Genomic DNA, 124,706 nt, shown 5'->3' with positions numbered 1-124,706 from the left:
GAGCACAAGTGCGATCATGGCTAGCATTCTTTTGCTTATATAGTCATTGTTTCTTTGTAAGTGTTGTACTCAACATGGATGCATGTGCCATTGTACATCAGGGATAATTTTGAGGCCAAACAAGCCTTGTGATGATTTGGATTAATTCTTAATCACATCCTAACATGGAAAACATAGGGAAACATGAATATCTTATTAATTGATTATTTTTATCTAGTTTTAGGGCTGAATCAGCATAAATAACTATGGCACTTCTCTCTTTATCTTGTTGGGATAAAGGGTAGTGCCCATGTCCACTCGTAAGGGGCCAGATTGTACATAGTACATATATCTATCTAAATTCATTATTGATGTACACTCTTCAGTACCACAAATCGCGTGTCTCTTTCTTCTCTCTCTCAACTTGCATCTCTACACAGAAGCTCCATTGCAGCTAACTCAATAATCTGGTATATCAAAGCTTGGTTTAGGCAATTAGGAGCTTGGCATTTCTTCAAGTGCAGGAGGTTGAAACTGTTCACTGTGAAGAGTCTGTAGACAAGGCAACAAGGTTTGAAGCTTCTTCTTGAAGCTTGAAGCTCCCCTATCCATTTGAGCTTGTTGGCAACTATCATTGGCCACTTCGGAACCCTCCCCATCATCTCCAACACTTGGACCAACATTCCAATCTCTTCAGGACTAAAGGCATCATTAGCATGGGTATACACGTCTGGTTTTCATCATGCTTAGGACCTACAGTAGCAGTTGCTCCTCTTCATTTGGCATTACGGTTGTGCTCCAAACTTTGCATCTAATGCTTAACATTGAGCATTGAAGTGTAGTATTACACTTGGGGCTGATATTTATTCAACTTTGTATTTGAGATACACAGTGTTCAGATATGTAATAAATAGGACAGTACATGCTCTCTTGAGATTGATGCTCATATGATAGCTATTTGGATGTATCTTGATGTTGGATGCTTTGGGAACCATGCGGCATTGTCTTGAGGCCATTTTGAACTAATCTTGGTAAGGATTTGGCTCATTTTGCAGACATACTTGGATGATGGAATAACAAGACTGAATGATATTTTGATTGCGTATGCAATATGTCTTGCTTCTACACTTGGTCTCGAGCATTCTAAACCAAGTATTCATGCTTATGGTTGATGTTATATGCTTGGATTTTATTCCAGAATAATGCATTTGAGCAATGATTAAAGCTCATTTTTGGATCAGCTTTACTTACAGGTCTATTATTGTACATTCAGGACAGTTTTCTGCATATTCAAAATAGCATACCTCACTGTTAGGAAAATTGATATGTTTCTATGCAAGAACATTATGGTGATGTTTTGAGCAACTTTACATGATCTTTAGAGCTCAATCTCAGTTAGTCTAAGAGGTTATTTCAATTTTGAATTTTCAAGATAGATTTTTCTTGAATGTCAAGACTGCACTTCTAAATTGCAGGACAACCACCTATATTGTCAGGAATTTCAGGACTGCACTCCTAAATTGCAAGGCAGCCACCTATATTGTCAGGAATTTCAGGACTACACTCTATTTTCGTCAGGAAATTGGTATGTTCACTATCATTGAATGCTTTTGAGGCATTTTGGGAAATAAACTGATGTATGTTCTTGCTACTATGTACTTGGGGATATTCCTAACATACTACTGAGTGGGTTTTGGAGCTTCCATTGCTTGGCATTAGCTATCATTTACTGTCATACAGTTATTTGGCTATGAATCATAACTATCAGTAGTGACAATCATCTTACGCATATCAAGAAGCTTAAAGGAGCACACAACTTTGTAGTTTGGCAAAAGCAGTGCTATAATCTCTTGTTGCAAAAGAAGTAAGCAAAGTTGATTAAAGTAAAGGGATCAAAACTAGCTAATGTAGAGCAGGACAACTGGGATGAGCTGAATGAGCTTGCACACTCAACCATTGAGCTATCGATTTATGATGCCTTACTGTTTAACATTGAAGGGTTGGATTCTAGTTATGACATTTGGAAGCGACTAGAAGCATTGTATGCCCAGAAGAGTATTGCAAGCAAAGGCTATTGGATGAAGAAACTCATGGATTTACGTATGAAAGAGGGTACTGCAATGTCTACTCACCTTAGTGAGTTTAACTCCATTTTCAACCAGCTTGCCACTTTGAAGTTTAATATTGATTATGAGTTCAAAGCTACGTTCTTGCTTTGCACTCTGCACCAGAGAGCTAGGATACCTTCAAAACTTCTATGAGCAATTCTAATGCTATACTTTTGTATGCTAATGTAGAGAGTGCTCTACTCATGGAAGAAATGAATTGGCTAAACAATGCATCCAATAATTCTTCCAGTGCTTTGTATGCTAGAGGTAGATCATAGCAAAAAGGCAAATCTGATAGCAAGGGACACAGTAAATCACATAATAAGGATATTGAATGCCATCACTATGGAAAGAAGGGTCACTTCAAACATGACTGCTATAAATGAAAGAAAGAGAAAGCGAAGGGCAAGAAGACGGAAGACAAAAAGGAAGAAAAGAAAAAGAGTCAACCTACTAAGAAGAGCAATGTAAAGATTGAAGAGGTGAATGTAGTCAACCATGAGAGCAATAGTGGGAATGATGTACTCTTTCTCTCTTCATGTTTCAGTGCACATGCTTTGATGATATGGATGATGATATGCACACTTGGATTTTGGATTCACGTGTCTCTTTTCAAGTCACCTCTCACCATGAGTGGTTTATAAACTACATAGGAGAGGTCAACATGGTGTTGTCCATCTTGGGGACAATTATGCATGTGACATTGTAGGCATTGGTAGTGTGCAACTATAGTTTCAACATGGATCTGTCTTCACTCTTCAGAATGTAAGGCATGTACTGTAGCTCAACAAGAGCTTGATTAGTATTGGACAATTAGATGACGATGGATTTCATACCACCTTTGGTGATGAGAAATGGAAGATTTGCAAAGGATCGAGGGTTATTTCCAGAGGCTCAAAGAGTGATACTTTGTATCCTCTCCATGTATCTAGTGTGCATGACCATGTTGCCGTGACCGAGTAGCCAAGTGTTTCCCTATGGCATGGTTAGTTGGGACACATGAGTCAAACAAGAATGAAAGTACTTTCTCGTTTGGGTTACTTGCCTTGTCTTCGTTATGCTAATTTTGAGCACTGTGATCATTGTGTTTATGGTAAGCATGGGTAGATATCTCATAAAAAGTCTCTTTCGCTAAAATCTTTGCCTCTAGAGTTAGTACATTCTAATGTATGTCAGATGCCATGGTTAACTCTATGAGAAAAGAAATATTTTGTCAAATTTGTCATTGATGATGCTACTTGGAAGGTATGGGTTTACCCTATTCGTAGCAAGGATGAAGTGCTTGACAGGTTTCAAAAATTCTTGGCATTGGTTGAGAACCAAACTGATAAGGCACTTAAGTGTCTTCGCTCTGACAATGGTGGAGAGTATGTGTCCAAAGCCATTCAGGCATTTTATGACAGCAACAGGATAAAGAGGGAGCTCACTGCCCCTCATAATCCACCCCAAAATGGAGTTGCAAAGTGCATGAATCAGACCATACAGGATAAGGTCCGTACGATGCTGTCTCATGCTACATTACCCCATGGCTTTTGGGCAGAGGCTGTTATGATAGACCTTCATCTGATTAATAGGTCATTGAACAAGTCTTTGGGGGAAGAGTCCCTCAAGAAGAGTGGTCGGGCAAGCCACCTTCTTATGCTCGTTTGTGAGTGTTTGGTTGCGAGGCTTTTGTGCACATAATACAGAAAGAAGAACACAACAGATTGGAACCAAAGTCCTATAAATGCATATTCCTAAGATACGGTGACGAGACTGAGATGGGGTATAGACTTTGGGATCCCGAGAAAAGAAAGATAGTACGTAGCAATGACGTCATACTCCGTGAAGATCACATGCATAAGCAGCCCGAGAAGATTGAGGAAGTCAAGAGGATTGTTTTTAGGGAGGATGTACCTTTTAGACACCCATTTGTGCCCAGTGGACAGCAGTGTATACATGTTGTAAATACTCTTGAAAATGTAAGAAATGGTGCTAGAAATTACCAGCAAGCTATTGCCCATGATACACCATAGTTTTAGCCTGAAAACATGCAATTAGGACAGCTTGAATTGTCAGGACAGCATGCTGGAATTTCAGGACAACAACTTGTACATGTAGAATTGTAAGCTCGTATTTTAGGACAGCAACCTATACATGCATAATTATAGGCTCGTATTTTAGGACAACAACATGTAAATGCAGATTTGTAGCTCGAAAGCCAACAAATGTAGAACCTTCACTACATAGGTCAACCTGACCTTCAAAGTAGCTAAATAGATTTGTTCATGGTGCATAGTATGCTGCAGATTATGTCATGGTTACTAACTGTGGTGAGTCATCATGCTTCAAGGAAGCAATGATTAGACCAGACAGAAATAAGTGGTACAAGGCCATGCTATTGAAAATGGAATCAATTGATAAGAATGGTACTTGGAACTTGGTGCAGCTGCCTAAAGGGCAAAAAACTCTTCCATGCAAGTGGGTTTACAAGATGAAGGTCACTTCTCGTTCTTCGCCAAAGTACAAAGCACACTTAGTTACAAAGGGGTACAAGTAGGAACATGGAATTGATTTTGACTAGATCTCTCTCGTAGTCAAGATAACTACTCTAAGAACCATTTTGGGCTTGGTTGCACCTGAAGATATGGAGCTCATACAAATGGATGTAAAGACTGCATTCTTACATGGTGATCTGCATGAGGACATATATATGCGGCACCTTGAAGGTTTTTTTGCTAAAGGCAAAGAGACGGTGGTTTGTAAACTAAAACAGAGTTTGTATGGGATGAAATAGGCATCGAGGAAATGGTATTATAAGTTTGATACTTTCATACAATCTCAAGGCTTTCAGAGAAGTCAAGTTGATCACTACTTGTACACAAGAAGGCAGCAGATGGTAGCCTGATTATCTTGGTTCTATATGTTGATGACATGTTGATTGCTAGAAGGGATACTCATGGCCTTGGATTCATTGAAGCAAATCCTTCATGGTATCTTTGACATGAAGGATCTTAGTGATGCCAATCACATTCTTGGGATGCAAATACTCAGAGATAGATCAAAGGGGTAGTCTCTTCATCTTTGTACATACTTAGACTTAGTTGATTCTTTTCCTCTACCTTTGGTCACATTTCCTTTAGGAGGGAGGTTGTGGGATAAAGGGCAGTGCCCTTGTCCACCCATAAGGGGCCAGGTTGTACATAGTACATATACCTATCTAAAATCATTATTGATGTACACTCTTCAATACCACAAATCGTGTGTCTCTATCTCTTCTCTCTCTCAACCTGCATCTCTACATAGAAGCTCCATTACAACTAACTCAACATATCTCTCTTCCATTTACTTCCATGTTTAATAGTCCAATTCCCAAACATTTTAACTAAAAATGACATCCTATTGTCCAAGAAATTTGATAATGACCTCTAGATGCATGTTTTCAAATTCTAATTATGTTCTATTTTTTGGGCTTAACTATTTCAATACTTTCACTTTTGTGCATTCTATATATTCGTTTGTTTTTTTTTAAATTTATGTTCTATGATCTCTTTCTCTTCTCAACATTTCTCTTTCTTTGTATTCGTTCCCCTGTTGGAAGAAGTATGAGTATCAAGAAGTAAGAAATTTACCAAGATATTGATTTGAATAATAGGAGCACTCATTTTCTTTATATTTGTATTTGTTGGGTTCTCAAAACACTTTTTTATTCCTACATGCCTTTCTCTTTGTTTTCATTCTTCCTTATCATTGGTCTTGCTCTTTATGTATTTGTATGCTCTAATGGAAGAAGTAAGAAACTTATCAAGGTAATTGGAATACCAAGACCTAAATTTTTCATCGTGCTTCCATTTGCATTAGTTTGAGAAGTCGCCCATAAACATATCTTACAATGTTGTAGCTCTCTCTCTCTCTCTCTCTCTCTCTCTCTCTCTCTCTCTCTCTCTCTCTCTCTCTCTCTCTCTCTCTCTCTCTCTCTCTCTCTCTCTCTCTCTCTCTCTCTCTCTCTCTCTCTCTCTCTCTCTCTCTCTCTCTCTCTCTCTCTCTCTCTCTCTCTCTCTCTCTCTCTCTCTCTCTCTCTCTCTCTCTCTCTCTCTCTCTCAACATGAATGAAGCTCCAACAAAAAAGAACAATCATATCCATATAGTGAAAAATGAACCATCTTCCACTTGGAGAGGAAAGAACCATAAGGTTCTTACCATTCAAGTTAAAGCCAAAAAGTTTAAAGATGAAGGTAAGAAGCACATTGATTTGTGGATAAATGGAGGGCTATATCCAACAGATCCATCAATCGGTCAACCACCCAAATTCTGGACACTTCACGATACAATTAGATTTATGACAGGTGGAAAGAATGGGTTGATAAGATACTATAAACATTTTTAGTCTCAACATGAAAGTGAGGCTATGAGGCAAATGCTTTATCAAAACCATTTTTCTTGGGAGGCATATCATGGACAACAAGCAAACCAACTAGCTAAGGTAGACATAGAGTTGCAAAAGGATCAAGTGGCTAAATCAAAAGCCTCATTGACTTTTGTTGGTTTCAAGTTTAGACAAAGCAATTTTGAAAGCCTTGATGATTTATCACCAAAGAGTGGGGACTTTAAGCGAATAATAAAAAAGAATATAACAAGAGTTGACGTAAAAACTTTTCATTTTAGGATACGAATAGCACTCCAAAACAAAGAAGACATTATCAACTTACTTAAGGAGCTAGCTTCGAGATCTCAGTGTAAAGATATATTGAAAGAGATAAGCAAGGATTTTCAAAATATTGTTGAATTGTATCAAGTTTTTGAAGCATCTAACAATGCTTCAATTAGTAGAAAAGGATATGAAGCAATTAACAAAGAGAGGCAAAAGAAAAAATTGGCAATCATGATGCTTCTAGGTGACTAAAGCACATTAGGGATTCAATTCAAAGGCAAGGAAAAATGATATGCTTGCTTTTGAGTATATTTAATTCAACGAAGATTGGGTGGATCTTAGGAGGATGCAAGTTGCAATGGTACATATTTATAACATGATTCCAAGCATACGTAGATGAAATTTATCTTTATATTAAAATTAGATTAGGCATAAATATTAAAATTAGATGAGGTATAAATATTAAAATACTAGAAAATGGAATGTGTTAGTATTGCACTCATGAATAGACCTCTACAATATGCAATGGATTTTTCATCTCAATGAAAGTTCAAGCACCTAGTCCAAGAATGATTTATGGTGGATAGGTGTAACAAAAGTGCCCAATGAGTGCCATAAGACTCTAAAATGGCTTTTCTATAACACAGATATCCCAAGCATTATTGAACACGAGAGAAAGGAGGATTACTTGAGGTAGAAAGAATTGGGTTATTCAAAGTGGAATGGCATTTAAGTGCGAACTTGTAAGCCTTAAAATGCTTTTTTGGAATCTCAGGTGGAGCAACAATGGTACATCCATGCTTCTACTGTATGGATGGAATGATCTCCTTGGGTCATTCTAACACAAGAACGGCATGGGGTTTTATTCGCATTATTTAGCAAAGAATTCACTCAAGTAAGCTTTTCTATTGAGAATGACAATTTTGTAATATACGTATGATTTTATTTCATTACATTGCTTAGAGATTGATAAAAAAACCTTCTTCTTTTGCTGCATTTTACTTCCCCATCTTTCTCTTTCCCTTTAAGCAAGAATACACTCCTTTTGTTGTGCATGAGATATATTTGTCTCCTATAACCTTTTAATGAGGGTTTTTTAAAAGGATTAACTGCCAAAACATAAGTGGCACAATACATATTCACTTCTTGAACCTTTGCATCTTGGAGCATGGCCAAAAAATTTAACTATAGCACTCCATTAATTTCAAGAATTTGAAATTTTAACAATGCCTTGCTAGGCATCTCATCACATGTATAATATTTTTCTATCTTCTTCCAATCAATTCACCATTAGTCTTAATTCAAAGTTTTATATCAATGGTTGCAAATAGAATTTCAAGGGCTTCTCTCACACCTACCAATCTCCATTTCTCATTTCTTGATGAATACTTTAGATCCTTATCATCCAAATGGATAGATATAATAAAGTGATTGTTGCTCTCTAAGAGTCCAAAGGTGCCCATGCACCCTTAGTCTTCTTCCATATTTGTATTAGAAAGCTACATATAGGGTTTGTCTTGAAATGTTATATGATAACATAATGAGTTCCTTTGAGCATTTATAGAGAAACAAATCACCCTTGTTTACTTTCTCCATTGACTTTCAATCTAGTCTAAATATTTGAACTAGTGTAGTGGATGATATTTTCCTAACTAACCACATCATTTGTGTTATTTGCAAATTTGTTCCTTGAAAGATTGATTTAAAAATGTAAATTAGGATAAACCAAAATAAATTGCCTTCCTTGACACTTTTCAAATCTTTGTAGAAATGTCTTCAATGACCTTTAACTTGAAGCCCTATATGGTTCCATCAAATTTGGGAGTGTCCCAATTTGATAGTGAATTGAGACCAAGTGAAGGAAGCTCTTCCAACCTTCCAAATGCATGTGCATTTGCTAGAACAACATGAGTCGCAAAGTTGAAATATAAACTATTTTTTATGAATAATGATGAAGGATAGTCAAGAGATAAATAAGGTTTCCAACTTCAGCATGCATGATGCTAAATATACTTGTGACTCTAGTTGGCTGTCATTCCACATTTGTTACACATCTCCACAAAGTTCTCAATTTTATCCTACAAGCTCAATGGAACAATAAAAACTAAAATAAAAATACTCTTTCACCCTTCTTCATCAATAATGGATAAGTCAAATAGCAATCTTCTATTACCTTGAAGAATTAGAGACATGACACAACATGCACAGGTCAATGGAGTTTAAATTTGAAGTGTGTATGACACATTAACTTGACTTGTCCTCATTTTAAAAATTCTAAAACTCAACCCAACACCCTCATTTGGGGGTACACTATGGAGTCTCATTGATGATGTGGCACAAATGCATTTATCATGTTAAGGCTCTCTCTCTCCTCCTCGTTCTAGTTTGGTAGCAAGACCATGATAGATCAAGTTATGCATGGTGCATTAACTTAAAGTCAATGGGTGCATTTCTAGGTCAATTGAGATGTGTGAGTTGAATATATAGGGGTATTCTCATGGGTAACATAATCAACACATGATGCTTTCTTTAAAATCTCTATCTTAGCCTATGTGTATGGATTTCAATGCGATCCAAGTTTACATTAATCACTAAATGTAGAATCGATTTGAGATTAAGGACTTTATTTTGTTTAATTTGCAAATATTTAGTATCGGCTTCATTGAGTTGTTCATTACCACCAACTTTCACTTTATACTATTACTTTTTGAGGGCCTTTTGAGGATTGGTAAATTATCATGAAGTGGTGGTGATAGTCACAAGAAGCTTCATTATTGTCAAATTATGTGGTGGTGTGAACAGTGTTACTTCAAGAAAACTTCCTTATCCATCCGTGCTCTTTTGGTACTATCATGCCTTAACACACACACCAAAATCACAAAGGCATACATAAGTGGTGGTACATATTTTTCTTTAGAAGAGCCTCACTTAGGAGATCATCATACAAAAAATGTTAGATTTATAAGAACGAAGAGGTAGTAAAGTTTTGAGTGAGCAATTTTTTTTGCATCTACCTAGGTGCTAGAGAGTCCAAAATTTATATAAAATGATTGTACATTTACACAATTATAGTTTGCAAATGTCAACAAATAGGCACATTTCTAATATTTTGTAATGTTTGGCATGAACACAATTTCCATCATGATTTTCCTATTTTATACAAGGACCGTCTTATTTATAGCCTTAATTATCACTTACTTGACTTCTTGCCTACATGATCGTTATTTCAAAGGCTCATGAGTGTAAACGAATTAATGTCTTTAAGCAATGATAAGTATCGTAACTTACTTGACTTTTGACCTACATATGGATATTTAAAAGGCTCATTAGTGTAATCGATTTGATGTCTTTAAGCACAAATAAGTATGAATAGCAAGCAACCCCTCTAAAAGAAGTCTTGACGATAGAAGTATATATGTATTGACCAAAACATCAACCAATCAAGTAGAAGTGTCATCTTTAATTGAAGTTATTTGTTATTTGAAAAAACTCACACTATGACGAAAGGTGTCGTGCAAGTCAATGCATGACTTCTTATTTATTTTAAATGTGTATATTTGTACATCTCTATTCGTATTGCCAATATGCATCCAAAATTATGCTTTAGCATAAATAACATTGATAAACTCGAATGTGTACCCATGTATTCATATAGGAAAACGTGTACTCTTGCACATGTGTTTGTTTACATACATATTGACATACAATACACCACACATGCATCGATGTAGGACACACAAATTTTCATCACCAATACAAATGTACAAACATGTGCACACACATGTATAGCATAATAACCAAAAAGTACAATTCAATGTGCACATTTGGGTATTGTTTTTGAGCTATGATGATTAAAAAATATACAATTACATTTGAGGATTAAAGGATGATAGTTTTATCAAAAGGTTTGGCTAAGATTTCATTCAATATGCATATATTTGTATCATTAAGACCCCTTTACAAGTTCCCTACTACTTATTTATGGGTGCTCAAATTTCTTTACACTCATCACCTATTAAACCTAGCAATGTGAGTCAAAAGTTTCATGGGTACATTAAATGATTGAGAGTTATATGCAAACCGAGAGAGAAAAGAAAATATGGAAGTAACTGATAGGATTGTATCTTGGTTCGTATGTAAGCAAAAGTAAAAGCATACAATTTTCTCTTTGTGTGTGTGTGTGTGTGTGTGTGTGTGTGTGTGTGTGGAGAGAGAGAGAGAGAGAAAGGGAGGAAGAGAGTTTTGAAGGTTATAATTATCAAATAGCACCACTACCTTACACTCAAACTAGTCTTGAATAGTGGTTGCTACTCTTCTTTTAGTGGCATTTTTTTAAAGTAAAAGCTTTTCTTTAGCATTCTCATGTTGACTTGCAAAGGTACACATACTCGTCGTTTCAAAGCACTTCATGACACACACTAGCCAATTGAGGTGTCAACCTTGAACTAAGCATTCAATCGATCTACTACATGTATAAGAAGTAGCAAAGCCTTTTCATTTTTTTATTGCTCCTCACAAGAATGTGAGCTTTGGTATTCTCATAAAACAAAGCAAGCATCCATGGCACAACATTCGCGTTGATAGTATCTACTTTGAAAGGTTCGCACTTGGTTAGTATGTGTTTGGTATGGGAATGAAGCAAATGTTGGCTACATCTTAATATGCTCATGAATGTGCACACAAAAGTTGAGAATGAAGTGTACCTATAATTACATATTTCAATAACACTTCTTGTTCGATGTCTTGAATACAAACCATAACAATGTTGTGTACACTATGCTATGTTCACATTCAAGTAACCTAGTGAACTACTTCTCTTCTAAATTATCACTATAGGTGATCAAGTTGGTTCAAGTCTACTTTTTGATGCAAACAAACACATTGGAACAAACCTAAACACTACATACAATATATTTTTGCTATGTATTTTTTTATAGGAGTAGAAACCATTTAGATGTAGAAACTAATATAGATTGTTGAACTAACCTAAACACCCTTTATGTCACTCAATGTTGTTTGCATCAATACTCTATGAGTAAAAGTCAATTTATGTTCATACCATGATTTATGGATATGGTTAGCAACAAATACATCATAGTTTACTTTAGATATTTTGTTGTGACCATTTAAATGAGTGTCATACAAAACATGGTGGAGAGAGCATAATTCCCTCTCATTATAAAAGAAAAGGGCCATGCCCTCCCCTATTTACCAATAAGCACATCAATTCTAATGAACATGCTTCAACTCACAATATTGGTAGATGAATCACATAGTCGCTTCAATGTTTTACCATGATCTATGGATATGATTAGCAACAAATACATCATAGTTTATTGCTTCAAATATTTGTTGTGACCATTTGAATGAGTGAGATACAAAACATGGTGGAGAGAGCATAATTCCCTCCCATTCTAAAAGAAGACAAGGGCCATGTCCCCCCCTATTTACCCATAAGTATGTCAATTCTAATGAACATGCTTCAACTTGCAGTATTGGTAAATGAGTCGCATAGTTGCTTCCATGTGTTTTTCTATAAACCTCAATCCTTCTTCCATCTTGGCCACAAGTGTAACTCCACACCACCCTCGAACTTATTTAAGTCCACCATATAGCACCATAACCATTTTATTGAGGTATTCCATTCAACTAAATCTCAAGATATCGAATCAAATGTATATCATTGATCTCCAATCCCATATTCCTCTTGCTCAATTCTAGCTAATTCTTAAGATATGCAAGTATGAGACAATGGCATACACCAAACTCATCACATTCAAAAAGATCGGTCTTAATGCACATCTCATCTATGTATGTGCAAGTATTGATAAATTCCCTATAGTCGAACAAAAGAAACCTTGCCTTTGAGCAAACAATGAGAATGTTCATCAAGGATACCCTCCTTGAGAGCCTTCTCCAAGCATTGGTTAATAAGAGACTCACTCTACAAAGGGTGAAAGGAAGCCTAATTTGTAGTCTTTCAAGTTGATTACCATGGTAAGGCTCCTATCATGGATTCTATGTACTCTCAATCAATGGCATCATTATCAAAGCCCATGAATATTTCAAAAATGGTGGAAGAGATGAGGTCACCTTCTAGTTGTGTGCATATGAATTCTCTACTTCTAGATGGAAAATGTTGTCAACAACACATATTCATATGGTTGTCTCACACTTTTGTCCATTCATGATCTCGCCCTTGATGCCACATCACAATCATGCACTACATCGTTAACTCTTTGGTTGGCTTTCCTTTAGCATGCTTCTTCACTCACTAATGTGCAAACTCATATTGCACAAATACTCCTAATTGTTAGTCCAAATGGTCGATGCACTGCTGATGCACACTTTTATTGTATATCATTGATGTTGATGCCCAAATATTGATAGACTCCTCACTCCTCATTTTATGCTTTTAGCTTGGCCTACTTTGATTGCATTGGCCTTCTTTGATTATCTTATTGTTGTTGTTGCAATATAGTTCTTTGATAGTTAGGCAACCATCATGGTTTTAATAAGCACACTTGCTTTTACAAATCAATGCTATGCTGACCAAGTAAACATAGGATGCATTTAACATTATTATTGATAAGGGTAAAAAACATTTCAAATTATGTTACAGTTGCTTCACTATAATATCCTTCTTGTTGGTGTTAAAAAAATTATCAACACATCAAGAGTATGATTTAAAACTTTACAAGGCTTAACAAGAAACATAAGTACATGTAGATAGGCATTATCCAAGTCCCAAAAAAAAAAAAAAAAAAAAAAAAAAAAAACCACCCTCTTTTCTACCCCACATTTTGTAACTTAAATTTCATATAAAACATAAGGACATGTAGACAAGAATCTTATAAGCCAACTCATCTTACATGCATGCACATGTATACACCCACTCGCACACACTCTCAATGTCACAACCAAGCCTTTGTCAATTACTCGAGCACATCTCTATGTGAGCATTCCAATAAAGAATGCCCTATATTTGCACGCTCTCTCAATGTCACAACTATGTCTTTGTCAATTACTCAAGTACAGCTATACATGAACACTTCAATAAAGAATGCCCAATTTGCATGGATATCTTTTCTTAAATACAAAAGTAGGATTAAATTATTCCAATGTCACATATTCAACCCATTGCGTGCAATTGATTTGAGTTGTAAAATTTATTTATCAAAGGATCTACATCATTTATATTTGTAAGTTTGAGATTGTTTTTCATAAAAATATATAATATGCACACGTACACGTACACGTATCGTTTGCCTAGATTGAAAGGTCACTATCCATCCTTATAGATTGGGATTTGAACTAATGGCTTTTAACCTCGTGGGCATTGATGGGAATGTATGACTGCTCTAAAGTGATCATATACCGATTTCATGTTTTATGAAAGAGGATCATCAAGTCCTATAATGAATGCTTAGTTTAGCCATGCATATGAAGAAATTAGCCTCTTTAGAAAATATGCAACACCAATAAACCCATCACCATTCTATTCGTTCGATCTTGTGGACACATACCGGGAATGTATAAATATGCTCTAAAGTGATATCACCACCTACTTGATGTTTTATGGTATTGTTGACTTCTTTGAAACCTATTCAACATGAATAAAAGCATGAAGCTTACACTCGATCCATGCAAGTGTAGCTTACATGCATGCTACGCAATTCATTTTTTTGTGAAACCACCATTCTTGTCTTTGCCTAATAATGCAAACATAGACATAACCATATACATTTTTCTTTTCTTGGTTATTTTTTATTGCATCATAACCACCAAAAATTTAAAAAACGTTTAGAAACGAAATGTCAAAAACATCTTTCGTAAGTTTCTTTCAAGAGGGTAAAATAAGAAACTCGAGTATTTTTATATAGGAATTTTTAATAGTTTTGATTAGGAAAAGAGTTTCTAAACCTCTTAAAACTCTCTTAAACAAAGAACTGACAATTGAGCTTAACTGATAATAAAGTCAATTAAGAATAATATGTTACATATACATATACATTATCCATTATTGACTTATCACTTATGTCAAAGTTATCTTTGGACAAGCTATACTACGGTTTAAAACTCAAACATGATTCATACATATCATAAAAAGAAAATTAAAATTAACATGTAAATAGCCTATCTACGATATGGACTGAGTCACATTTCAAAACAAGCTGACAAATATCAAAATTGAGAATGAATCATAATATATCATAATTAGCTCATAAATAAGACTAAAGTCATATAATAATCAACTCTCAAGACAAGAATAGATACTAGATTGACAAAGTCTAATAACTAAACAAAATCACAAAAAAATCATTCTCTCGTCTAAACCATGTTTTGAGTTCCAACACCCCAAAAATTAAAAAACCCACGTCTTTAACTCTCAGAAACGTTTCGTACTTCAAGAAACCTTTCGTAAGTTTCCAATTCAAAGAAATGTGTTTCTTAGCTGCTATGGATTGCATGATCCAATTCCAGATGTACACTGCGTCCTTTCACTTGCAAACGGCAAAACCACGAAATGGCTTGCCCATGGCAAGTTTGTTGATAAACATGTTAACCTCATAGAAGAATCACATGTTGTATACCTTCTAACCTATGAATAACTCGATAAAAGTTCAAGAATTTACAATTTCATTCCATTCATGAGACACCAAACCTGCATTTACAAAATTTTGCAGCACTATAGCCAAATATGATCGAGTCCTTGGACTTATTTGACCAACTCTATCTCGCTGGAGTGAAGTCAGTGCTGAATAGAATAGCAGGGCTTGAGAGAGGAAATTGTCTTTTGACGCTGTATACTTCAGTATGGCATCCCCACTTTTATCTTGGCCTTCATATTTGAAACCCACAATTGGCCTTCCCTCAACATGGATGTGTGCTACACTGGAAGATGCGAAGAAAGATCATTAGCAGAAATATAAGAAAAATCAGAACTTACATAGCCATTATATGATGAAATAAATATTTCCACATGTTAAAGACACCTCCAAAGCTGTTTTTGTGATGAAGTTTGAGCAAACTATATGAAATTCTCAAATTCAGAACCTGATGAGCCATGCATAGTTAAGTGAAACTACTGCAGGGATTTGAAAATTGCAGAGGTTACAGCCACCAAGGCCAACAAGTTCCCACAAGTAATACTTCATGCTCAGAATTTTTACTGAAGAATTGTCCATGGCAAGCTTTGATCCAGGGAGACCAAGAAAATAGCATTCAGAAATTGAGAGGGCATTCTAAAAAGGTTCTAAGTTTAAAGTACAGTAACAAAATATACAATAAAGATTTTAAGTAAAGGATCAAACCATGTTTAATATAGGGATTTGTCGCCCAATTCAATTCAAAAGATCAACTCTCTGTTAGGATTGATTAACTTTGAAGTTCCAAGTAAGGACCAGTAGTCCCTACGACTGAGACCAAAAGCACCAGACCTGAACCAAATGCCCTGAGACTCCACAGAGGCACGTGAAGATGAACCTGCCCGATACCACATCTTGTTAGAAAAACCTGATCTGACAAAATATGTCGCTGTTGATCACTCCAAAAAGCCTCTAAAACAGCTTTGATCAGCTCCACCCTGCAGCCAAATACCTTCATCCAGCAGCCAGATGCCTTTGCCCAACTGGAATCACCTCCGCCTGCTCCTGGGCAACTCCCCCCAGGCTGGTTTCCAGCTTCGTTGAGCCCTGGACGACTCTGCTGAGGCTGGTTTCAGCATTGCCAAGCCCTGGAAGCTTTGCCAACAGCCACAACTGCATGATCTGCAGTGTGAACTCCACAATCAGCTCTTGCAGACCTCTTGGACAGCCAAGACAGGGGTTATGTTGCATGTTTGCTCTTCATTGTAGCCATCATTGTTTTTTCAAGATATCAGGGGGCAGGTTCTGAGGTTCTTTGATTAGTAGGAGTGTATGCAATAAGACCTGGGATCACCTTCAACTCTAGGAATACCTGTAGCGTCTCTCAAAGGCCCATGAAGGGTCACAATAGGTGACTCCAATCCTTGCAATCTTCAGCTCAAATGATCTCGCCACATTCTGTGACAGATAGCCTAGAGCACCAAGCTTGCATGCTTTGGCAGCTTCTTTGCTCAAGCAAGATGTGTGGTCTTGGCTCCACCCTTATCAGCCAAGCTTTACGTATTGTTCTCTTCAGCCTCCTGATGCTTGGGCTAGATTGGACAGGATGTATGTTTGCCAAAGTGATTCTTTCCTTCCTGCAATGCTAAACATGTGGGTAGAGCCACAGCATATCCTTTCAAATCACTGCCCTTTGGAACTAGAAATGCTTCATCAGCCAATGGAGGTATTCAAGGCCCTGCTTGGCCATATACACTTGTAATTTAGAGCCCTTTATGCTGCATGATAAGTTCTCAGAGTTTATGCAGCAGCTTATTGATTTGTTTGACAAACTAGTGCTCTCTAATGGTATAACACGGTTAATTTTCCAAAAGAATGTATGCACATTGTCCTTGAGAGTATGGGGTACAACACGATTTTGTTTTAGACCTGAATTGCAACACTTACAATCTTTGTTGAAACATTCTTCGACCTTGCAGCAACCAAGGGATACTTCTGATGACTTGGACAATTATATTGCATGGTTGACATGCAAAGTTCAACATCTTCAAAATTGAGCAATACACAAAATGCAAATATTGGCCCAATAATACTTTGGGGAACAAGTGCGAGAGAAGACCGTCCGGGGGCCTTGGGCACCTGAATGGGGTCAAGGGGAGCCTAGGAAGTGAGTGAGTGCAAAAATAGTATAACTCACCTTAAGGAGATGGCTGGCGGGAGACACACAAGGAGTGAGTAGTCGAGCCAGCACTTCCTAGATGTGGTTGGGAGGAGAAAGAGAGAACAGTCTCTCATGCTTTAATGATGGATAACAGAGGGGGCGCTTCGCAAAAATTCCCCGCATCTATCATTGTATCATTGTCGGGCACCTTATACTGGTATCAGAGCATATGGGCTACGTTTTCTTGGAAAGAGTCGAAAGGGCTTTCATCCTCCTCTGCAGCCGAAGCATGAGCGGGTCACGTCAATCGTCGTCACCCTTCCGGACTGGAGCCTAAATCCAGTGTCTTAGACGCTTCCGTGCTGACCTGGACAGTTGCAGACTGGCGACACGACAGCTGCACATTGGCATCACCTGAGAGATTCGAACTCTCACGGGCAGATTGGCAGGATTCAAATCTGAGCGGGCGTCGCCAATAGGGACGGTGCAAGACGTGTCGGGCGAAATCCCACCTCAAAGTGACAATAGTAGTCATAGTTAGTTCATACGTGACCTAACCGAGGGGGGGGGGGGGGGGGGGGGGGGGGGGGTAATCCCATCCTCATTTTGCGTTTCTGCCCGACAAGCCTTATTCCCACGCGACCAGCACAGTTTGGAGGAAAGTCGAACTGTTCCTCACGTCTTTTGCTATCACTAAATTGTAAAGGCCATCGACATCTGCCCTATCACTGTAATCAGGGAAGTATCTCATCTTGTACGTAAATTTCTTATATTTGCTTTCTAATTCCGGTGTATTAATGGAGGACAAAGAGAAAGAGGGAGTAACCGAAGGCTCTAGTTCCAGGGACCATCCTATGGTGGATCCCCATGAAACGGAAATTCAAGAAGAACAATGGGAAGAATTTTTTGCTACACGAGAACAATTTGATGATCTAACTGCTTGTGTGTAAGCACAGGGGGTTCAAATGGAGTTGCTAATTCAAGCACTCACAAAAATAAAATCTCAATTAGCCTTATTACTAGAAAGGGATAAAAATAAGGTAGAAATCTCAAACATTCCATCTTCATCGAAACATCTAGATGCGACTATACAAGACCCTAGGGAACCCCACCAAAAGCTGAGGGATAACCCAGTGTCAAAAGATATGAAACCCCCTCAGTTTCATGGGGAGGAAAGGATAGAAATAAAGATACTATCTTTAATTTTCTCCAAAAATGGAAAGATTTGCACAAATTAAAGAATAGTCCACCACATCTTTAGGCGCTGGAGGCCAGTTTAACCTTAGGGCCAAAGGCATATAAATGGTGGGGAACTTTAAAGGAGGCAAATAAAATACCTGAAACTTGGGCTCAATTTGAATCGGTCTTTCTAAAAGAATTCCTTCCTAAAAATGAAATGGAAAGAAATTAGGAAGATTGGGATTATGTCAGACAAAAGGAAAGACCTTTGCTGACATATCTTGAGGAGTATCATGAGATAATCCTCAAATTGGAAGGAATAGATGAATTCCAAAAGACGAGAATTTATAAGGGGACTAGATAAGGCATGTAAAAAGGAAGTAAAAAGGAGTTCACCCAAGGAGTTCACCCAAGACGCTTGAAGAGGCAATTAAATTTTCATTAATCAATGAAGATAATACGCGTCCAGGTGCACTCACTAGTCTCACTGATACGGAGCCTAAGTCTAAGGAATTTGAAACCTCAAAATTTGTAGGCAAATTTAAAAGAAAAATATCATTCCTTAAGGGCAAGAAACAAATTTTGAAAACAAACAATACGTAAGGCCAAAGTTAAGCCAAGATGACTTTGATAAGGCTAAAAAAGAAAGGCTGTGTTTCAATTGCCTATCCCCTAACCATACTGCCTGGAATTGCCCTCAAAGGAAAAAGGGGAAAGATAAAGGAAAGGATAAGGACAAGGGCAAGGGAAAAGACAAGCAAATCCATGTAGTGCAGACCCTGGAATTAAAGGGGCATGAAAAGTATAAATCTTTAGAGGTCTTGCACAAGGATGTACAACACATGTGTTGTATGTCAACTTCTATATGGCAGTCTACTTTCGGGCCACATGATTTAGTTAGAGTGCATGGATTGATAGCTGGAAAGAGGGTTAGAGTCATGATTGATGACTCTGCCACCCACAACTTCATAAATTATGCACTTGTCAAAAAATGAAAACTTCCTCAACAAAAGAGTGGGCATCAATATGTTGTTCGTATGATGCAAGGTCAGGATAATAAAATATGGGATACAATGGTATCCAATTTGAAAATTGAGATCCAAGGATATAAAGATAAACTTGATTTCCAAATTATGAATATGAAAAGAGCTGATATTGCTTTAGGGAGGGAGTGGCTATGGGGATTGGAGCCATCCTTAAAACGTAGTTATCATCATAATACACTGGAATTTGAAAGGGATGGGAAGACTTTTATGACTCAAGGTGAACATGAAGTATCTGATAACCCTTTGATGTGTTCCATTGAAGTTCAGAAGCTGATAAAGAAGAAAGCTTGTGAAGTATAAAGCAACAATTTTCTTATGTTTGTGAGTTGAATGTAAGTAATGAATTAAGTGGTTTATTAGATGAATTTAAATATGTGTTTTCTTCTGATTTACCAAGTGGCCTTCCACCAAATAGGGGTGATGTAAATTACCCAATTAACATAGATAGGGATACACACCCTATTTCTAAACCACCTTATAAGTTAAGTTAAACACAGCACCAAGAAGTCAAAAAACAAATTAAGGATTACCTTGATAAAGGGTTTATTCAACCCAGCAATTCACCTTGGGCTTCGTCAATTTTATTGGTAAAGAAAAAAGATGATTCTATGAGACTTGTGTTGATTATAGAGCACTTAATAAAACAACGATGAAGAATAAATTTCCTGTGCCCAGAATGGAAGATCTTTTTGATCAATTACAAGGGGCAAAATTCTTCACAAAGATTGACTTAAGATCAAGCTATCACCAAGTAAGAATTAAGGCACAGGATGTTCCTAAGACAGTATTTCGTACTAGATATGGGCATTATGATTTTTTGGTGATGCCTTTTGGCCTCACTAACGTACTAGCTACTTTTATGGAGCTGATGAGTAGTGTGTTACGGCCCTATCTAGAACACTTTGTAGTAGTCTTCTTGGATGATATCTTGATCTTTAGTAAATCAAGAGAAGAACATTTGAAACATTTACGGTTAATATTTCAATTATTAAAAACCCATTCCCTTTATGAGAAGAAAACTAAATGTGAATTTTTCGCACAAGAGGTCAAATATTTGGGGCATATTATCTCGAAAGAGGGAATCAAGATGAATCCAAAAAAAGTAAGGGTGATTATTGAATGGCCGTCTCCAAGGAACCTGGAAAAGCTACAGATCTTCCTAGGTTTATCTGGATTTTATCGTAGATTCATTCGAGATTATGACAAAATAGCTATTCCAATGACTGACCAACTTAAAGGGAAAGGAAAGAGTTTTAATTGGGGAACAGACCAAAATGAAAGTTTTCAAAAACTTAAGATAGCTATTGCTACAGCTCCAGTACTATTAATTGTGGATTCCAATAAACCATTCATGGTTGAGACTGATGCCAATGATAGGGTAGTAGACACAGTCTTATTACAAGAAGGTCAACCAGTTGCTTTTGAAAGCAAGAAATTAGACCGTGCAAAATAGAATTATTATGTTTATGAGAGGGAGTTGTATGCAATAGTACATGCAATGAAGAAATGGAGGCACTATCTATATGGTGCCAAACTTTTAATCTTGTCGAATCATGAAAGCATTAAGTGGCTTAATGACCAACCGGATCTACAAGGGCGTAAAGCTAGATGGGCCGAACTCCTCCAAGAGTTCGACTACGAAATAAGGTATAGAAAGGGAAAGTACAATATAGTGGTTGATGCACTCAGCAGAATGCCCATCATAAATGAATTGAGTTTTACTCAGTTCACTTCCAATTTACTTGAAAAGGGAAATGTCAGGTTGATCCGGCATATTCCAACATATGGGAAGCAATAGAAAATGGGGATCCAAATGGAAAAGCCTCCATTGAGGAAGGAACATCTCAAGATGTTCAACAAGGAAATGGAGCATCAAGGGTTGATCAAATGAGGTTCAAGTGGAAGAATTTTACCATTGATAATGGTTATTTACTCTACAAGGGTAGGGTATGTGTCCCAAAAGATAAAGAAATAAGGTGTCAGATACTCTTTGAGTGCCATGATACCCCTAGTGCGGGACATCCAGGAGTTAATAAGACTTATAGTCTTATTAAAAGGCAGTTCTATTGGCCTGGAATGAATAAGGACGTCCTTGACTATGTGGTCAAATCTACTAAATGCCAGGTTAATAAAGCTGAAAGATTGAAAATGGGAGGACTTCTCCACCCATTAGAGATTCCTTCAGGAAAATGGGAGAGTATCTCCATGGACTTTATTGTCGCATTACCCAAGACACAAAGAGGGCATGACTCTGTGTGGGTAATTGTGGATAGGTTAACCAAAATGGCTAGGTTTATTCCAACTTCAACCGATGTTAAAACACTAGAATTGGCTAGATTGTTCATAGAGAACATATACCAATTGTATGGCCTTCCGGCAAATATAGTTTCTGATCGAGATAGAAAATTTGATAGTTAATTTTGGCGTGCTGTATTTAGGAAGTTGAATACTAAACTTAGCATGAGTACGGCGGAGCACCCGCAAATTGATGGGCAAACTGAAAGGGTTAACTAAATCCTTGAAGATATGCTCAGAGCATATATAAGTAAAAGCCAAACTAATTGGGAAGAGTATTTACCAATAGCAGAGTTTGCATATAATAGTGCCAAGCACTCTTCCACTAGATATAGTCCATTTATGCTAATGTATGGGTTTCAGCCCAGAGCTCCTCATGCAGTAGGATTGCATAAGGAAAAGGTTTAGACAACCAAGGATTTTTTTAAGGATATGAATAGTATGTTAAAAATTGCTCAAGAAAATATTAAGAACGCTCAAAATCGAGCTAGAGCTTATGCAGATCCTCACCGAAGAGACATCTCCTTTGAAGAAGGGGAATTGGTCTATCTTAAGGTGCATGAACAAACTAAAACCATGAAAACAGGATGATGTCCAAAGCTGTCACCCAGGTGTTGTGGTCCTTTCACAATACTTAAAAGGGTGGGAGAACATGCTTACAAGCTCCAACTACCTACTGGTAGTAAAACACATCTAATTTTTCATGTAAGTAAGCTAAGAAAGAAGCTGGGTGATACGGATAATCTAATCTTAAATGATAATATTGAGGAGCTATTAGATGACCAATCTAATCCACATAAACCAGAAAGAATTGTAAATGTTCGTAACAGATGAACAAGGAATACTATTTATCAAGAATATCTGGTCAAATGGAAAGATTGTTCGAAAGAAAGCTCAACATGGGAGCGAGTAAGTACTTTTAAGGAAAAGGTTTCCCAATTTACAGTTGGACCTTCCAAGATTCTTAAGGGGAAGGAAATATTACATTTATGGTGTAATACTTTGGGAAACAAGTGCGAGAGAAGACCGTTCGGAGGCCTTGGGCACCCGAATGGGGTCAAGGGGAGCCTAGGAAGTGAGTGAGTGCAAAAATAGTATAACTCACCTTAAGGAGACGGCTGGCGGGAGACACACAAGGAGTGAGTAGTCAAGCCAACACTTCCTAGACGTGGCTGGGAGGAGAAAGAGAGAACAGTCTCTCGTGCTTTGATGACGGATAACAGAGAGGACACTACATAGAAATTCCCCGCATCTATCATTGTATCATTGTCGGGCACCTTATACCTTGGGATGTGGTCGTGACCCGGAGTGTTGCTAGCTCCCAAGCTCGGGGGTGAGCCTGTTTGGCTCTATGGCTGGGAAGTGAGGCTGATGCCTAGCCCCTTTTATGCTGAGTTTGGCTTACATCATGTCCTTTTATGTTGAGTTTGTCTAGCATCATGTCTCATGTGCAAGTTGGATCCTAGGGGGACATTTCAGCATGTGTCAACATATCCACATGCAACACACTCCTCACCCACATGAATCCAACAAAGTCCACAACATAATGGCAAGGATAAAGATGGGACCAAGTGTGATGATGTTGAGCAAGGATGAGCATGCTGCATGAGGCAAATGTTGACACACGTGCCGCAAGGATTGACAAGCAAATGGTCAAATAGGTGATGACCTAATGACAATGCAAGGGGTTGTGCCATGTGAAGGCAAGGGGAGGTCACATCACACCATAGGAAAGAGGGTTGACATGGACTCCAACGTCATATTCAAGTTGCAAATCGAAGGGTTGACATAAGGGTTAAGCATGTTGATCAGCAAGGGCGATGTTGAGGGAGGTCAATGGGGAGAGCAAGGGAAACTTTGCAACAATCAATTGGTAACCATGTATCACATGATGATTGCTTTCACATGTGATGCGTTTAAGGCCATACCCTTCTTTCTTCTACAGCAACAACAGTAGCTACACTTCATAGCACCAAATCTTATCTACTCGAATACCATTGTCGGACATGGCATCTAAGAGATTAAAACAATAACCACAGTCAATGAAACTCGTTTATTTTCTTTTTGTGGTTGGTGAAAATTTGGGTTTAGGGACTTTGTGGAGTGGTTTTTTTTCTCTCTTTTTTTGGTAGGTGGGTGGCTTTTGTTTGTTTTTGGGAGAGAGAGAGAGAGAGAGAGAGAGAGAGTTGCATGATATAAAGCCAAGAATAACCACTTTGAAAGAATTAAACTATAAGTACAAAGGAATTGGGGCTTTCTGTACAAGCTAAATAACCATTAAATGCAAGTCAGATAATATTGATTTTTATAGCCTATTTATAAGCCATTGCTTCTCATTGTTGGGTATATCACTTCCACACCACACCTTCCCTCTACTAGGTGATCAGTTCATGCTCTTGTCAGAGTCATCTTCTCTCTCCTCTTTGCTTTACTCACATCTCTCTCATGCTCGCAATTTGATGCCCTCACTAAAATTGTTTAGCCATAAATGCAAGGGCTCTCATTGTATTCAGCCTTCTGTTTCAAATTAGTTTGTTCCTTTGCCTTCAATGTGTTCATTCTTCTCTCTATTTCTTGCTTCGACATTCTGCACTCAGAAGATATCGCTCTAGCACCAAGTGAACAGACAAAGAAAACACAACTCTCTTCATTGAAATACACAGTAGATGGTGCCTTTTGAATGTGATTGTGTAACTAACTATACTCTAGGGCTCCTCTCATATAATGCCACCCTCCACGTGTGTGTGTGTGTGTGTGTGTGTACGCGTGCGTGTGCACATGCTCACTCTCTCTCTCTCTCTCTCTCTCTCTCTCTCTCTCTCTCTCTCTCTCTCTCTCTCACACAACAAACTTGAATGAGTCTGGGTCCAAATAGATTGATGAGGACATCATCCACTTTAAGGGCGGGTGCAAGGACTCCCTCCCTAGTTGGGGCTTTATACATATGCCTCTCTATTAGGTTCAAAAGAACTGACATGGAGGTAGAGGTGTACTCAAGCAAGGCACCCTATGTGTGATCTCCATGATTTGGTGAACCCTTAACATGTGTGTGTCACAAGGGTGTAGTTCAAATATGTATCTTGGCATTGTACTTTCCTATTAAATAAAAACTAAGATTCCTCTTTAATACATTTTCTATCCCTTTTGTGAGTATTGTGCATGTTCATACACTTGCTATCAAAGCTTCCATCTGAGGGTATTATGCTTGGTATGAAAGCTTTTTCATGGAGATTCGTAACTTTTTGCAACATAGGTTAGATTGACAGACACCTTTGGGCTGAAGACACATAAGAGTAGGCCAACCCATACTCCCAAGAGAATGAAAGAGGACAGAATTGAAGAGCTAAAGAATGGAATCAAGCCAACCAAAGTGAGGACAACCAAGAAGACAAAGAAGAAGGAAAGTTTCAAAGAAGAAGTCTATAATAAACCAACCTACTAGACAGCAAATTATTACCATGGGGTCTCTATAGTCCTCCCAATACTAATGATCCATGTCATGCGGTCTAACATCTTGGCCCTTCAAATCTACAAAGAGAAGGGCTCTCTTTGATGAAGAGGTACGGCACGCAAGAACCAATGATTGCATCATCGATGCAGCCTCCATGGGAACAAGCATGATTAGGCTGAGAAGAGAGCATAAGGGAGGGAAGAAAGCAAGCTCTAGGAAATCTCTATTAGTAGTCACTATGGGAAGGGCTTTCATCCCAAAAGAAGTATTGGAATAAAATACCCTCACCTTCATGCGAGAGTGAAGGATGGAATTAAATCATCTAATCCTTCCTCTACCTCTTCTCCAACTCTTACACATGAATCCGCGTTCCTTCACATTCATAAGATGGAGAAGCAACCTTCTTCACTTGTCTCGTCTTTAGAGAGAACTTGGCTCATTGATGGTGGTGCTTCGAGTCATACAACTCCTCCAAGGATTTGTTACATGACCTTCATCCATGAGATGGTATAGTCACTGTTGGTGACATTTGTTCGGTGCCTATTAGTGGTGTTCACACTTTGAATGTTCCCAACTTGGGGTTCCATTTTCTCTCGGTTTATGGCCTTACTAGACTTTGTACTCAAGTTCTCTTCACAAAGCAAGCCGTCTTTGCTGCTGAGGATTCTTCTACAAGAGCCATTCTTGCAACATGTTGACAAGAGAGGGGGCTATACATGCCATATCCAAGATCTGAGAGGGAGCTAGCAATCATAGGTGTCTTGCACAATCATCTCTACCTCTGAGCCTCAATCTAAGTCAGTCAGGGACATTTAGGAGCTCTAATACTCAGTCTACCATGTTTTGACAGAGGAGCCAGCTCTGTTTAGAGCATGCATTTCTTTTTCAGTCGGTTTTAGGTGTGTTCACACTGGCTGCGGTTTACTTCCAGCCTCATTTTTTTTCCAATGGCTGGAGGGTGTTTTCACATCAGTTTGAGGCAATCAGCATTTCTTTTTTGCACCAACAATTCCTGCATTAATTAATGCAGGTCAGCCAGCATTTAATGCATGGCCTTATGCTGGTCAGCCAGTTTTTGGTATTTCCAGCTATTCATAGCTGTCCCCCTCCATTAAATGGTCATTCTGCTTTTCAAGTTCTAGCACATTCTGATATTCAAGGACTTTCCTCTATCTTCCATTGTTGCCTTCTGTTCATCAGCCTGATCCGATGCCCTCATTAATACTTTGGGCTGCGTGCAGGGACCGATCAATCCCTCTTTGTATTCAGCTTTCATTCAGATTCAGTGCAGATTTTCTTTTTCCATTCCTCTCTTTTCTTGCTGTCTTTCTCTTTCCTTCTCTCTCCATCTTCTATTGTGGTGCAGCTGAACCACATCAGTGAGGCTGTCAGACTGCGAACAGGGGATAGATCTGACTAAGGACACAGGAAAGGAGAGAGATGATGATGATGATGATGATGATGATGATGGCTAGAGAGAGAAGATGACTGTGACAGCAGTATGCACTGACTAGTAGAGGTGAAATGTCGAAGTGATATTCCAGCAATGAGAAGGAGAAACTCATAAATAGGCTGCAGGAACCAGTACTGATCAGTCTGCATTTAATGCAGCTTGAGCCTGTCTTCAAGCAGCCAACAACCATAAATATGGCCAACCTGCCTAGAAAATGGGAAAATGTCCAGCAACTGCCACACATCATAGGCATAGAAAATGGACAACTCTAAGTGGTCAAAAGGGCATTGAACCTGTCTTCAAGCAGCCAACAACCATAAATATGGCCAACCTGCCTAGAAAATGGGAAAATGTCCAGCAACTGCCATGCATCATACGCATAGAAAATGGACAAGTCCAAGAGGTCAAAAGGACTAGAGAAAGGCATCAATGCCTCCACTTATGTAATGGAGGAAATTAAGACCTATGAACCTTGTAAATAGCCTACACCACCTAGTTTTAGGGGGAAAACTATAAATAGGGCACAAGGTGCTATTGTAGGGGCTTTTTGTGATTTTGGTCATCCAACTTTGGTAAGTTAAGATCTTCTTGATTTTGGCACCCACATGGTGGTGAGTTACCATGGCACTTGCTTGGGGTGTATTCCAAGAATCATTTCTTGTTACTCTTTCCTTTTCATAGGTTAATACAATTTTGGCTATGGCATCCACCATTTTCTTGAGATAAGAAGTATCTTCTTGTCAATTTCTTGGTTAGGAATCGATTAGGCTAGGGCTTTTCTTTACATTGGTATCAAAGCAAGTCTAGATCCAACTATGTTGTCATTTTTAAGCTTACATATGTCTACAGTAGTTAGTGCAAAGTAATTGGAGTTACAATTCTTCGTTAATGTGACAAGACTGTCTTGGGGGCAGACTTCTACAATTAACCATGATCACATTTGAAGCCACTTGAAACATATCTTGGTAAGAATGGTGTTTGCTGATAAATTTGGCAGTTTGTGACCCGTTTCCAAGGCATTTTGGAGACAACTAGATGTTCCACTACTTTTGAAAAGAAAGGTTTCCCCTTCCCTTTCAAGCTTTCATGGAGTGATTTCAAGCTTTCTCTCAAGCTTTCATGGAGTGTTGCTTAGAAATCTCTTCATTTCTCTTTTGCCCTTGTTGATCTTACATCTAAGACTTCAACCAATAGATTCTAAGCATGATAAGCTTGATGAAGAGCACCATTATGATAGTGATTCATGCCATGTAGGCAGCAGACCAGCAAGCACAATTTGTGCTGATTTTCAGACATCTTGATAGCAAATGACTCCATCTTCTCCGTGATATTGATCTATTTTGTGCTTCTATTCCCTGCTATTGATCATGAAGAGCTTCCGTAGCAAGCAGTTTTGACTGGTCATGCAGTGAATCGTGATTCTCTTCCTTTATAATCTTCTAAAGTAAGCTCGAAGAGCCCTACATCTATGCGCACATCAGCTTTGCGTGCGTTTGGAATTCATGCATGAGTACTATGATCGTGGGTATCATGATCATGGGGCATCTATGAGCCTTGTAAATAACCTACACTACCTGGTTTTAGGGGAAAAACTATAAATAGGGCACAAGATGCTATTGTAGGGGCTTTTTGTCATTTTGATCATCTAACTTTGGTAAGTTAGATCTTCTCGATCTTGGCACCCACATGGTGGTGAGTTACCATGGCACACCTACTTGGGGTGTGTTCCAAGAATCATTTCTTGTTACTCTTTCCTTTTCATAGGTTAATACAGTTTTGGCTATGGCTTCCGCCATTTTCTTGAGATTAGAAGTATTTTCTTATCAGTTTCTTGGTTAGAAATAGGTTAAGCTAGGCCTTTTCTTTCAAACCTAATGTGCTTACACATTGTGATATGCAAAGGACTGACAAACATACAGTTCAAGGTTTTGAATGGCCTTGCAGACCCTGATGGAGACTCACAACCAGAGATGGAAACAGATTAAGACTAGAAATAACACATCAGCTAACATGTTGAGGCCTAATTCACATATTGAGGCTTGTGATTCATGATTCAGTTTGCAATTGACAAGCCCACTGTATACACACAGAAAGTACCGCTTGATATACATGCACCTATCTTTACAACCTTGTATGTCTTGCATAAACTTATGCATTTTGTATCCGATACAAAACCATCATTACTACATATATTACCTCAAATCTACAACTATTCATTCACATCTTATGGAAATGGCACCAAACATATCTAGTCATTATGGAACATTGAACTCAATAAGTGTTTAACATCCTCATAAACACATCAAAAAATTCATGGTGAAGGACATTTCAAAAGATCTTACCATATGTAATACAAGTTGTCTGTAGACTGGGTTTGCACTCTACCCATAAGTTCCACCTGGAAAATTCCACCGATGCAAATAACTGGTTTTGGAAGCTTGAAGCTTTGAAGCGTGTCCTCCTACATAGACGAACCACATTTTATTGAGCCTTTTTCTTAGAAGATTTTTTCTCCTCCATACACAAACGATGTGTTCATGAAGCCTTTTTCTTTCAATAACTTTTTATGCCATAACTTTTGCTTTCCTCGAGGTGTACAATTTTTTAACTATTCCTTGTGCCATTAGTTTTATTCTATACTTAAAGGAATTAAGTTATTTGAGGGTCAAGATGGTATCGATTAGATAAGGAAATAGTCAATCATTGTAGATTGTCTGAAACCAGCTTTCCTTCTTGGAAAGGGCAGTAATTCCTTGATTAAGCACTTAACTCCAAAAATCAACAAATGAATATAACTTGAAATGCACAAATTACCTTAATAATCTCGAACACTAGACACCCTGTTGGCCCCAAAACTGGTGCCCCTTTCGGTATTTCTTTAACTTGATTGCTAATGGAATGAGTACAAGCTGAGATTCACAGTCTCCTTTGCTGTTCCAAAAAGCCTCTTTGCTGTAGCAACAATCAACAATCAATTCAGGCCAATTGCCCCTTGATTTTTCACCCAGGACTTGCACGAATGGAACGACCAACTGGCCAAATGCTACCCCAAATTACAATAAATGGGCTGGCATCTGAATTCCCTAACAATTACACAAATTTCAGGTACTGAATTCAATGTACGATGCCTTCACCAATTGGCACAGGTCCTAAGGTGATTGTCAAACCCTAATTTCTACAAAAATTTAGGGTTTACAGCAGAGATCTCTTTGCTGTCCACCAGATTTGACTAAGATCTACTCAAAATGACTGAGAAATGCTGAGATCTCCTAAGAATGGGTTGGAGAAGGTGAGAGAAAGCCAAGATGAGAGAGAAATCTGATTTTCTTTGCAAGAAAACCCTAAATTCTGCCTGCTGCCTGCTCCAGCCTACATTTAATGCAGTCATCTACTCCCAAGAACCTCCAAAATACTATCACCTGATCAGCAATGCTGTTGCCAGCCCCCTACAAGGTGACTTTCTGCTATCCCCTACCTGTTGAGGCCCCCAAATGGCTGCCTTCTGCAGCTAATTGCTATCAAATTGCTATTCTCTCATCAAAAAATGGACCAGCAACTCTCTCTTCCTCTCCCATGTTGTAAACTGACTACATGGCTGAGACCCAGCCCCCAAAAACGTTTTCTCAGTTTGCATGGTCATTTTTGCCAAGTGACAGCCTTCTAAGCCCATTTTTCAGCTATATCCAACCATTTAATTGATTTTCAGAATTAAATAACCCTAAAAATTAAATTCAGCCCTTTTGACCCTACCCAAAATTAAATGTGCCTATCCAGCTAGACCATTTGCAACTTGGAGTGGTTTGTTGGTCCAAGCATAGAGTGATTGTGCGATTGATTTAATGGAAAATGAATAAGAATGAAAGAATTAATCAATGCACAACAATACTTGATCACGAATGAGAAGTAATGAATTAATGAGAGAGAGAGTATACAACGCTCTAGGCGATCACACTGAATAATGTCACACTTGTGCAAAATGAGGCACAAGATGTCTTTAAATAATAAAAAATAAAACCCTAACAGCTTAACCGTCATAGGAAACCCTAAAATAAACCCTAACCCTAGTGTCACTTAGTGCTAGGACACTAAGGGCAACAATTACATTTAATGACAGTTTAAATGCCTAGGGAGCCTAGATCATGGCTCAAAGGGCATCAATGCATAGCCCATGAGATGGCCTACAAACCCCCCTCCATGAGATGGATGGGCTGATCTATAAAAAATGAGAGAATCCTAGAAAATTTAAAAAAACATGAAATCATGGTTGCACAAGTTCATCCAAGTGGAGATAGCAACCTATGACAATAAGAGTATAACAGATCATGAAATAAATGGAATCAAGTTCAAGGCTTGGTGAAAAGCCTAGAACTTTGGTCGAGGAAGAGCCTTCATGAAAAGATATGCCAAGTTATCTTCAGTGGGTATGTAAGACAACTCTATTTCTCCAGTTGACATTCGCTTTCAAACATAATGATAATGAACTTCTATATGCTTCGTATGGGCATGGAACATTGGGTTGTGTGCAATGGCCAAAGCACTCTAGCTATCAGTGTAGATAACTCTCGGGGCCGTCTGGTGCACATGAAGATCTATAAGTAACTTACGGAGCCAAACGCACTCCATTGTGGTTGTGAATGCTACTCTCTACTCAACTTCACAACTAGAAGTAGCAACTTTAGTTTGTTTCTTGTTGAACCAAGAAACAAGAGATGTACCCAAGAAGAAGCAGTTGCCACTATGAGAGAAACGAGAATCTGAACATCCAACCCAATCGCTATCAGAATATCCATTCAAAGAGAGTGAAGAATCAACCTTGAAGAAAAGACCAAGAACCGGAGTGCCTTTAAGATACCGAAAGACACGCTTCACTGCCTGCCAATGCGGTACTGAAGGGTTGTGCATATATCTACTCAACTGGGAGATAGCAAACTGAAGATCAAGTTGAGAAACCCTTCACCCGCAATTTGCATTTTTGCATTTAGGGTTTACAGCCCCAAAAAGGGGCGCCACCCTAGACTGACTGTGCCTATTTATAGACCACTCTCTCATTCATTCCTCACAACTGATTCATTCAATCTGTTGTCACCTCCTCTCCACCCTCTCCACTACCCTCACACCCCTTCAGAAGGACATTGCAATTCGTGGTTCGTGGCTGTCTTCATCATCTTCCTTGTGCTACGGCACCCTTGTTTTCCTTGTATCACATTCATTCCATTCATCAAAGTTTCTTCTCTCTTCTCTTTTCTTCTCAGTGTTTGCTGAGTTCACTCCGTATTCCTCCCCGCAAACCCTACTATCTCGCTGGTACATCATCTTTTGACATGGTATCAGAGCTAGATCTGCTCAAACAATGGCAAAGATCCTCCACTCAGGTGAAGGCAAAGAACGATGGTGAGTTCAGCATCCACTTCTCTTCTTTTGCTGCATCAACACTCTAACTGGGGGCTACTCCCTCCTGCGTTTGCCGTTTTCTAGCCTCCGTTCAAGGCTGCTACTGATGCCTCCACCTCCCCTTTGCCGTGTTTTACTACCATGTTCTACTGCTGCGTTTTACTGCCACGTTCTACTACGGCCTTTTACTACGGCATTCTAGTGCCACATTTTACTGCCACGTTTTATTGCTACGTCTTACTGCCACGTTTTACTACACCATTCTACTGTGGCGTTCTACTATTGGCGGCTGTTCTTTGCTACTAGCGGCTCAACCATACTACTGGTGGCTCCTCCTTGCTATTGGCGGTTATTCTCTGCAACTTGGCAGCTCAGCTAGTCTGCTAGCAGCTATTCTCTACAACCAACAACTCCACCATATTGTTGTTGCAACCTCTTATTGCTAGTAGTATCCTCCTCCCACTGACAGCTCACTTCCAGCCCTTCCACTACCCTCCTAGCCCTGAGGCAAACATTGCAGTTCATGGTTCGTGACTGCCCTCTTCCTTTTTCAACAAGGCACACTAGTACCCATGGCTTCTGTACCAACAGATGACCAAACTAATGGATACTCCTATGGCATCACCGCACACACCACTGATGCTTACCGACTTCGACATTTGCTCCCCACCCTCCCGAAGTATATGCGTCTCCAACTCAATACTACCTTTAACACCTCTCCTTTCTAGGCCACAGAGATCGTTCTCTTAGCAGTCATGTTTGTCATGCCTTATCATCTCCTGCCTGTGAGCCTCAGTCTGAGTCAGACGAGGACTTTAGGAGCTCTGACTTGTCTATCACTTGTTTTTACGGAGGAGGTAGCTCATTCTAAAGCACTCAATTTATTGCGCATTTCAATGCATTTTCTCCTCTAGTCCGGATTTTATGTGCATTTCCCAAGGCAATTTCTGCATTCTTCAATGTGCCTCACCTATCGGACATTGTTTTGGGGCTTTTCTTTCATCAATATTGAAGCTCGATTCATCTTCTAGTGTGGAATTTGACAATATTTGGGTAAAATTTTATCCGATTTCTTCAATTTCTCTTCATTTTTCGGGTAACTTTTGGGGCTTTTGCCCAATTCCACCACCAAGGTACCCAAAATTTGGGGCTTTTGCCTCAATTCATCTTCTTGGCCCTTGACATGCTCCAAAATCATATTATTTGGCTGCTGGCCCTATTCTTTCCGGACATTGAAGACAAATTTTATTATTTTGGCGTATTATTGGCCGAATTTTCAGTATATTCAGCTGCTGTCTGGATTATTGGAGCATTTCCAGCCATTAATCTCTAATTTCAGCATATTGCTGATCACTGCCTTAATCGGGTAATAATTTATTTCTGAAAATAACTATTTTCTGCATATTTTTCTCCCTTCTCAGCAGAAAAAAACAGCAAGAAAAATTATTATTCTCCATATTATTTGACTTCATTGAGGTAGACAACAATTCTTCTATTAGTGATTTATTATTATTCAAGCATCTACTTTCTCTCTCTTCACTTGGAAAATATTATTTTATTGCTGATCATCACTCATGGCCAGTAATAATAATGATTTGTTGGGCATACTTGGCACCGACGACAAGCTTGACGGCACCAATTACCCAATGTGGACTTACATGATGCAACATGTTCTTGTCGTGAAGAATCTATGGTATATAGCCAACGGCACCGCCCGAGCAAAGGTCGGCTTCTCCAACACCGGCACGACCTCCCACTTCCACATCTCAAGGTGGCTCTCATGGTGCCGAATCATCTTTTTCTTCGATAACGCCTCCCACTCAAGATCATATTCAGTGGGATAGTTGTGATGCCCAAGTGCATACCCTAATCTCTTTATCCGTGAAGAGAGCCATCATTCCACACATTCGATCATGCAAGACATCCAAGGAAGCATGGGATAAGCTTGCATAATTATATCAAGTGTGCAATGAAGCATGCGCGTTGCTTACCTACGTAAGCAATTTAAAGGCACTGGACATGTGCAGGTTGTCTTCGTATTGGGCATTCTTTTTACATTGCATGATGTTCTCTATATGCACAGTATCAAGAAGAGTCTTATCTCCATTTCAGCCATTGCTACTTCCGGGTTTCACGTCATTTTTTATGGCCCTCGATCTGTGGTATATGATGATCAGATTTCTTCCTCTATTGTCTTGACAGCCACCCTCACTAAAGGTCTCTATTGTCTTGATACTTATGATCAACAACTTCTGAAAATCCTACTGGCAATGCCTTATTAACAAAGGAATTGTCTCATGATATATATTTATGGCATCAGAGGCTTGGTCATATAAACTATCGAGCATTGATGAAGCTTGAGTCAGAGGATATGGTCAAAGATCTTCCAAAAATTCACTTGCCATCAAATCACATTTGTGAAGGTTGTCTACTTCGTAAAATGCATCGATTCTCCTTTCATAAGGATTCTCATGTTCATTTGCCATCTATTTTGCATCTCCTTCACAATGATGTTTGTGGTCCTATGCAGACTAAATTCATCGGTGGATTTTTATATTTTGTCACATTCATAGATGACAAATCTCGATTTACTTGGGTATATTGGCTGAAATCTAAGGCTGAAGTCTTCTCTTCCTTGAAGACTTTTATTGCTATGGTGAAAAACCAAAGTAGCTTTTTCATTCGAACCCTTTGCATCGACAGGGGGGGTGAATATTTTTCCAAACAATTTTTAGAGTATCTTGCATCTCGAGGAATTCATAATCAATGCACCGTTCCTTACTCCCCACAACAAATTGGAGTAGCGGAGCAGAAGAATAGGTCACTCATGGAGATGGCAAGATACATGCTGAAGAGTAAGAATTTACCTAATTGCTTTTGGTTCGATGCTATTCATGTGCTGCTTGTGTTTTGAATAGGTGTCCCACAAGAGCTTTACGCACCATCACTCCTTATGAGGCATGGACTAGCTCCAAGCCTTTTCTCTCTCGTATGAGGACTTTCGGATTATTGGCGTATGCTCATGTGCCTTCTCAGAAAAGGCATAAGCTGGATGATAAGGCTATTCACTACATATTTATTGGATATAGTCCTGAAAGTAAAGGGTACCATCTTTATCAACCCTCTATAAGTAAAGTTATTGTTAGTAAAGATGCTATCTTTGTTGAAAATGCTTCTCATTCCTTGCTAGACTGTCAAAAATAGCCTACTATTGATGCTTCAAACATCTTTAACAGCTTACTACCGCTTTTCCATAATGGTTCCATGGACGATCTTTCTTCTCAGCCTCCATTTCCACCATCTATAGATACATTACAGCAGTCTATTCAACCTGATTTACAGCCACAACAGCATCATGATACCTTGTCTAAAGAGCAACCCCCTATTTTGGATCAATCGGACCATAAAAGGGCTGAAATTCAGTAGCCTAAAAGCGTCCCTCGCCAGCTGTTAGACACTCTTCGGGACAGTAAACAGCCTCTTCCTTTGGCTGCCTGCACACGAGCCTTTGCTCACAAAGATCAAGGCAATCTTCTTGCATGTACATTGGTGGCTACAACATGCAATGAAGAACTCCTATGTTATGAAGATGCTTTTTTAGATGATCGTTGGGTGGAAGCAATGAAAGTAGAGATTGATTCAATCCATTAGAATGACACTTGGAAGTTATGTGACTTGCCTCACGACAAACGTGCCATAGGTACCAAATGGGTTTATAAAATTAAAAGAAAGTCAGATGGTTCTATTGACAGGTACAAAGTCTGCCTTGTTGCCAAGGGCTATGCCCAACAACAAGGAATCAACTTTGAGGAGACTTTTGTCTCTACCTCTCGCATTACTACCATCGGGAGTATTATTGCCCTTGCTACCCACTTTCATTGGGAGGTGCATCAATTGGACATCAAGACGGCATTTCTCCATGGATATTTCACTAAAGAGGTATATGTTTCTAAGCCTCGAGGATTTGCAGTTAAAGGCTATGAGCACAAAGTCTGTCATCTCAAGAAGGCTTTGTATGGTTTAAAGCAAGCTCCACAGGATTGGTACGCCCACATACATTCTTATCTTTTGTATCTCGGATTTCAGAATAGTCCTATTGAGGCTACTCTTTACATTCGACATCAAGGATCTGATTTTATTATTTTTGTGCTTTATGTTGATGACATGCTTGTCACCGGGACCAATGCTGGTCAAATTGTGGCATTTAAGGCTGATTTATAGAAAACATTTGCCATGACAGATCTTGGTCTACTCTATTATTTGGGTATCCAATTTGACACCATTGAGGGGAGCATCATTATGACACAATCTAAGTATATCGGACAGCTTCTTTAGCATTTTTAGTTTGAGGATTGTAAGCCCATGTTTACTCCCTTGGAGCCTAGTTTTAGATTCACTTCTGATAATGGTAGTGGATCTTTTGATACTACTTTATATGAGCAGGCTGTTGGATGCTTGATTTATCTATGTCACATGAGGCCCGATCTGTCAAAAGACGATGTATCAGCGAGACAATAGGGTTTGTGGGGAGAAACACGGAGTGAACTCAGCAAACATTGAGAAGAGAAGAGAAGAGAGAAGAAACTCTGATGAATGGAATGAATGTGATACAAGGAAACAAGGGTGCCATAGCACAAGGAAGATGATGAAGAGAGCCACGAACCACGAACCGCAATGTCCTTTTGAAGGGGGGTGAGGATAGTGGAGGGGTTGGAGAGAAGAGGTGACAGACTGAATGAATCAGCCGTGAGTAATGAATGAGAGAGTGGCCTATAAATAGGCACAGTCAGTCTAGGGTGGCACCCCTTTTTGGGGCTGTAAACCCTAAATGCAAAACGCAGAAACGCGAAAACGCAAACTGTGGTGGAGGGTGAAGGGTTTCTCAACACCCCCTCTTAGGCCCAAAAAGGGGAACAAGAGAAGAGTGAGATGGAGATGCAATGCTACATGTTGAAGAATGCTCATGCAGTAGGTGCCATTTGGACAGTGTTCCACTTGCCCAAGCGCCCTAATACAAAGATGATGAAAACATGCAATGCATAGGAGGAATGTCGGACTTTGTGGGGTTCCGAGAACCATAAGGATATACCGGCACTCAATCTTGGGAGGTGGCTCCATGTTGACCAAGGGACAAAGAAGATCCACCCTGTAATCTAAGAATACCACTTGAAAAGAGACCTTTGAAGATAGTTAGGAGACTGGATGAGTTGGAGAACCCAAAACTCAACCTCGGGAGAGAAGCCACTAGCTCCGTGACCCCACACTGGAAGGAATACGAAGGCCTAGCCACCAAGTTACTGCGGAAGACCCAAGGACCCCGATCTAGATAGATCCTCTAGATCCTGGTTATGAGTAGAGGAAATGACTGTTCAAAGGAGAGTCACTTCTCGAGAAAGATGGTGGTGTGTGAAGAACTTCATGGCAAATAGGGTCCCTCTTTGAATCGAAAGGAGTAGAAGTAGGAGCCCCTTGTGAAGCCGAAGAAGAACTAGAAGCCCCCTCTGAGGGCGAAGTAAGAAAATCCCCCTCCAAATCCCAGTCTTTGAGAGAAAGGGAATCCAACCACTCATGGCTCACGGACTGCGAAGCATTTTATGACAAAGGAAGTGCTGTTGGTCGTGGAAAAGAAGGTATCTGGGGCTCGGAAGAAGAAGCTGGAAAGAATCCAAAAGTGGCCTCTTGAACCTGAGTGGAAGAGGATGGAGAAGAAGGAGGCTCAGGAGGAGCCAAGGGTGTGGAACATACGCGGGCTCTTAGGAGAGTGGATTGTGGAGGAGATGTGGGCCATGAAAGCCACTATACCCGGAAGTGGGTAGTGGAAACCTCCGCATAGTGGGGTGATCTCCAAGAGGACTTATTGCCTCGTAAGGTCTTAGAGCCTCCGTGTGCTAGAAAGGACTTAGTGCGTGTCGATTGCGGCTTATTGCCTTGAGCATAATACTCTAATAGCCGATGCAGAACATCTGAGAGTGCGCAATGGAAGAAGAAACACGAACACAGAGAGAGAGAGAGAGAGAGAGAGAGAGAGAGAAAGAGAGGGAAGAAAATTTGCACTGATTGAAATGAATGCCAAATACAATGTTGTGGACTGATCAGTCCCTGCACGCAGCTCGGAGCATTAATGAGGGCACCAAACCAGGTTGATGATGACAGCAGCACCGAAGACGGAGGAAGATGACAGAGTCAGAGTGTGCATCTGCCAAGGAAGGAGGGAAGATGATGATACAACTGATTGCCAAGTGGGAAATGGCTATAAGTAGCCAAAAGACCCAAAAGCTGGTCAATCTGAAATTTGAGGCCAAAAATATGTTCAACCAACATTTAATGTTGGTAAAATGCAAGGAATGCTAAAAAAATTTCCGAAAATGATGGACAATGTCTGACAAGTGAGGCAAGTTGAAGAATGTAGAAACTACCTCGGGAAATGCACATAAAATCCGGACTAGAGGAGAAAATGCACTGAAATGCGTGATAAATTGAGTGCTTTAGAATGAGCTACCTCCTCCGTAAAAACAAGTGATAGACAAGTCAGAGCTCCTAAAGTCTTCGTCTGACTCAGACTGAGGCTCACAGGCAAGAGATGATAAGGCATGACAAACATGACTGTTAACATCTCCTCTTAGATCCTGGATGTGGCGGCAGGCCAAGGGAGAAACGGATCCTGGGGTGGCAAGAGAAATGCCAATGTCGATGAAGTTCGTCGATGAAGATTGGCGATGAAAAAGCTCCTCACGATCCTGGAAAACCCCCTCTAAAACACTAGGGGCTAGGAAATCCATAGCGGCATCACCAATATCGTCCCCCTCTGAAAGGAATGGGGGGTATGAGGGAACCACCGGAGGAGAGAGTGGGGGATGGGAAGGAACCTGTGGAAAAGATGGTGCACAAGTGGGAATTGATGTAGCAATAGACAACTGTTTCGGAGGACCCTGCATAAGAGAAGGGGAATGGAGCTTGTAAAGCCCGCTCTCCTGCCAACCTGTTGCGATAACAACCCTTGTAGAAGAATCCTCAATACAAACGGCCTGCTCAGTAAAGACAACCCAGGTACCAAGCCTAGTAAGGCCATAGACTGAGAGGAGTGGAAAGCCCAAGTCCATAACATAAAGAGCCTGGGAAAGGGAGCTCGATGTGTGGTCGGGAAATAAAGGCAAAGTGCCAACACCACAAATAGGCACCAAAACAATGTCACCAAGAGTGACTGAACCCTCAGAAGGGCATAGATCTTGCAATAAATCACCTCGGGGAGTCATATGACTAGAATCTCCACTATCAACCAACCAAGGTCTCTTAGAAGATGATGCAACCACTAAAGAAGGCTCCTCCAAGTCAACAATATGAAGGAACACTGACTCATGGTAACAGTTGGAGTAGAGGTAGAAGGCTTGGATGTTTTAGCTCCGTCCTTCGCTCTTGGACGAAGGTGAGGATACTTCTTCCAACATTTCTCCTCTGGATGTGTCCCCTTCCTAAAGTATGGGCATTTAGGCTTCTCCGAGTCGGAGTCAAAACCTGAAGAACTCTCTTGTCTTTTAGCTTGTGACTTCCCTTTCTTTTATGTCCCCCCTCCGGAACCTGCAACAAAAGCTTTGATGGAGGTGGATCCATTGGCTACCTTTTTGGCGCGCTCATCATACTCCAAAACAAGTGGGGCAAGCTCCTCCCATAGAAGCTTCTCATGGGTCCTCGATATAAGAAGGTTGGTATAGAAGATATCAAAACGGGGAGATGGCAACTGAGTCAAAAGAATCATGGCCATATCCTCGGAAGAGATCATCCTACCAAGGGACACAAGCTCATCCCTCATATTCTCCAACCTATTGATATGATCCTTCATGGAAGAAGAATCATCAATAGCGAGCATCCGTAATTTCTTCTCGAGAGTATTCCGATGGGCAAATGTCTTCTAATGGTACAAAGAAGCAAGCTTTGTTCACACTTCCGCAGCTTTCCACAACCTGCGCACATGCACTAGGATAGAATCCTGTAAGCTCATAAAGAGGAAAGATTGAGCTCTCGAGTTGAGCTGATCCCATAAGGCCGCACAATCCATCAATGATTCAATGGTGGGATCCTCCACTGGACGGGAAATAGGGTGGGTAACAAACTCCCAAAGATCGAAGGTATCAAGGATACACTCCACCTTACATGACCAAAGCAAGAAGTTGAAACCATCAAGCTGGTCTTCTTTGGGCAAAGAAGGGAGTACGGGCACCTGTATAGAGGGTGCCATGGAAGGCATATGAAGGCCAACAGAACGAGCCTTCTGTGAAACACGAAGAGAACGAGGAAAAGAGGGATCTCATACAAATGGGCTAGGTGATCTCTAGTCGTCGCGTGAACTAGCACGAAAGTCCAACTCTTAGAGGAAGGAATAGAGACCTCATCGTCTGAGTCAGCAACGAACTGGTGATAAGACATCTTCGTATATATCTGCAATCACCAAACAATCTGCAACCAACAATCAATCAAGGTGGAGCCGCCTATGTCAGAAAAGACCCAGAAGATGCTGTGGCTTGCAAGAGTAGAAGGTAGACGATGTCGCCTAGCTGCCAAAGTAGGACGCTTCCACTCCAGATGCCAGAAAAGGGTGCGTTTGATATAAACGCAAGTTGTGGACACCTTGAAGACTGTCGCCTGGCTCCATATTATGTCACCTTTGCTTGATGATGAGGACGACTACAAAATAGTTGTGGTTGATGCAAACGCAAGCAGATGGCTCCAAACAGATTGTTGCCTAGTCCTCCAGGGACTGCAAAACACCAAACCTAGGTACAAAAGGCTGTGTTTCAGCCTTGGATGCACCGTCAGAAATTGGAAGAGGTAGATAAAGGCTGCAGTTGATGATGAACTCCTTTGCAATGGAAGCTCTCCTCTATGTTCTTAGTTAGGCGATGATACCATGTGAGAGTGCGCAACGGAAGAAGAAACACGAAGAGAGAGAGAGAGAGAGAGAGAGCAGAAAATGAAGGAAGAAAATCTGCACTGACTGAAATGAATGCTGAATACAATGCTATGGACTGATCAGTCCTTCATGCAGCCCGGCGCGTCAATGAGAGCACCAGATCAGGCTGATGATGACGGTAGCACCGAAGATGGAGGAAGATGACGGAGTCAGAGTGTGAACCTACCAAGGAAGGAGGGAAGATGATAATACAACTGATTGCCAAGTGGGAAATGGCTATAAGTAGCTAAAAAACCCAAAAACTGGCCTACCTGAAATTTGAGGCTGAGTGTCGTCCTCCTCACCGAGTCCATAATGCCGTCTCAGGGCCTCCAATGATGGAGAAGCCTAATAATGTTAGAGATCATAGCCTGTCTTGGAGGGCAGCTGCACAGTCAGTCGGACTGTGCAGTCGGACTGCCACGTGGCAGTCCGACTGCCTGCAGCCCAGTCAGCTGCATTTAATGCAGCCGACTTATTCAGGCTGCGCCCTATTTCTGGCGCCCCAGTCCGTGGCAGTTTTCGGCTATAAATACCCGACGTTTCCAGCAGTCTGGTCACTCTTCTCTGTTGCAGATTACAGACCGGTGCCGTGCAGATTTCTGTCTCTGTTCACAGATTTCAGACAGCAGACAGTGCAGACTGCAGCAGACTTCGAGGTGGACAGCAGGTCGCATCGTCGAGGTGGAGACACGCAGTCCAGCGCACTGCGCCCGTGTATATCTTTGTATTCAGCATTCTTTATACAGCAGATCTTCATTGTCCACTGTCTCTTTCTCTCCCTTCTCTCTCTGCGTTCTCTCTCTCTCAGTCCTACGCTTCCGCACCGCTGCACTCTGACATGGTATCAGAGCAGTGTTTGAGGGCTGACTAAGCGCAGAATCAACCTGAAGAGGAGTTTCCATCGCGACACAAATTTGCGTTTTTTTGCATTTAAGGGCAGACAGGAGGGCTGCGCCTTGGAACAAGGCTGAAACGAGTGTGGGTGCACAGGAAAGGAGTACAGGTGGTGGATTTGCTGCTGTTTACTGCTGTTTTACGCGGAGGAAGTTTGAGTTTTCAACCTAAAAGTGCAGGTTTTGCTTTTTCATCACCTCCGGCGGGTGAAGAAGCTTCGGGACACAGAAGAGCCTTAGCAGGCTGAGTTTACCCAATCAGAGGGGGCTGCTTTTGCGTTTGAGAAGGCATTACAGGTGAAGATGTCTACAGAGATGGACTTGGAGTTCCAGGCGATTATGGACCGGAAGGTGCCTGTCCTACCGGCTCTTCCTACAGATCAGAAGCTCGACGGCGACAACTACCGCATTTGGCGCGTTATGATGTTGGCCATCCTTGAGTCCTATGATTTGGCGGAGTTGCTACAGGAGGATATTGACCGGCCTTCGGTAAGAGATGAGTCCAAACTCTCTTCCGATGCTCGTGCGGAGTTGGCCAGGGCCCAGTCTCATTGGGACAAACTGAATGCCAGGATTCGATCCTTTCTCTTTCTATCATGCACTACAGCCGTGATCGCTCACATCGAGCACTTGACAGTGGCTCGTGAGATATGGCTGGAGCTTGATCAAATGTACAATCGGATAACCCTGATAAAGAGGGTTTCTTTGGAGGTACAGATGCGGACCTTGTCCGTCAATAAGTCTTCTTCGCTAAGGGAACACATTAACAAGCTCAGGCAGCTACAGATGCAGGTTCAGAATGCGGGGAAGCCGATTTCCTCCGAAGACATGGCGATCACACTATTGTCCCAGTTGCCACCACGATTCGGTACATTTTACTCTGCCCTTATTGCTTCGGGGCGAGAGTCTACTCTTCATTGGGAAGAGTTGGTTCCTATGGTCTTGGACCAAGAGGAACAGTTAAAGGGACAGAATGCTTCCAAGACGGAGGCGTTAACAGGTCAAGCCTCTCAGAAGAAGGGGAAGGACCAAAAGAAGAAGAAGGGGGACAACAAGTCCAAGAAGGACAAGGAGAAGGACAAGGACAAAGACTCCACATGTCATATTTGTGGAAAGACTGGCCATTGGAAGAAGGATTGCCCTGACAAAGACACGAAGGACACCAAGAAGAAGGATACCAAGGATTCTGGAGCGGTGGCTGCACCCTCATCAGCTGCATTTCTACATCTGGTTGTCATTGAGGACGCTTCACCGAATGCTTCTGATGCTGCGATGACGGCTCCCCAAGCTCGAGAATGGATTGTTGATAGTGGTGCCTCGCGGCACATGACTCCTTCATCAGATGGTGTTGCCCAGCTGCGACCTTCGCGTGGGCAGGTTCTCATTGGTGACAGCTCTTCAGTTTCTGTTGCAGGTCGGGGTAAGATGCAGCTTATTTCGGATGGACGAGGTGGCACCCATACCTCAGAGGTTTTGCATGTACCATGATTAGGGTACCATCTCCTTTCAGTCCATAAGATTTGTTCCCTTGGTCTTTTCGTGGAGTTTGATAGTTCTACAGTGCGAGTCCTTGATCGTGAATCGAGGAAGGTTCTATCATTTGGATATGAGGAGAATGGCATTTACAAACTGAAGTCTTCCACTGCCCTCTCTACTCTTCTTCTTACCTCACAGTCACAGTGAGAGTTATGGCATGCTAGGTTTGGTCACCTGAACTATGACTATCTTCGGAGGGCGTCACGTGGACAGCTTGTTCGAGGGTTGCCGGATATAGTGGTGAGCCAGCAGCCATGTGTCTCCTGCATACGGGGGAAGCAGCATAGAGATGCCATTCCCCACACAGCTTCGCGGCGGTCTACTTCACCGATGGAGCTAGTATCTACGGATCTATGCGGCCCTATGAGGAATGAGTCCCTGCGTGGGAGCTCGTACTTCATGCTAATCGTGGATGATTACAGCAGGATGACATGGGCCTACTTTTTGGCACTAAAGTCAGAAGCTTTCTCGCACTTCAAGGATTGGCTTCTCTTTGAGGAGAACCGATCAGGCCGGAAGTTGAAGACCTTGCGATCCGACAAGGGAGGTGAATTTGTGTCTAATGAATTTGCTCAGTTTTGTGCAGATAGAGGAATTCACCAGGAGTTTGCCAATACCAATACTCCTCAAGAAAATGGTATTCTCGAACGGAAGAACCGCAGTGTGATCGAGATGCCGCGCACCATGATGGAGCACCGACAGACCCCTCAGCTTCTGTGGGCCGAGGCTGTGGCTACTGCAGTCCACATTCTTAATCGATCCCCTACTTCGGCCGTGGAAGGGATAACTCCATTTGAGGCTTATTTTGGGACAAAGCCAGATGTTTCTTACTTTCGAGTCTTTGGGTGTGATGCTTATGTTCACATTCCCAAGACTCACCGTGACAAATTTGAAGCGGCTTCCCGAAAACAGGTATTTGTTGGCTACAGCTCCCAGTTCCAAGGCTACCGACTGTATGATCCCGTCAAGCGGGATGTATATACTAGCCGTGATGTGCGGTTTGTGGAGGTTCCGGCTTCTTCAACGGGTGAGGAGCATCCCGTTCTTGGAGATCCAGGGGAGAGTTGGGCTCCTTCTACAGTTCCACTGGAGCCTGTGCCTTTTGATTATGATTCTGTTTCTGACACAGAGTCTACTGTTCCACCGGACCCTTCTGAGGAGTTACCACCGGTGGACATTCCAAAGTCTTCTACTGATGGAGAACGACGAGGGGAGGTTCGGCCTCCTCCTCGCTGGGCCCGTGACACACTCCGAGATTCAGGGATCGAGGGGGTTCCTGAGGAGTGGGGACCGCAGGATGGTCCGCGGCGGTCACGGAGGCACCAGGTGCATTCTTCGGAGCTTGTCTGCTCCAATTATTGTTTGATGTCCCGTGTTATGCAGGATCGAGAGCCCACCTCCGTGAAGGAGGCTTTACAGTCCGCCCCATGGAAGAAAGCTATGGAAGCTGAGTTGGAGGCTATTGAGAGGAATGGCACTTGGTCACTTGTGCCACGCCCCCCGAAGAAGAAGGTGCTTGGAGTCAAGTGGGTCTTCAAGACCAAATATCTCAGTGATGGTACTTTGGATAAGCACAAGGCTCGCCTTGTTGCTAAGGGTTTTGCCCAGCGCCCAGGGATTGACTGTCATGACACCTTTGCCCCCACAGCTCGTATGGCAACCATTAGAGCTGTTCTTGCTTTGGCTGGCCATAGGAGATGGCTGTTTATCAGTTGGATGTGAAGTCGGCCTTCCTGAATGGTGATTTGAAGGAGGAGATCTACGTTGAGCAGCCTCCTGGCTTTGGTTCTTCAGATGGGAAAGTCTACAGGTTGAAGAAGGCCCTGTATGGCCTCAAGCAGGCCCCGCGAGCGTGGAACGAGAAGATTGATTCGTTCCTCCAGTCTCAGTTGGGATATCGGCGGTCCAAGGCCAATCCGCAGCTGTATGTTCACACTTCCGAGGATGGTTGTGTGCTGTTTGTATTATATGTTGATGATTTGATTGTCACAGGTGATGATGCACAGCAGATCCAGGAGACAAAGTCAGCTTTACATCGGACGTTCGAGATGACGGATTTGGGGCTACTTCATTTCTTTTTAAGCCATGAGATTTATCAGTCTCAGAGGGGGATCTTTCTCTCCCAACAGAGATATGTACAGGAGCTCTTGGTGTCTTTTGAGATGGAAGATTGTCGGGCCCTCCCTACTCCTATGGATCCGAACTGGAAGGCCACTTCCCATTCAGCTTCTCCTTTGGCGGATGCGTCCCGCTATTGACAGTTGATAGGGTCCTTGATTTGGCTTCTCAACACCAGGGTTGATCTATGTTTTGCTGTTGGCCTCTTGGCAGGGTTCATGAGTGAACCTAAGACGGTGCATTGGTAGGCTGCTCAGAGGATACTTCGGTATCTGAGGGGGACGTCTGATTTGGGGATTCATTACCCCGCAGGGATAGATGGGTCAGATCTTGTACTTGCAGGTTGGAGCGACTCGGATTGGGCCGGTGACATGGATCACAGGCGGTCTACAACAGGTTACTGTTTTACTTTGGGTGCAGGTGTTATTTCATGGAGTAGCAAGAAGCAGCCCACGGTAGCCCTTTCGTCTACTGAGGCGGAGTATCGGGCCGCGTCTTCCACCACATGCGAGGTTGTGTGGCTTCGAAGATTGTTGGAGGAGCTTGGGTACCCCCAGACTCGTCCTACATTGCTGCGATGTGACAATGAGAGTTGCATTGCCTTGGCGAGGAACCCTGTTTTTCATGCCCGGACGAAGCACATTGAGATTCAGTACCACTTCATCCGCGAAAAGCTTCTGGATGAGACCATCACTGTGGAGTATTGCAAGACGGAGGACAATCTTGCGGATTTGTTTACGAAGGCGCTTCCTCAAGCTCTACTTCGGCAACATTCCAGATCCCTCAGGCTTCTGCCCTGTCCAGGCTCTGAGAGGGGGTGTTAGAGATCATAGCCTGTCTTGGAGGGCAGCTGCACACTCAATCGGACTGTGCAGTCGGACTGCCACGTGGCAGTCCGACTGCCTGCAGCCCAGTCGGCTGCATTTAATGCAGCCGACTTATTCAGGCTGCGCCCTATTTCTGGCGCCCCAGTCCGTGGCAGTTTTCGGCTATAAATACCCGACGTTTCCAGCAGTCTGGTCACTCTTCTCTGTTGCAGATTACAGACCGGTGCCGTGCAGATTTCTGTCTCTGTTCACAGATTTCAGACAGCAGACAGTGCAGACTGCAGCAGACTTCGAGGTGGACAGCAGGTCGCATCGTCGAGGTGGAGACACGCAGTCCAGCGCACTGCGCCCATGTATATCTTTGTATTCAGCATTCTTTATACAGCAGATCTTCATTGTTCACTGTCTCTTTCTCTCCCTTCTCTCTCTGCGTTCTCTCTCTCTCAGTCCTACGCTTCTGCACCGCTGCACTCTGACAGATAAGACATCATAGGAACTCGAGAAGAAGATGTCTGGTACATTGTGATTGTATTGTGTGTCTCGCACAAAGACTCCTCTCCACAATATCTGCAGGATACTCTTTACAAGAGCACCGGCTCTGATACCATGTGAAGAAAACTGCTAGGGTTTGCATTGAGGACACACAGAGTGTACGACCATGACAAAAACACAAAGAGACAGACACAGACACAGACACAGACACAGAGGGAAAAACTCAAACCCTAAACGCAAAACTCAAAAACTCAAACCCTAAACGCAAAACTCAAAACTCAAACACAAACAGAAGAAGAGAGACAGAGAGAACACAACTCTGAAGTGAATGAATGTTGTAAATGAATGTAAGAGTGTACAGTGTGCTCAAGGGGGACCGGCAACAGGTGACGCGACGTCAACAAGTTAGTGGGGCGGGTAGACAGATAGGATGGTGACGAGACACAACAGGCGGCAATTGGTTGGACGAGGCGGCGACTAGTCATGAGGTGGCAAGTCAACGAAAAGGCTACAAATGTCGAGGCAGCTCGGTGGATAGAATAGACGAGGAAGCGCTCCAAGTGGTGTTCTAGTGGCTAGCTATCAGTTACAATGGGCAGGTCACGAACAAGGTTGGCAACCAACGTGGGAACTAGGCAAACAGCAAAAAGAGCAAAGTGGGGTGGTACGTCGACTATCAAACAATGGTTAGGCAAAGCTCCTATTTGCCAGACAACATCAAGCTCTTAACGTGTTGATGGACCGGAGGCGATAGCAATGTCTGGATTGCAAGTGCATGACAATTCTATAGGAGCACAAGCGCAAAATGAAACAATTGAGCCTTCAAGAGCAACGAGTCAGGTCTTATCAATTGGACAAAGGTGATGGCACAAAGTGTGCAATTGCCAATGAAACTTGAGCCTACGCAATGGCAATGGCTCGCGGGGTAGCTGGCTGAGGTGTGGTGCTCAATGGCAACGGCTACAAGAAAATGATCGCAAGGAATGGCGAGAGCGGTGAACAAAAGCCGCTCTAATACCACTGTTGGTCCAAGCATGGAGTGATTATGCGATTAATTAATGAAAAATGAATGAGAATGAAAAAATTAATCAATGCACAACAATACTCGACCATGAATAAGAAGTAATGAATTAATGAGAGAGAGAGAGAGTACAAAACTCTAGACAATCAGACTAAATAATGCCATACTTGTGCAAAATGAGGCACAAGATGTCTTTAAATAATAAAAAATTAAACCCTAATGACTTAACTGTCATAGGAAACCCTAAAATAAACCCTAACCCTGACGGCACTAAGTAACACTAGGGGCAACAACTACATTTAATGATAATTTAAACACCTAGGAAGCCCGGATCATGGATCAAAGAGCATCAACACATAGCCCATGAGATAGCCTACATGGTCCCCAATCTCTGTTGACCCTTAGACTGGCATTAATTAGTTAATTAATGATAGTCCCTATTGTAACCATCAACACTTATTGGCTAAATAACTATCCCAGGGTCAAAACTGACACCAACTGACCCCCAAAGCCCAACTGGCATAACTTATCACAACTTTTGCCTTTGACATCCACTACATCCTCGGGGTCCTTGGCTTGTTACCATGAAATAACTACCATGTACATTACATGTGCCAAACAACCTTGCATATTTGATTAATAACTTAATCAAATTTTATCAACAAGATTAAAACATCTCAAAATTTCACATTCTCCTAACATTGTTTGCCTTACCTTGTAGTTCCTAAGATATCTTACAATACTAACATGAAGTTAAATAACATTGTTATTTCCAATCAAGGTGCTTCTGATTCTACTCTGCACCAAGGCTGCATTAGACCTTCATGATAGCCTCACTTATTTGCTGGTCGAAAGCCACTTCGAACACTCGTCATTGTATCAACTAACAGACACATCATAAAAGTCCAATTCTCTCCTATCAAATGTTGCAAGTCTCCTTCTAGAACAAACAAGTCCTGACTTTTCTAAAACTAGCCTTCAGTGAAACTAGAGGGCAACAAAAACATAAACTTGGAAAGCACAATGAACTAAACTGAAATGAGCAAAAAGAAACAACTATGGAGCAAGAATGCTCCACGATACAAAGATGCCACCTAGTGTCCCAAGCCATGGTGCCCCTAATGATCTTTCTTTAATTTACTAAAGTGCTTGCCATTTCGGGTAACAAAATGCTGATGCTCAGCTGGTAAAGGTTCGAGGCTAGTATTTGCTGATGACTACTGGCTCAAAACCCATTTCTGGCAATCAAATCTGGCACATCAAGCAAATCATCTTGTAAACCCCAAAACACAACAGCAAACCGGTCCCAATTTTGACCCTGAATACTTGATGCATGTCCTGCAAAACCAGTCCACCTTTGCCCCTCGACTTTCCTAGCAATAGCTCTCATGAACAGTGGCCTTTCTTGCACAAAACCGTTCCAACTGCTCTCTAACAGGCACCAACATGCATTACCATTCAGCACACAGATCTTTCAGTGATTGCATGGCCTGTAAATACTCTACGCATATTGCATCCCCAAATTCCAACTCTAGTGCACATGCACAGCAGCACACTAATCTATTCTCTTCCCAAACTGACATCTACCCACAAACAGAGGCATTAACTACATCATGAAGTTCAAAACACCTCTAATCAGCAAAACCAGTGCAAGATTTGATCTTATCCAAATAGCAAGAGCATGCTGGAGGAGATGACACACAACCAAATGCTGATCCAAATCAGTAACACCATGCTGTTCACTCATGCCACGATCCTTCCTTGCTGATCATGATGATGCCCTGATGATCATAATCCAGGAAATTGCAGGTCATGATGCTATTTCTCAGCTTTCCTTAGCCTGTTATGCTTCAATAGGGCTCCCCTCAGCTTTCTTCCAACCCACAATGGCTGTCCCAAATTGCATGTAGCCTTGAATGCATAGGATCATATGAAACTGGCAATTTTCACTTGCCCCACTGGCATGGAAAACACGGACTAACATTTTAATATTTTAAAACCAATGGGCTACCCAAACTTTAAATTATGAGGCAATTCTCCAAGAAAATCCATGGCTGCCTTATTTTCATAGGCTATGTACAGATTTACCGCATGAGATAGTACATAAGTATTTTGGATTACCTCTTTGATTTAGTGTAGATTTGCTGCATGAAACAACACTAGCATTGTTGGGTATGGAGCTCACGTGCTTGACCAACAGGCTATGGCGAATGGAACTCCATGGAGGTCTCTCTCTCTCTCTCTCTCTCTCACACACACACAACTCTTGCAAGTACACACAAACTGAAAGATAGATTGATAATGATAAATTGTAATATGTAGAATGAAAGTACAAGTGATAGAGCATGAATATATAGGCTAAGGTATTCACCTACACCTTTGACCCTTATTTCATACTAAGTGGTGTAAAAGGTGTTCACACCTAACACACACTTTTACACACAATAATGTGTGTTCACACATAGGGATAAATAAATCTAACAAACCCCCCTTCGAGCCATGGGTGACAATCGCAGTTAAAGGAAAAGGATACTTACCTCGAGAGAGAGGTGGTGTGTAGGCAAAAATATAATAGTTGGAAGGAGGTGGATGGTGGCATGATGGTCTTTTTTTGTGTGCAACGTGAAGATGACACGACATGGTCTACCGAGAAGCTCAGAACCCGGAGTAAGACATGATTCAAAGGTGTGTGTGCATGGCTCAGAGGCTGATCAAAGCCAACGTGGCTCAGAGGCACTCGGCACATGACCAAAGGTCAACTACATGGGTATAGCTTTCGAGATCAACTCAGAGGTCACACAGGAAGTGGTCACAATCCCTCCTAAAATATAGCTTCATTGTGAATCAGAAGGAAAGAAAATAAAAAGAAATACAACTCATTTTGGATAAAAATCCAAGCAGAGAAACCCATACAATTATTTAATAAGTGATGGAAAGGTCTTAGCGCATGTGTGAGCATGGCCAATGTCTAATTCCAACATTTTTATATTCTAGTTTTTTATTTAAAAAATATTTTCTTTTCTTAAAAAAAATTCAAGATAAAAAATCCCCCCTTGATGTTAATGTCAAGGACATCGCAATCAATTACAATCGCTGGTGTCGCCAAGCATTGGACGCTTGACAAGTCATTTTATGACCAATGTCACAAGCAAGTGCTCAAACAGTCTTCAACATGTTGTCCAAGACCTCAATAGTGGCGAAGGACTCCAAGATAAAAGGCCCCAAATCTTAGTGAACAAATTTAGAGAAATTTGGCTCCAATTAAAAAAGCCTCAAATTACATCAATGAAAGTTTGAGAAATTTCGATAGAAACCAACAAATCCACAAATCTCATGTGAATAGCACCTAAGGATAAAATTAAACTTTCATTAATAAGATTTAATGAACCTTATCTTGAAAGATGAATGGTGTCGAAACAATGAAAAGATCTTGATGGCGTGGCTAAGATTGGGCCAACTGTGATGGAAAACCATGTGTCTGCTACTAGAGACGAAGACCTACATGGTAGGCTATTGCAAGTGTCGGGTACGTGTCAAGTTAATTGACAAGTCAATAGTAATACAGCGCAAGGCTCGATTGAAAGATGATGTGTGCCGTTAAGGCATAGTCAGGTGACACGACAACAAGATGAGTGTGACGAATCTTGAGGAAGTCCAAGTATCACAACAAATTAGAGAGGCAATGTAGGCCATTTAGCGTTGACAAGTGGTTCATGGCTAACGATCCAAGACAACATGGAAATCAGGGCACAAGGCATGTAGGCAGACAGAAAGGTCAGGGCAAACAAGCATGCAAGAACAAGGATGCAAGGCACGCGAGCAAACAAAAACACAACACAAATGTATAGCTGATAACATTTGAGACTGCTCTGACACCACTGTTGAGTATGGAGCTCACGTGCATGACCAACAAGCTATGGCAGATGGAACTCCATGGAGACGAGAGAGAGAGAGAGAGAGAGAGAGAGAGAGAGAGAGAGAGAGAGAGAGAGACTCTTGCAAGTACACACAAACTTAAAGATAGATTGATAATGATAGATTGTGATATGTAGGATGAAAGTACAAGCAATAGGGCCTGAACATATAGGCTAAGGTATCCACCTACACCTTTGACGCTTATTTAATGCTAAGTGGCATAAAAGGTATTCACACCTAAATACGCACTTTTCCACACAATAATGTATCTCACACACAGGGATAAATAAATCTAACAAGCATGTGGCTAGCCACTAATGCTATTTGTTTTTTCATAAACTGAGAATTATTGTTTTTTAACCTCTAGATAATGTTATGATAATTAATCTATTCATTGCTGCGAAAATAAGATATTATTTATTCATTTGTTTTGTAGAGTTTCATTTGTCAATTTGTCACATAATAGATGGTAGGAAATTAATATGTTTTTGTTTTTTATGCATGTGACATTGGTTATATTGCGCCTTGTAAATAGATGGTTGAAAATTAATATATTTTGTGTTTTTTATGAGTAAATTATTAGAGGAGTTATGCAAATATTTAATATGTATTATTGAGGTGTATTTTGGGTGCATGAAGCTATTATTGGGCACTACAATTATGCAAAATTATTTGTCACCCACAAATTTATTTACTATGGTTGTAACCTTTATATTAAAGCCTAAGGGCTAGATAATTATATTTGTAACCTTAGAATAGATATACTAGATAGAAGTTAGAAAAAATCATTAGACAAAAGTATATCGTTCATACGAGAGAAGCAAAAAGCCCAAAAACACACCTTTCTTGACTTTTTGCTACAAAAGGTAAGAAATACAAAGCCATAAAACATGCATGAGGGAAGTGCTCACTTGTTCATGGAGGGAGATTATACCTATTCTTTTATCATGCACTTGTGTCTCTATTTTCTCTCCTGTGGAACTTGTGCTCTCTCAATTTTCTATTAATATTGGTTAAGGTGTAGTGAAAGGCTACAACAAAGACTATGAGTCAGAACCCAGCCATGAAAGTTAAAGTACCTAAAACAAAGGTTTCCATCCATGATGATTGAGAAGAAGAAAAGGTAAGTCAACAAATAAAGTTCAACTCATTGAAAGTGCATTAGCTCAATCCATAAAAGGACGAGCTGGCTTGGGGCAAGTGTTAAACTAAAAATACATTCTAAACTTACTTAGCTCTTAATAACAGCCCCAAAACTGGTCGTATTGGGCGAAACCTCAGTATTCAGGTACTGTCCATCATACCTCTCACACCTGCTGGAATGCAGCAACCTGCACAGGGCAGGGCAGGTCTTGAAGTACAGTTATGAAACACAGTCCCCCTCCCACAGAGAATTCAGGACCCAGAATCTGGTCTGCTGCTGGTTCAGGTGTCCAACCTCAGTGCATACAACCCGCCTTCAGAGTCCAGACTGCCTGCAAAGCCCTGTCAGACAGCCCACCGGCCTGGATCAGCCTGTTTTGCCCTAACTGAGGCAGTGTCTACCCTGTCAAGATCTACGTCTGTTCCTATTGGATGTGAACGTCCTCCCTCTAGTACACAGGTCGAGCAAATGGGGGCTACTGGTTGCAGGCTGGGATGGAGGACAAACCCGAGAGAGAGAGAGAGAGAGAGAGAGAGAGAGAGAGAGTGCGTGCGTGGAGAGAGATGCACGCACGCACTCTCTCTCTCTCTCTCTCTCTCTCTCTCTCTCTGTGTGTAGCAAGCCCCTGCACACTGCAGGAGCATGCATGCAGGACAAAGGACAGGCGACCTTTAAGGATTGATGGCGCGCAGGGTAGAGGACTGGTGATGTTTCAGGGCTAGGGGTATGAGGGCATCAACTGGAAGAATGCAAAAAAGGAGTGCAGATCAACTCACAAGGACTGAGGTCAGGTCGGCAGCTCTCTTTTTGTTTTTTTTCGTAAAGGTCGGCAGCTCTCTCTCTCTCTCTCTCTCTCTCTCTCTCTCTCTCTATATATATATATATAACTCCATACATGGGCCCTTCTAAGCATTTTGTGCGTGTGTGTGTGTATGCACGCGCGTGCACGTGAAAGCATTCACGATCCGTCCATGCATACACTTCCGCATCATTGCACTCTTAACAATATCAAAGTTGCCAGTCAATCTTGAATGCAACTTCACATAATGAATCTCTCTCTCTCTCTCTCTCTCTCAAACCAGTCTCTCTTGAATCTTCTTCAAAAGTGTGGTAATGACCTAATTAACACTTAATTACAACAAGAAGTAATTTCACATAAAATGAATTACACACTTTAACATTTAATCTTGGACAGCTGACACCCGATTGGCCCCAAAACTTAGCACCCCTTGAAGTATTTCTTAAACTTGCATTGCAAATGAATGGAGTATAGCTGAGATTCTTCAACCTGCTCCACTAATCCAAGTGCCTCTTGCCATCATAAATGACTAGCGAGCCTTCAAATCAATTTGCCCCTTGATTTGCTAGGGGACTGGCCTTCACCTGTGCTCCTTGGAAAATAAATTAGCCTCAAATTCGATGCTAATGAGCTAGCCTCTTGAATCCTCTTGAAATACATTGATTTCAACTCTGAAAATTCAAGTTTGGTGCCTTTAAATTTGGGCACACTTCCTAAGGTGGCTATCAAACCCTAATTGCTGCTGTAAATTAGGATTTACAGCAAAGATTCACAAAAATATTAACCTTCAATGGCTGGACTGCTATAAAACTTGAAGCGAAACAGGGAAATGGCTGAAGAAAGAGAGAGAAGTTGTAAAGAGAAAAAATTCAGAGATTTATCATGAGAATTTGGTGAAATTGGGCTTCTAACTTGGTTTTTCAGCCCAAATGGATTCATTAACAACAAAGGGAGCATCAAAGGCAGTAATCTTCAAGAGAAACTACATAAGCCACAACCGCTAGCTTCCCTTGGTCAAGAATATGCAGTCATCTTCACTAAGAAGGGTCTCCAATGGCTGGAAAATGGCCCCAAAAGCAAGCAACAGCAATCCAACACCTCTTCCCAACAGCTCCAAAATGCAAAAACAAGATTTCCTTCTCCCTTTAGCCCCCATTCATCTTTCCCAAACTTGCATGGGCAAGTTTTACCAAGTGGCAACCTTCTAAACTGAATTTCTAGCATTATCCAGCCCATTAAATTAATTTTTAGAATTTATATATTAAAAATTAATTTAGAATTATTTTTGTGCCCAAAAAAATAATCTAACTAGGCAACAATTAAATTGGCTAAGCCACTTTTTCCCCCAAAACTTGGAGCACTTACTAGCCTTAGACTGGCATTAATAAGTTAATTAATGCCAAGTCTCAAGTACAACCACAGACACTTATGGCTAATTAAATATTCTACACCAAGTTTTGACACTGAGTACCACCTGAAGGGGAGAGCACGCAATGGAGTGCAAAATCAAGGTGTGAGCTGCAAAGCTGAGCTGAGAGTTAGAGGGAGCGAACGCAGAGATAGGTGTACCGGTTCGTGATGGTACACAAAGAATAAAAGAATGTATTTATATGTTAGGATACAAGGTACAATAAGGGTGTGTTCACACCCGTAAGGCTATTTACGTGGAGACGAAGGGACTTTACAACCCAACAACCTCCCACTTAAAGCCCCAAAGTGGTACCTTTAAGCTACCCCACTCCCACTAAACGAATGCAATGCTCATGCTGAGCCTTTGCAAGACACTTAGTGAGAACATCTGCAGGGTTATCTTGGGTTTTGACCTTAGTCAGTGTGACAAGACCATCATCTAAGACCTGTCGTATAAAGTGATACTGAACATCTATGTATTTGGTACGTGCATGGAACATGGCATTCTTAGCCAGACATACTGCACTCTGGCTATCACAACCAAGCACTAGAGTACGTGAAGAAAGACCAAAATCTTTGACCAGATGGCCAAGCCAAATAGCTTTCTTAGAAGCTTTGGTGGTTGAAATATATTCGGCCTCTGTAGTACTCAGTGCCACAATTTTTTGCAATCTTGAACACCAAGAGATAGCTTCACCAGCCAAAGTAAAAACATACCCACTGGTAGATTTTCTAGTGTCAAGATCTCCTGCCATGTCTGAATCACAAAATCCCTACAACTCTAGTGTATCCTTTCCATAGTATATACATTTTTCTTGTGTACCTTTCAAATATCTAAAGATACATTTCACTGCTTTCCAATGTGGCTTACCAGGGTTAGACATGAATCTACTAACAACTCCCACTGCATGAACAATGTCAGGGCGAGTTACAACCATGGCATACATCAAAGATCCACAAGCTGATGCATAAGGTATACCCTTCATGGCACTAACAGCTGCATCATTCTTAGGGCAGTCAGCTTTGCTAAGCTTTGTATGTGGTGGTAAAGGCACACCAAGAGGCACATCCAACTCTAAATCCAAGGATGTAGTGAGAGCAAACAAAACGTGGAGGGTAGTCATCTTCACCACTAGTGAAAAGACCTCCTGGAAGTCTATACTTTCCTTCTGTGTATAGCCCTTAGCAACCAACCGTGCCTTCTACTTGGGCTTCCCATGAATACATTTCACTTTGTAAACCCATTTATTAGGAATAGCTTTCCTATCCTTGGGCAAAAGTACAGGCTCCCATGTGTTATTTGCATATAGAGACTTCATCTCTTACTGCATAGCAAGCTCCCACTTTCTCTTGTTTTCACATGATTGTGCCTCTTTAAATGTCAGAGGCTCACCCTCATCAGTCAACCAAAGGTAATCCAAAGATGGCCGAAACCTTTGTGGCTGCCTTCCGACACGTGTAGACCTTACCCAATGATCTGTATTATCAGGCAATGGGCCTACATCCTGAGGAATGTGCACACCATCATCAGGTGGCTGATTTTCAGCATTTTCTTGCTGCTGTAATCTGTTTTCAGCATGTTCTTTTTGCTATCCTATTTCATCATGTGCATCTATTTGCTGTCCACGATCTTTTGGCTGTAGCATAATAGATTTGTGCTCATTTTCAGCATCAAAAGGAACAGAATTTTCAGCTAATGGCTGCTGAATGGCTGGCTTTTCATGCTGAAATTTGGCCTTCTTTTTGTCAAGATCACCATGTGTAGCATTTTTCAGCAACTTTGCCTCATTAAATACTACATCTCAACTGTGTACTATCTTCTTGCCCTGAGGAAGCCAAACTCTATAACCCATCTCTCCCTCATCTCCATATCCCATGAAGATGCCCTTGATGGATTTCATGTCTGGTTTGGTCCTCTGTTCTAGAGGTACATGCACAAAGGCATCACAACCAAAGACACGTAAATGATCATATGAAGCAGGTTTGCCAAACCAAACCTCTTCAAGAATGCCATTTTCCAATGCACGATTGGAAGAGCGATTGCATACATGAACTACAGTTTTAAGAGCCTCTCCCCAAAACTACTGCGGGAGATTAGTTGTGGACAGCATGCATCTGACTCTCTCACAAAGTATGCAATTAAATCTTTTAGCCATGCCATTTGATACAGGATTATAAGGGGCTGTCAACTCTCACCCCCATTATATGTTCTTATGGCTTTCAACTTAAGCCTTTTCTGTGTGGTAACAAAAGCATGAAACTTTTTAAAAACATCCAACACTTCCTTTTTGCTCTTAAGTGCATACACCCATGACTTTCTACTAAAATCATCAATGAAAGTAACAAAGTAGCATGCACCCCCATATAAATTAACAGGCATAGTGTACACATCAGAGTGTATGTACTAAGTCAAGAGCATTAGACTTCTTAACGACACCAAAGTAATAAGGAGACTTCACTTGTTTTCCATATAAGCATTTATTACAAAATTCGAGACCAAAGCCTTTTACATTAAATCTCCCTAAAGAGGAGAGAACTTGAAGGCCTTTCTGGCTCATATAAACAAGTCTTTTGTGCCAAAGTTCCATCTATGAATGGACTTCAGCCACAGCCAAGAACTTGCCAGGTAATGCTTTACAATGCAAGTAATATAAAGTCCCCCTTTTTCTGCCTTTAACAATCAGCATAGAGCCCTTATGGACCTTCCAAGATCCACCACCAAAGGTAGAAAAATGCCCTTTAGCATCAAGCTGCCCAACTAATAGTAGACTTTTATTTATGCCAAGTACAAATCTAGCATCCTGCAAAATCAGCTCTTGACCATTTTCAAGAGCCAAGTGAATGGTGCCAACACCCTCTATCTCACATGCATAGTTATTACCCAAGTGAACCTTGCCTAGGCAACCTACAATGTATTTAGAAAATGACTCCAAAGAGAGGGTAACATGAAAAGAGGCACCGTTGTTCGCTATCCACAATTGTGACAGCCCATCATGAGCTGAAAGTAAGGCATCAATTACCTCCTTTTTGCTGATGTACATATCACCTGCTGCTGCCATAATATCTGCATCATTACATGAGGCTACAACAAGTATCTCTTCAATGTCAAAAAGCTCTTCAACCACCACACTAGATGCAACATTTGCCTTTGCAACTTCTTTTGAGGAAGAGCTGTCATCATCTTTCTTATCATCCTTATTTTTCTTACACTACTATTTCTTTCTTTCTTGCTCATTCTTGAAGTACCGGCAATTGGGCTTTTAATGCCCTTTACGCCCACATTGATAGCATGTGACATCCTGCTGTTTGCCCTTGCTTTTGCTTCTACTTTTTCCTTTACGGAGTGCATTACCCCTCTTTTCAGACCTACCTCTCACATGGTAAGTTAAGCGACTGCTTTCACCACTAGACTTTCTTCTGATTTCTTCATTAAAGATTGAACCTCTTACACCATCAAAAGTCAAAGCAGGATTGTTGCTAAGTGACACAACCAAAGATTCCCAACTGTCAAGCAAAGTCATCAAGAAAATAGCTTTCAATTTATCATCAAAAGCCACCAAACCAGAGTCCTACAACTGACTCAAAACCCCTGTGAAAGCACTCAAATGCTCAGATGCTGGCTTATACTCATCCAACTCCATGTTCACAAGTTTATGCATAAGATGCACTTGATTCACAAGAGTTGTATTTTCATAAGTGTCCTTAAGCTTTTTCCATATAGCATAACATGTATCAAGACACGATGTCTATAAGTACATCATCAAACACTCCCATCTTAATGTATGCAATGGCCTTCTTATTAAGTCTAGCCCAATCCACATCTATCACAGCTGCAGGCTTAGTCTCCAAGAGAGCATCTTCACAGTCCTTGAGAAACAAAATGCCTTGCATCCTATCCTTCCACAAGTCAAAGCCAGTGCCATCAAACCTCTTGATTTCAAAGAGGGATTTAGTGACACTGCTGCTAGAAGCATTTGCAGCCATTTTTCAGCAATAAACCAGAAATTCAATGCTACAATTTATGACAACAAAAAATGAGCTGAATATTCAGCTGATTTCAGCCTAATTTTTCAGCAGATAATAGCAAGATTCACTCCAAGTACATGTACAACAGTAGAACGAATGACTTTCAGCAGTATGACTGCAATTTCAGCATACATTAAATGCATACATCACTACCAGGTAGCTCCCACTTCAGCAATATCACCAAAAAATACATATGTGACAATCCCAAATCTGCAAATGATCGCTAAGACTGCTGCAACATGAATAATCAGCAATACATCGACTCAATGGGAGCGGTCCAACATGTGTACTGCATACATATGTGCCTGTATCAACTTCTAATACACAAAACACCAAGAAATCTCTGCAATTTCTCCAAAAACGCACAAGCAGGAGATAAAAATGCTCAAACCACTCTCCTTATGGCAACAAGATTGCTTCAGCAATATTCCCAAAATGCATTTCACACACCAACTTTGCCAAAATCCACAGATTTCAGCAAAAGCCCCAAAATTTCATTGACTGATCTGCCTTGATTGCATTAATACTGTCAGAGTGCAGCGGTGCGGAAGCGTAGGACTGAGAGAGAGAGAACGCAGAGAGAGAAGGGAGAGAAAGAGACAGTGTACACTGAAGATCTGCTGTATAAAGAATGCTGAATACAAAGATATACACGGGCGCAGTGCGCTGGACTGCGTGTCTCCACCTCGACGATGCGACCTGCTGTCCACCTCGAAGTCTGCTGCAGTCTGCACTGTCTGCTGTCTGAAATCTGCGAACAGAGACAGAGATCTGCACGGCACCGGTCTGTAATCTGCGACAGAGAATGATCGAGAGACTGCTGAAAAACGTCAGCAATAAATAGGCGAAAAACTGCCTGGAATGGGGCTCAAAACTGGGGCGCAGCCTGGTAAAAGTGGCTGCAGGCAGTCGGACTGCCACGTGGCAGTCCGACTGTGCAGCAGTGCTGCTGGTCCGACTGCTGCAGCTGGACAGGCTATGATCTCTTCCACCCCCTCTCAGAGCCTGGACAGGGCAGAAGCCTGAGGGATCTGGAATGTTGCCGAAGTAGAGCCTGAGGAAGCGCCTTCGTAAACAAATCCGCAAGATTATCCTCCGTCTTGCAATACTCCACAGTGATGGTCTCATCCAAAAGCTTTTCTCGGATGAAGTGGTACTGGATCTCAATGTGCTTCGTCCGGGCATGAAAAACAGGGTTCCTTGCCAAGGCAATGCAACTCTCATTGTCACATCGCAGCAATGTAGGACGAGTCTGGGGGCACCCAAGCTCCTCCAACAGTCTCCGAAGCCACACAACCTCGCATGTGGTGGAAGACGCGGCCCGATACTCCGCCTCAGTAGACGAAAGGGCTACCGTGGGCTGCTTCTTGCTACTCCAAGAAATAACACCTGCACCCAAAGTAAAACAGTAACCTGTTGTAGACCGCCTGTGGTCCACGTCACCGGCCCAATCCGAGTCGCTCCAACCTGCAAGTACAAGATCTGACCCATCTGTCCCTGCGGGGTAATGAATCCCCAAATCAGACGTCCCCCTCAGATACCGAAGTATCCTCTGAGCAGCCTGCCAATGCACCGTCTTAGGTTCACTCATGAACCCTGCCAAGAGCCCAACAGCAAAACATAGATCAACCCTGGTGTTGAGAAGCCAAATCAAAGACCCTATCAACTGTCGATAGCGGGAAGCATCCGCCAAAGGAGAAGCTGAGTGGGAAGTGGCCTTCCAGTTCGGATCCATAGGAGTAGAGAGGGCCCGACAATCTTCCATCTCAAAAGACACCAAGAGCTCCTGTACATATCTCTGTTGGGAGAGAAAGATCCCCCTCTGAGACTGAAAAATCTCGTGTCCTAAAAAGAAATGGAGTAGCCCCAAATCCGTCATCTCGAACGTCCGATGTAAAGCTGACTTTGTCTCCTGGACCTGCTGTGCATCATCACCTGTGACAATCAAATCATCAACATATAATACAAACAGCACACAACCATCCTCGGAAGTGTAAACATACAGCTGCGGATCGGCCTTGGACCGCCGATATTCCAACTGAGTCTGGAGAAACGAATCAATCTTCTCGTTCCAATTCTTCTCGTTCCAAGCTCGCGGGGCCTGCTTGAGACCATACAGGGCCTTCTTCAACCTGTAGACTTTCCCGTCCGAAGAACCAAAGCCAGGAGGCTGCTCAACGTAGTTCTCCTCCTTCAAATCACCATTCAAGAAGGCCGACTTCACATCCAGCTGATAAACAGGCCATCTCCTATGGCCAGCCAAAGCAAGAACAGCTCTAATGGTTGCCATACGAGCTGCAGGGGCAAAGGTGTCATGACAGTCAATCCCTGGGCGTTGGGCAAAACCCTTAGCAACAAGGCGAGCCTTGTGCTTATCCAAAGTACCATCACTGAGATATTTGGTCTTGAAGACCCACTTGACTCCAACCACCGTCTTCTTCGGGGGGCGTGGCACAAGTGACCAAGTGTCATTCCTCTCAATAGCCTCCAACTCAGCTTCCATAGCTTTCTTCCATGGGGCGGACTGTAAAGCCTCCTTCACGGAGGTGGGCTCTCGATTCTGCATAACTCGAGACATCAAACAATAATTGGAGCACACAAGCTCCGAAGAATGCGCCTGGTGCCTCCGTGACAGCCGCGGACCATCCTGCGGTCCCCACTCCTCAGGAACCCCCTCGATCCCTGAATCACGGAGTGTGTCACGGGCCCAGCGAGGAGGAGGCCGAACCTCCCCTCGTCGTTCTCCATCAGTAGAAGACTCTGGAATGTCCACCGGTGGTAACTCCTTAGAAGGATCCGGTGGAACAGTAGACTCTGTGTCAGAAACAGAATCATAATCAAACGGCACAGGCTCCAGTGGAACTGTAGAAGGAGCCAAACTCTCCCCTGGATCTCCAAGAACGGGATGCTCCTCACCCGTTGAAGAAGCCGGAACCTCCACAAACCGCACATCACGGCTAGTATATACATCCCGCTTGACGGGATCATAGAGTCGGTAGCCTTGGGACTGGGAGCTGTAGCCAACAAATACCTGTTTGCGGGAAGCCGCTTCGAATTTGTCACGGTGAGCTTTGGGAATGTGAACATAGGCATCACACCCAAAGACCCGAAAGTAAGAAACATCTGGCTTCGACCCAAAATACGCCTCAAATGGAGTCATCCCTTCCACGGCCGAAGTAGGAGATCGATTAAGAATGTGGACTGCAGTAGCCACAGCCTCGGCCCACAGAACCTGGGGGGTCTGTCGGTGCTCCATCATGGTGCGCGCCATCTCGATCACACTGCGGTTCTTCTGTTCGAGAATACCATTTTCTTGTGGAGTATTCGTATGAGCAAACTCCTGGTGAATTCCTCTATCTGCACAAAACCGAGCAAATTCATTAGAGACAAATTCACCTCCCTTGTCGGATCGCAAGGTCTTCAACTTCCGGCCTGATCGGTTCTCCTCAAAGAGAAGCCAATCCTTGAAGTGCGAGAAAGCTTCTGATTTTAGTGCCAAAAAGTAGGCCCATGTCATCCTGCTATAGTCATCCACGATCAGCATGAAGTACGAGCTCCCCCGCAGGGACTCATTCCTCATAGGGCCACATAGATCCGTAGATACTAACTCCATCGGTGAAGTAGACCGCCGTGAAGCGGTGTGGGGAATGGCATCCCTATGCTGTTTCCCCCTTATGCAGGAGACACATGGCTGCTGGCTCACCACTATATCCGGCAACCCTCGAACAAGCTGTCCCCGTGACGCCTTCCGAAGATAGTCATAGTTCAGGTGACCAAACCTAGCATGCCATAATTCAGACTGTGACTGTGAGGTAAGAAGAAGAGTAGAGAGGGCAGTGGAAGACTTCAGTTTGTAAATGCCGTTCTCCTCATATCCAGATGATAGAACCTTCCTCGATTCACGATCAAGGACTCGCACTGTAGAACTGTCAAACTCCACCAGAAGACCAAGAGAGCAAATCTTATGGACTGAAAGGAGATGGTACCCCAATCCTGGTACATGCAAAACCTCTGAAGTATGGGTGCCACCTCGTCCATCCGGAATGAGCTGCATCTTACCCCGACCTGCAATAGAAACTGAAGAGCTGTCTCCAATGAGAACCTGCCCACGCGAAGGTCGCAGCTGGGTAACACCATCTGATGAAGGAGTCATGTGCCGTGAGACACCACTATCAATAATCCACTCTCGAGATTGGGAAGCCGCCATCGCAGCATCAGAAGCATTCGGTGAAGCGTCCTCAATGACAACTAGATGTAGAAATGCAGCTGATGAGGGTGCAGCCACTGCTCCAGAATCCTTGGTTTCCTTCTTCTTGGTGTCCTTCGAGTCTTTGTCAGGGCAATCCTTCTTCCAATGGCCAGTCTTTCCACAAATATGGCATGTGGAGTCTTTGTCCTTGTCCTTCTCCTTGTCCTTCTTGGACTTGTTATCCCCCTTCTTCTTCTTTTGGTCCTTCCCCTTCTTCTGAGAGGCTTGACCTGTCAACGCCTCCGTCTTGGAAGCATTCTGTCCCTTTAACTGTTCCTCTTGGTCCAAGACCATAGGAACCAACTCCTCCCACCGAAGAGTAGACTCTCGCCCCGAAGCAATAAGGGCAGAGTAAAATGTACCGAATCGTGGCGGCAACTGGGACAAGAGTGTAATCGCCATGTCTTCGGAGGAGATCGGCTTCCCCGCATTCTGAACCTGCATCTGTAGCTACCTTAGCTTGTTAATGTGTTCCCTTAGCGAAGAAGACTTATTGACGGACAAGGTCCGCATCTGTACCTCCAAAGAAACCCTCTTCATCAGGGTCATCCGATTGTACATTTGATCAAGCTCCAGCCATATCTCACGAGCCACCGTCAAGTGGTCGATGTGAGCGATCACGGCTGTAGTGCATGATAGAAAGAGAAAGGATCGAATCCTGGCATTCAGTTTGTCCCAATGAGACTGGGCCTTGGCCAACTCCGCACGAGCATCGGAAGAGAGTTTGGACTCATCTCTTACCGAAGGCCGGTCAATATCTTCCTGTACCAACTCCGCCAAATCATAGGACTCCAATATGGCCAACATCATAACGCGCCAAATGCGGTAGTTGTCGCCGTCGAGCTTCTGATCTGTAGGAAGAGCCGGTAGGACAGGCACCTTCCGGTCCATAATCGCCTGGAACTCCAAGTCCATCTCTGTAGACATCTTCACCTGCAATGCCTTCTCAAACGCAAAAGCAGCCCCCTCTGACTGGGTAAACTCAGCCTGCTAAGGCTCTTCTGCGTCCCGAAGCTTCTTCACCCGCCGGAGGCGATGAAAAAGCAAAACCTGCACTTTTAGGTTGAAAACTCAAACTTTCTCCGCGTCAAACAGCAGTAAACAGCAGCAAATCCACCACCTGTACTCCTTTCCTGTGCGCCCACACTCGTTTCAGCCTTGTTCCAAGGCGCAGCCCTCCTGTCTGCCCTTAAACGCAAAAAACGCAAATTTGTGTCGCGATGGAAACTCCTCTTCAGGTTGATTCTGCACTCAGTCAGCCCTCAAACACTGCTCTGATACCATGTCAGAGTGCAGCGGTGCGGAAGCGTAGGACTGAGAGAGAGAGAACGCAGAGAGAGAAGGGAGAGAAAGAGACAGTGTACACTGAAGATCTGCTGTATAAAGAATGCTGAATACAAAGATATACACGGGCGCAGTGCGCTGGACTGCGTGTCTCCACCTCGACGATGCGACCTGCTGTCCACCTCGAAGTCTGCTGCAGTCTGCACTGTCTGCTGTCTGAAATCTGCGAACAGAGACAGAGATCTGCACGGCACCGGTCTATAATCTGCGACAGAGAATGATCGAGAGACTGCTGAAAAACGTCAGCAATAAATAGGCGAAAAACTGCCTGGAATGGGGCTCAAAACTGGGGCGCAGCCTGGTAAAAGTGGCTGCAGGCAGTCGGACTGCCACGTGGCAGTCCGACTGTGCAGCAGTGCTGCTGGTCCGACTGCTGCAGCTGGACAGGCTATGATCTCTGACAAATACATGTTCCCAAAAGCATAAAATTGGCAAAATTAGTAAAATTTCTCAAAAGCCCCAATTTTTTCAAGTCCAATTGTGCATCAATGTCAGCCAAGGTGACTCAGTTGAACAAAATTTCACCAATACAGCAAAAGCCCCAAATTTTATGGGTCCAATGTTGAGAAATTTCAGTAAATTGGCGAAATCCCCAATTCAAACGTGCACAATGTCTACAATTTCTGACATAGATGCCTCAATTTTGCATGAGCAGCACTCAATCTGAAAAGCCCCAAATTTCTAGGCACAAATATGCACAAATCTGAACTCTGTGCTTATGCGCGCAAACCAAGGGGAAAATCAAGGAGAATTTTTGAAGAAAAACAAATTTGTGATCTATGACACAACGAGGTCCGTTGATCTACGAGTCACGTCCTAACTCACGCCTGTCCTTCAGCCATCACGTAGGTTGCGCCCGTCTAATGGCCCATTAGTCACGCAGATTGCATCCATCTGTCAGCCTGTTGGTCTGATTGCACGCTCGTTGGCACCTACCGGTCTTCTAGTCGACCTAGTCGCTTTTACTCCTCAACTCCGTCTCGTCGCCCGCTGGTGCAATTGATGCACGCATCCTATGCAGGTCGAATGCACGCGACCTATGCCTAGTCACCTTGCTTCTCAACTCCGTCTACTATGCTCTGTCCTAGTCCACCTCACGTGTCGAGTGATGTTTGTAGACTGCTATCAATCCTATGAGGTAACACTCTTGGGAAGCGCGAGCGTTGTAACCCAGCTTTGATACCAATTTGAAGGGGAGAGCGTGCAATGGAGTGCGAGATCAAGGCGTGAGCTACAGAGCTGAGCTAAGAGTTAGAGGAAGTGAATGCAGAGATAGGTGTACCAATTCGTGATGGTACACAAAGAATAAAAGAATGTATCTATATGTTAGGATACAAGGTACAACAAGGGTGTGTTCACACCCGTAAGGCTATTTACACAGAGATGAAGGGACTTTACAACCCAACACCACCTAGTACATGTCAAGCATAACTTCTTAGGCACCAACCAATATCTCAAGGTCCTCAATCCCACATTGCAAAATAATTAACTTGCATCTCACATGTACAAGTCACATTTACATATTCGATTAACCTTTAATCTCTTTTTTTTTAAACCTTTAATCTCTCTCTCTCTCTCTCTCTCTCTCTCTCTCTCTCTCTCTCTCTCTCTCTCTCTCTATGTGAAAGTGCTAATCTAACATGAAGTGCTATTTTAAAACATTTGCTATATTTTAAAAATTGTTAATTTAACATAAAGTGTTCATTTAAAACATTAGTTAAATGTTAGTTTAACATAAACTAGTTAAATGTTAGTTTAACATAAACATTTAGTTTAAAACATTAGCTTTAAAAGCATGCCGCCTGCCTCTTACTCACTTCGCTCGTCTCCCACCTTGCTTCGTCTGCATGACATTGTGCGTACTCCTGCCTCGCCTTGTCTACCTCCCACCGAGTGCCACTTCCCCCCACACCTTGCCCTACAGGCTTACCTCCCCGCACGCGCACCATGCTCCACCGCGCCTTGCCTTGAACGCTCACTTACCTCACACCATCTCCCGCCTGACCCTACTCTACATGCTCCGCAAGCGTTGCGGTGCACAGAGAGAGAGAGAGAGAGAAAACTACCATTTGATGACTGCAATCCAAACTATAGCCAAACTGACAACCTACACATAGAAAGGACCTAGGTGACAAACAGAGCAATCCTGTGTGATAAAGCAATCATGGCAAACCATGACACGTCTTAAAAATTGTTGTTTGAAAAAAATCGCCCACTCACTACTCCAGCTATCAAAACATCTCACTTAGCATTTGAGCACTCCACTGGCTCGCAATCTCGCACACAAAGAGAGAGAGAGAGAAGCAACACAACCAAACGTGAGCACTTCAATGGCTAGCCATCACACGCACGCGTGCACACACACACACACACACACACACACACACACAATATATATATATATATATATATATATATATATATATATATAGAGAGAGAGAGAGAGAGAGAGAGAGAGACACACACACACACACACCTCTCTCCTACCTACTAGCCATGGCACACAAAGAGAAGCAGGTGTTGCTTCATGTAGGGGGGAAAGAGAAAGAGAGGGAGAGACCCACAGGAGAGACAAATAATGGGTGTGAGAGAGGAAGGGAGAGAAGAAAAATTTTAAATAGTTCAAAAAGTTGAATAGTTCATTAAATACATTGGGTCCATTTCAATAATGGGCGTGAGAGAGGAAGGGAGAAAAAGAAAAATTTTGTTCAAAAAGTTGAATAGTTCATTAAATATATTGGATCCATTTCAATTTCAATTTCAACTAGCCAAAGTGGCTTGGCAGGTTTGAAAGAAGCTTGTAGGTTCAAGATGTGAAGAAATGCCCTAACGCAAAAACATGAATGAAAGGGTATGACAAAGCATAAACTCAACAGAACACAATTAGGATTAGGGTAACTCAAAGACAATGAACACAGTGAAAATTTAAATGAATAACTAAATGCTGAATATACAATGCTCATGCAACAAGCAAATCGTGCAGGAACGAAAACTATACCCTAAACTCTCATGTCTCATGGACCCAAGCAAAGCTGCTGAGCAAGAGAGTGTGTTGTACTCTTGACAAATGCCGAAACACAACAAGGCAACCTCTAGATGTTGGGCAGCAGCAAACGCAACAGTGTGTAGTGCCAGCAAATCAATGTCAAACAGGCTAATCTATGCAATGCCCATGTGTTGTACAAAAAATATTAGAAACTTAGCCTTATGCAATTTTTGCAGTTCCTCAAATAGTCCATCCCTAAGCTCAAAAGAAATGCGCCTCACTTTTTGTCACACTCGATGGCTATGTTCCTTCAAAGAAATGGTATGCATAGCTAAAATGGGAGGAATACCCCTCAGCTCATCATAGCTTGATGTGAAAATGTCATGGAATTCTTGGATCAAGCATAGTAGTCCTTCCTTTCTTCTAGACTTAGCATAGACCCTAATTTAATTGGTCGCGGGGCATCCGACATACTAAGGTCTAGCTCGATCACATCTGCATCTCTTATTCTATCTTGAGCTTGTATCAGCTCATTTAGAGTCACCTGGTAGACATCTCCTCTTTTGATTCGTTACTTGATGAAGCCCCACTACCAAATGGTTCCTCTAATGCATCTAATTCTGATAAAGATAAAGGTACTCTCTCACTTTGAGGAGATTTAGAATATGCATCCATTATCACACGTAGAACACCTCCACCAAAAATTAGATTGACCAAGGGGTATATCAACTTAAATCCATGGCCTTCTTAACAATACTTGATAGCTTGGTTGCCCTCCAAACCTGATAACCCTAAAGTTCACAATTCATTCCACATTAGCAACAGCCATGCATACTTTGGTAATGTAACCTTCAGGTTGCCTTAAACTACCATCCACCATTCGAAGAATTGTGGAGGCATCCTTTTGGATTTCTAGTCCTAATGTTTCCATCAATTCTGAGCTCATAATATTGATGAAGGATCCCATGTCCACAATGGCATATTCCACTAATATGTCGTCAACGTATACTGCTACCCTTGGGCAATGCTTTTCAACATGTTCAAACCAATCATTTCCCACTCAAGCTCTTTCGAAGGACTCAATGATATACCCAATATGAAGAGTCTTCTTGAACACTTTACGCACTCTTGGAGATAGCTTGATCAACTACAGGAGATTCACATCAAGCTTTAACTCGTAAAGAGAACTTGGTAAATCAAATTCATTATAACTAGCAATGGTTCTCTTCTCCTGTCACACCATTCTTTCTCTTAGTCATTGAGTAGACTTCAGCATCTCTTTCTTAGCTTTTACCTTTTTCTTTGGCAAGTCTTATTGCAAAGTGTTGGCAACCAAGCTAGAGGGCCTAAAACCTGCAAAAAAGAGATTCAGCTGAATGGAGGGTAGCATGCCTATTTATAGAAAGTTTCACGAGCTCATACCGTGCACCGTTTTAACACTCTCTCGAACCACACGCCATTTTAGGATTTTCATTAATTAAACATTTTTAGGGCTATTTAAGTGGTTAACTTAGCATGTAATGTTTATGTTAGCTCTACAAGAGAGAAGTTGTGGTGGTTTAGAGATCACTAAAGCCACAAAAATAATAATATAGTATAGATATCTATAGATGAGCACTCTTATAGAGCCATGGCTGAAGATTTCTATGCATGATGGTAGTGAGATTATTAATATTGCAATTTATAGCCCACCTATTGGATGCCTTATCTATCTTTGCAACACATGCCCTAACATACAGTTTGCTATTTGCAGTATCTCAATGAGCATGTTTATGCATAGTCCACATACAATTCAATGGCAAGCTGTTTAATAGATCTTCCATTACTTGCAAGGTACTCAGGCACATATCTTGATATTTCCCAAGGGGGAAGACTTGCAACTACAAGCTTTACAATGATTCAAATTGGGTTGGAAACTCAAATACTTGACAATCTACTCGTGGATATTGTTTCTTTTTGGGCTGTTCATGCATTTCATGGCTTAGTAAGAAACAACCTACAGTGGCTAACCTAGTCTCGTGAGGCTGAGGAAAGCCTTCACAGCAACACTTGAATGTGCACGGCTGCACAGATTGCTAGCTAATCTACAAGTTTTATTGGAGGGTCCTACACCCACTCTCTCAAACAATCATAGTTCGCAAAAGCAAGAAATTTTGTAATGGAGGGAATCTCAACCAGAACTTCTAACTAGAAAATAGACCTAACTCTTGTAAGAAATCAAGAAAATGATAGAACCATAGCTGAATCACATTATGCATATGACTAAACATAGCCAACCATGAAATACAAGGTGGATATGAAATTGCAGCAAGAAACTCACCTCTTGCAATGGTCATGGATACATCTCCATGAAAGGTGGAAGGATAAAAAACCTCAAAGCTCCACAAAGGAGAGGCATTATGAAATGATTAAAACATGATTACAATGGTTAAATCTCTACCTTTGTATATCTCACCCTAATTCCCATGACTCGTGCTAATTTCTCCTTAGGTTAAGGTAAAATTTTCTGCATTACAAATCCTATGTTTCATGCTCACACAAAACACGTTGAGATACATGTAGGGTACCACACATGAAAATGTTACAAACATTTTCACCAAGGCTTTACCACGTGAGAAGTTTGAGGCTTTCCACAAGTCCTTGAACTTATTACCCTTTGGTGATTGATGATCCTTGTACTTCATCACATTGGCACTGACGGGAGTGCCACTTCTAGGCAGTGCCAATGTAATTTGTGTGGTGTAGATACTTATTAAATTATCAAAGTGTGGTGACTTGGGACTTCAAATGTGTTGACACTAGGCTCTATAGTTAAGTTAATCAAACTCTAGTTAGGGTGTGGGAGGTTGGTTAGGTCAACCTTAGACCTTAGTTATACTTTGTACTTTCATTCTACCATTCACTCTTGAGCTAATACACTCTTGACCTCACTCTGTCTATTGTTCACTCTCTCGTTTCTCTCTCCTCCATAGGCAATCACTTCTCACAATAAAGCCATTTGGGCGAGCTATGGTACTTAAAAAGTGTGTAAGAGGGAGGTTGAGCCTCCCTCATGGTGCATTTGAGCCTCCTCCCTCGTAGGTGCATCTGCACCACCCGAAAAGAAAAAGGTCCTAAAGGATGTGTCTATGTTTGATGACGCCCCTAATGAAACGTGAGATGTCATTGGTGGTGTATGCATAGGAAAAGTGAATGGTGTGAATGGTAATGCAACGGAAGAAGTGGGTGGGATGAGTGGGAAATTTAATTGAGGTGTGTCAAAGTGGAGCAATGCGGAAGCGTATGACCAAGACTGAGAAATAGAACGAGCACAAAGGGGGGGGGGGGGGGGAGAGAGGAGAACCCAGATTTGCAATATGAAGAATGCTGAATAAGGAATACAAATATGTACACGGGTGCAGTTCGTATGTCTACATATCTCCACCTCAATGGTGTCACCTTGCTGTACACCAGGAAGTCTGCAGCAGCAGCACAATCTCTGCCCGAATCTAGCCTGTAATCTGCAATCAAAAGTGTCCAAATGTGTGGGGGACTGGCTGGAATATATAGCCCATAAATATATAAAAAATCTGCACAGGTCGGCTGCATTAAATGCAGGCGACTCTGCAAGAAAACTGTCTGACAGCACAGCTGCCATGTGTCATCTTGTCCGACTGACTGCTAACGTGGCATCCTGCCCGACTGCTGATGTGGCATCCAGCAATAAAAGCAATGACTGTACAGGCTGTACAAACTGCAGTACACAAACTTTGACAAACTACTCTCGAATGCATGGACACATGCCTGTCCAGGGAATGACTAGATGAACATATCTCTAACACCCCCTCTCAAATCCTCGACATGGCATGAGGCTGAGAATTCTGGAATGTTATCGAAGTAAAGCCTAAGGAAGCACCTTCATAAACAAATCTGCAAGATTGTCCTCGGTCTTGCAGTACTCCACATCTATGGTCCCATCCAGAAGCTTCTCTTGAACGAAGTGGTACTGTATCTCTATGCGTGCTTCGTCCGAGCATGGAACACAAGATTCCGTGCCAAGGCAATGCAACTCTCATTGTCGCACCAAAGAGTAATAGGACCTAGCTGAGGGCAGCCAAGCTCCTCCAAAAACCTCCGAAGCCACACTGTCTTGTATGTGGTAGAAATCGTTGCCTAATACTCTACCTCAATCGAAAATAAGGCAACCATGAGTTGCTTCCTACTGCTCCATGAAACAGCACCTACACCCAAGGTAAAGCAATAACTTGTCGTGGATCTCCTATGGTCCAAATCACCAGGCCAATCTGAATTGCTCCAACCTATAAGCACAAGATCTGAACCATCTGTACCTACTAGATAAAAGATCCCTAGATCAAGGGCCCTCAAGAACCATAAAATTCGCAAACTAGCCTACCAATGCACCTTGTGAGGTGCAATCATGAACCCGGTCAACAAACCTACAACATAACACAAATCAAGACGAGTGTCGAGAAGCCAAATCAAGGACCCATAAGCTGCCTGTAATAGGTAGCATCTGCCAAAGGTGAATCAACATGGGTTGTGACCTTCTAGTTCAGATCCATAGGAGTTGATATGGATTTACATCCTTCCATCTCAAACATAGTCAAGAGCTCCTGCACATACCGCTACTAGGAGATGAAGATCCCCAACTGAGTTTGATAGATCTCATGCCCTAGGAGGAAATGGAGAGGGCCCACATCCATCATCTTGAACTTCTCGTGAAGCCTTGGTTGCCTTGACCATCTGTACACGATCACCTGTCAAAATCAAATCATCCACATAGAGCACAAACAAAGCACATGCCCCCTCTGTAATGTGGGCATAAAGCTATGGATCAGCTGTGGAGCCCCAATACCTCAATCACTACTGGAGGAACGAGTCGATCTTCTCATTCCAAGCATAGGGAGCTTGGGTTGAGAGCATAGAGGGCCTGCTTTAACCTATAAACTTGTCCATAGAATGAGGAAAAACCAAGAGGTTGCTCAACATAGATCTCCTCCTTCAAACCACCATTGAGAAAGGCAAACTCACATCAAGTTGATAAACCGGCCATCTCCTATGGCTTGCTAAAGCAAGAACGGCTCTAATGGTATCCATCCAAGCTGTAGGTGCAAAGGTATCATGGAAATCCACCCCTAGACACTATGGAAAACCCTTTGCAAAAAGCCGGGCCTTGTGTCACAAAGACGTGAAAATTTGATGCTTTGCTTATGTTTAATTGACATTTGATTAAAGGATTAATCAAATGTGCAATTAAAAGATGCACATGTGAGGTGCAAGCTACTTTTTCATAGTTGAAGGCCGAAGGACCTTGTGAAAAAAATAGGTGTCAAAGGCAAAAGTTGCAACAAGTTACACTTGTTAGATTCTAGGTGAATTTTGGTGTCGATTTGCCCCTAGGACCATTAATTGGCCATTAAGTGTCAGTGGTGACACTACGGACTAGGCATTAATTAATGGATCAATGCTTGTCCAAGGGTCAATTAATGCATGGGACCACTTTGGGTTGCAAATGGCCTAGCTAATTAATTTTTGGATAGGCAAGGTGAATTTTTTGGGCATGGATTAAGGGCTGAATTAATTTTCAGAATTAATTAATTCTGAAAATTAATTAAATGGCTGGAAATTGCTGAAAATGGATTAAGAAAGCTGCCACTTGGCAAAACTTTCCCATGCAAGTGGGGGAAAGGCTAAATAGAGCTGAAGGGAGAGAAAAATCTCCTTTTTTCATTTTGGAGCTGTTGGGAAGAGGTGTTGGACTATTGCTGCTAGCTTTTGGGGCCATTTCCCAACCCTTGGAGACCATTTTGGTGATGGAGATTGCATATTCTTGACCTTGGGAAGCTGGCAATTGCTGCTGATGCACTTTCTCTTGAAGATCACAGTCTTTGATGCTCCTATTGTTGTTGGTGCATCCGTTTTAGAAGATTATCAAGGAATTTCAGGAACCAGCCCATCCCAAATTAATTTGGGGCAGCATTTGACCAGCCAAGGGTCAAATTGGAGAAGAAGTCTTGGGTGAATCAAGGGGCAAATGACCCAAAAGGCTTGCTGATCATTTATGACAGCAAGAGCAATTGGTTAGCAGGAGGAGATTGAAGAATCTCAAGTTGTACTCCTTTCAATTGAATGAAAGCTAAAGAAATACCGCAAGAGGCACCAATTTTGGGGCCAAGAGGGTGTCTACTGTCCAAGAATGCTATGGTAAAGTGTGTATTTCATTTTACGTGCATTTATTTATTGCTGTAATTAACTCTTAAATCAGGTTATCACCACCCATTCCAAGAAGAAAGGATGGTTTCACCTTGTGCTTATCCAAAGTACCATCACTATGACATTTAGTCTTGAAGACCCATTTGACACCAATCATCTTCCTATGAACAAGTCAAGGCACAATATCCCAAGTGCCATTCCGCCCAATAGCATCCAACTCTTGCTCCATAGCCTTCTTCCAATGCAGTGACTGCAAAGCCTCCTTCACAAAGGTGGGCTCCGTATCCTGCATAAGGCAAGTCATCAGACAATAGTTAGAACAAACAAGATTGGTGAAATGTGCCTCATTCCTCTGAGAACTCCGCGAACCATCTTGCAACTGTTGCTCCTCACGGATTCCCTCAATCCCTACATCAAGTGCATCACGGGCCCAACGAGGAGGAGTTCGGACCTCTCCTTGTCGCTCTCCATCTGGTAAAGTCTCTAGAACATCCACCAGTGGTGGCTCAAGTGGAAGGGCCGGTGGTGAAGTAGAATCCTCACCTAAAGAATAAGCATCCCCAAGAGGCACGAGCTCCAAGGGAGCAGTCCTTGGGGCCCTACTATCTTTGGGATCTCCAAGTACAGGGTGTTCCTCACCCCCCTCTAAAGTTGGAACCTCCACAAATCGCACATCACGACTCGTGTAGACATCCCACTTAACAAGGTCATACAAGCAGTAGGCTTGGGACTACAAGCTATAACCCACAAATACCTATTTCTTCAAAGCCACTTCAAACTTGTCTCTCTGAGTCTTTGGGATATGAACATAAGCATCACATCTAAAGATCCTGAAATAAGAAACATCTAGCTTGGCTCCAAAATAAGCCGCATAAGGGGTCATACCAACCATGGCCGAAGTAGGTGACCAATTGAGGATGTGGACAGCAATAGCCACGACCTCAACCCATATACATTGGGATGTTTGATGATGCTCCAACCATTATGGTGCGAGTGGTCTCAATCACACTCCTGTTCTTTTCCTCCAATACGTCATTCTGCTGAGGTGTGTTTGTATTGGTAAACTCCTAGTGAATACCACGATGTACACAAAATCTAGCAAACTCATTAGAGGCAAACTCTCCTCCCTTGTTTGACCGCAAGGTCTTTAACTTCCAGCCTGATCGGTTCTCCTCAAAGAGCAACCAATCCTTGAAGTTGGAGGTAGCATCCAACTACAGCGTCAAGAAGTACGTTGTCATGCCACTACGCATACACTATGTGAAAAACTCTAGAGTGTGGCTTTCTTATTGATCTAGAGAGCCAATGACATATTAATGTTAGTGTTCGTAGTGTGAATGGTTCAAAAATATTAGATTTTTGGACAAGTTTTGCCAATTTTTGATAATTTAGATATTATCTCTTGTAGAAATCCAAGAACTGTAGATAACTTCTAGAATAGGATGACATGTAAAAGAAAGCATATAGCTTTCAGTCATTTTGAGAGGATTTTATGTAAAAAGAGGGATTGGCGAAATTGCGCAATGTGCAATCGCTGTTTTCAAGCAGTGAACAGCACTCCGGAGTGGGAGATGAAAAAGGAGTGATCTGGCGAAATTCTGGTCAGATGTTGTAGTATTTTACCCCCCTTTTGAAGCCAATGGAAGCATCAAATTAACAATCTAAGCAACATAGAGGAAGGTATTATTTTATGCACGTTTTTGTCTACAAGAGATTTATCTTCTCATAATGCATAAATAAATTGACAAGCTTCACCTCTATGAGTATTCTTCTATATCTTCTATTTCTTTGGACCCTTTCTCTTATGTCTACTCCTCTCCCTAAATCTCCCTTCACCCTGTTGTCTCTTACCTCTGCAGTAGACTTTCGACCCCAAACGCTCTGCCAATGGTGAACCCGACGTGAAAGTCGATAGCAAAGGTATATAAAGATGGGGGGTTCTACTGGATCAAGTGGTGGTGATGCTTTACAACAAATGATTGCTTTGTTGCAACAACAGTTGTTGTTACAACAGTAGATACAAACTCGACAGGAAGCAGAAAGAATTGATTCCTTAGCTGTGAATGCATTGCAAGCAATGGGACAAGAATTGAAGCAATTTAAGGATCAAAATGTTTCGGCCTTCATCCAGTTGTCTGAAGAAAAGATGTTTCATGGGATACCGCAATATGCATGGAGTCGGTATTTCTTCCGTTTGGCCATGTATGCATTGCATGATCGGTTTAATGAGTTACATAGAAGACATGCTGATTGGGCAGCTTTCAAGAAAGCTTTGAGAGAAGAGTTTTCTTGGAAGATGCAGGATTGGTAACTAAAAAGACATTTATAGATTGGATTGAAAAGCCCAATAAAGGGTTGGCTACTACAGCTTTGCTCCATGAATTTGAAAATCGGTATGCGCAGTCGGTTGCCGATGAGCAGCAATCATTGGAGAGTCAAAAATTCGATTTGTTTCTAAAGCCTGCAGATCATGTCTTGCAAGAGAAGCTGATTGATCATTTAGAATATACCTCTTCTGAAATGGGGCTGAAATCAAATTGGGCTAATGTAACTGAAGCAGTGCATATGTTGATCAAGAGAGAGCAGACACCACACCTACTAGTACTCAGAAGGAGGCTGAAATTGCAGCCAAGGCGCCTATAGCTATGATGGAACAACCGGCTATACCTGTTGATCCGGCTCTTAAAGGTGATGTTATGGATGAATTAATCAAAGGCATGCGTAAATTAAAGCTAAATTTGACAGAAATCTATGCAAAGGTCGAAAAGTTTGATACTAAGGTAGAAGAGAAGGCTCGAGCAACAGCCAAAGGCTGTATAGAGAAGGATACAAAAGGAGATGCATTTGGTGTAACAGTTTACAGCATGAAAAGCGAGACTGTATAGCCTACCATGAAGCAGAAGCAAAAAGATTAGTCTTTTGGAAAGATGGAAAAATACATGCAATAGAAACTAGTCTTCCAATAGAGCCAAATTTTGGAAATGGTGGCATGCAGAAGAGGTTGGAAAATATGGCTGCAAGGACAGCATTTGTTACCATAGATGTAGCCACATATGGGTTGAAAATTGAAATGATTGATGAAGCTCGTAAAGGAGGTATGGCTGAGGCAAAATCTCGTGTTTGTATGCAAGCATTAGAGTTCATGGAAAATGGCAAAACAACAAAGCCTGAATTGGGTGATGTAAGTCAAAGTATACAAGGGAGAACAAGACGAAGTGCACCAGTGGATTCATTTTCAACCTATGCTTATTTGGTTGAGATTCTTAATCAAGAAGCTCTTGTGGAAGAAAAGAGAAGAAGAGATGAGGACATTGCTGGTCCTTCCTCTTCAGGCCCATCTAAACGCATAACACGAAGTAAAATGGAGTAGCGAAAAGAAGCTGAAAAAACCATACCTGAGCATGTTATGGAAGATGCATCTCAAGAGAAGAAACGAGAAGGAAAGAAAAGGAGCAAGCAACCCGGTTATAAGTTACAATCAAATCTTGAGACTGCCACAAACCCTAAGAGGGTCTTGGAAGATCGCATACTTATAATTCACACTTAGCGAAGTTCTTGAAATCGCAAAGCATGAATTTCATGATGCAATCATTAATATACTGAAACAAAAAAGATAGTTTGCTGGTGAAGTTTTACGAGCATTGATGTAAGTCGACAAAGACATAGAGAATCAACTTCAAAGAGAATATGATAATGCATGTAATGCTAATTTGAAGCAAGTTAACGTTGAAAATAAGGGAAGTATAGACAACAAGCTTGTGGCTAAAAATGGTATTATGGACAGCACTACGCATAGAGAGAAGGCTATGTATAATAGGGATGTCCATCAACAAGCACATGAAGAAGAAAATGCTCATTTTATTCCAAGCAGTCATTATTCACAAATGCATTGGGCACGTGCTACAACAGAGACAATTGTTAAAGTGGGAGAAAGAAAGACGCCTTGTATAGCTCTGTTGAATCATGGTTCCGAAATCAATGGTATGGCGTGCAGCTTGTATGAGAATGGAGGTTGGCCGATTGATGTAGATTCAAGATGGTGCATGCGAGCAACAAACAATTCATCGGGGGATCTTTATGCGACTTGTCTGAATATACCCGTGACTATTAGAGATGTTAGGGATAAATATCATTTTTTTGTATAGGATTCATGTAGTAATCCGGTGATTTTGGAACAACCCTATATTTCGGAATCAAGGCTGAAAACAAAAGCCTTGGACAATGGTTCTTCATATGCTCGGGTTCGGAGTAAAGACAACACAAAGGCAGTACAGTTTCTCACTGTTTATGTGAATCATCCCCGCAATCGAGATAGGCTGCGTAATAATCCTGTGCCACCTAATGCACAAGCGTTTAAGGGTTTTTAGACAACACTGCTATAAGTGGAGGCTATAGCAGTGTCTCTAGGAAGATAACTATGCCTCCAAGAAAGGGGGAAACTGTGTTTGTGTTTGGATTGCAGGAATGGACAACATGTAGTCTTGGCAGTTTTAAAAATATTTCAGCCATGTGCAAGGCTAAAAAGAAATATGTAGGATGGGCTGAAAAAGAACTAAAGATATATGGTTTGATGGCTACAAATGAAGGTATTTCAAGGCTGGTTGATGTTGATATAGTGGCTAAAATTTCTACAGTAACTAATGCTAAAAACACGGCAGAAAAAGAGGTTATTTATGTTGACACTTTAGAGATGTACGAAGTCATTCAAGAGTTTGCTGAGCATGAACATGAGAATATGGAAAAAGAAGCCGTAGAGGATAAAAACATTGACATGATAGAGGATACTTCTTCTGACACTGCAGATCCGTAAGACTTTGGCACATGCCGAAGGATATGCAGATTAAGAGGGGGTGGATATCCTGCCGCTACGCGCAACTGTATGAAAAACTCTAGAGTGTGGCTTTCTTATTGATCTAAAGAGCCAATGCCATATTAATGTTAGTGTTCATAGTGTGAATGGTTCAAAAATACTAGACTTTTTTACAAGTTTAACCAATTTTTGATATTTTAGATATTATCTCTTGGAAAAATCCAAGAACTGTAGAAAACTTCTAGGATAGGATAACATGTAAAAGAAAGCATGTAGCTTTCAACCATTTTAGGAGGGTTTTATGTAAAAAGAGGGATTAGCGAAATCGCGTGACGCATGATCACTATTTTCAGGCAATGAACAGCACTGCGAAGTGGGAGATGAATGAGTGATCTGACAGATTTCTACCCAAGTGTCCTAGTATTTCACCCCCCTTTCCGAGCCAATGAAAGCATCAGATTGGCGATCTAAGCAGCATAGAGGAAAGTATTATTTATGCACGTTTTTGTCTACAAGAGATTTATCTTCTCATAATGCATAGATAAATTGACAGGCTTCACCTCTATGACTATTCTTCTACATCTTCTATTTCTTTCTGTGAGTATTCTTCTATTTCTTTGAACCCCTTCTCTTCTGTCTACTCTTCTCCTTGAATCTCCCTTCACCCTGCTGTCTCTTACCCCCGCAGTAGACTTTCGACCCCAAACGCTCCGACAACATCCATGTCATCCTGCTAAAATTGACAACAATAAGCATAAAGTACAAACTCTCCTTAAGAGACTCTATCCTTATAGGTCCACAAAAATCTATAGAAACGAGCTCGAAGAGTGCTGAAGACCGCCTTGAAGCCTTGCGGGGAATGGCATCATGGTGTTATTTTCCACAAATGCAAGATACGCAAGGTTGCTAGCTCACCGCTATGTCTCAGGCAAGCTGTCCCCTAGACGCCTTCCAAAGGTAGTCATAATGCACGTGGCCCAAGCATACCAAAGCTCGGACTATGTCTGAGAAGTAAGAAGAAGAAAAGTCAAGGTAGAAGGAGACCTCAACTTGTAGACTCCATTCTCCTCATAACCTATAGAAAGCACCTTTCTCGAGCCACACTTAAGAATCCTGAAAGTATCTCTATCAAACTCAACCAACAAGCCAAGAGCACAAATCATACGCACGAAAAGCAAATGGTAACCAAAGCCTGGCACCATAGTTACCTGGAACGGGGAACGGGAACGAGAACGGGACCCCTTGGAACGGGGGAAACGTCCAAGGCCGGAAAACAGGAACGGGGGGGACGGCACATGTCTTAAGTGCCCCAAATATGCCCTACATGACCCAAATTGCCCCAAAGAATGTCCCTCTAATTGCCCCAATACCCGTCAATGCATGAAATTAACCCAAATGTCCCAAAATTGACTCGATTACCCCCATAGCTCCAAATTGCCTTGAATTGCCCCAATTATCCCAATTTCCCTTGAAATTAGACAATATAAATGGATGAATACCTTGGAATTGAGGATCGGCTGAAATTTGATTCTGATTTGCAAGAGTTGATAATGCATCAAATTTGAACTTTGCATGGACTCCTAATTAGCTTGTGGGTAGTCTTGACACTTTGAATCTTCAACCCGAGAGAGAGAGAGAGAGAGAGAGAGATTAGTGTGTGCACATTAGGCAATGGAGATGGGTGAATATGTGGTAGGACTATGACCCAAGCAACAAAAAAAAAACAAGAAAAAATGTCAATTTTCAATAAACAGGCCTGGAATGGCTGTTTCAAACAGGGAACGGCAGGGGAAACGGCAGGGAACGGCAGGGAACGGCAGGAGGAATGGCAGGAAACGTTCCCTGGCCATTTCACCTCCTTGGAGGGTTTGGAACGCGTTAGGCCGTTCCTACAGGCCGGAACGGCCGTTCCCTGTTTCTATGCCTGGCACATAAAGCACCTCAGAAGTATGAGTACCACCTCATCCATCTAGAATCAACTTCATGTTACCCCTACCCTAAATGGAAACAGAAGAGCTGTCTCCAATGAGAATCTGCCCATGTGAAGGCCACAAATGGGCAAAACCTACAAACGCAAGGATCATGCGCCGAGAGGCACCACTGTCAACAATCCATTCACGAGGGTATAGAGCCATCAACACAGCATCAAAAGCCTTCAAGGTCAATGCCTGAACCACCTCTAAATGGAGGAAAGTAACTGATGAGAAAGCGGCCACCGAGTAGGAATCCTTTGAAGCCTTCTCCTTCTTACTGTCCTTCTTATCATGGCAATCCTTCTTCCAGTGACCTATCTTGCCATAGATGTGACAAGTAGACTCCTATTTGTCCTCCTTCGATTTGTCGTCCTTCTTCTTCTTATTGTCCTTCCCGTTCTTCTGAGAGGACTAACTTGTCAAGGCCTCTGACTCGAAAGCATTCTGTCCTTTAAGTTGTTCCTCTTGGTCCAAGACCATAGGAACCAACTCCTTCCACCAAAGAGTTGACTCTCGCCATGAAGCAATCAAGGTGGAGTAAAAATCACCAAACCTAGGCGATAACTATGAAAGAAGAGTTATCCTCATGTCTTCAAATGTGATCACCTTCCCTACATTTTGAGCCTGCATTTAAAGTTGTCGTAGCTTGTTCACATGCTCTCGCATAGAAGATGACTTGTTGAGGTTCAATGTCCTCATCTACACTTCCAAAGACACCCATTCCATAACGGTCATTCGGTTATACAACTAATCGAGCTCCAGCCATATGTCCCTAGCCATCAAGTGCTCAATATGGACAATCACGACTGTAGTACATGAAAGAAAGAGAAATGAGCATTCAATTTGTCCCAATGTGCCTAAGCCTTTGCCAAATCCACAGAATCATCTGCAAAAAGTTTAGACTCGTCTCTCAATGCAAGACAATCAATGGCCTTTGTAACAAGCTCCGCCAAATCATAGAACTCCAAGATGGTAAGTATCATAACACACCAAAAGTGGTCGTTCTTGCCACATCGAGCATCTAATCTGATGGAAGAGCCGGTAGGACAAGCAAGATCCATAATCGCCTAAAACTCCACGTTGGTCTTAGGAGACATCTTCACCTACTATGCCTACAAAAACACAAAAGCAGCCCCCTCTGACTGTAAAGTGCAGCCTGTTAGGGCTCTTCTACGCTCGTCCCGCACCTTCTTCACCCATCGAAGGTGATGAAAATGTAAAATCTGAAATCGAAAACTCAAAATGCAAACTTTCTTCTTCCCAAACAACAAAAATCTACAACGAAATCAGTAACTTTGCTCCTTTCTTGCACCTCCATGCTTGCCTCAGCCTTGTTTCAATGCGCCGCCCTCCCGCTCACCCTCAAATGCTGAAATAGAAGTTCGTACTCCGTGCTAGTTTCTTCAGTGGAATGGTCTATCCCACATGGAGTATCCATACTTCTTAAAAAATCAATAGATCTATGCATCGAATCTAAAGGGGATAACAAAGTTTTACCTTCCAGCAGTTGTTGAGCTTAATCCATACAAATAAAATCATACTCAGCTCATGTAATCTCATATGATCTGTAGACTCTATGGTAGTTCGATATCTCTCCTCTTGTGTCAAATCCTTGAAAAGCAAGCTATAAGGCCCACTCTTACACGGATCTCTGCATGGAGGATTCTGGAGATCGAAGCGGAGTACATGTATTCAAAGCCATCTTCCCTCTATGAACTTGTTTCTGATGACGATCTCTCCAATCAAAAAGTCTAGATTTCTTGTCACGAGGACATGAGATTTTGAGACTCTCTAATCTTGTCGATAACATTTGATTAAGATATTAATCAAATGTGCATGGTTGTTTAGCACATGATGCACATGGCAATTATTTCATAATGACAGCCAAGGACCCCAAGGATACAATGGGTGTCGAAGGCGAAAGTTATAATAAGTTATGCCTTGACAAGTACTAGGTGATACTCGATGTCAGATTTTGGCCTAGACCAATTTATTGGTCACTAATGTTAGTGGTGATATTAGAGATTAGACATTAATTAAGCAATTAATGCCAATCTAAGGATCAACAACTGCTCAAGGATACATGAAAGATAAATTGGCCTAGCCAATTTAATTATTGGCTCATGAAATTAATTTTGAGTACTAGAATAATTATTAAATTAATTTTTGAATTCAATATTTTAAAAATTAATTTAATAAGCTGGATTATGCTGAAAAATTGTATTTACAACCACCAAGGATTAGTCCTATAGCATGTGACAGCCATTTAGAGCCCTCCAGGAGTAGGTGGCAACAACCCAATGTCCTTCTAGTGCAGGTGACAACAGATAGGAGTGGTGATATTAGAGACTAGGCGCTAATTAAGCAATTAATGCCAATCTAAGGATCAATAACTACTCAAGGATATATAAAAGATAAATTAGCCTAGCCAATTTAATTATTGGCTCGTGAAATTAATTTTTTGAGTACTAGAATAATTATTAAATTAATTTTTGAATTCAATATTTTAAAAATTAATTTAATAAGCTGGATTATGCTGAAAAATGGTATTTGCAACCACCAAGGATCAGTCCTATAGCATGTAACAACAATTTGGAGCCCTCCAAGAGTAGATGACAACAGTCCAATGTCCTAGTGCAGGTGACAACAGACAGAAGGGAACAGCAGTCTTTTTGGCGGTACTAAGCTATAGGTAACAGTTTCCATAGCTGTCTGAGCAAGGCACCAGTAGCTTTTCAGTGTTTCTCGTGATGAAACTTTGAAATTTCTCTCTCTACAACATTCTCTCTCATCCCCCAACCATCTCTCAAGTTATCTTAGCATTTTCCAACAATTTAGGCCATTAAAGGAAGAGATTTTAATCAATCTCTGCTGAAAACCCTAACTTACAATAGAAATTAGGGTTTCGACACCCGTCTTAGGATGCGTACTCAAAATTGAGAGCCTGTGACTTGATTTCCAACAGCTGAAATTGAGGAATTTCAAGGAGACTCAAGAGGCCTGCGAGCCAATATCAAGTTTGGGACTGAATTTGTCTTTCAAGAAGTAGAGTGAATGCCAATCCCCAAGCGAACCAAGGGGCAATTTGGTTTGGAGGCTCCCAGAAATGATGAATACTAATGAAATATGTATTTATTTATTAGATTGAATGTTATGGGAGCATTAATAAGGCCAAGCAGCATCATTGAAAATTTATATAAGCCTTAGTGAGGTCTCACAATGAGACCTTTGGTTCGACATTGAAGCACCCTACAAATTTCCCTGAATCAAATGCCTTGTATGTGTCATTATCGAGGAATAGCTCTAGTTAGTTTGCACCCCCAAAAACGGAAGTGGAGGAGACCATGATCTTTTGACGAGAAATGGGTCACTCTCCATCAAAGGCATAACTTTGAGACTGTTTACCATTGCACCTTGCACATCAACACCTCATAGATAGCAAAGGTGGTGCTCATGGGGCAAGGTATTTTCATGGTTTGCTTCACCTCAGCAGATGTAATACAAGATTTAGCTCCCTAATTATATTCTTGAGACCCGAGGGGCATCATTTGTTTGATTTGATGGTATAGAAGCTTCATGGACGTAGACTTTTCTCTTCATACTAGATTCCCGAGTCGGATTAGCGGACGAGATCAGGGAATCTCAGTCGCACTCCTTCCATTTCCAATATAAGATAAAGAGATACTTCAAAGGGCGCCAATTTCAGGGCCAACAGGGTGTTCAATGTCCAAGATTAAAGTGGTAGTACATTTTCAGTTTATGTGAATTTTATGCTTGCTGTAATTAGTGCTTAACCAAGCTATTTACCATCCTATCTAAGAAGGAAGGCCGGTTTCATTTCCTCATTCTTAACTAGGCGGAATGGTCCTAGAGGGCATTGAAATTATACGATAAATAATTGGGTTTTAAGCATGTCGTATTCAATTGTTGGACTTTATACTTTGTACTCAGCAACTAGACCTGAATGTATGGAACCATGGGTTTAGAGAGAGGATTTGATTCAAGAGAGCACAATGCTAAAGGGGAAGTTGAGAGAGTGTTGCTTCAAGCACATGAAGCCAAACTACATACACTTAGGAAATTGAAGCCAAGCTAGCTATAGTCAAAAGAAATGGTCATTTTCTAACCTCATAACTTCGAGACTTTCATTTCCTAGGAGTTGCTACCATCATCATTTTGTGCAATTTGACATATGTTTTGAGTATGTTCACAACAGCTTGCTAAGCAAGAGAAAATATGACGTACACGGGGCTTGAACCAATGTGCCATTAAAGCACACATCTTATAGGATTAACACTGATTTGTTGGGCATCAAAAACTAAGCAGCCTCTACACACAACTGTACAGCTAAAAATTGAAACACCTAGAAACCAATCTGAATGTATCGAACACCTAGAGAACAATCCAAAAGTACTTGCAACAGACCCGAACGAATGAGTCAATTAGTTGGCATGAAACCTGCGAATAAAATACCCATGCTTAAAGAATGAATGATTAGACAATTGGTTCGACCGAAACCCTTAACTGCTTGTTATGTTCACAAGTTGATATTGAGAGCCAATACTTTCACATAAAGGATGGCTAAACAGCTGTCATCAAAAGATAAGCCACATGACAAAAGAGAACCAAGTCCCAATACATATGTTCACATACAAGAAACCAATATAATAATGCTTTGGAAAGTGTAAATATGAACGTTCAACTTGTACACCTCAAGTGACCAAACAAGCAAAATAGGAGTGCTAAATATCAAACCTGTGTCATCAGAAATGTAGGTGATTCATATGTCCAAACATAATCATCATTATTCACTCGTAATGGTCTCTCTGACAGCAGGTTGTCCAATAATCCATTCCCTAGAGGCAAAGGAGATCGAGTATACCCAAAGCGGAAACAGACAGACGCGGCAGAATAAACTGGATTACCTGGCTGGAAAAAGGCTAACCACAGAAGCCAGTTCCACATAATCATCAATAATAGCAAATAAACACATACATTCGGTCACAACATGCAATGAAGTAACTTCCCATTACCCTTGAAAGGCTGAATCTTCACTTCGTGAATTACACACAGATCGGAGACGAGCCTATAAGTCAGTGTTTCTGGCACACCAGGATTGATCTGACCACTACTTGACCAATAGGAGGGTGTCATCTCATCAGAGAAAACATACATGGGCAGTAAAGTCTGGAAAATGCTCTCATGTGGAAGATTGTCTGTGCTTGAGGCATGCAACGGCTCCATTATGCAGGTCTTTGCCAAAGGAGGAGCTTGAAGTTCACGTAACAAATTCTGGTATGCTCGGCTCACTTCCTGCACATCAGGAAAGGAAGCCAGCTGCCTCGATCCATCCAAATCTATGACCCGCTTCTTTGGACTGCAATCCAGAATGCAGCGAAATTTCTGGAGCTCAGGGAAGCATTTGATGCACATCTTTTTCCAGAGGCTACCTCGAAAAACTACACAACGTGAAATATATAAGCCATCACAGAAAAGAAGGGATGTGAGAAAGAGCAACATATACACAGTCGTTAGATATATAAGCATGTAGCCGGAATTGAAAGAAGCCCGAGCCACAATCATATTAAGCGTTTTAAACACTTACAAGAATCTCTTAAGCAATGATGCTACATGATTCTGCGATCAACTGATCGTTAAAATGTTGAGAGGCCACACAATCTGTACGGCAGACGTAAATAAGCTATTGCAGAAAAGCAGAAGCGAAAGAGAGCCGCATACACAGTCTTTAAAGCATAAGGAACCTTATTAGCATGTGGCGAGATTATGTGAAGCCTCTGCCACAGTCAGATTACATGTTTTGAACACTCATACGAATTTGTTATGCTATAATTCTACAGTATTCTGCGATTAACTGATCGTTAACGTTGAGAGGCCATACCAAATCTGTACCATAGATGCGAAACGCAGGCTGCCGAAGCTAGATCCCGGGGTGTATCAAGACAGTCAAAGACATGTATCATGATGTCCTCCCCCAGCTTCTCTGTGAGGTCCTCGTCCTGGTCCAAGCTCGTGTTTTCTGAAGCTTCCATTGCAAATGAGGGCAAGCTTACGGAGGAACTGCTAGTGAGACAGACGTCTTATGCACACCAGAGCTTACAGACAAGGCCGTGCAATCGTAGGAAAGTATCACTATTTTGCTAGTAGAGACACACTTCTAACGACCTCACCGCCCTCGACTCTTATGAATACCGAACCCACGTCACCAACGAAAAATGGATAACACCTGCAGCTCTAAAGCCCTTTTTCCTCTTGCCATGCCTTTGCCAAGAGCTAGAGTCCCTACCACCAGCATGGACATAAGGAAGCCAATTATAAAACACCAAAGGAAAAACTCTAAAATGTGAAATATCCCCTAAAAATATGTCTTTTCTTAGCATATTCCTTTTCTTTTTCACATCACTACCAAGGTGTTTGCTTTTTGAGAGATGTTTTGCAATTGGCCCCTTGGGCCCTTACCTTAGCACAAGGGCCCCGGGGCCCGAAAAGGTAGCGGCTCCCAAAGAGTGTCATTTTTAGCAAGGCCCAATGAATGAATAAATACGACTTTAGTGGAAAGAAATCATGACATCCAAAAAGAAACATGAAACAACCTAGGAGAGTTGCACCTCATCCATCCTTGGAAAGCTACGCTTCTTCTGATCCTCCACAACTACCTCTCTTTATTCCATCTATGTTATTCGTGATTCTACACACACCATGAACTGGTCAATAAAAGCTCTCTCTCCCATGCAAATCTACTACACGAATCACAAATATACCACATTTAGTACCTCGTTCATAACTAATCCTTCCCAATTTGAATTCAAAAATAATATTAATCAAATTGTAGCGGGTAATTATCTACCCATCCTATCCCTTGCCTATGAAATCCATTTCTTTGTAGCAACCAATGAATTATAATATCGTCTCTTCTGTAAAAGGCTTCTTTCATCTCATTCTTGAGTACTCAACAATCTCCTTCTTGAATATCCCTCCACATTGCCTTCCTAAGTACTATGCCCTTGTCATCTCATTGTTGAGTAGCCAACAATCTTCTTTTTGAGTACCCAAATGTCTCCTTGCATTGAAGCATTCAACATTGCTTTACTTTAAGTCTAACATGCCCCACATGCTGAGAATGTACCCTATTGTACTCAATTTTGCTACTACTAAGTACCCTTCATTGCTTTACTTTAAGTTTGCCATGTCTTACATGCTTGAGAACATATTGTACTTAATCTTGCGGCTACTAACTACCCAACATTCATCATTGCTTTACTTTGAGTTTGTCATGTCTCATGTGTCAAAGAATGTACCCCAATGTACTTAATTTTACTATACTCAATTCTACTACTACTAAGTACCCCACTGCTATGTATAGTGTTATGTACTCAATTCTATTGTTCTCAACTTTGTTGCTGCTAAGTAGCATACTATGAAGAGAGTTTCCCAAACCACCTTACCAAGTAGTGTAATTTCTGAATTATTACACTCAAAAACAATCTCATCGTCATCATTACCCTGTCATGCTTTTCCTATCCTACCACGTCTCAATTATGCAAGTGCAAAGCATGTTTATCATCCCTTTGTCTCTCATATTCTATGTGCTAATTTGTTATTAGACAAGCAAGGGCATAGAGTTTGTTAATGTGAAGGAATCTGTGTGATTTCTCTTGCATTTTGCCTTATCAAGAAAGAAGTCAAACCAACTCAATCCCACATTCCACCACCCAAAACTAGGCTACCCAAATTGCCCAAAACTAAAGGAGAATCTCAAGTTCCCAAAGATCTACCCATGGAATAGCCACCATCGAAGAAGAGAGTTCAATCTTGTGACTATGCTTTTTTTACTTGACTAAGGGATAGTCTATCTTAGTGGGCAACATATAGTGGCATTATTCAAAATGTACCTTCTAATATTCTCTGTTATGTTCGATAGGCAACTCTCCATCAAGTACGTCTCTAAGGTTATCAAAATCAGTCCATGTCTTTTAAGACATATTTCTCTTATTCACTCCTTTACAAGTGTGTTTTTTAAATACATCTATTGTGTACTCCCTCTACATCATGCCCAACAAGAGGACAAAAGCATGGAGGTGACCTAACAACGTTGTTTGCAAACCAAAGATTGATACGACTATAGCTCCACCCTAACCAACTCATTTGCATTGTAAAAGGACACATCCTCCTCAACCTATAAATATGAAAAGTGGTCCATCCACTCCATCACATGAATCCAATGAGGCCCCCACATTGCCTCTTCTATCTCCTCCCAAGTCCCCTACACTTGCAAGAAAAGGAAGCAACCGATATGGATTGACAATGGCATGTTAAAGGCAATTGCAATGGAATGATATAGCATCATTGGGAAAGTGGATTGATGGTCTTGGACCAAGAAAAAAAGAAAGGGTCCAGCAACTGTATTGTTTGCAAAAGAAGAAAAGGCCCTTGTTGATTGGTCATTTTGCATGCAAGATACTGGTCATGGAATATCTTTAAATAGAAGACTACCAAGATAGTTCAAACGTGCAACAAGATACGGGTCATTTTTCATGCAAGAGATTGGCCATGGAATATCTTTAAATAGAAGACTACCAAGATAGTTCAAATGTGCAACAAGCTCTTTAGTAATGGCATCCTTGGAAAACGTTGGTGGGATGGATTTGACAAACAACACCAACAACTCACAATCCATATATGTGAGTGCAATATTTCCATGCAATAAAAGTTAGTTGGCTAGTTCAAAAGTTAGTTAGTCAAATAATAAGTTAGTAAGATTACTAACTAAGGTAAAAACTAACTAACATTAATAACTAATAATTTTTATTTAATTAAAAATATTTTATTTAGAAAAATCGAGAGTCATAAATCCGATATTTTTCTCGAATTAACAAGGACCATAGCCACCCTTCACGTAAGTTACAACGCGAACAAGACTTATGAGCTATATTAATCACTAGTATTAATGTGTATAGTTTGGTTTTTTTTGGGCAAAACTAGTATATTTTAGATATTATCTTAAAAAGATAGGGAGATTTTTAGAACTAGATGTCATTTAAAAGAAAAAAACACGTGATGTTTTAGTTAGTTTTGGAGATTTTATAAAAAGAAAAAAATAAAGAGAGGGATTTGCGAAATCGCGCGTGCTGCGATCGCAATCTACAAACTGAAAACATCACTTCGAACATAGAAAAGAAGGAGGAGTAACTGTGAGCTTTCTAATCAAGTGTCTTGAAGTTTTACCTCCCTTTTAGAGCCAATGGAACCATTAGATTTATGATCTGAGCATTAGATCATTGATCTTTCCAAGATCCCCCTCCACAAAGAGCTCCACTTCTGAGCCATAAGCCCTCTTCTCTAATTCACTATAAAAATGAGGCATGGGGAGGCACAAGAGGGCATAAGGAGACCCTGAGAGGCTGCGAGAGAGAGGTAGAGAGAAGGATACCCCTCCAAGAGATTGTGAGAGAGAGCTAGAGAGAGAGAGAGAGAGAGAGAGAGAGAGAGAGAGAGAGAGAGAGAGAGAGAGAGAAAAGAGTCACCCCGAGAGGCTGCAAGGAAGAGAGTTAGCTCAATTCCCTCTATTTTGATCCTTGACTTACCCATCTTCTCTTACACTCTCCCATCTCAAATCTATTCTGCCTTCTTAATCTCTTGAGTCAACTTGTGGATGATGACCTCCAAGCAAAGAATGTCGCATGTGGGATGACAATCCTACAACCAGTAACAAAGCTTCGGGCAAATGCATCACTGTCAATCCAATTGCGGTACCGGTCGTAAGTAATGTATTTCCAAATTGATAGATGCTTGCTTTGATTCTCGCATGAGATACATTATGCTTCATACTATGATGGACGAGAATAGGTCATGGGAAGGGATAGGCCTCTTCTCATATATTTGAAAGATGGAATTTGCAAATGCATGTATCAAGGGAAGTTAATTGCACAGTTGCATATGGCTTTTTCATTGATAGAGCAATTACAAGGAGGAATCGGTCAAGGGTTATGAATGGCATAATCATGACATTAAAAATTGTGCATGCAAGTATTAAGTAAATTCTGCATAGAATCGCTCTTTGATCCCAAAGGGGAGAGCAAATATGCGATGGAATTATTATCGTGTCTATTCTTGTATTGTTTGGAAAAAGTACAATTAGTTTTGTTAGTTGATTGAACAACACCCTAAATGTTCTTCTTTTAATCAATTGATTGTTGCATTGTGATTTGGATAAATATTCCAAGGCTTGTGTTGATGGCAAATGGATGGCAAGGGTATGTAATGACAAGTTGCCATGGGAAAAATTGAATATTTTCCTAGAATATGATATTAGGCTGATTGCCTTAATTGTGCTTGATTCCTAAATGGATTAATTAAGGAACGATATTTTCCGCTAGTGGATCATCTCCAAGATCGCACCATGGATTACCCCAAGAGGGCACTGCTCGATTCACGGGCCGAAGGTCGAGTGATGAAAATGCCAACCACGAAAAGTGTGTCTCACTCCTAGGTCGCTTGGGGTCAATGGAGCTCTAGATACCCCTTGCCAAGTCCGGAATGGAGTTGTAGACTGCCATGAGCAACCTCTGGAGGCATTGGAAGATTCTATTCTAGATAAAGGATGGAAATTTTGGTGCCATGTGATTTGGACCATGTACTTCTTTTGGACAGAAGGGATACATAATTCTCGTGTATGGGCAGGAGATCACAAAGATTAACTTGAAGATAAGTTAAGGAACTTATTTGTCAAAAGGACTGCTTGTTTTATTTTCGTGTCTGTGTTGTAACTTACGTGAACGAACCCTATTCCCTAAAAGGCTTAATTAATGAAGCTGGTTTTAAATGTCGCACATAAATGTGGTAGGACCTAATTAGAAAACTAAAGCTATCAAGGGAAGTGGGTGGATGGAATCCCCAACGGGTCCATCCTATGGCTGGGTGGTCCCAGAGAACTAGGAGGCTTCTCACAAGGATTTATCGCCGGGTTGAATTTAGGTATTGTTAAGTTAGAACCTAATTCATGTCGTTTTAGGGGACCGGAATAGGACTATGCCCTATGAGCAAAGAGGTTGAGTGGCGCATCCCTCTCGTTTCCCATTCTCTTTGAACCAAGTGCGATATGGATCTTCTTCGAATTGGGTATCTCTGCGTAAAGTAGGTTGTCCAAAACCCGATACTAGAATGCTGTTTAGGAGACCTTGACGACTAGGAACCTAGATTTTAGGTCAATCCTAGTGGGTTCGGCCGCGAACGTTCTATTGCGAGGCGGACTCAAGAAACCCTAGGTGGCAAACCCCGTAACATTCCATGGGAGTGCCAGGCAGCGACGCTTAGATTCGTTTCTTGATGGACCGCCAAAACATACTTAGATAGCCAATAGGCGGGCACGTTACAAGAAAGCCTTGATAGGTCTCGGACAATAGCTTTGCAACTTGAAGTGGTAAGAACATTTCATGATAACTTGGCCACCATGTTGTATGAACATCACTAACCCCCCTAACAATATTTGGATTTTAGATGAGATGGGTGTACAAGGTAGTGAGGAAATAGGTATGGGAGTATTAGCAAGGAAAGGATCCAAGAATGTCGATGGCATGACTCTTAACACAACAAGGAATGGCTAGCTATATTATGTTGTATGAATGTTGTTGGATATGCATTGCCAAGCTATTATATCTTCAAATATAAAAAGGCTATGCAAAATGATTTGTTGGAGCATGAAGGAGGAGTTGCAATGTTCATGTAAAATAAGGCATGGATGACCAGGCAACTATTTGAAGCATGGTTGGAGCACTTCATGGTGATTGTCCCAAACCCCCCCCCCCCCCCTCCTTCTTCTCAACATTTACTCATTGTGGATGGGCATGATAGCCAAACAAGACTTGAAATTGTGGCAAAGGCAACGAATATTGGCATAGATATTATCACTCTTCCAACCCATAACCCTGACAATCTCCAAGCTTTGGATGTCTCAATGTTTAAACCATTTAAGTCTTATTTTATAAGGGATAGAATTTTGTGGTAGCTACGAACACTTTCCAATCAAGCATCAAAGGGAGAGCCATTGCATGCTCTAAATCAAATATAAAAGATGCATTCTGTGCTATTGGAATATGGCCCTTGAATCATGACGTATTAGGGTATGAACATATGCCATGTGCCTACATCGATATTCACGAGGTGGTTTTAGATGTAGAGGCACTACATGTGGATGGTAATACAATAGTCCAAGACCCCCTTCATTATAGCTAAGTGCCTAATACCTCTCTGTGGAGGAGATGTGGTTGATCGTAGATGTGAATAGCCAATCACCTTGGTGTCCTTTAGAACTAAGCACAATGCAACAATCCCGTAATAATATCCAAAAAATCCAAGCAATGTAAAATCAAGCTGAGAAAATTTGTGAAGCTTCTTTGTAGCCCTACTCCACCCTAGGCTATAGTACACTTGGATTTTAAGATCCATTCACATATGCTAGTAAAAACCATACCTGAAAGACTATTTCTATGGTCCATAAGCAATGTAGAGAGGTTATATATGCTCCCATCAACAACAAAGGAATCTCTAAAGATGAGGCTCAACTCAAGGCTGAAGTGCAACCTAAAGAAGCCTCGAAACCTATGCAATCCATTGTGATAACAATGGATGGCCGAGTGAGAACAAATCAAGCTAAGTGTAAAAATTAAATGTTATTTCTAATTTTGTAGATTTTTTCTCAAATTTATGTAATTTTCTTAAATATATTGCAATCATTAACATATATTTCATAATAACTAAAAAACAACCTCGAGATGGTAGGAAACAGATGTAGGATAAGTCTTTTTTTCCTTATTATGTGGTTGTAAATTACTTGAAAATATAGTTAGGAAATGCTAAAACGACTTATAAATCCTTATTTTCTTTTAAATAAAAGAATATGGGATTGAAAATCGTAGCTTTTATGTATCACATATGTTTAAAGTGCTCTAAATGCAATGTTTTATGGTTATGGTAGCTTTGTCTTTAAGAAATGTTGAAAATATATTATCTTGTAGTTTCATGCTTGTAAGAGCTAGGTGAATTGAGGATTATGGTGGTTCAGGATGTTGGAATCCCCAACTCAATGCTCCTTAGCATTCTATGGAATGTTGGAAAACTCACATGCACATGGGGGTCCCATGCTCCTAAGAGAGGTAGGTATTTTATTTTTTTAAATCACTCAAGCGCATGAGGGGGTAAAGGGTTGAGTAAAGAGTGCCCCTATTATGTAGGATAGCTCTTGTGGAAGTGCATGAAATCTTAGAGAGACTATGAGCTAGTGAATTCCGTGTTATCCCCAAAACGAGTGTGATCATATATAGCCCAAATCTATGGGATTGGAAGGTCCTATCCTAGGCTAGACAATGTCTTCTTTGTGAAGAGATGGTTTTTATACCGCTCTACTAGGTGATGGTTTTGATTGTATTATTTAAAGTATTGGTTTTTTAATCATTTGTCACGTGTTAAAGATTGAGATTAAAGAACCTTGTTTAATAGGACAATTTCAAAAAGCTACTTTTATGTGTCAAAATAGTGCGGTAGTATCCTTTGCCTAATTAGAAGACGAAAGCAAACCCATTCAAGGAAAGTGGAAGGCTTCGGTCCTGATGATATTCGCATATGACTAGGTGGACCCAATAGGTTAAGATAACTTTCCAATACTAATAGAGTTGTTTTGTTCATGACTAGTTATCAAGTTCAATACCATTTTACGAGTGGATTGAAGATTTTACCTTATGGATAGGGGGATCGAGTTGTACTCTCCCTTGTCTCTTATTCTCTTTGTACCAAACATGGTATTAACCATGCTCTCACCTTTGATTGATTACAAAGTGATATTTCTTAGGTGGGTGCTATTGTTTAGGGGTGGCATGTCCATGCTTCCCTTGTGAAAGTAGAATTGGGATTCCCATGTTCAACTAGGCATGATGTTTCCTATGGGCAAATTAGGTGGTGTTGTGCATTGACACGATTGACTACTAGAGGACTCCTCCGGGCGGCCTAATGGAGGATGCACCTCACATTTGGTATTAGAACCAAGGTTTTTAAGCCAAGTAGTTGATGAATAAAATGAGTTAATTAAGTAACCATGCCTATTTACATTAACTCTAGTATATACACTATGCTCATTGAAAATTGGAGATAAGGAATTAGCATGCTTGCAATGGTTTTTTTCCTTGATGTATCGAGTGGTCTTAGGATAAGATAAATTTTCGTACCAAGAAACCATATTTGAGATCCTAAAGATAATATCCATTCCTTTGAATGTATTGCAACCTTGTCTGGAGTCATGTGATATGAGTTTTTTTCTTGCCACAGGGTAGGCCACATATGGGGATCTATGTTGGTGGAACTTCATTCTTTGTTTATGAATTGTGGAGGATTTGATGTGTTGAGTGGGTAAGGATAGCCAATATATATTTTTTGTTTGCCACTTTTGATGGACAATTACTAGTTGTTGGTAATGAGCCTATACTCAAAACATTATCGGCCTATTGGCAAGTATTATAGATTGTACCATCTAAAAGAGTTTTTGTAGTGTCAAGAATACATGCTTTTGGAATGGATATTGGTGCTATCCCCAAGAACCATCAAGATATGTTATTTATCATGTAAATCAAAGACTACTGATATATAAGGAAATAAATGTTGAAACTTTCCATAGGGAAAGGATCCATGAGATGGTAGCATGGTAGATTATCTACGATCAATAAATATTTGTAAGTACCCTTGCATTAATAAAAACCTCATTATTTGTTTTGAAGAGTTTGAGTATTGAGACTATGTTGATGATTGAGCTACTTTGGCGAATTATGATGAAGGATAATTTATGCAAATGATTTTTAAAATCATGCATCCCACTGCTTATCACTCAAATGTATTTGAATTCCAAGAGAGTGTGATGGTTATTTTAGAAAAGACGCATTGGTAGGTATTTGATGTGTATAGTTGAAAGTCATAGAGACTTGGGAAAGAAGAGTTCAAAGCATATAGTAGAAGAAGATGGTATGAGACATTAGGAATCCAATATATGTAAGAATCCTAATTGTAGATTATGTATATGGCATAAGAGCTTGTGTTCAACCTATATACAACATGTAGATCAGCATATAGAATAAGAATTGAGATTATTTCTCAATATGGACTTGAATAAATTCAGCCCATGTGCATTAGAATCACCATACATGAGTTTAGATAACAAACAATGTGTCTATGGCTCAAAAACAATCATGTACATTCATGAGAATAGCTTGAAACCTATACAACCCATATAGACATTACTAATCCCATACATTCATGAGAATAGTTTGGACCCTATGTAGCCTATATACACATGAATAATCCTATTTTGTGTCACAAAAATATCATTCTTTCAGCTTCAAACATCAATCTTGCATCCCATAATAGCAGTAGAGAAAAATATATTAAAATGGTTTGTAAAATCCCTTTAAATAGGGTAGCCAAGAGCAATCTTTAGACATAAATCAATAAATTTCCAATAGTGACAATAGTGGCATGTATTAAACATTGTTCAAAATAGTCCACATTAGTCATTTATTCAAATATGAAGGACTCTCTCCTCGGTTTACTTTGTATATGCCATGTATGCCTTGCAGAAGCCTTCAAGATTACTTCTATTCCTTGTCAAGGCTAAGAGTAGCCCACACACAAGGGTTTCTTCCATGTATCCTCTTCTTTACTATCCAAAAATTTAGTACAGAAAGTGCAAACTCCTACTATCTTCTCCTATTTAACACAACTCCCACTCAACTTAAAAGCATGGGAATAGATGAACTAAACAACCCCTTTTTGCTCTAGTTAGAGGCTTATCAATCATGTCTAGTTGCTAAGGCTCAAATATGTAAAAGACTTCATGATTATTTGGCATGCTAGACACTTGTCCAAGACTTTGAGTCATGTCTTAGTATTGGTATTATCACCTTATGAAGTTGAGCAAATAATGTCTCATAGGCATTTAGTTAAAATCTGTGTAGGTGGTCTTTCTCGATGTTTTCTTGTATTGTGTTAGGATAAAAGTTAGGACAAGATAAGGATAGGAAAATATCTGGACAAAAGGATCCCATAGTTATCCACCTTGTAAATATCTCATATATTTAGAGAAGAAGCTCACCTACCTCAATTGATGTACCATGTATATATACAACTACTAGCAATGAAATGATCAATTGTAGTTCACTCTATTTTCTACGTTATGTCTATCTCTTTCTTTTATTGTGCACAGTGTCCTTTCATCTACAAATCCTCCAAATCCTGGTTTTCACTACATGGCATCAAAGCACTAGGTCCTAGGTCTCTAGCTTATCACATTCTCCGCAAAATCACAAACTATTAGTCCTCCTTTACTCTCATTCTTCCAATGGCTCTCATCAATGCCACTACCTCTTACAACCGACACATCAAGATCGACAAACTCAATGGCATCAAACTATCAAGTATGGAAGCTAAGGATGGAGCTTTACCTATCTCAAGCAAACCTATGGAAGACTGCCCTAAACAAGAAGGAGTTGATAAGGAAGATTGGATGCAAAGAGATGCATCTGTGAGAATGGAAATACTTGTCCATTGTGGAGATCGACAAGTACAACTAGTAAGAACAATACCCACTGCAAAAGATATTTGGGAACACACAGATATTGTTTATCGAATGACCATGTTCAAAAAACTATCCACTACCACTATGCATGAAGATCAATCTGCCACTAAGTTCTTAGAACAATGGCAATCCCTGCTAGATGAAACCATAATATTTGGTTTAGTCATCTCTGAAGAACTACAAGTCGTGTTCCTCCTCTCCTCCTTGCCTCTATCTTAGAGAGCTTTTATTACTACTCAAACCTCCACTGATAAACTCAAGCTTCAACCGTCACTGATTAATAGAATCAAGCAAGAGCAAGTCACGAGAGATACTCTTTCTACTTCTTCTACTCAAGAATCCAAGGCCCTAGCTGTAACTGCCTACAACCCAAAACATCTTCACAAAAGAACTCAACCCCTTTATCAAAACCCAAGTTTTCTCCTCGATCTAACTTCAAAGGCATTCTTGGTAATCCTCAACATAAGCCCAACTCTTACCAGTCATTTCAATCCCTATCCTTAACTAGAAACCCTCATTATCATCTCATATGTAATGTTTGCAAATGACAAGGTCATATCGAAAAGGAGCATCGTAAAAAAAATAGATTCAATAAACATCACTCAAAAGGTCAAGCTCATTTTATTAGCATTGGCAATTACGACATAGAAGAGCAACCAAAAACTATCATCAACCTAGCCACAAGTGTTTGGGCACCTTCCTCGAACTCCAAAGAAGAATATACATGGTTCTTAGACTCTAGAGCTACTCATCATATGACTTTTCATAAAGAATGGTTGGTCAACTTCAAAGAAATGTCCACTCCACTCAGTGTTGCCATGGCGGACAACAGCTTTCAACAAGCTTAGGGCTATGGAACCATTCAAGTGGAGCTTCCCTCCAATCACATAATCAAGGTACACAAAGTCCATTATGTTCCCAACCTTAAGAAAATTCTGCTAAGTATCTGTGAGCGTGACTTCTCAATCCTCTCTCACTGCTCACTTCTACAAAGACCACTACATCTTACAGCTACTCTCACCTTCTCTCAAATTCACCTGCCAAAACTAGGTTGGCTCTACACACTAGGCTATTCACTTCTACAACCTTATAAAAATGCTTCTGCTAACTCCACTTCACTCACAAGTACACCACAACACACTCTTCTATGGCACTCTCGACTTGGTCATGCCTCTCAAAATGTTCTCCAATAACTTATTCATAAGAAACTTGTCCTTGGCATTCCACCTTCCCTCTCTCAACTTCCATTTTGTCAAGCTTGTGCTCTCAGTAAAGCCACAAATCTTCCTTACCCCAAATCCTACTCCATTACAACTCTACCTCTTCAATTAGTACACTCCAACATTTGTGGTCCTATCAATCCTATATCTCTCACTGGAGCAAAAAACTTTATGGTGCTCATTGAAGATTACTCTAGATATACTATGGCATATTTTTTCACAAGGAAGTCACGAGTATTCTCCAAGTTCTAAGAATACAAGGAAGTAGTTGAAAATAAGCATGAGACTCAAAGCTCTTCGTACAGACAATGGAGGAGAATACACATTAAATGAGTTCGAAGATTATTGCAAAGCTTTTGACATTCAACATGAGCTTACCATACCACATCATCCACATCAAAATGGAGTTGCTAAACATAAAAATCGTACTCTACTAAATGCCGCAAGAGGTATGCTATCACTAACTCATCTTGGAAAAGAATATTGGGAGGAAGCAATTGCTACAGCAACATATCTTCAAAACATGTCGTACTCAAACTCTCTACACAATAACACTCCTTACAGATTATGGTTTGGTCACCCTCTTGACCTATCACATTTAAAGGTTTTTCAATGCATTGCCTTTCTTGTAAATATGGATCACAAATCCAAATTCTCTCCTAGAGCCACACAATTAATATTTATAGAATATAGTGAGCCCTAGGGTCACAAAACTGATCAGTTTTATGATCCACACAACAAGGTCTTCATTTAAGGGGGCAGAAGCCCCATATTTCATGAAGTTAATCTCTTTCCCGCAGGTTCTACCATCACACAACCTCAATCTCTGATCCTTTATCTAGTTGCCCCATTTGCAACCACATCTTCCCAATCAACGTCCAACAATACTTCTCACGAGCCCATTATATATTCTCTAACACAATCCTCTCTTCTTGTCCCCTTCCATATACGTGCTCTAGTATGCTCCTCTCCCTTATCCCATTTTAACCTTTCCACACCACTTGCCACATGTGGACAAGCTCTAACTCCAACAAAAACTAATTACTCTAACCTTACAAAATCTAATCCACCTTCCAGCTCACAATTGCAAGACCACGCTGGCAACTTTTTCCTCTATGCTGAAATCACTGCCAATCACACTTGCAACAGCTACTATCTTGCCCGTTCATCATGACACACAGCCACAACAACATTTGCTAGTTAACAGAGTGCCACATTTGTAGCCACAGTCTCACCACATCAACGATCCACACTGTCCAGCACAGCAGCCGGTTCATTGCTCCTCCAGCTCCTACAAAATCAACGAGACTCCTAACGCCCTCTCTCTCTTTGCAATTCCCAATACGAGCTCTCTACCTGAATATACAAAACTACATATATCTCAATAGCAACAAGCTCCTCTCATTCCATTTTCCAAGGCACAAAATCCTACAGCTAAATCAGTCTCTCTCAGTCCACACACAAATACCTCCTCTTCTCTGAAACCTTCTCCATTCATCCCTAAAGAGCTCCCCATTGAAGTTCCCACTAATCAAGCACCCTCAAACTCCCTTCCCAACCTTCGAAGGTCTGCTTGCATAATTGCAACATTCAAACTCCCTTCCCAACCTGCGAATGTCTGCTTGCATAATTGCAATGTCCTCTACTTCAAGTAACTCTTCTCCTACTGCTCTCATTGTAACCACTCTCAAACCCCCATCTCCAACTTCCCCTTCTATGCCCATTACTCTCTTCAACTCTTCTGACTCCGACAATGATGAAATTCTCTCCCTACCAACTCCATGTTACAAGAGCTTACATGACCTTCATCTCCAAGCCAACATTTCCCTTGAACATGCTTGACAATCTCCTCCAAACACCATTCCCAAGCCACCAAACTGTCTTCTATCACTCAAGCACTTATTAGGAGTCATGAAGCCTCTGAATGGCAAGCTACAATGCTTGAAGAATACAAGGCTCTTCTTCACAACAACACTTGGACATTGGTCTTGCTTCCTCTTGGAGAATCTGCAATTAGCTGCAAAGGGGTACTTCACAAAAAGCTCAAACTAGATGGGATTATTGACAAGTATAAAGCCCAACTTGTAGCTCGTGGTTTCGAAGAAATTGAAGGCCTCCATTACGGAAGTACAGTCTCTCCCATACTATCTTTAACCTCCTTATGGGTATTACTTTCCATGGCTGCTCATTTCAAATTAATTCTCCATCATGTTGATGTCAAAACTGCCTTCTTACATGGTCACTTAGAAGAGAAAGTCTATATGTCTCAACCCCCAAACTTTGTTGATCCAAAATTCCCTACTAATGTCTATTTATTGCATAAATCTCTCTATGGCCTGAAACAAGCACCAAGGCAATGGTACACTCACATTCATTCTCACTTAATACACCATGGCTTTAGGCGGCTAGACATTGATCACAACATTTATATTCTTTTTCAGGGAAACACTGTTATTATCCTAGGCCTCTATGTTGATAACATTCCCATTCTTACCAACTCTCCTCATGCCATGTCCAAAGCCAAATCCATTATATCCTCCCAATTTGCTATAACAGATTATGGTCCTATGCATTATTGTATTGGCATTGAAATGAACAGTCATCCACATCTATCAAAATGCATCAACATACCTATATTATGTCTATTCTCTCACGTTACTCTATGCTCCATTGTAACCCCATGGTCACTCCACTTGCCCAAAATCTCCAACTAAATCCATCCTCATCTCACTCTCTTTCAAATGAGCAGCTCATGAAATGGAAACTATCCCTTATATGGAAGCACTCGGATATCTTCGGTATCTAATTACTTGTACCTGTCCAGATTTGCCTTATGCAGGACATATTCTTTCCAAAGCCATGCATCAACCCACTTATGAACATTGGAAGCAAGTGAAATGTGTCTTAAGATACCTCAAGGCCACATCTCATGTGGGGCTATGCTTTATAAAAGACAACAATGATTTTCTTTTAAGAGCATATTCAAATGCAAATTGGGGTGGTGATCTTGCTACTCAAAGATCTCTCACTGGTTTTATTGTTACTCTAGCAAGAGGTCCCATCTTATGGAACACCAAACAACAACACTGAGTAGCACTTTCTACTACAAAAGCCAAATATGTGGCATGTAGCATGGCTGCCCATGAAGTTATCTATCTTAAGAAACTCTTGGAGGATATCAACTTTGGATATTAGCCTCAGCAAATCCCCATCTTCACAACAATAAAGCATCAATCTCTATTGCTAAAGGCCCTAAATTAAGTCTCAAACTCTGCCATATTGATATGAGATATCATTTTGTACACAAATTAGTTGAAAATTCCCATATCATCCTTCAATATGTAGCATCATGTGATAATGTTGTTGATTTCCTCACCAAATCAGTTCCCCACTTGAAGCATACAATTGCCATACAAATCCTTTGCATGCTCTGATGGGGAGAGGGGAAAATATTCTAGTTGAATTGAATGTACTCTCTTATATCTTTGCAAATTTCCTATGGAAACCTTTTGAGGGGGGATGTTAGGATAAAAGTTTGGATAAGATAAGGATAGGCAAATATGTCGACAAAAGGATCCCATAGTTATCCACCTTGTAAATATCTTAGATATTTAGAGAAGAAGCTCACCTACCTCGTTTAATGTACCATGTATATGTACAACTACTTACAATGAAATGATCAAGTAGAGTTCACTCCATTGTCTACATTATCTCTATCTCTTTCTTTTATCATGCAAAGTGTCCTTTCATCTACAAATCCTTCAATTCTTGGTTTTCACAATAGTATTGAACATGTGATCACACTACATCCATCCCCTCTCAATCTTCACATCCTCTGGCATGTGCCGCACCTCTTAATCCTCAATAGATTCAAGATCGTCTTCTTCAGCTGCATTGCCATCCTCTTCTTCCTCTTCTATGTTGTCATTGGATAGTCTCAATGTCATACTCATCATCTTCATAGGTGGTAGAATCTCTTATTTGGAACAACTTGATTCTTTTCCTTGCTATAGGAATCTTCAACTCTATCCCATCAAGCTCACGAAGAGAATATGTAGCATTGTTATATGCATGATTCACAATATATAGACCCAACCATCTCTCTTGATGGTGCTATGCTCATTATCTGGTTGCTATCATATATACAAGCACCCAACCTCCTTCTACCACAGCTCTCGGTTAAAGTCTATACTTCTTATCAAAACTATCTTTTTTAAAACATAACTTCATTCAACCTCATCATTACAAGCTCTATATCCTTAGGCAAGAAGCTCTTGTCTGCTCATGTACTCTTCCTAAGGTAGTACATTCCATGTAGCTACAACTTCATCTATTGGCATGCCCATACATAAACTTTGTAGGTATATATCATGAGTACCACTATGAGTAGTGCAATCAACCCACAAAGCATGTGGAAGTAACCTTGGCCACTTAGTATATTCCTTTTGCATGCCTTTGCTAAAGCCTTGATAGGTTGACCACTTTCACTCTTCCCATTTCCTTTAGGATTAGTATGCTAATGTGAGAGCAAGCTTAATCTCCATCCTAGAGAAGGAATCTCTAGCCTCATCATCATTCAACTCTCCTTTATCAACTTTAATCTTACCCACATATCCATATCGATATATCACATCTTTCAATAAGAACTTGTATACATCAGTAGTAGCCTTTGTACTCAAAGCTCAACTTTCAACTTGATTTGTGAGATCCTCCCATGCAAGTACAATATACTTGATCTACCATAAACCCACATGCATGGTCACTAAGTTTGCAACCCACTTATAATGCATAGAAAATAGGTAAGTAGGATGTAAACCATCACGGTGTCTTACAAAAGAATACATTTGACAAGTAGTGCAAGTCCCTTCAAAATTCAAGACATCTTTGTACGTCCCTTTCCCAAAATATCTCTCTTTTATCTTTTTGAATGTACCTCAAATTCCTCTAATGCATCCAAAGTAGGTAAGTAGGATGTAAACCATCATAATGTCTTTACACTAAACCATGGGCAAACTCAACCAAGTGTAACCAAGAATCCCATGAATTTTGGACGTCATAACAGAAATGGCGAAGATAAGTTTCCAACCACTTATTTACCCTTTCTGTCTGTCCATTAGTTTGTGGATGATAGGCTGTAGAGGGAGCCAATTTAGTGCCCATGGATGCGAATACTACTTGCCAAAAGTTACTCATGAACTTTGAATATTTGTCATGAACAATCACTTGCAGTAATCCATGTAATCTAAAAATCTGCTCCATAAACTGATTGGCCACTTGAGAAGCAATAAACTGGGTCTTGGTTAGAATGAAATGGGCTGTCTTGGTGAGTCTATCCACTACCACATATATACTATTCCATCCCCTTTTAGTAGTAGGCAAGTCAATAATGAAGTTCATGGTAATGTGTGTCCATTTGCCTATAGGAATGGGTAATGGCTACAACAAACCACGTGGCTTATGGGTGCTATCCTTATTCTGCTAACAAGGCATGCACTTCATGACAAAATCTTTGACATCTTTCCACAGTCCTTTCCAATAAAAGCTTTTGTTGATCCTATTATAGGTTTTGAAAACTCCAAGATGTCCAACTAAAGGCAAAGAATGCAACTCCATAATTTTTCGTGTAAAAGAAGAAGTAGAGGGAATGCCGATCTTGCCATTTAACCAAATTAGGCCATTTTGAAGCTCATAATGCAAGTTATCTTCCATGAGACCTTGCTGTACTTTTTGAAAAATATGGCTGAGCTCTTCATCCAAAAGATAAGCCTCGTGTAATTATTCAATTGAGTCACTATGTAGCTCAGTCATTGTTGAAACTTTGTAGGTCCATACACGAGAAAGAGAATCAACTACCCACTACATTGTCTTTGCCCCTCGTATGAGTGATGTCAAAATTATAATTTTGTAGTGTAACTACCCATCCACGCTGCTTAGGAGTAAGATTGGACTGAGTGAGAAAATACTTAAGGACTCTGTGATCACTTTGAACTCTGAATTGGCTGGTGTACAAATAATGGTGCCATTTCTTTATTGCATGCAAGATAACCAACATCTCTTGGTCATAAGCATTCATAGCCATTTCCTTATTTGTAAGCTTGAAATTTTCAAAGGCAATCACTCCATCCTCTTGTAGCAAAATAACCCCTATGCCTTGGCCAATGGCATCACACTGTATAGTAAACTCCTTTGAAAAATCTAGGCATACTAGAATAGGAGTAGAAGTAAGGAGTTCCTTTAATTGGTTGAAGCTGCTATCAGTAAGAGCATCCCAAAAGAAAGCTTCCTTCTTCAACCTATCAGTCAAAGGAGCTACAATAGCCACATAATGCTTAATGAATTAGTAATAAAATGAAAACAAACCAAGAAATCCTCTAAGTGAAGAAGTGGTAGTAGGTTTTGGCCAATCTTTAACACATTGCACCTTCTTGGGGTCAACCTGGATCCCTTTTTCATTGACAACATGTCCCAAGTATTCCACTTCAGTCTGCATGAAAGAGCATTTCTTCTTCTTAGCAAAGAGTCTGTAATGCCTCAATACGTCAAAAACCTTCCTCATGTATGATAAATGGTCTTGAAGGGTCTTACTGTAAATCAAAATGTCATCAAAGAAGACCAAGACAAATGGAAAGAGGAAAGGCTACAAAATCTTATTCATCAAACTCTAGAAGGTTGTTGGAGCATTTGTAAGCCCAAATGGCATCACAAGGAAATAGTAAAGCCCTTGATTAATCCTAAAACTAGTCTTGATTTCATCACCCTCTCGCATACGGATCTAATGATATCCTGACCTCAAATCAATCCACGTAAAGAATCTAGCCCCCTTGAGCTCATCAAGCAAATCATCAATTCTGGGTATGGGGTATCTATTCTTCACTGTGATCTTGTTAAGATCCTTGTAATTAATATACATCTTGAAAGATCCATCTTTTTTTTAACTAACAAGACTGGAGATGCATAGGGTGAAGAACTGGGTTCAATGAATCCCATTTCAAGAAGGCCCTTGATTTGCTTGGCTACTTCTTCATGCTCACACTTGGACAATCTATTAGGTGGCTTATTAATTGACTTTGAGTTGGGCTCCAAATCAATTGGATGATCTATTGCTCTCGTGGGAGGCAATGAGGTAGGCACTTCAAAAAAATCCCTGTACTCCTCAAGAAGAGCTTTTAAGGCTAGATGACTTGCTGAATTTGTGGACTGATCTTCAACCTCCTTATTGATCTGTGAGAGCCTCTTGTGCTCCTTTTTAAGTTGGTGAATGGTGATAAGCTAAAATTTTGATTTACTAGGAATTCCATGTAAATGGATGAGCTATCCACCATCAAAGATAAACTCCATATATAGATGTGAGAAATCCATAGTAATTTTTTCCAATGTCATCAACCAATCACAACCGAGTACAATATCTATAGGCCCCATTTCCAAGGTTATCAGGTTTACTTTTGCTTCATAAATTTCAGCCAATTGTAAAAGACCTGTGGGCATATTTGAGTGCTGATTTCTTCTTTTCCATTGGCTACATGAACTCTTATTGGCTACTGTAAGTAAGTGGGAAGACAATTCATCTTGTCCATAATGGACTTATTCACAAACTATGTGTATTGCCACTATCTATCAGGATGAACACATCCTTCCCATGAATATTACCCTTTATACGAAGTATATTAGGGCTCTTAGAACTTGTCCAAGCATCCATGGAAATGGAATAATTAGTGGCTCATCATAAATCCCTCTTGGGTCAAAAGGAACACTCCCACTTGGATCAAAAGGAAAAGAGTCAGTAGGATCATAAAAATATTCTTACCCAAATTCTTCCTCAGTACCTTCATTTTTAGCAGTAGGTATGAATGCATGGCCTCATCAATGTCATCTTCAAAATCCTCAAAGACTAATATACTATGGACCGTGGCTTTTTCATTTTTGTATACACACTTTGTGGCATGATCAGCCGTATACTTTTCCCCACATTTGAAGCATAAGCCTTTTTCCTTTCTTTCTTTGTAGAGGTTCATAGGAATAGATTTTGGATCCATGTTAAACTGAAATAGGTTTAGGTTTGTTGTCCCCTTGTTTGAAATCTACTCTTGGACTATTTGCTATTTTGAAATTGCTTTGAGGTCTTGAAGCATTGAATGATGGATAAATCAACACTCTTAAGCTTCCACTTGGCGCATGATTGCTGCCATAAACATTGCCAACTTGTCCCTATTTTAAAACAGCCCTTGGTTGTCCATGACTAGGTGACTAAGCTAAAATGGGAGCTCCCTTTAATATTTCCTTCCATAGCACTCTGCAAGCTCAATAGCTTTGAAAAGAGTAGTAGGGTTTTACGCCATAATATCAACTGATAAAGATGGCTCTAAACCATACATGTGCTTGTGGAGTTTAGCTTCATCACTAATGCTCTCTATACACATGGTAAGATTGAGGAATTGGTTGGTATACTCTCGTACAGTTAGGCCTCTTTGCTCTAATCCATATCACCTCCATGCCAATTTATGTTTTTTAAGAGGAGAGACAAAGACCTTAGCCATAAGTGTCTTGAATGCATCCCAATTCTCTACAAGTTTGTTCTCTTTCTTAATGTATCTCCACCAAGTATGTACAAAATCCTCCAAATGCAAGGAAGAAAAATGAATCTTCATATCATGAGTTCTAGGGAATATATCAAAGTAAGACTCCAATTTGGAAATCCATTCCTCTAGATCAGATAATGAAGATGATTAATCATTGTACTTTACCAAAATGATCTTATCTTTCAACTCTCTTTCATGAAAGGGTTATCCCCAATATAGGCTGGTCATGAGCATTAGGCATGAAACCCCCAAAATAAGATGTAACTCTCCCAATAGGTGATTGAGAACTAGTATGAAATCTTCCCGTTGGTAGAGGACCTCTAGGAAGTTGGGTATTTAGCCCACAAGCTTGGGAATTAGCGCCATTCAAATTGCCCAAATAGTCATCATGCCTTTGTGAAGTCTTGCCTACTTCATATTGGCTATTTGGAATACCCCTTCATCCAATGATATCATGACCTTGACCATTTTGGCTAGGTGGCTGAAGTGGGACTGAGGGTTCATTGTTTGAATGAGCTTTATTCTTAGCTTCTTTGGTTTCCATTTGCATTTGCATCCCTTGGGAGAATCGAGCCATTATTTAAGCATTAGATTCTACTAACGTGTCAATCTAAGTCTTTGTTTGGGTAGTGGAATCCACCAACTTCTCAATGGAAGACTTCGTTCGACTAATAGACAATACTATCTGCTCCACTCTTGATAATAGCTCCATATGATGTTGGGCATGCTTATTCTCATGTTCACACATGGTATTATTAAGTGAACTAATTTTCCCATGCACTTGAGTCTATTTAGGACCTCTTGAGTAATATTATCTAGCATAGAATCTCTAATTTGCTGTGCATACTCATCTTGGGCCTTATTCTTGCCTTTATGACTTGCCATAGTAGTATAGTCTTGCAATACCCCCTGTCAGAAAATTGGCCATAACTTGTGACAGAAAACTCTGACTCCCAAAATTTTTGATTCAAATTGAAGCCAATGATGCCCTCTTCAAGATGAGCTATATCATGTCATAACAGGTTTAGGACAGAAAATTTCGCAATTCAATCTTTGAGTCTAAACTATCGAGGCCTACACCCTGTTTCAAACTGTAAATACCTTGTTTACACTTATAAGAGTAAAATGGTAGTCCCAAATGGATACCAAAGAGGCTGAAGAGGACTTGTGGCACCCTGTAATACCTACATCTATACTTCAATAATGAACTTGGTACTTGTAAAGACGTATATATATCCTGCAGTGTCATGTAAATTCTATGTTTTATCCTATTTTGCTCTTGAAAGTACTTGAGTTTTCGAAAGCACTTGAATCTTGTGTTTTCCACTCGTTCTACCTATCTGAGGGATAAAACGATAGGGCAGGCTCCCTATACGGGCTCTAAATCATCAGGAGGTGGGTAAAGTCCGCCCCAAGTCAGCTGGTTGCACTCCTTTAGGATCTTTAATAGTGAGGGAGGGTCACCTCTCTTTTGTCCCACTATCTCCCTTGGCATCCACCTTTTTCGTCAATAAGAATATCAACATGGCAGTAGCATACTACTCTAATCAATTAGCATGAGATGCATTATTGAAATATCCATTTAGCCCTTTTCATGAAATGCAATAGGATGGAATTTTTTATATACATCTTGTAATAGAAAAGTACTGTCAGTAGAGAACTGCAGTCGTACATCCCCAATGCCAACAATTATAGCAAGTGACTTGTCATCACCCAAGCGAACTGAACCAGAGACAGTGCAATAGGAGTGGAACCACTCACGGCATGGTGTAACATGAAATGAAGCACCAAAATCCAAAATTCAGCACTGTGCATACATAGAGTGAACATCGGTCAATGATGTAGCATCACAAGAACTAGCTGCAAGTATATACTCCCCATTGGAGTCATTACTTTGCATGACATTGATCTCCTCGATTTTCACACAAGATTTTGCAGGCATAATGTTGCAATCAAAGGACTTTTCCTATACTTTGTCTTTTCCCTTCTCTTTGTGCTTCTCATTGTGCAACTCATGACACTGTGGGCGTATATGGCCCTTCTTGCCGCAATGATGACATGTCACATTAGCATTTCTCCCACGAGACTTGCTGCACGACTTACCACGCAACTTAGGCCTAGACTTCTGCGAGTCTTTGCCATATCCATTTCCACAGTCATTCTTTCCATTACTATCTCTACCTCTAATAGTCAAAGCATGCGACACACGAGAGGCATCCAAGTTCTTACAGTTGATCTCTTCTTGCAGAAGAGCACTCTCTACATTAGGCAAGTTTAAAATAGAAGCAGGAGCATATAAGGCAGTGCGGAATACATCCCATGACTCACTTAGAGTCCCAAGCAAAAACAATGGAGTAACCTCATCATTAAATGTAATATCTTGTGAAGTCAAGTTCTTGAGGATAGCATGGAACTGGCTCAAATGAGTAGACATTGTCATATTCTCCTTCATGCGCACGTCCATAAGCTTCTTCAGCCAATACATTTGACTTGCTAGACTTTTCTTGTCATAGAGGTTTTTAATTTTATCCCAAAGCTACCAAGCACTCTGTGCTTCCTCAACCACATTGTAATGCACCTGTTCAATGAGAGACAAGATGAGGGTGGACTTGCATAACTCATCAAGCTCATCCCATTCGTCATCAGTCATAGTTTTAGGCTGCTCGTCATGCATCCTTGGTGGCTTTATCTGCGATTTTTGCACCAATACCTGCCAGACTTGGCTCTTCTAATAGGCATAATTCGAACCATCAAGCTTAGTGATGTTGAAGATAGCACTGCCAGTGGAAGAAGAACCCATAATGTAGTAAAAAACAGTGTAGACAATTCAAAACTGTTTGTTGTTTTCTACTATAAATAGTGAAAATACCACCAAAACCAAGGCAAAATGACCATGAACTGATAGCTAATGATGCTGCCCACCAAGTACCATCAAAAGTACATAAAATCAGGATGATTCAACATGAAAATTCCACATCAATCCATACATAAGTACTTGCTGTAATAAATTACAGTCATGTACAATGAGAGCAAATTGTAGGCAAAATCAATGCACCAAGTCAACAAAGGACTGTCAAAGCATAACCAACATCAAGCGGGCATAAATCAACATATGACAGTTATATGGACATTGAGCAAACACCCAAGCATGTTAAACGAATCCGTCAGTAAGCTGGCACACCCCCTGTGTAATAGGGCAAAGTGAACACAACACTGGCAAGACCTGACACAAAGAGGTGTATGCTCAGGGAGTGCAAAGCCCAATTTAGCCCAAGTACATGTATATGGACCACGACATATCAACCACGCAACATCCAAGTGAAGAAGATCCCAGCCTCAGAAGACTTAAAGCTCAATAGCATAAACCACTTGCTCAATGTCTATCAAATATCCAACAATGCTCCCACTGGCACAAAAGCCATATGGATCAAGCCAAGAAGCTCAAGAAAGGCATATGAGAGCACCAGTGATGAAAGATCCAAGACCAGACATCAATAAGACATCATGAGCATATAGGCTGTGTAGCCTCTAAGTATAGCATCCATAGACATCAACTGTATCCCAAATACAACTCTGGCAAGCCAAGAAATATCCCAAGTAAGTTTCGGGAAGCCAGATGCAAGCCAAGACAAGGCACTAGTAGCAATCGGCTCCAAACAATGTAACTAGCATGTAGTAGTGGCATAGGCCAAGCATGTCAAGGCACTGGTCAAACATAGGTAACATACATGCCATATGTACATCCAAGACGGAGCATCAAATGCATTCCCAAGCCGATCTCAAGCTCAAATGAAGATCTGGAACCAAAGACAAGCTCGATGTTGTACCCCGAAGGTCAATACTTCATTGCATTTCCCAAAGACATAGCTCGAAATCAATAGGCATAACCAAACATGAAGCAATAGGCTTCATCCCACTATTGTACAATAGTGCTATACTATTTCAAATTGAGTATTTTCAGAGAGAAAATCAGTCCAAAATGATGGCATAACATTTGCCTTGCATCCCCCAAACAGTCGGGGCATTAATAGGTACCAAACCAGTTAAGTAGGAGTGCCCAAACAAGTATAGCATTAGATGCCAATGTTACTTCTGCGTAACATGACTATGGGACTGCTATAAATAGTCATAGGAATATATAGATCAGACCCAAATCTGATGCCAATGATCAAGGAGTCTTCAACACATGCTAGAGATCATTGCCAAGTGCATTGCCAAGCCCGAAGAAGCATGACATAGCCATCAATGAGGAATAGGTGAGCTGCGGTAGTGTGCCATCTAGAACAGCCAAAAAAATGGTGCAAATTTGTTCATCCCTTCTTCTACTCTTGTGCATCCATGTGGACTCAATGGTAGTGGTTAGAGGCTCCAGGGGGTGCCAAGGGAGTCCCACAACAAGCCTCAAGTGCCCAAATGCAAGAGGGAGCAAGACCCAAGCTCCAAGGGTTTGCTACCTTGATTGATTGCAACCTAAGAAGTGAATAAAAGCACTAAAAGAACACTTCAATATCTCTATAGCAATGCCCTGAGGATGCCTCAATAGGCCGGGAAGGTGCTCGGGAAGTCGGGGAGTGACAGGAGCTTAGGAAAATCGGTTATGGCTGCCGGGAAGGAGACCCAATGTTGTAGGTATTTGAATGGAAGCTGAGAATGCCATGAACCAAGCTTGGGAAGAAGGGAAGCCTTGCTCTGATACTAGTTGAAAGGTGAGAAGGATACAAGCTTGACTGTGGGAATGGCCATGGTAGAGACTTATAGAAGTCTAGGTCAAAGTCGCATGGTAGGTCATGCAGCAAGTCTCATGGGAGAAATGCTAATGTGACATGTCATCATTGTAGCAAGAAGGGTCATATATGTCCATAGTGTCATGAGTTGCGTAATGAGAAGCACAAAGAGAAGGGAAAATACAAAGTATATGAAAAGTCCTCTGATCGCAGCATTATGCCAGCAAAATCCAGTGTGAAAATCGAGGAGATTAATGTCATGCTGCAGACTGATAACTCCGATGGGTAGTACATACTTGTAGCTAGTTCTTGTGATGCTACATCATTGACCTATGTTCACTTTATGTATGCGCAGTGCTGATTTTTGGATTTTGGTGCTCCATTTCATGTTACACCATACTGTGAGTGGTTCCACTCCTACAGCACTGTCTCTGGTTCAGTTCGCTTGGGTGATGATAGGTCACTTGCTATTGTTGGCATTGGGGATGTATGACTGCAGTTCTCTATTGGCAGTACTTTTCTATTACAGGATGTACGTCATATACCTGCGCTTACACGTAGTCTTATGTTTGCAAGGCAATTTGATGATGCTAGGTTTTGTATTTCATTTGGGGATTCTGCCTGGAAGATCACCAATATGGTAGACTTGTGCTTGCTAGAGGTGCGAAAGCTGGCAGCCTCTATCCTCTTGTAGTTGATGGGTCCTCTGTTGACTATGTTTTGTCAGTGGGTTTCATCCCACATGTATCTCTTTGGCATGCCCGTTTGACCCATATGTCCTTGAAGGGAATGAAAATGCTTTTTGATTTGCAGTACTTACCGCCCCTTGACTACGCATGTTTTGATTCATGTGAGCATTGTCTTTATGGCAAACAGATTAGGAATACGTATAAGAAGTTTGGTAGGACATGCATGAGTGATCCCCTGGCATTGGTACATTCGGATGTCTGTGGATCCAAGCCATGTCAGTCTATGGGTGGTGCAAAGTATTTTGTGACGTTCCTTGATGATTTTTTGCGTAAAGTCTAGGCTTACCCCATTAAGCTTAAGTCTGAAGCCTTGGTTGTGTTTCAGAGATGGCTTGCATTGGTCGAGAACCAAACTGGGCATATATTGAAATGCATTAGGACATGTGTCACGTGCTTTTGAGCAACTTTATGAGATGAGAGGGATATTAAGAAAGAGTTGATTGCCCCCTATACCCATCCCAGAATGGTTTGACTGAGCAGATGAATAGAACCATCCAAGAGTGTGTAGTAGTATGCTTAGCCATGCAGACTTACCACAAAACTTTTGTTGAGATGACAAGCTTAACACGTGCGGACATTGATGATGGACTGCCTGGCTAGATGGGTATGCACGTCTACACTTAGCACGTTGATGGTCATTATGACACTCACATGGCCACTGACTTATCACTTATTATATTTAGTTTGTTACACCTACCTACAGCTGGCAAAGATATAGTGCAAGTTGATTAGTGTAGTCGGCTATGTACTCTTACTTAGAAGGCCACTTTCCTTTATGTTGTATCTTATTTGTAGTTTGTGTACATTGTATAGTGTGTGGAAGAAGAAGAAAATTCAGCAAGAAAATGTTTTGGCCTCCATCTCTCTTCTTGTGTTCTTGAGTGAGCTTCCTCTTGTGTATACAGTGTGTGTTTGGTGCAACAGCTCAAGCAAATCCCCCTATCACGCGATTCTTGATATGGAGCAGCCAGAAGGTTATGAGGATTTAGAGCATCCCACATATGTGTGCAGGTTAAAAAAAGGCACTCTATGGGCTGAAGCAAGCATCTAGAGCATGGTTTGACAAGATTGCAGAGTATCTCGTCAATATTGGATTTTGTATTTCTGATGTTGATCACTCACTTTATGTGAGAAAGGAAGATGCAAGTTTGGTCATCATAGTCATCTATGTGGATGATTTGATTATTACAGGTGATAGTGACAATGGGATTGCTGAAGTTAAGGACTTCTTGAAGAAGAAGTTTGATATGCAAGATTTGGGTGAGCTGAGATACTTTCTTAGTATTGAGGTGATCAGATGTGATGATGGTATATGGCTATCCCAAAGGCAGTATGGCTTGGATATGTTATCCAAGTATGGCATGACAGCATGTAAGCCTCTTTCAGTACCATTGGAGCAAAATGTGAAGTTGAGTGCTGACGTTGGGGATGAGATAGAAGACTCTACTATGTTCAAGACGATAGTAGGGAGTTTGATTTACATGACTATCACAAGGCCAAACTTGAGCTATGCTGTTGGCCTTGTCAGTTAGGTTATGCAGATGCCTAAAAAGCCTCATTTGGATGCATTTAGATGTATATTGAGGTATGTGAAGTCCACTTTACATTATGGACTTTTTTATGAGGCAGGTAAGGATGTACAAGTCTTTGGATACACAGATGCAGATTGGACTGGTAGCATGTCAGACAGAAGATCTACAAGTGGATTCATGTTTTCCCTTGGTAGTGCAATAGTTACATGGAGCAGCAAAAAGCAACCTACAGTTGCTTTATCGAGTACAGAGGCTGAGTATAGAGGTGCTGCTATGGCAGTGTTGAGGTGGTATGGCTGCAAAAGTTATTAGGTGATTTGGATGTGCACGGAGATATTCCAATTGTCACTCATTGTGACAACATGAGCAGAATACAGCTAGCTAGGAATCCAGTGTTCCATGCTAGGACAAAACACATTGAGGTGCACTACCACTTTGTGAGAGAGTAGGTATTTGCGGGAGATATTGACTTGGTATATGTTAGCACACAGGATGAGATAATTGACATTTTCACAAAGGCATTGGGTGTAGAGAAGCTTCAAAAGTTCCAAAGCTTACTTGGAGTTGCAAAGATAGAATTAAGCTTGAGGGGGAGTGTTGAGATGACAAGCTCAACACGTGCGGACATTGATGAAGGACCGCCTTACTAGATGGGTCCGCACGTCTACATTTAGCACGTTGGTGGTCATTATGACACTCACATGGCCACTGACTTATTACTTATTATATTTAGTTTATTACACCTACCTACAGAGCTGGCAAATATATAGTGCCAGTCGATTAGTATAGTCGGTTATGCACTGTTTGACTTAGAAGGCCACTTTCCTTTATGTTGTATCTTGTCTATACTCTATGTACATTGTATAGTGTGTGGACGAAGAAGAAAAATCAGCAAGAAAACGTTTTGGTCTCCATCTCTCTTCTTGTATTCTTGAGTGAGCTTCCTCTTGTGTATACAGTGTGTATTTGGTGTAGTAGCTCAAGCAAATCCCCCCATCACATGATTCTTGACAGCTTTTGGACTGAGGTAGTAAGTATAGCTGTGCATGTCATAAACAGATCACCTTCTAGTGTTTTGGATTTCCAAGTTGCAGAGGAGGTATGGACTGGGAAACCTCCGTCTTATGTGCATCTACGTGTCTTTGGATGTGAGGCATTCTGCCATGTGCCCAAAGACATGTGTACTAAGTTGGATCCTAAGAGTGTCAAATGCATTTTCCTTGGCTATGCGGATGCAGGTGAGATGGGTTACTGCCTTTGGGATCCACAAGTGCAGAAAGTCATTCGCAGTTATGATGTAGTCTTCCATGAAGATAAGATGCATAGGTAGCTAGAGAAGGTGGTAGAGATACACAAGGTTATATTTTAGGAGGATCCACGTGCTCTTGCACAACTAGTTGGATAGCTTGCATCAGTAGTTGTACACATGGCCAGGGTGTTGGACTGGCCCGCAGAGCTTGTCGTGAGTCTACTAGAGATAGACATCCACTTGATAGATTTGAGCCATCGATACATTATGTCTTGGTTACAGATGTAGGAGAGCCTCTCATCTATGATGAGGCCATGTGCAGGGGTGACAGTCACTCATGGGAGAGGGGTATGCAGTCTAAGATAAGCTCCCTGCGCAAGAATGTGACTTGGGATTTGGTTGCACTGCCTCAGAGAAAGAAGGTTTTGCCATACAAATGGGTGTACAAGTTGAAAAGTACCCCTGGAAACCCCAAGCTAGCTTATAAGGCAAGACTTGTCACTAAGGGTTTTAAATAGGAGCATGGAGTTGACTTTGATGACATTTTTTCTTCAGTGGTCAGGATGACCACTCTATGCTTGGCTTTGGCCTTAGTCGCGCAGCTTGACTTGGACATGTATAAGATGGATGTCAGGACTGCATTCTTGCATGGGGATTTGCATGATGAGATATACATGAAGCAACCTAAGGGCTTTGCAGAACTTGGCAAGGAGCACCTAGTGTGCAAATTGAAAAAAAATCTTTATGGCTCGAAGTAGGCACCTAAGGAGTGGTATCATAAGTTTGATGTCTTTATTTAGTCACAAGGCTGGCTCCTTGCTTATTTTGGTACTTTATGTGGATGATATGCTGATAGCAGGGAAAGCGCATGATGAGTTGGATGCCCTTAAATCTTAGCTAAAGAAGAACTTTGAGATGAAGGATTTGGGACATGCCTCTCACATTCTTGGTATGCGCATTAAGCGAGACAGACATCAGGGACTACTCTATCTCTCCCACATGGAGTACATTCATATAGTCCTTGAGTGTTTTCACATGCAGGACGTAAAGCCTATTGGCTGTCCATTACCTTCTTATGTGAAGGTTTCATAGGCCAATTGTCCACAGATGGATGAGTAGAGGACTGAGATGACCAAGATCCCTTATGCATCAGCCATGGACAATTTGATGCATGCCATGATAGCCATTTGTCCAGATATTGCCTTTGCAGTTGGTGTTGTGGCATTCTATATGGCTGCACATGGCAAAAAGCATTGGGATGCCATAAAGGGTATTATGAGATACTTGAAAGGCACAATAAATATGTGTATTTGCTATGGCAGCCAAGATACAGGAGTTGTGGGCTACACAGACTCCGATTATGCAGGACATGCAAATAGTAGGATGTCCACTTCCAGCTATGTCTTTACCTATGCTGGAGGTGTTGTTTCTTGGATGTCCAGGGTTCAAAAGCGTACGACTCTCTCTACCACTAAGGCCGAGTATGTTGCGGTCATTGAGGCTTGCAAGTAGGCCATATGGTTGGGACATTTGGTTCATGATGTTGGGATTGATGCTATCCCTATGCTGCATTCAGATTCTATGAGTGCTATTCAGCTAGCCAAGAATCTGGTCTTCCATGCGAAGACAAAACACATTGAGGTGAGGTATCACTTCATATGTGGGGTCATGGAGGACAAGTTAGTTGACCTTGTCAAGATCTCCACTGATGAAAATCCTACAAATTTTCTCACAAAAAGCCTCACTATTGAGCGGTTTGCCTTCCTTAGAAGATTGATGGGCACTGGATGAGATGACGTTTTTCCTCATCTTGTTGTACATGTGTACATTGTACTGTCTTTCTTTTTTCTTTTCACTCCTCATCACTGGGACAGATTCACCTTTAAGTGGGAGGTTGTTGGGGGTAAAGGCATCTCTGCCTAGCTGCCCATGTATTACTATGCTGATAGTACCTACCACTACACATTGCGGGTGGCAGACGCCCATCGCCGTCACTTTATTCTTTATTATTTAAGTGATAGTTTGAATAAAAGAAGTCCCGGCCACACATTGTGACTGTTGGAGTTCCCATTTGTGTCTCTCTCTCTTCTTGCTCTTGCTCTCCGCCATAGCTCACTTCCAAGAAAGCTTCGATCCTTCTCTCCTTTAGAGAGAGAGAGAGAGAGAGAGAGAGAGAGAGAGAGAGAGAGAGAGAGAGAGAGAGAGAGAGAGAGAGAGAGAGAGAGAGAGAGAGAGAGAGCATGCAATATGTAGTATTTTTACTCGCCGAGAAGGTGTTGCTAGCAGTCCCTTTCTGAATGAAAAAATATTGCATGCTCTCCCTCTCTCATCCCCTCTCTCATCACTTAATTACTCTCTCTTTTCCCCATGCTCTCCATTCTCAGACTTGTGGACTCTTTTTTTCGACAAGAAGGGGTCATCGGCAACCCCTTCATGGGTGAAAAAAACCCATACTCTGTTGCTCTCTCTTCTCCCCGTGCTGTCTATTCTCGGAATTGTGGTTTGTTTTTTTGTCAAAAAGGGGTCATCGGCAACCCCTTATTAGGCAAAAAAATCCACAAATCCAGTTGGGCGAAAATTTACTTTCGCTAAGAATGGGTCACCGAATTTTTTTTTCATCTAATAAGGGTCTGCCAACCAGCGATCCCTTTCTAGTGAGAAAAAATTACACATATCGCATGCTCTTTCTCTTTCCCCTCTCTCTCATCACTCTTTATCTCTCTCCTCCCATTTTGTCTCTCCTTCATCTATAAAAGGACCCATCTCCCCCTTTTCACATTGCGAATCGTTCCCATGACTCTCGGTATGTGACTCTCTCTATTCCTTCCTCCCTCACTCTCTCTCCTTTGTCTTTAAAAGGACCACCCTCCCCTTGCAATTCAAGTTCTTTTTTCTGTCCCCTACCCTTGGCACGGTTCTCTCTCTCTCCCTCCCTCTCTCCCTCACAGTCACACATACTCTATCTCACCTTTCTATCCCATGCTTTTTTCCACTCTCTCTCCACCTCTCATTCACTCACCCTCCCTCTCTCTCACTCCCTCCCTCCCTCCCTCCCTCTCTCTCTCTCTCTCTCTCTCTCTCTCTCTCTCTCTCTCTCTCTCTCTCCCCTCCTTCATGCCCCTCTCCCTTCCTCCCTCCCTCCCTTTCTCTCTCTCTCTTCCCCTCCCCCTCCCCCTCCCCCTCCCCCTCCCCCTCCCCCTCCCCATCTCTCTCCCTCCCTCCCTCCCTCCCTCCCTCCCTCCCTCTCTTTCTTTCTCTCTCTCTCTCTCTATCAAAATTGGTATTTGATGGCGAGAAATCGAGGAAGCAATATATTTGCAATAAGAGGTAATGCTAAGCCCCTCTATCATGTCTAGATCAGATTTTAAAAGACAAGATTTTATCACCCTTTTTGAGGGTGATGAAAGGATTGCAGAAGGTTTAATCTAACAAACATTCCCCTCACCAAGTGGCTTTCTCCCTAGATGAGTGGGAGTTCTTATCACCATCGTGCATCGAAGAGGTGTGAAGGTCCAGGCAAAGGCAATATTGAGATTGATGTTGAGGAAAACACAATTGTGTAATGGCCAATGGAATAGATGGTAAGTAACCCCTCTCTTGATTTTTGTTATGGCCGCTCTATCTCCCCCTCTCTCCCTATTTTGAATTGTTTTTTGTAGGAAAGAGAGTGACGACCGGATGAGTCCCCTAAAGACTCTGACTTGCCTCTATGACCTAGAGCAGGACATGCTATTGTCACCAACAACATGCAATCACAAGGGGGGTGTCACCCTCCAAGAGCGAGGGGCAGAGCAACACAAACACGATCATTGACTTCCACTGACCTATAGGCAACCGTTGCAATTACATGTGGAGAAGGAGTGACATCAGGAGAGGATGGGTACGCTTCAATGACACACACAAGGGCAAGAGAAAGCTCATAGCATCAGAGAGTGATACTGACTAGGAAAGCAATAATCATCAAAGTATCAAGTCCTTTAGTGCACAGTAGGGGTGTGGTCGCACGCAAAGCAAGAAGAAACGAGTGCATAGAACTAAAAAAGAAGCGCATGATATGTTGAGATGGCAAGCTCAACATGTGCGGACATTGATGATGGACCACTTAGCTAGATGAGTCCGCACGTCTACACTTAGCATGTTGGTGGGCATTATGATACTCACATGGCTGCTCACTTATCACTTATTATATTTAGTTTGTTACACCTACCTACAACTGGCAAAGATATAACGCCAGTCGATTAGTGTAGTCGGTTATGCATTGTTTGACTTAGAAGGACACTTTCTTTTATGTTGTATCTTATCTATACTTTGTGTAAATTGTATAGTGTGTGGAAAAAGAAGAAAAATCAACAAGAAAATGTTTTTGGCCTCCATCTCTCTTCTTGTGTTCTTGAGTGAGCTTCCTCTTGTGTCTACAGTGTGTGTTTAGCGCAGCAACTCAAGCAAATCTCCCCATCACGCGATTCTTGACATGGTATCAGAGTCGCGTCACTTAGAGATGCTGATTTTGAAGGCTGAAGTGAAGGAGAAGAAGCAAGGTTCGAGCAAGCAAGCAATGAGTAAGAAGCTCTCCCATTCTTCCACTCTCTCTCTTGGATAGTGCATATGGAGGCACCTGAAGTAGGGTAGAGCAAAAATCTTAGATTGCTGTGAGATTTGATATGCGAGCATAGCACTGTGTATTCAGCAAATAAGCTCTTTAGGGCATTTCTCGCAATTATTTGGGCGTCTAAGGCCGTTTCAGACCCCATTTTAGAGCCGCAAGGTTGCAGACAACAGTTTTAGGGTACATTGTGATTTTAGCTGTATTGACTGTGGGTGCATAGGTTACAGATTGCGAATCTATAATTTTTGAGGTGTTTGTAGGAAGAAAACATAAGGTTTATCTGCAAACAAGTTGCAGATTACATGTACTATTGAGTAGTAGGTGAAAAAGGTTGCCTGGTGTAGTGTTGTGTACGTGTTGTGAAAGATTGCAGAAGACTAGCTTATTGTGTTGTATCCTTGTTTGTGATAATGGCAGAGAACAGTGGAAATCCCATTATTGAGAAGCTCGACAAGAACGACTACCCTTCATGGAAGTTCCGTGTGATGAAATTTCTCATTGGAAAGGGCCTTTATGAGTTTGTTTTAGGTGAAGAAAAGGAGCCAGAGCAGGGTATCCCTCCGACTGCAGATGAATTAAAAGCATGGAAAGAATGGAATGCGAAAGACAAAAAGGTGATGTACTGGTTATCTGCAGTCATTGATAATACGATGTTGGGACATATCAGAAATGTAGAAACTTCACATGCAGCTTGGACAATTTTTGAGAACATGTTTTCAGTAAATATAAGGGCACGAAAGATTCAACTCAAGCAAGACTTGAATGCCTTGAAGAAAGGAAAAATGTCTGTCAATGAGTATGTGTTGAAGGTGAGGAGCATTACAGATGCTTTAGCAGGGATTGATGCAATGCCTGATGATGATGATTTGAATTCATCCACTTTGAGTGGACTCAATAATGAGAAGGCATGGAAATCATTTGTTATTTCAGTTTACATACGGAAGCCATTTCTATATTTTGATGACTTGGTCTCTCTCATGATTATCGAAAAGATCAATATGCAGAGGGTGACTCGTCTGAAAGAAATGGTGAATAGGTCCAAGCATTTTACTCAAGTTCAGGAAGGGGACGTGGTAGATCCTCATCGAGAGGCTGTGGTTTGGGACGTGCTGGCGATAACCAGCAAAACAGGTTCAATTAGCAATTTGGTGAAATGCAGGTTTCATGAGGCCGAGGAAACTTTAGAGGCAGGGGGAGCTCTAGAGGAAGAGGTGGATGGTAGAATAGAGGTTGTGGAAATTCTGCTATTGTTTGCTATTATTGTGGCAAAATAGGCCATATTGTAGCCCGTTGCTATGCTAAGAAGGATGATATTCGCAGTGGTAAATTGCAACAAGGAAACTATGCATCGTCTTCACGACAGAATGAAGAAAAAAATGAGCGTCTATTTGTTATGTAGCATATGATGAATGCAGCTATAGGAAAGGAGACACATGATGATGTATGGTATGTCGATTCAGGTGCATCTAATCATATGACCAGTCATGTTGAATGGTTTAGAGAGATGCAGGACCTACAAAATCCAGGTTATGTGCAAACGGGTGATGATTTATGCCACCCAATTTCACACATTGGAAAGGTTTCCTTGTCCTTGTATGATGGCTAGACAAAGAGTCTGATAGATGTATTACATGTGCCATCAATCACAAAGAATCTAGTGTCTGTTGGCCAAATGGTAGAGCATGGGTTGCAGGTCCAATTCAATGCAAAAGGTTGTTTTGTAGAAGACTTTAATGATAAGTGTAGGTTGGTCACAAAAGGAAGTAGAGTTGGCCGAATGTTCACTTTAGATGCTGGAATTCCTGCAATGGATGCTGCTATGTATGCTAAAGGAAAAGGAGTAGTTGCAAATATTGAAATATGGCATAAACGTATTGGACATGCAAATGTGCAAAGGCTGAAATTAATGCAGTCCAGAGGATTAGTTACAGGGTTGCCTTCTTTTAGAGTCGCAGAATTGCATAAAGTTTGTGAAGCATGCCAGTTTGGTAAGGAGATAAGACAACCCTTCTCGCATGACAGAGAAGTGAGTAGAAAAATACTTGATGTAGTGCATACAGATGTTTGGGGGCCTACACAAAATGTATCTCTTGGTGGTAGCAAATACTTTATCACATTTATTGATGAGTGTTCAAGGAAGTTATGGGTATACTTCATGAAAAAAAAGAGTGTTGTGTTTGAGCACTTCAAATCTTTTAAGGCAGCTATTGAAACATAAACATGCTTAAAAGTAAAGTGCTTGAGATCAGATGGAGGGGGAGAGTACCTCTCTAATGAGTTTACTGGCTTCTTGAGGACTCATGGAATAAAGAGGCAATTTACTTGCAGGTATACCCCACAGCAAAATGGGGTTGCAGGGAAATAAAAAATATGCATATTGGAGAAGTCACATGGGCATTAATGGCTGAAAAGAATATGCCCAAACATTTTTGGTTTGAGGCTATCCATACTATTGTCTACATTATGAAGGGAACTCCCACAGCTACAGTTCATGGGATGACTCCTGAAGAATGCTTTACTAGCAAGAAGCCCGATGTATCACACTTGAAGGTATTTGGATGTGTTGCATATGTTCATGTGCCAGATGAGCTACGGAAAAAGCTTGATCCAAAGGCATAAAAATGTATTTTTATTGAATACTCTTTAGAGCAAAAAGGGTATCATTTTTATAACCCTATCACAGGTGGGTTCAGAGTGAGCAGGGATGTTATCTTTGATGAGATGGGCAGCTGGTATGCACCTGATAGTGATGTATTATAGATGATGATAATGATCAAGACAGCTATATGCGGAAAGAAAAACAAGAATCACGGAGAATCACGGAGTCTTAGTGGACCAAAAACATCATCTGGTACTATACCTACAGTGAACACTTGGTCTAGGAGACCAAGGAGTAACCCCACATCTTCAGGTGGATCTATAAGTGTTGCAGGGAAGGACAAAGGAAAGAAGAAAGTGCTGGATGATGGTAATGATGCATCTACCAGTCATTTGGGATTTGATGGAGATTTTAGTGGTTTGGAGAGTTTGGATGATGAGCTTGGTATTCCTTTAGTAGTCAGGACACCAGGTATACAGAGAGCTCATAGTAATGTAAAAGCTCCATTGAGTGATCCGGTGGTATGCAGATCTAGCAGGGTCAGATATCTTGTTAAAAGATTTGCCTTTGAAGGTTATGCAGCTCACCATTATACTTATATGGTGAAACTAGTTGAGGATGTTGAGCCCACTTGTTTTGAGGATGTTGTTGGTCATGCTCATTAGGATGCAACAATGGATGAGGAGATGGCTGCATTAGAAGCCAATAAGACTTGGGATTTGGTATCCTTACCTAAGGGTAAGAAAACTATTGGCTATAAGTGGGTTTACAAAGTCAAGAATAATGATGATGGTTTAGTTAGCAGGTATAAGGCTAGGCTGGTTGCAAAAGGCTATGCTCAAACATATGGCATAGATTATGAAGAGATATTCAGTCTAGTTGCTAGGATGGCAACTGTTAGGTGTGTGATTGCCTTGGCAGTAGCCAAAGGTTGGAGTTTGTAGCAAATGGATGTTAAGAATGCCTTCTTGCATGGTGAATTACAAGAAGAAGTGTATATGGAGCAGCCATCAGGTTATGAGGATTTAGAGCATCCCACATATGTGTGCAGGTTAAAGAAGGTGCTCTATGGGTTGAAGCAAGCATCTAGAGCATGGTTTGACAAGATTGGAGAGTATCTTGTCAATATTGGATTTTGTATTTTTGATGCTGATCACTCACTTTATGTGAGAAATGGAGATGCAGGTTTGGTAATCATAGTCATCTATGTGGATGACTTGATTATTACAGAGGTGACAGTGATAATGGGATTGCTGAAGTTAAGGACTTCTTGAAGAAGAAGTTTGAGATGAAAGATTTGGGTGAGCTGAGATACTTTCTTGGTATTGAAGTGATCAAATGTGATGATGGTATATGGCTATCCCAAAGGCAGTATGGCTTGGATATGTTATCCAAGTATGGTATGATAGCATGTAAGCCTCTTTCAGTACCATTGGAGCAAAATGTGAAGTTGAGTGCTTACGTTGGGGATGAGATAGAAGACCCTACTATGCTCAGGAGGATAGTAGGGAGTTTGATTTACATGACTATCACAAGGCCAGACTTGAGCTATGCTGTTGGCCTTGTCAATCAGTTTATGCAGATGCCTAAAAAGCCTCATTTGGATGCAGTTAGACATATATTGAGGTATGTAAAGTCCAGTTTACATTATGGACTTTTTTATGAGGTAGGTAAGGACGTACAGGTCTTTGGATACACAGATGCAGATTGGGCTGGTAGCATGTTAGATAGAAGATCTACAAGTGGATTCATGTTTTCCCTTGGTAGTGCAATAGTTACATGGAGCAGCAAAAAGCAACCTACAGTTGCTTTATCGAGTACAAAGGCTGAGTATAGA

General features: G+C 41.2%; 1 protein-coding gene and 1 long non-coding RNA gene across 2 annotated transcripts; both read right to left on the bottom strand.

The window, feature by feature from the left end:
• Positions 1–15,059: 15,059 nt before the first annotated feature.
• LOC148032073 (F-box family protein) lies at positions 15,060–87,219 on the bottom strand. The gene is made up of 5 exons (XM_087682702.1): positions 86,884–87,219; positions 86,018–86,443; positions 85,740–85,924; positions 29,233–29,351; positions 15,060–15,612 (listed from the first exon to the last, which is right to left on the bottom strand). Exons 1-5 carry the CDS (start codon positions 87,032–87,034, stop codon positions 15,342–15,344), a joined length of 1,152 nt encoding a protein of 383 aa, XP_087538828.1. The 5' UTR covers positions 87,035–87,219; the 3' UTR covers positions 15,060–15,341.
• Positions 15,619–18,007, bottom strand: LOC148032074 (uncharacterized). Its single transcript, XR_015691566.1, has 2 exons — positions 16,318–18,007; positions 15,619–16,203 (listed from the first exon to the last, which is right to left on the bottom strand). It is a non-coding gene; the product is annotated as an uncharacterized LOC148032074 (long non-coding RNA).
• Positions 87,220–124,706: the final 37,487 nt, after the last annotated feature.

This window comes from Lygodium microphyllum, chromosome 8, assembly GCF_053477565.2.
Source record: "Lygodium microphyllum isolate KBCC chromosome 8, Lygodium_microphyllum_v1.1.10, whole genome shotgun sequence".
Taxonomy (NCBI): Eukaryota; Viridiplantae; Streptophyta; class Polypodiopsida; order Schizaeales; family Lygodiaceae; genus Lygodium; species Lygodium microphyllum.
This window is presented reverse-complemented; position numbering and strand designations above follow the sequence as displayed.

What these genes read in the sequence shown, in the direction of transcription:
- LOC148032073 (XM_087682702.1), bottom strand. Translation starts at nt 87,034, where the DNA reads ATGGAAGCTTCAGAAAACACGAGCTTGGACCAGGACGAGGACCTCACA. An exon ending in GCATCTATGGTACAGATTTG is followed by an intron (nt 86,444 to 86,883) that starts GTATGGCCTCTC and finishes CACGTTGTGTAG; the next exon opens with TTTTTCGAGGTAGCCTCTGG. An exon ending in GACAACTTGTATTACATATG is followed by an intron (nt 15,613 to 29,232) that starts GTAAGATCTTTT and finishes CGCATCTTCCAG; the next exon opens with TGTAGCACACATCCATGTTG.